The sequence below is a fragment of the Fundulus heteroclitus genome, chromosome 1 (assembly GCF_011125445.2).
Source record: "Fundulus heteroclitus isolate FHET01 chromosome 1, MU-UCD_Fhet_4.1, whole genome shotgun sequence".
NCBI lineage: Eukaryota > Metazoa > Chordata > Actinopteri > Cyprinodontiformes > Fundulidae > Fundulus > Fundulus heteroclitus.
This window is the reverse complement of record NC_046361.1, coordinates 32,037,571-32,181,749: the sequence shown is the minus strand read 5'-3', so window position 1 is coordinate 32,181,749 and position 144,179 is coordinate 32,037,571. Positions and strand designations below refer to the sequence as shown.

At 40.1% G+C, this 144,179-nt stretch overlaps 6 protein-coding genes across 12 annotated transcripts; 3 read left to right on the top strand and 3 right to left on the bottom strand.

Moving 5' to 3' along the window:
• Positions 1 to 1,573: 1,573 nt before the first annotated feature.
• On the bottom strand, positions 1,574 to 12,362 carry slc52a3 (solute carrier family 52 member 3). Its single transcript, XM_012875626.3, has 4 exons — positions 11,629 to 12,362; positions 6,923 to 7,963; positions 2,055 to 2,178; positions 1,574 to 1,877 (listed from the first exon to the last, which is right to left on the bottom strand). Exons 2-4 carry the CDS (start codon positions 7,927 to 7,929, stop codon positions 1,665 to 1,667), a joined length of 1,344 nt encoding a protein of 447 aa, XP_012731080.2. The 5' UTR covers positions 7,930 to 7,963; positions 11,629 to 12,362; the 3' UTR covers positions 1,574 to 1,664.
• A 6,790-nt stretch (positions 12,363 to 19,152) lies between these two features.
• On the bottom strand, positions 19,153 to 44,465 carry peds1 (plasmanylethanolamine desaturase 1). 3 transcript variants are annotated; one of them, XM_012875540.3, is made up of 8 exons: positions 44,244 to 44,442; positions 41,453 to 41,572; positions 41,268 to 41,359; positions 41,010 to 41,154; positions 40,697 to 40,909; positions 26,652 to 26,800; positions 24,270 to 24,395; positions 19,153 to 20,071 (listed from the first exon to the last, which is right to left on the bottom strand). In XM_012875540.3, exons 1-8 carry the CDS (start codon positions 44,377 to 44,379, stop codon positions 19,925 to 19,927), a joined length of 1,128 nt encoding a protein of 375 aa, XP_012730994.2. In that variant the 5' UTR covers positions 44,380 to 44,442; the 3' UTR covers positions 19,153 to 19,924. The 3 variants fall into 3 exon arrangements, with proteins under 3 accessions (XP_012730994.2, XP_012730993.1, XP_012730992.2); XM_012875538.3 differs by lacking the exons at positions 19,153 to 20,071; positions 24,270 to 24,395; positions 26,652 to 26,800 and adding an exon at positions 30,931 to 33,933 and having other exon boundaries at positions 44,244 to 44,465; XM_012875539.3 differs by lacking the exons at positions 40,697 to 40,909; positions 41,010 to 41,154; positions 41,268 to 41,359; positions 41,453 to 41,572; positions 44,244 to 44,442 and adding an exon at positions 28,866 to 28,989.
• Positions 44,466 to 61,058: 16,593 nt separating this feature from the next.
• cebpb (CCAAT enhancer binding protein beta) lies at positions 61,059 to 62,534 on the top strand. The gene has a single exon (XM_012875614.3). The coding sequence runs from the start codon at positions 61,224 to 61,226 to the stop codon at positions 62,091 to 62,093; it is 870 nt and encodes a 289-aa protein (XP_012731068.2). The 5' UTR covers positions 61,059 to 61,223; the 3' UTR covers positions 62,094 to 62,534.
• Positions 62,535 to 90,529: 27,995 nt separating this feature from the next.
• Positions 90,530 to 105,086, bottom strand: LOC105935220 (protein tyrosine phosphatase non-receptor type 1). Of its 2 annotated transcripts, XM_012875518.3 has the most exons (10): positions 104,983 to 105,086; positions 104,559 to 104,852; positions 103,172 to 103,262; positions 101,700 to 101,800; positions 98,625 to 98,723; positions 98,403 to 98,540; positions 97,790 to 97,999; positions 97,537 to 97,698; positions 97,250 to 97,410; positions 90,530 to 91,799 (listed from the first exon to the last, which is right to left on the bottom strand). In XM_012875518.3, exons 2-10 carry the CDS (start codon positions 104,613 to 104,615, stop codon positions 91,502 to 91,504), a joined length of 1,317 nt encoding a protein of 438 aa, XP_012730972.2. In that variant the 5' UTR covers positions 104,616 to 104,852; positions 104,983 to 105,086; the 3' UTR covers positions 90,530 to 91,501. The 2 variants fall into 2 exon arrangements, with proteins under 2 accessions (XP_012730972.2, XP_035997066.1); XM_036141173.1 differs by having other exon boundaries at positions 90,530 to 91,824; positions 97,251 to 97,410; positions 104,559 to 105,055.
• A 49-nt stretch (positions 105,087 to 105,135) lies between these two features.
• On the top strand, positions 105,136 to 124,959 carry LOC105935219 (kelch-like protein 12). Of its 4 annotated transcripts, none has more exons than XM_021323079.2 (12): positions 105,136 to 105,164; positions 110,619 to 110,845; positions 112,434 to 112,587; positions 112,955 to 113,172; positions 115,791 to 115,940; positions 116,059 to 116,173; positions 116,252 to 116,358; positions 116,455 to 116,650; positions 116,726 to 116,884; positions 121,165 to 121,263; positions 121,331 to 121,517; positions 124,049 to 124,959. In XM_021323079.2, exons 2-12 carry the CDS (start codon positions 110,663 to 110,665, stop codon positions 124,173 to 124,175), a joined length of 1,695 nt encoding a protein of 564 aa, XP_021178754.1. In that variant the 5' UTR covers positions 105,136 to 105,164; positions 110,619 to 110,662; the 3' UTR covers positions 124,176 to 124,959. The 4 variants fall into 4 exon arrangements, with proteins under 4 accessions (XP_021178754.1, XP_021178753.1, XP_012730969.1 ...); XM_021323078.2 differs by lacking the exon at positions 105,136 to 105,164 and adding an exon at positions 106,790 to 106,951; XM_012875515.3 differs by lacking the exon at positions 105,136 to 105,164 and adding an exon at positions 106,790 to 107,099.
• A 573-nt stretch (positions 124,960 to 125,532) lies between these two features.
• tuba5 (tubulin alpha 5) lies at positions 125,533 to 139,313 on the top strand. Its single transcript, XM_036141167.1, has 6 exons — positions 125,533 to 125,928; positions 126,922 to 127,161; positions 128,799 to 129,024; positions 131,483 to 131,631; positions 135,885 to 136,565; positions 138,756 to 139,313. The coding sequence occupies exons 2-6, from the start codon at positions 127,159 to 127,161 to the stop codon at positions 139,047 to 139,049; spliced, it is 1,353 nt and encodes a 450-aa protein (XP_035997060.1). The 5' UTR covers positions 125,533 to 125,928; positions 126,922 to 127,158; the 3' UTR covers positions 139,050 to 139,313.
• Positions 139,314 to 144,179: the final 4,866 nt, after the last annotated feature.

Sequence of the window (144,179 nt, the reverse complement as noted above, 5' to 3'; positions counted from 1 at the left end):
TGTGGTGGCATTGGAAGACAACAGTTTCAGCCCGACCCGCATATAGGAACTAATTCATCACACAAATAGATTTTTCAATATCGAAGCAACAGTGTGTCAGCAACACGTTGCAGTCGTTATGGTGGAGCTAATGTTTCCTCTTTATACCCCCGCTTGCCTGTAGCTTTCCTACTAGAACCAGAGATGCAGTTTGGTGGCCGATTTTCAGTCAGACGTCAAGCTTTACTCTGCTGATACCAGTTGTAGCTCATTCCCGTTTCTCCTAAGAAATAAAGTGTAGCCTTTCCGCCTGAGTGATCATCAATCATTAATATGAGAAGCAGAGGTCCGTGTGAGACAGGTGTCGCTGTAAAACAGAGTTTTACTATTATTTTATCACGAAAGTAAAATTTATAGAGATAATATGTCAAACTTTACCAAATTACATCGGATTTTAATGCAGTTAGTTTGGCTAGCGTCCCTGTAGTATTATAAACACTGAAATCTGACCTTTATACAGACATATCACACCCTGACCAAGATTTTTTAATAGGCCTTCATCACAACACTGCATTGAAGAGCCTGCTAATGATGATCATGTAGTTGTTAAGATATTTCCAATTACAATGTTTATGTCCATGAAACTGTTGTGATGAACTTGTTAATTAAAATCTGGGTTTTCACAAGGTCTAAAAAAGCATAAATACGTTTTACATTTAATAATCTTCATTTTGTGCATTAAAAAACTTTGGATTTTAACCTCAATTTGTACATTTATTAATTAATTGTTCCCAAGAAGCATATTATCCCCTGTAGGAAGGTGTTGAAGTCTAACCTGTTTGAAGTAAGACAATTAAAGTCCAATTCTGGAGCTGAAAAACACTAATTTTACATAACAAAGGTGTATTCTTTTTTTGCTTTTTAGTAAATTAAACATATATTTCGTATCATGATTATAGCACCTAAATTTTAATTATGATTAAAAACAACACACTGTTGTTTTGAAGGTGGTGAGTGAGACTGAAACAAAATTAAGAACAACAATTCAAAAGAACACAATTTCAACTCCGAAAATTGATTTAGTTAACATGTGAACCAGAATAACTGAGGTTATTAAGTTATAGGGTGCATCAAAGAGTTGGGGTTACAGGTGGAAGTTAAAAGGAATCAATGTCTTTTGCTTTAAATGCGCAGCATGAGTTCCTTCATACTGAGGACGCTTTCCAACCGTGTTGTAAAAGTGTGCTTGTGACATCTGCTGGCCAGAAAATAGAGTGTAGGAGGCTCCCTTCCACAGCCGTAGCTTCTCTCTATTTAAAGGTCGCAGATTTTCGCTGCATGATGGTTAACATTTATTTAAACTTGAAATTATCAAGATAGCATTGCTCATTATCTTAGACCTGTGCACTGAAAACAGCTGGATCTTAGGTTAGTATAAAGTTTTTAAATTACTTCTTACCAAAGGTGTTGTTTAAGGTCAAATTAATCTCTATAATTGTTGCACAAGCATCTAAATAAATCATGATTTTTTATAGAGTAAAAACCACTCAGGTACAAATATTCCTTTGAGTCATTTAGGCAATACACAACGAAAGGACATCCATTTGTTTTTATTTCACTGCTGGAAACTAATCAAATAAACAAACATCCCAAAGCAGAGAGTCTGGAGTCTTTCAGACCGACTGTCATGAAGGACACTGAGTGTTGCAAAAGTCTCCTGACTTGAAGAGCCGGTAAACGTTAACCAGCGGGAACATGGTGACGGAGCCGACCAGGGAGCCCATCTGGGCTGCAGCTCCACACCAGACCAGGGCACTGTGGCTCCGATCTCTCAGGATAACACCCACCATCACTTTAACGTAGGACAGCGTCCCAGTAAACATGAGCCATGAAAGGACCTGGTGGAGATAAAACAGAAGCGTGAACTTATCTCAGTGGTTAAATGGGAACACGGTGACACAATTAAAACGCAACAAAAAGTTGCGTCATGAGTTATGCTGCAGGAGTTGAACTTTGTCACTTTTGTGATAAAAAAAAAAAACTCTGACATGTAATGACTCAGTGACTTCACTCACAATGATCGCCTCTCCCACTGCGGACCCACGAAGCAAAGGACAAGGACTCATAGCTGCCATAGCCATGTTATAGCTGCCAAAGCCTGTCCCCAACATGGTCAGTATGCCAAGAAATATCAGAGACCTGAATACAAAGAAGGTCTGTTAGATGCAGTATTAATAAAAGATAAAAAATAGCTTCTCTTTTAAACTATGACCTTGATTCAAATTATACACAGGACACTTATCTGAATGACAGGTAAACAAATAAAAGATACAGTGCCTTGCAAAAGAATTGATACCCCTTAGGTTTAAAACATGATGGTGGCAGCCTCATGCTGTGGAAATACTTTTCTTCCGCAGGGGCATGGAGGCTGATCAGAAGTGATGGGGAGATGGATGGAGCTAAATACGTGGCAATCCAGGAAGAACCCCTGGCGAATGTTGGTCAAGTGTTCACCTTTCTGCAGGAGGACAACGACCCAGATCATACTGTCAAATTTATTTGTCAATGGCTTGGTCAAAGTCAGGCCTAAATCCATTTGAGCAATTTCGACAAAACTGTAGAGTTACTCTTTACAGATGCTCTCTATCTTGAGATATACCTCAAAAGGCCTGTACTTGTATAGCGCCTTATCAAGTCCGGTGACCCCAAAGTGCTTTACACTCCATTCATTCACACACTGATGGTTGTGAGCTACACCTATAGCCACAGTTGTCCTGGGTCAGACTGACAAAAGTGGGGCTGCCATACCATCTGTGCCACCAGGCCCTCTGATCAGCAGCAGCAGGCAAAGCGTGGGGAATCGAACCAGCAACACGCAGCTCACAGAACAAACTCCTAGCTCATGCGCCACTGTCACCTTGCAGCAAAGGGTTGTCCAGTTGACTCAGGGAGGCTAAATTAAAATAAATACAACACTTTTCAAAGTTTTCATTTGTTTTTTGAAAATCATGTTGTTGCCCTATTTTGTTTGCACTTCACAATTAAGCCCTCCCTTGTGATGGTCTACCACACAAAATTACCCCTAAAAATATAGAGCAGCTTGTGGGTGTAATCTTTCGCAAGGCACCGTAGATTGTACATTTTTATTCGTGAACACAAGTAATATACCTCTCAGATATGCATACAGTTTATATCTAAATATACACATTATGCATATTTAAGTACTCTTTTGAAATTATTATCCTATTGTTTTTTTCTGACCGGAAGAAATACACAGCAAAGTCCTGCCTTGAATCTGATCGGTAATCCCTGGAGGGAGTTAAAGATTAGGGTTGTGGCAGGGAGACGTTCCAACCTCAACGACTAGAAGCTTATCATCAAAGATAAATAGTCAAAATACCAGTGAAGACATGCAAGACGCTTCTCAGAAGTTATGAGAAGGATTTGATTGCTGTAATGCCAATAAAGATCATTCCTGTGATTCATCAGAATCAAAGCTAAATCAAATCAGTTTATTTATTTAGCACCAATTTACAACATGTCATCTCAAACTTAAGAGGGACAGTTCCATCAAATCTTCCAAACAGAATGATATTAGTGTTTTTAGCGTTTTTTATGTCTAATTTTTAAGAAAACGTCCATAAAAACAAACTATTCTTTCTAAATTGATTCTCCATTTATGTTGTATTATTGTCTGAGAGATGCCTTTCTCCTTTCCCATCAGAAAGAAATGTACTGGTTGAAGGAAAATAATTTTTAAATCTAAATCTGGTGGGGGTATGAATAATTTGAGACATAACTATAAATGAAACAAAACTGATGACTGCCGATATAATCAAACCTAATGACCGATTGGACTTTTTCCAGTGACCTTCTAGGCTTATGATAAAGAAGGAGTTATGTACTCAGAGTTTTATAAATCTGAGAAAGAAAACAACAATCTCCCCAGATACCAATATGATTAAATCTAGAGACATCTGTGTGAATTAAACCTAACCCACAGAGACCCAACCCTACAACCCAGAGAGCCTGAGGGATGTATTACTAATGTCCTGATGCTCCACAGCGCTGTCAACACAGTCATGGGAAAAAAAATAAAAACACTCCAGTGGCTTGTGACACCACCTTCAGCTGGAATAAGTTGAAACATGTCTCACATGGTTATGGAGAAGCTTTTGTCCTCCTACCTTTAGTTCTCAGTTTTCAGACATTTTCTTTTATTATTTTTATCAAATGCAGAACTCTCCCACACTTGAATCTGGCTGACATCTGGACTTTCAGCAGGCCATTGCAACACTGTGATTCTTTTCCATTTCTGCTTTTCGTTTACTGGTTTTCTCATGATCTTGGGGGCTTTCTCCTGTTGATGAACTAATCTTGTGAGAGGACATCTGTTGAGCAGTGCCCTCACATTTTGACTCTAGAAAGCTTGAGTATACAGCAAACTTCATGGTCGAGTCATTACACCCAATAATATCATCCTTCCAGACCATGTCTATGTATGTTCTTTACTCCTGGTGATTAGCTGAAAGGTCTTGACATGAAATGGGGAGTTGGAATCAACCCAAAAAATTACTCCTATCTAAAATGACTGGATCTACTGGATCTAGCAAAATCACAGTCAGAGGATGCCAAAAGATAAGATAAGAAATACATTTACTGTCCCTCAATGGGGAAGAAACAGGACAGACCCACTTGATGGTAATCTGAGAAATACGCTGATCAGATGCTTCTGGTGCAGATAACACCACAAGGAAAATGGCTCACAACTAAATTAGTATTTGAATTACTTAATGCATTTGGAAAGCTTGCAGGAGAGGTGTGACAATAATCCCCCTGCACATAGTCTGTCTCCTGTGTATTAACCACGGGAATGCTGTGAGTTGTGGACCACACCCCATTGGTTCTGTGATGCCAGCTGCATGCTCTGAAAGCACAAACAGCCTCTGACCCCACCAGATCAACTTGGATTATGTAAATTATAAAATAATTATATAGCTGCAAATAAGCCCAACTCATCATCCCTCCACCACAGTTTGTGCTTCTATGATGGTTTTGGCTTTAACCCATAATGATGCGGCGTATTATGGCAAGACATCTCCACGTTGGTCTCATCTTTCCAAAGGACTATGAATCAGAGGTCTTCAGGTTACTTCTGAGGGAACTTGACAAATTTCTGCAGCATTATTCTTTTTAAAGACTCTTATGCTAGCAGACTTTCTAATCAAGCCATGTGTTTGTAGTTCTTTTTCTAATTTTCCACTGGTAAATATTAGCGTTTGCCATGCTAACCAGGGCCTGTAGAGTCTGAGTTGGAGTCCGTGTCTCACTTGCACTTCTAAGCATTAGACTGTAGTCTTGCAAATAATTTTCTGGGATGTCCACTCTTGTAAAGTCTTAAATGTTTTCCTTATGTGGACAGTCTGTCTTTCTGTTGAATGACAGAAATTCAGACAGAGTTCAAATTATTTGGATACGGTATTACAACCTTTCCCAGAGTGGTAGGTAGCTTCACTTTTTTCATTGCTACGTCATTGCTGGTCGTCTTTCTGCTTTGGCACAGTGTTAACACACACATGTAAGCAGTGTTGTATAGTAACAAAGGGAAAATACTTCACTACTGTACTTAAGTATATTTTGTAGTACTTTATACTTTTCTTGAGTATACATTTTTTTGATAACTTTTACTTTTACTTCACTATATTTCTGAACTTAATTGCATACTTTTACTCCAATACATTTTCAATGTTTGGTTTAGTTACTCGTTACAAAAGAGAGAGAGACTCACGCACGCAAGTGTTTTGACCCCACCTACTGATTGACTGCGACAAAGTCGGGACTTGCCTGGGCTTGTTCATCACCACTAACAGGATAGGAAGCTGGTCCAGTGGTAAAGCAGGTTAAATTAACCTTGTGGTATAGGTAGAGCATCTAATAGCAGAGAGTCCTAATTTTCTTAACTGAATGATGCCTGCAGGTGTATCTATTAGCAGGTTTACCACTTCCTGTGGGTTAACTGGACCTGGTTTATCACTTAACCATGTTCTTAATATACACCCCCTGGTCTAAATTTTGCCTGCACTTGGTTGTGTACAATTTTAAAGTGCATAGCACTGACTTTACTTATAGAAAGAAAACTTAAAGCTTACAAAAAGGTTGTATTTTCTGTCTAAACTTTGTCTAAATTTCTCCTGCACTTGGTTGTTTATATTATTTCAAGTGAATTTGACTTTCAAAGTTTACCAAAATCTAAAAATGTCATTGAAACTGCATTTGCTTTGTTTTGCTTTTTACTTATACTTTTTATTACATTACTTGAATACATCTATTTTTACAGTAATTTTCATACTTAAGTACAAGACATTTCAGATACTTCAAGACTTTAACTCAAGTAACATTTCAGTTAGTGACTTGGACTTTTACCAAAGTCATATTTTGGAGAGGTACCTATACTTTTACTTGACTCCGAGATTTTAGTACTTTATACAACACTGCATGTAAGTCCCAAAGCTGCAAACTCTCAAAACTGGCTTTTATGGATGAATTCATGCTTTCTGATGATCAATTAATCAATTGCATTTGATTTATAGAGCCCGACTGCTACTTTTGCTCTGAAGTCCAACGGTATCAGCAAGGGTGCACTTGTTATTCGCGATGACTGTGTTGACAGGTTTGGCAACTTTCTTCTTCCCGTAGCTGTATCTAAACTAGCGGTTGCCCCTTACCTAATTTTGAACTCTCGTATTTAGTCACGGCGAACGGCGTACCAGTAGTCAACAACCTGTGGTACTTGTATCTCAACACAAAAGCTTGTGAGTTTTAGTATTAACTAAATCATCGTGTTCAGAAAGGAAAACCTGTTTAAACGTTACCTTGGGAACCAGACTATTGCTTTCATAAAAGGTAAAAAACCCATTGTTTGAAGGAAAATAGCATATTTTACCTGTTTTGAAAGAACATTGCAATTGTGCACGCCACAGGGTTGGCAACTGAGGCCAGAGCTGCAGAAAGGTGATAGGCAAGTTTCCCATACGGCATGCAGGAATACGTCTGGACTGAGGGCAGCAGTCCGTTAGTCACAGCATTAATCCAGACTATAAGCATGTAGATGTAGGCCGTGTGGTACATGGAGTGATGTGATTCAACCAGGAGAGGTCTGCTCTTCTCCTCCACTTCCCTCTGACTTCTCTTACCCTCTCCATCAGTTTCTGCTCCTGGGTTCTCCAACCCAGAGCTTACCGAACCCACTGTGTCCGGAACAAGGTTTTCTGTGGACAGCTCGAATGTCCGAGGAATCCTGTTCAGTCCAACAAAAGCAGCCATGCTTATGCACATCATGGCTGCCAGGAAGGAGAAAAACACCTCTGTGGAGAAGTTTGGTGGAAGATACTCTGTTTGTAGCGACCAAACTTCCTCATCTGTGTAGTTTCCTAAAGTCTGAGAGCTGTTGACGCACTTTGTCATGCCAACACCTTGCGCCAAAGCGAATACACCCGGAATGAAACCACTCAACCCTTCTCCAATAAAAAAGGTGGTTATGTATTTTGCTGGTAGCTGCATCATAAAAGGGAGGAAGGTAACCGAAGATGTGCAGTCCACAAAAGAGAGGAAGAAGGTGATGACAAAGAAGGCTGTGCTGTGTGGCTCCCCTGCAACAATTGTTGTTTTATCCCAGAAGAAGACAAGCAGGATGCAAGAAAGGATGCCAATGGAGAGGATGAAGTAAATGACGGCACGCTCGTTAAGACGTCCCGGACATAGTTTGTGCATGAGGGTGACCAGCAGAGGTCCCAGGTTGGCCAGTTGGATGATGACTGTGAGGAAGGAGGGGAGCTCCCATCCTTCAGGTAAACTGTTGACGATGAGGGGAAGTTCCACCCATAGACCGTTAACTGCCACCCAGGACCCCAGGCCAAAGGCAGCAGCCAGAAGGTGCACGAGCAGAGCCATACTCAAAGTAGATCAGTCTGAAGATCTGTCATACCTACAGAAACACACACAGACAATAAGGGGGCAACGCTTAATTTGGTCATTTGAGGTTAGGCTTTTCTTTGTCATAATGAGATTTAACACTTTTGAAAACTATTAGCTAAACTGACAAAAGTCTTTGCATTGAAATGTAATTATTGTATCAAGGGTTTTAAATAGACATTACAGGTAATGTAATGAAGCACATATGTTGGATTCTATGAGCAACAGAGCAGGGACAGGAATTAATATTGTCTCAGTCCATGTCAAGAGTTCTTAGGGAGGGTCCTCGTAAAAACCTGGACTGTAATGTACACATATGCACGGTAAAATAGGGGAGTATATGTTTCAAGAGTGAAGTTAAGTAGAATGCTAAATACAAGTACAATATCTGCCACTGTTTGCTAAAACAGAAAAACTTCTATAGGCTATCTGTATGTATGTACCATGGACTTAACATAAAACTGTCATATCATGATTGTTGGCCGCCAGTTATTCACAGTTAGTAATATTGTCATAGTTTTGTTCAAGTCTATAAAAAAATAGCAAAAAAAAGCAATATTACTAGCTGGAATTACTGCACTAAGACTGAAGACAACAGTACAAATGTGACAAACAAAAGAATAACAATGGCAATTGTATAGTAGAAATATTATATTCCATATATTACAAAATGTCATATACCCTTTGCTAATTGTAGTCTGCAGAGGCCAAACACACTATGCACCCTGCATTCAGACAGTCTTTTCACAACGGAACCGGATATTGTAAATTGTTTTAATTAGTCCTAAAATTTATTTTTTGATGTCAAGCATTGTAAAGATGCTTTAAGCTCTTAGTGTGAAGGTTTACAAGAATGTATAATTTATTTTAACAAAGTACATCAAAATGTTTCATGCAAAAAGTCTCACAATTTCGTTGTTTTTTTTTTTTTAAGAAGTAACTGAGTGTCATCTACAATACTGGCAGTCAAAGAACTCTGAGATCATTGTAAAGTCAGCAAACATGCAGGTAATTGTTAGCTGTTAGCCAGCCAACAGTTACCTCATTTAGAGCTAGCTGCTAATTAAGGTAACTGTTAGCCGGTCAGTAGTTTCCTTAATAGACCCTTTTCACATGACGTCACTGTGAAAAGGGTCTATTAGCACGTAATTCTAAGGTAAATGTTGGCCGGCTAACTGTTACCTCACTTAGCACTAGCTGCTAAATAAAGTAACTGTTAGCCTGCCAGTAGTTCCCCTACTTAGCAGCTAATGCTAAGGTAACTGTTGGCCGGCTAACAGTTACCTCACTTAGCATTAGCTGCTAATTAAAGTAACTGTTAGCCAGCCAGTAGTTGCCCTACTTAGCGGCTAATGCTAAGGTAGCTGTTGGCCGGCTAACAGTTACCTCACTTAGTATTAGCTGCTAATTTAAGGTAACTTCACCGGCCAGTAGTTGCTTTAATTAGCAGGTATTGCTTAGGTAACTGCTGGCCGGCTAACAGTTACCTTACTCAGCATTAGCTGCTAGGCATGTGAAGGCAGAGGGTTGTGTTGGTTCCTCCCTAATTTCTTGTTCAGTTATAAATTCCAAAATTGTATTTAACACTTGATGTTGTTTAGTAGTTTAAAAAAATCCTTTATTATAGACCCAATATTGGTACATGTCAATAAAAAATGAAAATATTTAAACATGTAATCACCTGTCTTCATACAGATGAAACTATCACAAAATATAAAGACACTTCTTCCAATGTTTATAGACGTTTTATGTACACCTTGTGTCACCATGTATTAACACTCAAAGCTCTTACTATTGAATTCGATGGTTCAGTCAAACAGTACCTAAATGTATAAACAGTGTTTCTCAGTCAGGCATTTCACAAGTTGGGAAATCACTTGTGACAAACATCATGACTTGCTGAATAAGATATTATTCAGCAAGTCATGATGATAGCCATTTAAAGTAAAAAAAAAAAGCTGGAAAAACAAGCCACTTCAACATCATCTGTGCCCATGTAAAATGTCCCCAACATATTAGCTTACATGTACATGTCGCTTTACATCATCATTTTCATAATGATCACTTCTTATGGCCTAAGCATTTAATTTTTATTTACAGCATCCAATACTTGCCAAATTTGATGGTCTGCCAAATAAAAAGATGAAACATTTAGCTTTGAATGTCCTTAATTGTAGCAATCACAACAAATCTTTTATTATGGTAAAAAAATTCATAGTGGATGCCATAATTAGCTCTTAACTTGTAACTAACTGCTGCAACCCAGCACTGCAGGGGGTCAGAATGATCAAATCATCTTCATGCATTAAATTATTCACAAGAATGTTACTCACCATACAAGCAGTCTTAGAATAATTTTACCTTGACAGAAAGCTCATCCAAATACAAATTAAAGCGAACAGAAGACACCTTTTCTGAAGATGGCCGTTCACGCTGAGCCTGGTTCTGTTTTTGCAAGAGATTTCTTCCTGTTAAAGGGGAGTTTTCCTCTCCACCATCACTTTATGCATGCTCAGTATGAGAGATTGCTGCTAAGCTTTTGACAGTGTAGACGAGACTTGTCAAGACTTCATGCAATCCGCTGCATTTCCTTAGATAGGAAAGTTTTGACCTGTCGTTCTGGATGATTGGAATAGAATTTGACTTTGTAAAAAGCCCTGATATGACATGTGTTGTGAATTGAATTGAATTGGATTGAATTGAATTGAATTGATTTGAAAAGAATACCATTGTACCCCACTTGCATGGTTTGATGCTTGTGCCAAAAATGTAAAATCCTATAAGCAGGGGCATCTCGTGTCAAATGCTTTAGAAGCGAATAAAAGCTCTTGTGTTGTCTTTTGCATTTACCTATACTACATCAAGGAATAAAAACATAGATCAATGCTATATCTGGTGTTATCAAATAGTCTTGGAATCTTTCTAAATGAATGTATTAAACACTCAAGAAAATACACTTTCTAAGCCAATTGCTACATAATTATCAATACTTGATATCTTTCAACTATTATATTTTACTACTGGCACTGAAAGAACTTATAACATGGTGTCAGGTAGAATATTGAGTTAAAAAACCTGCCAAGCCCGTTAAGTAACTGTTTCTGAGATACTCCCTTGGATGGACAATCAATAAACTTGGAGGTTTATAATTGTAGGAAATTCATAAGATTTCTGTGATAATTTCACTATAATGCAGCAATATTAACTATAGGAACAGATAATGTCATTGCATGCACATTTGAGTTGTTTTGAGGTAGCTTGTCCATTTTAAATACATCATGGTTATTTAATCATGGGATCATATTTTGTGGTTACTTGCATATTTTTGTAGTCTTTATTAGTGCCAGCGGATACAAAACAAATCCACAAAATTAGTTAGAAAGAAAGTTGCATTAAACTAGTATAGTTAAGAGCATTAAGATAAAACTGACTTGTTGCAAAGCAGTATCTTAAATTAAAGTTATGAAATATTTTTTAGTAAACAGGTTAGTTTATTGATTTAAGGACAGCCAATTATGCATGTCTTAGTAGGTTTCCGTAGTATATTAATAATTGGTGCTCTTTTATCGTTAAACATTCAAAACTGTCAGAAAAACTTAAGAGAAAATTTATATTTCCTCTAAATGACATTGTCAATTCAGGAAATTAATCAGCAAGGCTATTTTTAAATGTACTTACAATGTTCTCCAGTTCCTCAAAGCGTCGGACTGAACATGCTGTCATTGTACAACTAGGTTAGTGACGGACTGTCTCTGGCTGCTCTTTGCACAAACAGGTTAGGACTTAAAGTGCTGGTGTGGAGTAGGTCAGAGTCCATCGCAGCTCCAGCAATCAGCCCCACTACGTAACTGTGGGCAGGGTCTAAATCTGCACATCTCTTTATTGCTGTTATGGAGGTCAATTAGTCTGGGAAAACTCGGGGTGTATCTAACATTTGTTTAACAATACAGGTTCTGCTTTTTACAGAAGGAAACATACTCAACCAAATGTATTTTCTAACAATGAGCTCATTGCGGGCTCTCATCTCCTGTAGGTGGGGACCAAAAAAAGAAAGAGGTTCAATTTTGTCATGAGTGCTTTTGTCAGAGTTTTGTATTTTTGGTTATTTCTGTGCTTTCTATTTCTATCTCAATCTTTTTGTGTCACGTTATACTTGTAATCGTTCATGTTTTTGTATATTCAATGGTCTCTTTAGCCTGGTTCCCCACTCAGCACCATTCATTCAGTGGATTATACTCATCATTTTTTTAAATGTTTCAATCACACCTAAATAGTATTTAGGCTCCCATGTTTCTTTTTGTTCATTGTAGGTTCCTCATATAAGGTATTCAGTTCATCGATAAATACCATTTATTTCTCCATCCTGCACCTGCCCCTGTTCTGTTGTCATCTGGGTCCTCAACGTTTAAAACATTTCAACTTTCAAACATGACAGCTTTAGGAGAACAAGGGTCACAAATAGTATCCCTTCATTTTAGCTGCAACACAGAGACATTAAAAGGTGATTACTACTCAACAAAAACCTTCTTAACTTTTTCAGGTTGCATTTTATGGTTACTTTAGTGAACACAGCAGCTAAAGGTTAAATATATGTGTTTTACTCGAGCCTCAATACAAAATTGTAGCCGTTTCGTACATTTGCTTCTGTTTTGTGGCACTGCTGGGATTTTTTTTTTACTCAAAATCATCTTATTTAACAACTTCAGTTGAACGATTCTGCTGTATTTCTCCCTTTCCTGTATGGTCACACATTAGGCCTTTAACCAATACCACCCCCTACTGGCCACAAAGTGAAAGTACAGCATGTTCTTAAGAACTCCAGCTGCAGACTCAAAAAAGGTCATTCTAGCTCAATAATTAAACATCCCTGACCCCATAAAAAACCTGGGCTGTTCTTATTACAGCATTTTGATTGATGGGGCTTTCTCTTAATGACAAATAAAAGAGTCTAGATATTAACTATAAAATCAAAGAAAAATGAATTGGATAAACTTCCAGCACATTCCAGATGCTTAATATTTTTTATATTCATACATGGCCTATTAGCAATAATTGGGGATTTACCAAACAGTCTGACAGAATATCTTGATCTGCAGCCCAGATAGTTAAAAGAGTGTGGTTTTCTTTAACTATGTTCACTAAATGATTCAAAACTAAAACTGTCAGGTAATAAAATTAGTTCAAAACAGTTCACACCTAGGTGTGGTCACTAAAAGTTGGGTCGGTGGATCTCCAGCCATAATCCCCTGCATAATCCCTCTGTGAGGGACCATCAACGTATAAACCTTGAACCTAACCATTGATATTTGAATTAAACATCGAAACCTGCATGAAACGGTATTTAACAACAACAAATATCATGTGCCATACGTATGTCATTAGGCTCATCTCAAAAAACAAGTTGTTACTTGTTAGAATATAATTGATTTAAAGTCTGATGTAAATGCCGCAACCAGGCTTTCTCTCTTATTGATATAAGGGTTAAGATCAATAGAAAGAAAACTAAACTCAGCTTTAAGCCTCTGAAATGGGCTCGAAGGTCAGGAAAATCCTATTGATTGTCAGCAATCAATAACGTCTTGAGATCCGTTCCACTGAGAGAGGAACGAAGAGGCCTCTCCTTTTGCTCTGAATATAGACAGAAGTTGTGTCGAACGGCATCGGGGAACATTTTTTTTTTAGGTTTATACATTTGGCTAAATGCTTTTATCCAAAGCAGCCTACAAAAGAGGATATAACAATGGTTTGAGGTATTTTGGAGCTGCTTAGATATGAACTCACACTATAGTCACATGAAATTTAACATTGAAGAGAAGCTGAAGCACCCAGACAAAACCACCAGGATTGGTGAGTATCTTCCCACTGATAGGGCTGCATTGCTGGGATTTATACCAGCAACCGTGTTCCTGCGAGGCCACAGAGCTAACCACGGACACCACCCAGAATCCAATTAACTTTTATGAACAAGCATAATAATAAGCAGCACGTTTATTTTAGTTGTTGGCTTTCCTTTGCATGCCACGGCACCCTGATGTTTTCAATGCAAACATTACAAGTTTAGATGAAACATTGGCCAGATGGGGTGACTGTGTGGTACAGCACACCTAATGTGGAGGTTTGGGTCTGATTCCAATCTGGGTTATTTGGTGCTATTCTTCCCCTTCTTTCTTCTCTATTACTAATGAATAAAGGCCAGTAGGGGCACAAAACCTTAAACGAAACGTTAGTTAAGACTGAAACTATACATAATCTCCCTCTTCAATTGCATTAAGATTTTTTTCCTGTATGTATGTATGTATGTATGTATGTATGTATGTATGTATGTATGTATGTATGTGTGTATGTATGTATGTATGTATGTATGTGTGTATGTATGTATGTATGTATGGATGGATGGATGGATGTATGTATGTATGTATGTATGTATGTATGTATGTATGTATGTATGTATGTATGTATGTATGGATGGATGGATGGATGGATGGATGGATGGATGGATGGATGGATGGATGGCCTCTGTGATAAAGTGGCTGTACCCTGTTCCCTTCTCCACACACACAACTGTCACTATGATTAAGATGTTATAGAAAGTAATAGATGGATTTGTTATTTCCATCTGCAGTTCAGTGAAACTTAAACCGTTTTTGTTTTCCTCCCAAAAATGTCTCTATACTCCCAGAAATGGACTGTGTGTTTTACATTTAACTAAATAAGAATTTAATCTTTAATTAATTTTGATCATTAGGGCTTACAGCTAAGAAACCCCCTAGTTCTCAAAAGCACGTTATATTGCATATGACCAAAAGAAAACACGTTTTTGTAAAGAATTGTCATGTTGCAGGCAACACAATCATGGGTGAAACGGCTGAATTGGAAGTCGTCCAGCAGACGGTCAAACTTGGGAAGCTACCAGAAAGCCATTCCTTAAAGAATGTCTGATCACAAAGAGCTGAAGCCAAGTAAATTATTGGAAAGTTGAGTGGAAGGAAAAATAACAGGGGGCATTTTCAAGGTGTGGACTGTGGCTGGAGTTGGTTCTAGAGCTACCACACAAATGCTTCAAGGACTTGGGTTACAACTGAGACGTTCGCCTTCAGCCTGTCCTGACGTTTCTGTTATTGTAACTCAGAAAAACAACAGGGACGTTGAGGATTTTTAATTTGTCAGGACTAAAGGAGCTAACTTTAACTAATAGAAAAAATAGACTTTAGTGGTGACCGGTTACTGCTAAAGCCCCTGGTAACAGAGTCTGGGTGATCTAGGTTATAGTTTTGGGTTATTTTCTTTTGGGTCTTGGTAGTCCAACATAAACAAGCATCTCCTAAAATGACTGTCGGCATTGTTTAGTCAGAAAATCACGCATTCATGTTTCTCGCTTCCTCTTTCTTATTGTATTTTCAGCTGTACTAAAATCATCTTATTTTCTCTTCCTATTTTTTTATTGTTTTCATACAAGTGGAGCCCTAAATTATTCAGTGTAATCAGTTTTTTATTGCTGCTCTGGGAAAAATAGGAAAAGCAAAATGATGTGGGGCATTTTTAACTTTAGTTTTATGATAAAGTTTAGTTTAAGTTAGCAACTTTGCTGCCTAATTGTTAGTCTGAAACAAAAAAAAAATAATTCACCCAGGACAAAACCTGGAGAATAAAGCTAGTTTTCTGTCATCTCATCAGAGTAATTTGTCTGTCCTGACTCCAGCATAACTGCAGACTGGCACCTTACACCTTTAGTACCTATATTTTGCCAACATCTGTAAATAACACATGGTGGGTAAAATATTATTAGCTTATACAGTGGATGCTGCGAGCCTCCATCCAAATAAATGTCACAAAAGGCTCTAGATGTAGGCTGTCCAATACCACCGTCACTTCAGTTTATACTTTCATGTATTATCCGATAAAATCAGAAGCATTTTTATTACTTATAATTGTGTCCTCTCAGGAAAAGGGAGATTGGTCATTAAAAATCATATCAGTTGTGTCGATTAGCTCATTTCAGCTTGTTTATGAGACTTGAGTTCTGCTTTGTTTTAGCTTCTCATAGAAATTAACTTTGCCAGTTTGTTCTTAAATGATTCCTTCCTACCGACTTTCTCCTGATGGAAATAAGGCTTTTAGCTACTTTGAATATTCATGACACCTTAACTACTTTCTTATTGTACACAGAGTTGCTGAAACGGTTCAGGCCGGTTATGGAGAGAAAGAGGAATACTGGTGTGCAGTGTTTGGGTCCTTCAGGTTGTGGGTTGGAGTCCGTGAGTGAGGATTAACTTTAATTTACAGCAGCTTAAATCATCAAAGCGTCAATTCCTTAACAGATCGTAGTTTTTGCTTTTTTTGTCTACCTTAAATGTTCCAAGATCACCAAACACGTTTTAAAGTCAAAGATAACCAGACTGGCCCCTTATTATTTAACCGTGAATACTGACCATAGATACGTCACGTGAGGCCTGCAGTGTTTCTGTGGTTGTTCGTTGAGGCTCTCTTTGAGTAATTCTTATCAACCGGCCACTCCTGAAAAGGTTTCACCACTTTTCCATCTTCTATTGGTTGACAATGGTTCCCACTGTGGTTCACTGATGTCCCAAAGCCTTAGAAATTACTTCAGAACACTTACCACACTGATAAAAGGCCAGTGACTTTATCTGTTTTTAATTATTTATCAGGGTATGATGCGTTACGTTTTGAAGTATTTTAGCCTACTTCATCCTGTCAGACAGGCTCTAATTAGGCGATTTGTTTATTCTATATGTCCAACAATAATTAGACCTAGGTGTAGCTGGGGGAATTGAATCAAAATATGTGTTTATTAAGAGTTAATTGATTTAACAGGGTTCTCCCCCCCATTTACAAATAAAATCATTATTTGAAATCTAAGAACATTAGCCCTTAGCTTCAACATGCAGGAGTGGCACAGGTTCTGGGTTTAGTTCCCAAACAAACATCTACTCATCGTATCAGACAACATAAGACCAGCACAGCTAAATGTGAGTGATCAGAGGACCAAAAAAGTACATACATAAGAAATGTAAAACTTGGTTACTTTCTGAGTTCTGGGTCACTGTAAATGAAAATTTAATTTCAGGCTTTATTGCCAGGAAGATGCTATAGTAAGCAGGCCTTTGACCTTAGACATTCAACGGCAGGGATCCATGAAGACATGCTGATGGTGATGCAAAAGGTCATGTTACACCTCTGATACCTGTGCCGTCTCCTTCCATCCTTTATGGCACGTTGAATATTAAAGACCCGTAAAAAGGATTTTTAACGTCAGTCTACTGAGAGGTATAGCGCTCGTGTACTTTACTGTATCTGCATTCAATATATGGCCAGGCATCCTTTTGCAAATCATCTCCGACTGAAAACTTCTCAGTGGACCTCAGTCAACTTGGACGATGTGCCTCTCCAATCTTCCTCCACACAAATCAGCCAAATAAAGGGTTACATTTAATTTAATCTGAAACAGAGGGCCTTTTACCGCTGAGTAGCAGTCTTTGTTCCTCTTAGCTCAGGTAAGATGTTTCTGATGTCTCAGGAGAGACAGTTTTAGCCCATGTCCTGGTTGCTGCTCCTCCACGTCGAGAGGAGCCAGTTGAGGTGGCTCAGGCATCTGGTTAGAACCACTGAGCTAAATAATACACTGGAGTGCTAATAGCCGCTGTTTGAACGAGTCGCTTTGAAGCCACCGGCCGCCATATTGGTACTCTCTATTTACCCCCAGTAACTAGGGAATATGTGCGCTACAGCATCGAATAACAAGGATTTTCTCATGTTCAGGGGGGGCTTAAGACTTTTAAAATGTCAAATGCCATATACTTTTATGTTATGTTCTAAAACTATCAAGTACTGAGAAAGTCATGTGCTGAAATATTTTGCATTTTATTCATTTAAATATATATATTTAACATTTATAAATATATAAATAACAATAAACAAAAACATATTTACATATGTGTATACATATATATATATATATACACATATATACATATACACATACTTATATATACAAATATAAATATTTAATATGAATAACATGTAAAATATTTCAGCACCTAATTTCCTAGTAGTTGATAGTGTTAGTACATCCACTGACTGTAGAATTACCTGTGAAACGTTTTCACACAGCCAGAAAACTGCTTGTTGTTGCAACTAAATCCTATGGGATTCTGTGAGAGTAGGGAGGAGCAAGATGGCGGCCAGTGACTTCAGTTTTTCGGCAAAATCAGCACTCCAGTGTATAATATAGCTCAGTGGTTAGGATGCCTCCTGGACGCCTCCCTGGTGAGATGTTCTTGGCACGTCCCACCGGGAGGAGGCCCAGGACACGCTGGAGGGACTATGTCTCTCTGCTGGCCTGGGAACGCCTTGGGATTCCCCCAGAGAAGCTGGCCCAAGTGGCTGGGGAGAGGGACGTCTGGGCCTCCCTAGTGAAGCTGATACCCCCACGACCCGACCCCAGATAAGCAGAAGACGGACAGACGGTCCTGGTTGCATCTCTGTGCAGTAACTCCTGCTGCAGGCCGAGCCTTGTGAGCAGACTCCTCCACAATCCTCTCGAGTCTGTGGTCATCCCTGTTGGTTGTACACCTCGTTTGTCACACTTTTTCCTTCCACTCAACTTTCCACTAACAAGGCTGAAAACAGCACTTTTAACAGCTTCTTTAGCTGCTCGATGAAGTGTTTCTGTGGCTTTCTGCAGGAAAAGTGGGGAGTCAGCAGTCTTCCCTGTGATTGGGTCGACTGTAACCTGAATTTCTGTATGAAAAATACTTTTTTTTAATATAAGTCTTGTGTAATGTTTTGATTTTATAAACACATTTTGTCATTCTCTGTTAGCAATATTCATCATGATTAACAAACATGTTAAACACGTCACTTTATGAGCAATAAAATATTTTTAACTCAATGAGGGAACTTCCTAATTTAATGTCGTCATCTTATTCTCCAGTGTGTTGCACCTTGAATTTTGAAGAAGTGTTTTGACTTATTTTCAGACTCTGACTTTGTGTCAGAGTCCTACCACACGATTTATCGCTTTAAGATGGATGGAAATGTGGCTTTAGATGCAGATTTCCTGACCAAACTTTAGATGCAGAGCAGAAATTATTCAGAGGTTATCATTTTCTATTACCACTAATCCCTTCAAGCCGGTCTGACCTGCAGTCTGGGCGCAGAATACACAGTGATCTCCAACAGAGCTGCGCATGAATAGAGATTTATGAAAGAAACAGGAGAGAGGAACACAATATGCACATACATCACATTGAGATGGGCCCGAAAGAGGTAGCTGATGTCACGTTTCTTTCCAAGCATGGTATAAATGCAGGTCTATTTGCATACAATGCATCTTAGGATACATAAATACACAATGTTTACAGATAGAAACATTATGCATTTACAAGAGCACCTATACAAGTACATTTGTTTTGCAAGCCCACGGAAACACATCTAGAAGATTTTTATGAAAACAAAGACATTCTTATTGCCACGTGAAATGTAAAAAAAAAAAGAAAAAAGAAAAATAATAATAATGGGGTTCTTATGTACATCTCAACAGAGGATCATCTCCAAGCCACGTTTAGCTGAGGATGGTAATGAATGCTAAGTGGCTGTTTCCTATGATACAAAAGGCAGCACACAAAGAGAAACACTCAATAAGTTTCTTATTATACAATCATTTTAACATTTATAACTGGAAGGAATGAGTACGATGTACAGTATTTGAACGATATCTGGGTCCAGGGTGCGAGAAGACTATTGAATAGGATTTTAGGTGCTTTCACGGGGATATCTGAATAGGTCTTCGTGTCTGCTCTGGTATTTTTAAGCCTCCCTGTTGCAATTATATGTTTGTAGGTGGAGGGGTGAAATGTCTCATGGCACACGTACGGATTAAGGGATTAAAACTAAAACAGAGAGAAAGTCAAGGGTGGAAGAAGGAGCGAAACATGACGGGAGAAGCAGCAGAAGCTCAGTGGGTGTAGATCTGTCCCTCGGGCGGCTGGGGAAGCTTCATGTTTTCCTTGCACATCATGAGGCGTCGCAGCTCCAGCAGCACCATGCGGATGCTGTAGGAGTTCTGCCACTTGGCCAGCGGAGTCACGGCGTGCATGTCGACCTGCAGGAAGACCGACGTTAGGCTTTTCCCCAATCGCAGCTTACCGAGAGAGTGGCAAAATAATAAATCCCTTTGAACTTTTTCACATTTTGTCACCTTACAACCACAACAAATGTTACTTAGTGGGGTTTTAACCAATGGAACAACACGGATTAGTGCATAATTGTGAAGTTTAAGGAATATGATATCTTTATGCAACATTTCTTACTTATAAAATCCGAAAGGTCGGGCAAGCATTTATGTTCAACCCCCTTTACTCCCAACACACCCTAAATAAAATCCAAGGCAACCAAATTGCCTTCAAAAGTCACATAATTGGTAAATGAGTCGACCTGTATGTGATTTGGTCTCGTTTTAAATCCAGCTGTTTACTGAAGGTCCCAGATATTTGTTAAAGATATTGTTAACCAAGGAACAGGTCAGGGGGAAAGCTGTGGAATTGTAAGCTTTGAAAATTTGACAGAATGCAGTTCAACCATTTGAAAATAAAAATAAAACATGGCAGGAGGGAGTTCTGGGTCAAAGGGTCACTTTTGGCAGTTTTTGTCATTTCATAGACGTCAAACTTTAACAAAGTCCTCCTAGGGATTGAGAGCTATCGCCTTCCAGTTTGGTCAGAACGTAATTGAGGCGTGTGGGATTAAAAGTTATCGAAATTGTGAGTTTTTCAAAAATAAAAAGTTTAGAGGGCGTGGCCAGGGCACAAATTTTGCCATCTGGTCAAAAGATTACTATAATTCTCACACAGAAAGGCGAAACTAAACCAAACTCTGATGATTGATTCCTCTAAGGTGACTAACGATCCTATGTGGTCAATTGCTGACATCATCAAAGCCACGCCCTCTGAGAACAGGAAGTCACTTTTTTCGCTTGGAAAGGTCCTTCACTGACCAACTTGAAACCGTGTCAGAGGACAGATAAGTGTGGCGCACCTAGGAAAGTTCCTAACTACGCGGACAGTCCCACACGGAAAAACATGGCAGACGAGTAAGCACTACTTTTGGTGAAGGTTCGTAAACATAGACATCTTTATGATTTAGTCCAAAAATCAGCAATTCCTGGACAGACAGTCGTCGTTACTCTAGGACAGGCATGTCCAAAGTGCGGCCCGGGGGCCATTTGTGGCCTCTGTGCTGATTTTGGGTGGCCTCCCAACTGTATTTGAAGAAAGATTTGGTCCACCAGCACAGGTGGATGATGCAGATGGAAGCTTTTACTTTTTAATTAAGGCAAAATTATTTACAGAAAAGTTAAACTCTTACAAAAGTTAAACTCTTACAACTGAAAATATCAAGTACAACACAAAGTATTCATCTTTTAACACACTTTTTACATTCTCTTTAATTTCATAGTAACATCTATCCAATGATATTTAATTACTCAAATTTACACTTTAGTGCATTACAATCTGCTTTGAATTCAATTATTAAAATTTGCAAATTACAGCAAGTGTTTTCAAAGAACAACTGACCCAAATATTGTTCTTATATTCCTAGACCAAAAAGAGTACAGTTTATTATTGTTAAATAGTCAAATAAAATTATTCAAAATAATTTCCAATCTGGATGAATACAACAAATGAGCAAAACCCCTTTTTAATTTTAGATCTACAATCAATTCCACATTAATTTTCTACGAAAAACTGACTAATTTGTTTATTTAAATGAGCATATTTTGTAGAGCAGGTAAAAAATGAATTTGATTGCTTTGGTTTAAAAAAAAAAAAAGTTAATTTTTGGGCCCTCGAGTTCCTTTGACTTGAGAATTTTGGCCCATGTACTGAAAAGTTTGAACATCCCTGCTCTAGGAAGAAAGTAAGAGGCTTTAAAATGTTGGAGAAAAAAAACTGTTTTCTACTTCTACGTGTAGTGGTATGTAGTACCGGTGGCGTAGGAGCACAGCGCTGCCCTCTAGGGTCTAGGAGAATATTGCTTACATCAGAGGAAAAGCCGCATGGACCATAAATGCTGCAGACGTTGTGTCCGCACGTCTCAGACAGACTATGGAGGGTTTGGGTTGTGACGGCGCAGCAATGTGCTATGTCAGACCAGCACCACACATTTGGCTCCAATTTCCACATTATTTTTATCTGATCAGCACCAAATTCAACATGATTGCTCTTTGACTAGGCCTCAAGGGATGTGTAATAAAATGTTTGGTGGGCGGGGCCTGATCCCTCCAGAGCGCCCCCTAGCAGCGCTAAAACAATCATGTCATGCTTAGACTGAAGATTATTAAATTTGGTGCACACATTTCACTTCTCAGGACCTACAAAAAAGAAAAGGATCAGTTATGGTCAAAACCCAACAGGAAGTCGGCCATTTTGTCTCTTTTACTCATGTCATATCTGTACTCTCCCTACAGCTTTTGATTTACAGACGTCAAAATGACTCCGTGTGGTCTTACGTCGTTGAGTATGAAAAGTTATCAAAAGTGTTTTGCTGCATGAAAGCACTTAGAACAGGAAGTTACCAGTTTCACTGGTGGATGTCCACATTTTACACTCCGACATCAAGTTTGATCGCACAGATTAAGTTGATGTTGAATTCTTCTCTGAACAGCAACTGTTAGCTGGACAGTGAGGGCGCGGCAGAGCGGCGAATTTCCATAGAGCGTCGTTTGCATACGACTGGCTCTAATGATGCATGGATGGTCTGAGTTACTTCAAATACCGTATAGATGAGCTTTGTCGACGCCTAAACAGCTCCATAGGATTACACTGGAATTTGAATAACCCTAGAATATTGTTGGTGGGTTTATCGTTGATCACTGATCAACACGTTTGCATGGTTAACTACATAGGATCGGCAAATATAGATAGCTCACCATTGGCATATCCTTTACTGATAATCACACGCCTCATCCAATTTGATATCTAACAGTTATTTTATTGGGTTTATTTCAGTGTTCATTTATCACTAAGAGTAATGGTTGAGATTAAAATGAAGCTACAGTTTTATTTAACTTAAATGTCTGACTAGAGCAATCAGTTTATTTGGAAATTAATAATTAGCTAATTTTTAATATTGATGCTAGGAATATTGCCTAATTGTAGAAAACAAGCCTGACTAAACATGCTAATATGCTCCCCTTTTTACACTAGGACGCAGTTTAAAATCTTTTTAAACATTAAGCAACATTAAAAGCTTGAAGGCCAAAAGATTGTTTTAAAAAAAATTAAAGTAAAAAAATCTACTTTTGATGTTTTTAATATTAAAAATAAACTAAGTCAGTTGTATTTAAAGTTAATATGTTATGGATGATCGTTTATAAAGCTAATAAAGCATAGTGACAACAAGATGCAATAAAAAGACGAGTCAAAATATTTTATAAGCAACTTAAGTGAAGATGGAGAGCATACAAAAAAATTGCAATTAGTTGACTAATCAAAAAATAATTGATAGATTAGTCGACAATAAAAATAATAGGTTGCAGCCGTAGTGTATACATGTGTAAGTATGGCCTAGTCAAAGTCCTGACCTAGATTTAACTGAGAATCTGTCTCAGGACTCGATGCTCTCCATCTAACCTGACTTAGTTTGAGCTATTTTACAAAAAAAAATAAAAATGGAACAAAATTTCTATCTCATGATGTGAAAAGAAATACTCTGAAAGACTTTCAATGGTAATTGCAGAAAAACGGCGTTTCACAATTTACTGAGTCAAGGGCCTGAATACAAAAAGACACCAAACGTTTCAGTGTGTATTTGTAAAAGACAAGAAGATGTACGATTAACCTTCCACTTCATGATTATCATGATTATATGCCACTTTTTGCTGATCACATAAAATCCCAATAAAATACATTGTTGTTGCTATAACACCACAAAATGTAAAAAAGTTCAGGATTTGTAAATACTTTAGCAAGGAACTGTATTCATACCAAAAACTTTGATGAAAAAGACTGCTTTTATTAGCGTTAAAAATGCATCAAAAAGTGTTCAGGAATCAGAATAGATTAATCTAATTTTAAATGTTCGTTATCTATTAAAGGCAACACATCTCTAAACTGGTACAGTTCTTTCCCTAAAAAAATCAAACTAAAACAGAAACCTGCTAGTCTGGCCGGACCACACAGCACAACACAAAACGTTCTAAGACACACCATCACTTTTAAGCAAATAATATCCAAATAATATAAATATAGCAGATAGCGCTCATAACGCTGCATTGTAAGAGGCTTTGGGGATTTACATACCACGCCGTTGGAAGTGTGCACGCCATTCAAGTTTATCTTGGTCACAAATCTGACGAACGGTGGAGATTCTGGGTAACCTGGCCCACATTCCACCTTCAGGTTGTACATCCTGTTTTCATAGCTCGTCTGTGGACAGAGAAGTGGGGAGACATATGATTCAGTCAGGAAACGGCACTTCTCCACACTCAGCTTTTCAGATTTAGGTTTCTACCCATATTTAATGTGTAAATACAACAGAGTTACAACAGTGAAAAGCATGCTAACACAGGGACTAAACACATAAGGTAGCAAAAACATCAAAATACATTTTAAAAAGTGTCACATTTTCTCTTAATGGGTTTATTTATGGTGCAACACTGAAGTTGGCATGTGAATCAGCTCTACAATAAAGGGCTATTTCACAATTTTTCATCATCTTATGTTAAAAAAATAAGAAATATTTAGGCTGTTCAGGTAGATTATTCTGCCCTGAACAATGGATCAGTACGCATTTTACTTTTTGACTGAATCACTCAATTATTAAATTGGTGGAAGATGGGGGTTTAATACAGTTCAAGATTGTACATCCACTGGACTAGACCCTGATTGTCTAAAGCGCTTCCCAGAGCAAACCTCGCTATGCGACCGATGTACAGGCAACCCAGCCTCACACACCCACCCACATGCTCTGGTCCTGCCCAAAGTTAAACTCTTTCCAGGCATCTATTTTTGACACAATGGCAGGAATTCTGGGTCATCCGATATCTTCTTGTCCCTTAATCAGGCTGTTTGGTGTTACACCTGACCCACTGAGCCTATTTAGGCCAGAGTCTCCTTAAGAGGTGCAGTAACTGGTTCTTGTAAACTGAAAAGATTCATACCGCCGTCGTTCTCACATTGGGTCACAAACAGCATATTTTTCTTAAACCTTTCAAGTTACCGTCACGTCAATCTTAAGTTCCTGTGGATCTAGGGCTGGAGGATATGGACCAAAAATAATATCTTGATATTTTTAGACCATATGCAATATGTTTTTCTTTTAATAAAGTAATTATTAAAAGGCATCTCTGAATCTCTGAAAATCTGTATCTCAAATGTCTCACTGGCACATTTTTTTAAACCAACAGCTGTACGTAAATATGAGAAACGGCTCAAAAATAACTTACTGTAATACATAAAAGTATAATTCTAACTCAACGTAGACCATCTCGATATAAACAATCTTATCTCTTTTACAAAAATCTCTATATTTTTAAAATCTCGTGTTACTGCCCAGCCCCATATGAAACTTGTACAAAAACATTTAAAAAAATGTAAGAGTTACTTAAACTTCCTCGTGATATTCTAATTTAAGATGTGCCTGTACATTAACATAAAAAGTGCTTGAATAGGAGAACTCAACTGCTTTTATTGTTTCTTCAAGGCGTTTTATGTCTCAACCAAAACGCTCCTTTAGCTCGGATGACAGAACAAATGTGTTTTAAGAACCAGAATAGGCCGTTTCCCTCCAGGGAAGCATAGATGGCTGAGAATACACTAATATATCGGGATCAAAGAATCTTTATTGAGCCCAAAAATAAAAAGAAGGAAATGTGCAGACATGAAATGGAATCATCATTTTAGACTCTTAGATCTAAAAAAAAAGAAGTCAAAGACACGGCAGTGGTAATTACAGCTACTGCATCACCCTTCTCAAACCTTTGTAGGGCCAGATCTGCTATGAGACTACATGTACAGATCAAACCCGAGCCTTTCTAGCCACACGACAGTGCATTAAAGGTATACTATGCAACCGGGGTTGATTTTCCAGCGAGGCTCCCCCCAGAGGGCGAAAGTAAAAGTGCACTGTCGTAAAGATGCTCAGCTGTTCTGGTTTCTCCTTCAAGCCAGGCGCGGTTGTTTTGAGCTTAGCAGACAGGCGAACGCAACGAAAAGTGGAAAAAACGGCAGTACAAACAATGACTAACACAGTGAAAGTATGAACATCAGGGTTTCCCGCAGCGCTATCTTGGCGAGGCCGCCGCCGCCTCGCCAGTTTTATTATTATTATTATTATTTATTTATTAATTTTTATGTTGGCGAGACGCTACCGCCACCGCCTCGCCAAGCCGCGGCCTCGCGCCGCCGCCGCCTTGCCCAGCCGCCGCGGTAGCGTCTCGCCAACATAAAAAATAAATAAATAAATAAATAAAATAATAATAATAAAACTCGATATGCTTGCATGTTTGTTTGACGTTAACACGCGGTTCTTTGTTGTTGCTTTCGCGCGTGCATATAGTGAATGGCAGGGCAAAAACACATGGAGTTCTCTCCGTAAAGCGAGACTTCTGTGTGTGCATAACCTTTTGCCTCTGCTGCTTAAAGGCTTACAAGGCAGTTAAGTGTTTAAATGGCACCACTAACCCTTGGGGGGCCTAGGATCACTCCTCTCCACCGTGTTAAGGTCATGTCCTCGTCATCCTCCAGACCCCAGCTCACCGTACCATCTCCCACACCTTTCTGTCCCTCCTCCAGCTCCTCCAAAAGTCGGAAGTTGCGGGGAACTTTAACGCCTGTTTGCAGACAAAACACACAAACATTTCCAACGTGAGAGGCGTAATTAAGTCCCTCCTAAGCGGTCTGCTGAAGGGAGACCAAGGTACAAGTCGTTGGATGGGGCAGCTTTTTGGTCAGAACCATTACAAGTCTGTGCGATGAGACATTCATAAGAGGTTAAACTGGAAAACAAAACAATAATTATTAGATTCAAATCTCATATTATTAAGTGTTGACATCAGGGTTGGACGATATAGAAAAAAAACATATGAATAAAATAGGAATCATATTGATCGATGTCGATAATTATCAACACATTGCTGCCCTGACCATTTTATGCTGTTGCTTGTTGACCAATTTTTAAAAAAAGAACACACAAACACTGAATTGAAACTCAACCCTTTATTCAACCAACTTTATCAAAACTGCAACTTTAAATAAAGAGAAACAAGAAACCTTGCTCTCTGAACTCTTTGAAGGGGGGCGGAGCTTGGTGAGAGGGCGTTCCTGGGTCTGCGTTGTGATTGGTTAGGAGGATATAATGACTGTAGTATTAAGTTACATGGCTAGAATGCAAAAGGGAAGGAAAACTGTTATTCTATTGAATTTTATATTGACCCTTTTTTTCCCTATCATTGATATACGTCTGTAGATCGATATATATCGTTAGTGAATTATCGTTCAGCCCTAATTGACAAACTCCAACAGCTGGCACAATAAAGCAAAATGTATTGGCAAGGCATGTTTATTCATAAAGCACTTTTCGTTTATTGTGATTTTATGTCATAGGCTAAAACAAAGCAGGTGTGTATATGATGACATGGTTTTTCGCCTCTTACGAACAACGAAATCTAGAAAATGTGGCGTGCCTTTGTAGTCAGCACCCCCCTGAGTCAGCATTTTATAGAACCAGCTTTCACTGCACTCACAGCTGCAAGACCTTTGGTGGTGTTTCTTTACCAGCTTTGTACATGCAGAGACTGAAATATTTCCCCCTTCTTTGCAAAATAGCTGAAGCTCAGTCAGATTGGACGAAGTCTAGCAAAGACTCACAGGAGGATTTAGGCCCAGACTTTGACTAGACCATTTTAAACACAAATATGCTTTCACCTAAGCTGGGTAGATAGCTGTATCCTGGTAGGTCCAGTCCATGTTCTACAACCCAACCGTGCTTCAAACGTCTCCACATATTCGCCTCTGGGACTTTACGATTGTTTTTGTTCACTTATGTTTTCTAACAAACCTCTGAGCCCTTAAAGATTCAACAGCAAAAATAATTACCTTATTTACCAGTTAGGTAACTTAAGGCGGGATTTTTCTGGGGGGGTTTGAGTAAAAGGGGGATTCATACCACACCTTCCAGATGTTTATCACAATTCACTTTCCATCCACTCGATCATCTTCTGTCACTTTGTGTTTGCCTGCCTCATAATTTAATTCTTGTTTGTAAATCCGGTGTCTTCTGTCCACTTGTTTTTGCCACCGTCACGCCACTGCTGCATCCTCTGGCCTCTGCGGTGAAGGCAGAGCTGCGCCCTTAAACAGACCTCCAAGAGAAACAAACTGCCCCGCATCCAGATGCTGCAGCTCAGCGGCACCTGCCTCTCCCCGTCCGCTGGCGGATCCACGCCACGTCCCGTCCCGTCAACTGCCGACGGTAAACGCGTCGGGATGCCGACGGTCGGCCGATGACAGGCCGGCGTGTGGCATCCGTCGTCGGCAGAAATATTTCACCGTTGAAAACAAGTAAGCGGGGAGGCAGAATTTGGTTTTAGACGCTTCTACCGCTACACCGAATTACATTAAAAATTAACTTAACAACTACAGATGCGGAAATTAGTACGCCACTAGTGAAGCATCGGTTATTTTGAAAGTTTAAATGCAGGTTAGCTTAGCTGCTTCCTTCGCTTCCCTATTCATTCTGCGCAGCTTTTGTTTAGAGTTTATCTTTTCAGTAACCCGCCTCCACGCCGCGCTGTACCGCCAGTCTCCATATAACAAGCCTTAACCATCAAAAGGCGCGGATTGGCGAGCTGAAAGTCGCGTCCATCGGGTGATTACAGATGTTTTCGTATCGTTTACCTGATCCGGTGGCGACCGCCATCTTGTCGCTACGGAGCGGGAGCGCGCACGTGCCCATATGTGCGCGCGCGTTGGAAGAGCTGCTGCTTCCGCTTCTTCTTCTTCTTCTTTCCAATATGTAATGGCGGTTGGCAAACAACGATTCGAGGCATTACCGCCACCAACCGATAAGGAGTGTGAATCATGACAAACGAGTTAAAGATAAACATTCTTTTTACTTAACCCAGTTACGAAAAGTGTACGTATTTATTTATTTTGAGCATTTTAACATTAAAATATACAACAGAAAGAAAAAATAGAGTGTTGTAAACATATACAAACAACAGCACCGATGATTTGACAGATTTGTCACCTTGTTTTGGGGGAGTGGTGGCCTACTGGTTAGAGCAGTGCGCTTGCGCTCTGAGAAGGATACAAGTACCCGGTTCAATCCCAACTACCTGCACTCTGGGTCCCTGAGCAAGACCCTTAACCACCGATTGCTCCCGGGCGCCCTACAGTGGCAGGCAGCCCACTGCTCCCCAATGGGGATGGGTTAAATGCAGAGAAATCTTTGGCTGGGGGAGATGGGTTAAAAAGCAGAGAACAAATTTTGTTGTAATGTATGTTTCAATGACAATAAAGATATTACTATTTTACAAGGAAGGTGACCCACAGAAGGTTGTTGCCAAAAAACACAGGTATCTGTTTGAGGAGTGGTCTACAAATAAAGTGTGGTTAGAATAACTTCAGTCTTGAGAGGATTTTTAAGCACAGAGATTCTATGAGATTCACGGACTTACCACTGGAGGGATTGCTTCAATAGGCACCAGACATAGCCGTATCTGGGAAATACACTCAAAGCTGCCGTTATCTCGGTTCCTTGTGCATTTTTTCCTACAACTCAACGTTTTATTATAATACATATACGGCATGCTGGAAACAACCTTTCAATAGTGACTTTTTGTTACAACTGCAAGTCGCTACATCTTTATGAGCTCTACATTTAAATGTAGAGCTCTACATTAAAACCACTCAAGTGTTGCTTTAGCAGTCTGTGAACCTCAACCCTAATATCAGCTCACAGGCAGAGTGACACAGGTTTTGCTAAAGAATCTCTCTGTATTTCGCACCATCCATCTTTCCCTCGACTCTGACCAGTATCCCAGTCCCTGCTGCTGAAAACATCCCCACAGCAATATGCCACCACAGCGTTTCAGTCTGGAGACGGTGTTCTTGGGGTGATGGGATGTAGCTTTTATTCTCATCGAACCAGAGCACCTTTCTTTATACATTTGAGGCGTGTTACTCAAGTGCCCTTTGGCAAACTCAAAACATGCCTTCTTATTTTAACACGAAGTAATGGCTTTTTTTTCTGTCATCTCTTCCATAAAGCTCAGCTCTATGGAGGGTACGGCTTATTTTGGTCCTATGGACGGATCCTCCAGCCTCTGCTGTGAGCTCTGCAAATCCTTCAGGGTTACCTTTGATCTCTGTGCAGCCTGTCTGAATAATGCCCACCTTGTCAAACTCTTGGCAGGTTTGTAGTGGTACTATGTGCTTTTCATTTGAAGATGATGGATCTGATGGTTCTCTGGGGGAAGATTAAATATTTGGATAGCTTTTATAACCCCACCCTGACTTGTGCTTCTCAACAACTTTGCCCCTGACTTGTTCAGAAGCCTCCTTGATCTTCACGGTGTGATGCCTCTTGCTTAGTGGTGTTGCAGCTTCTGTGGACTTTCCAAACAGGCCTGTTTTTACTGGCACTTCATTTCACTAATTATATGCCTTGTTTCTTGCAGCAGACATTTAGGAGCTTCATAGCAAAGAGGGTGGCTATGTACACACGCTAATTTATAACTGTTTTTTTTATGCATTTTGTTTCTGATTTCTCTTCACCAACTTAGACATCTGTGTGCAGCTTTATCACATAAAATAAGATTTACAAACAAATTAGAGCTCGGAATGTAACAGAAATGTATAAAAAGCCAAGGGGGGAGAGGTTGAATACTTTTGCAAGGCACTGTATACATATGGCAAAGGTATCTCTAACATCTGTAAGGCAATAAAACACACATTAAAAATAGGTTTGTTAGTTTATTTATAAATACAGATTAATATATACATTACAAGCCTCCCACATGGAAGACAACAGAAAGGCATCAAGGCATTATTCTGATATCTAAAACTTCATTTCTAAGCAACACAGACATCCCTGTGGGTCCCAACTCAGACAAACAAAAAAGTGAGTCATATATACTCAGACTGTTTTCCCTACGGTGGCAACATTTACCGTAAATCTTTAGGGGAATAATAAGGCAGTTAAATTTTAAACCCAAGAATCAGAACAAATTCTTTCTTCATTACAAAAAGCCAAAAGGCGGAATTGATTCATGGTCTCAAAAAATAATGAGGTGTGCGTCAGTCAACTGGCCGCAATGCCCAATAAAAATTCAGTCTCAAATTAAACATTAGTTTTAACATTTCAAATTATATTCTTAACTCTACAAATGGAATAGTTTACCCCCCTCTTTCAGTTTGGAGAGTAAATTTCATTTCTAAATGACTGAACCCACAGAAAACAGTCTCCTGACAACAGACAGAGGTATAAAAAAAAAAAAAAATCTGCCCTCTAAAAAGGTTTTCTCCTAAACTGCCACAGAAACAACCAGCCAAAAGGCCACAGACAGTTACAGTAGGCGATGCAGCTGTGAATGACATTAAGCACTTATGCAACAAGAAAGACACACATGTAATGATCTATGCCTATAATCCTGTGTTTGATACCTCAATGACCATTCTGGCGATCACAGAAGAACGTCCGCCCTTGAGAAACCTCAAAATACGCACAGCAGCGATGGATAATGTGGAGAAAAGACCTGAAACATTGATGGAGAATTTCATTCATCTGTTATAGAAAGTTGAAGGTCTTAATGTCAAGGGTGTTTCTCAGAGGACCTTGTGGGCCTGTTTGTTGTGGAGATTAGATCTTTATTGGAGTGTTGTAGCTCAATGGGTGGCTGCAGAAGGCATGTGCAACTAAATCTGTGAATTAAACTGAGAAGTTCAAAACTGTCTGGGAGAAAAGTCAAATTTTCAAGAAAGACCGTCTATTCTGTGAATCAGACACCTGCAGCTTTCTCCTTCAACCAAGAACAAGAAGCGAGTAAACAACTGATCAGTCCAGTGCAACTGGAGCCTGATAAACTTATGCGTGCAGGGAAAAAAAATGACCCAGAAACAGAGACTTACTGCAGAGGTACAAAGCAAAACTAGTAACACCGGCTGAAATCAGTTTGATCAAGAACAGAACACCATCCTCCTGAGTCAGCGTCACACAAAGGAGCTCCGGTGACCCAGTGAGCAGCTCGCACAATACAGCCAAGCTGCACGCATTCTTGTGTCTGCTGCAAGTGAAGCCTTTAAAAAGTGAAATTTTAACATGCAGGCAGCTGCTTTTTAACTCCAGCTTTGAAACTCAGCAAACATGTGTAAACTATTAGAAAGAAAAAGAAAGGCATTGAACCCAACAAGCTCAATTAAGACATCTAAGGGCTTCTTATTACAATGCATAGATACTGGCTGTCCAAAACATTTAGAGCTCAACCACAGATGCACTACAAAGGAAAACAGAACATTGACCAAATAATCCTATGCGAGAGACGTTGCCCGATTTCTCTAAAGCCCTTAAAACATGACCAAGTCTGCTTGGAACGGGTACCAGGAAGGTACAAGGTGGCAATGTCTTCAATAAGAAATATAATTCTGAGAAACAAGCAGAAAACTAACGAGACTGAAGGACAGAATACACACAAACAGCTGGCACAGTAACTTTGAGGCATTTGTGTTGGAGTATTATGGACACAAGGTCCGGAGGGACATTATTGCCACCAACACCCCCCAAAGTGCTGCAAAAGCAACAAAGAGACACAAAGTACTGCATCTGCGACACATAAGGCAGCTTGACCAATCAGCATGGGCCACTACTTCTGCAAAACTGCAGCCAAACAAAAGCAAATAAAAAATAAAACATGCGGTGTTCATTTAAAGGATGCATGATCGCGATGATCAACAGAGCACATGAAACATTGAAAGGATGGTGTAACTTTCTGATTTCCAAGAATCTGCACTGCTGACAGCAATAATCTAAAACTAAGTCCAATGCAAAGCTTCATGGCAACATTCCTTATAATTATTATTTAGTAGCTCTATGCTCACACTGGTTCTCTCTCTGTAACACATTGATCTATCAGGAAACTACTGATAAATATGGCTATGTTTTACAAGAAACAACAGGAATTTTAAAATCCCCGTGGACAATTATTTTAACTTAACACTTTCAACTCATTTAGTTTTTACTTATTCTACAAATCTATCAAAAAGTGTGCAGAGCCTAACCCAAATGTGCGAGTACACGGCAAATGTAAAAGTTACTCATAATTTGATCACAAGCTATAAACATTGGTATCGCCTCCAGAGAGATCCTGCATAAACCGAGCCCCACGACTGATTATATGACTCCCACATCAAATCGGTTTCTTTAAAGCTTGGGAATCCAACAGGAAAATAAAGCAGTGATAATGTGAATAAACTGTAAGTTTTCTTAATCAAGTAAGTATTTGCTGTTCAAAGCGCTGGTTCTCACACATTTAAACATGTTCTGAGATCAGAGTAATGGTTTCACCTCCTTTGGGAAGTGATGAGCTGTGTTAGGATTAAAAAAACGTATATATATATATTGCAGTTTGGAAAGTGTATCTCTGCGGATGGAGCTATTAAAAGTCCCAGAAACAGAGCCCTCGCTTTGTGAAAGAGGAAAACAAAAAAAAAAAGTGCAAGACTTAAAGCTATGGCGTCAGAAGCTGTTAGATGCTCGTTCTGTGAACTGCAGCTTTTAAAATGAGGCAAGAAAATGAGACGAGAAGCCAGAGGTTTCTGAGGTAGGGTGCTGTTAGCCTCCAGAGTTAATGCCCTTTTGTAGCCCATTTTAAGTCGTCTGCCCTGGGCTTCTCTCCTGTCATGCTCGTGATGAGGTCCTCCAAGGTTCTCCAGAAACCCAGCTTCTCCAGAGGGTAGTTTAGCCAACCTGGACAGAGGAGAGATGAAGGCAAAAGGTGGGGAAAAAAAAAAAAAATTACCAAAAATACTTAACCCCTTGGTTATCCCTTCATTTTGTCATACGCTCAAAACAAAACCTCCTACAGATTACTATAGATATACGACCATTTCACAACCACACATACATCATTACCTCCCGCTCTTAAGTGCAATATACATGATAAGGCTATGTACAATTAATTTCCAATTCTTGTTTTTTTGCAAAGTGGATATCTCCAGGGTGTCACTAATAGATTAATCTGTCTGCCTGGGTCTCTTGGAGACTTTCTTAAAGATTGCCATGTATATATATTCTGCAAAAGCTTTTTCCCTGCTGCAATCAGATTGTTGAACCGCTGAACTATAACCTATAAACTCTGCACATTCGCATATTTGCACATTTTGCATCTCTATCTAGCATTACAAATGCTGCCGAACTCTTAGTTTCTAAATGCATTCTTGCACAAATGCCCTTTGCTCAATCAATTCTGTACATACAAATGGTTTTAAAAATACTCACCTGTACACTGTAACTTTCTCCTGCATTGTTTACATTTCAATTGTTTACTTTAAATCACTGCTGCACCTTTTACTGTAATTTCAATTTTACTGCAATTTACAAGCTGTATGCAACGAAATTTCGTTCTGTACGCAGTGTGTGCATACAAAATGACAAATAAAGTTGTCTAAGTCTAAGTCTCTAAGTCTAAGTCATATAGATTTTTTATATTAATGACATAATAAACATCAGTCCTCGCCATACTAAACAATTATTTTCTTACAGCCCTTAGGCACTGCTGTACCTGCTTTGACATCAAATTAATGCCAGCAATTTCAATTCTAATGAATGAAGATGTTTGTTTCTAATGCAAAATCCTTAAAAAGTTATCAAAATGGGTTTTTTTTCTTCCCTCTATTGCCTATTTGCCAGTCAGTACTCTACAATACAGTAAAGATTTGCACCAAGTGAAAAATGATGAAACAGAAGCTGTTAAATGGATTTAAATATTTGAGACTGAAAGAAAAACAAAAATTAAAGTTGCAAGGCTCTTCCGCCTCTCTGCTTGCTCGGATGCTTTTCTCCTCTGCTCCCTGTTTGCTTCCTTTAAGGGGACATTACATGCTTTTCAGTTCTTTCTTTTCACATTTAAAATCATTCAGCTGTGGTCTAGATAAAGTAGAACTGCAACGCTTTGGTCTGAATTTCTCGCTATCGTTGCCCCACAGCCCCCCTTTAGCTGCTGTTCTGAGGAAAACTCATTTTGGTGCTCTTTAAATCTAAAAGGAGGCACCTCAAACCCTGACCCTCTAGGTCGCACAGCGTTCCACTTCACCCCATTCGGCCATTTTTGTAGTATGCTGGGGAATGCGTAATGAATTCTGTGGGTTAATGCACCAACCGAACATTTTCTCATATCCCCTTGTAGCTTCGGCATTGTTCAGCTTGGACTATAAAATCCCTCTGAGAAATAAAAAATGGCAGAGTCACGAAAATGGTTAGCCGGAAGTAGGTGACCTTATCAATACTGTAATGTCATTGTTAAAAAAAAACTTCATACATAATAGATAAGGCTGAACAGACTGAAAAGTAGGACTCAAACACAATATGAAGATGTACACACAGCACCTGGAGAAACTAAATTCAAATATTTTGCACTTAGAGACTCAAAGCAAGCAACATAATGTATTAAAGGGGTAAAAAATTTGGATTTTTGCATGATATGTCCCCTTTAAGTTCTCTAAGCCAAAACTACAAAAAAATTGACTAAACTACTTTAAATAAATGACTTCAACGACTTCATTTTCTGTTATTCTAATGTGAGAAAATGACCGTGGATGTCAGCTAATCAGCACAAGATGCCTCTTCACACCACAGAGGATTTCAACATGCTGTAATGAGAAGGAACATGCACCAACTTAAAGCGAATGTTGAGGTAAACGCTGGATAAGGGAATGATACCACCATGTGGGTATCTCTAAACAGTGACAGGCAGCTAACTATCACCACCAAGAAACAGAATACCGATGAAGATGAGAATAAACCCACAAACAGCAACAGTATCTCTCTTGGCTCGAAGTCAAAAGATCTGGGAATGGGTGTAGCTCTGTGTCTAGATGAAATAGGCTGACCCGACAATAAAGGGAAACGTCTCTTCTACTCAAAGAAAAAGGAAATGACAACAGAGGGCCGTTGTCAAAACTAATCACAGGAGCGAACCAGCTGGAACTATTGGAATCCAGCAACAAAACAGGTTTCCTCCACTTCTAAATGACTCTCAAACTTTGGAAAACAGTCCGTCTCCTGACAACAAACAGAGGTATAAAAAAATACTATCTGTGCTTTAAACAGTTTGCTCCTAAAGATATCAAGGATGGTGAATATGTCTTTGCTCAGGACCTTCTAATCTTTACCAGAAGGGATCATTTCCAGGAAAAGCTCGGGCGCTCGATAGCAAGATAGTTGTACAATCTCTGTGCTAATATGTGGCAGAAAGAGAAACGCTAAAGAAATGAAACAGCAGTAAACAGTCGTACTTAAACGCTGTACAACGTCAAACACGAGCAGCCACAGAGATAATATCAGCCACCAAGTTATTTAAACTGGCTCTATTAAACATTAGGTCTTTGTAATCAATGACTTTATTAATGACCATAACCTTGATATTATGTTTAACAGACACATGGCTAAATGAAAATACTGAAACACCTGCACTGGAAAAACCTCCTAACTGCAATTTTCTTTGTGAGAGCAGACAACAAAAGGAGAGGTGGAGGAGTGCAGACTTTGTTTAGTGATTGGACAAATCTGACTCTTGAATATCTGGCTCTCCAGGTAAAGAGCCATGTTCCTGAATGTCTACAGGTCTCCTAAGCCCAAAACAAACATTTCAATAATCTTAATGACCTTTTATCCATGTTGAATGTTGACTATGACTGTTTAAATATTGTAAGAGACTTCAACGTTCATATTGACAACCCTCAAAAGAAAGAAGCAAAAGAACTAGGTGCTCTACTTAAAAATGTTGGTTTAACTCAACATATTAACCCCTTGACTGGCACCCCCAAAATACCAGAAACGCCTAAAAAATATATATATACCCAACTTAAATGAGATGCTTCTCTTGAACCCTTTGGAGTAGAGAGAAAATCTTGATGTCTCTGTACAGGTAACACTTTAAATTTATAAAGTAAAAAGTCCAGTTTGGTGTTCTGGTAACCAGATTTTAGTTATTGAAGCTGGAACACACACAAATTGTCAATTGTTTTGCTCTTGTTTTCTTGATTCTTTCTGAAAAATAAGGGAGCCAAAAAAGGACAAGTATTTTTTGTGACAGGTACAAATTTGAATGCCACATAATAAAAAAAAAAGACTATTCTAGAGGTGTTTTTCTTTAATTATGTCTAGGTGCTCTCCAAAACTTTTCTGATAAAAAAAACATTGTCACACCTGTGACAAGCTCCACCCCTTGTTCTGTTGCTATTTGGGTCTTCCCAGAAGCTTTACACACATTTCCAGGTGAAAATGTCTAACACAAAAGCTGACCTTTACACACAAGGATGCACAGAGAGCGCAGCAACCGGATGAGCTTTACGCATGCTACTGCTATGGAGTTTTAAATGTCCTGCCCTGAAAGCGATACATCCAGGTGGCGGTAATTTCACTGGCTACAATCTCCAAGTGTCGCAACGAGCGTCTAAACTGACTGGTCCGAGCAACGTACCTTAAAACAGGAGGAGGGAGGGTTTTGAAAAATGAGCTACGGTGAGTAACATTAGTTCTGGAGAAACTGTGGATCAACACAGTCGGTCAAAAGAGGTGTCAATCAAAGGAAGAGGGCCTGGAGGACCATCTTTAAATGAGAGTTTTTAAAATAGGTCTATGGTAGGAACTAGTGTTGCACCGATACCGATACCAGTATCGGACGGGGCTCCAATTCAGCACTAAAATGGTGGTATCAGTATCGGTGAGTACCAACAAATAGGGCACCGATACCATTTTGATGTTTGTATGTCACTTGAACGCAGCCTTCTCTCTCCCGACTAGTATTATACATGTTATATAAGTTCATGAACGTTGCATTATTTTGCCATTTGAGAGCCAAAACTCAGGGTTTAAAAGGGATTATTCAGTTATTAATGTAATTTTACTGTCTTACTGTTGCACTACTATTATACATGTTATAATTTCACAAATGTTGCACTATTTTAGCCTTTGAGAGCCAAAAGTATATTAAACTATTGTCACCCATTCCAGGTAGGCAATAAAAAGTTCTACTACCCTAAGTAGTATGCAGTTCTTCATATATACACACACACACACACACACACACACACACACACACACACATCAATTTCAAACAGATGGTATCGGTATCAGCCAATACTGCACAGCCAGGTATCGGGTATCGGTATCGGGGCCAAAAAAAATGGCATCGGCGCAACACTAGTAGGAACTACATGGCTTTGAAGTTAAAAATACGTTACGATGGGTCACCGGTGACTCGTTGCCTGTAGCCAACACCCAAACAGAAATATTTAGACCCTTACTGATGATCAACTTTAAAATATGGCACTAAATTCTCTTTGGCTGATGTGGCCCTTTGTGACCAATTGTCTGTTATCTTTGAAAGCATAATTTCCACTAACTCGATCAGCAAAAGAAACATAAAAAAAACTGCATATTTTTTAGGACGATGCTACTCATACCTTTAACCAAGTTTACTCTTCTACTTAACCTTTGCCTTTTAACTGAGTAGATTAACTAGTGGATAACTGTCAGTCTAAAGTTTCAGATATCATATACTGCATTGCTCCAATTAAAGTGAAGGTTATCTCTGGAACAAGGAAATTCCCCGTGGAGAAGTGCTTCACCAATCAGAAGGGAACAAAGGAGCGCAGAGAAGCTAAATGCAGGTGGAGAAAGACTCCAGGTTCACTATGACATATATAAAGAGAGACTACAGATATAACTCACAACTGTAAAATGAAAGGGAGTCTTTCTTCTGAGATCATCAGCAAAAACATTATTAATAATCAAGCGTTTTTTGCCACAGTCGACAGGTTAACAACCCTCCTGTGTCTGTTACTTCTGAACTCCACTCCACCAGGGCCTGCAACGAATTTGCTAACTCCAAAAGATTAGAGGAGGATGTGCATCCACATCAAATCTAGTACAAACATCATCTCCTGTTAGAATAAATGACAAAATGTCCCAATTCTGCCAATTAAACTACAAAAGTGTAGAAGAAATTGCTCACTGTCCAAGTTCCTCCTTCTGTTATCTCAATGTTCTGCCCACAGCTTTCTTTAAGAAAGTTTTGCCTGTCATAATGTCTGATTTGACTCAGATAATGAACACATCCTTATTGTCCACGCCCTAAAAAAGTAGTTATCAAACCGCAATTGAAAAAGAACAATTAGGACAAGCTGCTCCTGCTGAACTACAGGCCCATCTACCCCCTTCATCAGCAGGATTTTGGAAAAAGCTGTGCATCAACAGTTAAATATCTTCTTAACGATGACCAGCAGCTTTGACGTCTGACATCCATTAAATACAGACTGTGGAAGAACCACAGTTCTGGTACTGTGTGACTTGAGTACAGCATTCAACACTGTCGATCACTCCCTTCTATTAGAGCGCCTGGAAACCTTGGTTGTCCTTTCTGGTACAGCACTCAACTGGTTTAACTGGTTTAAATGCTACTTAAAAAGGACAGGGACTTTTTGTGTCAGTAGGTAACTTTACATCAGAGAACACAAAAATCAAATGTGGGGTTCCCCAAGGGTCCATCCTGGGTCCCCTCCAATTCAGTATCTACATGCTCCCTCAAACTCAGATTATAAACAACAACTTCAGCTACCATAACTATGCAGACGACACACAGCTCTACATCACCATGTCACCAGGTGACTATGAACCCGTTCAAGCGCTGAGTAAATGCCTAGAAGAAATCAATGCATGGATGTGGCAAAATTTTCTTCAGCTGAATAAAAACAAAACTGAAGTAATAGTTATTGTATCAAAGGAGAAGCGTCCAAAAGCTAGCATACAGCTTCAGCTACTTCAGCTATTAACCAAAATCTAGTTGTAGCAATGGACTCAGAACTGAACCTAAAAACAATTACAGAGTCGCCCTTTTATTGCCTGAGGAACTTTTCCAGGATTTAAAGACTAATATCACCGCAGGGTTGCGAAAATCTCCCGGGACAACCATGCATTATCTGTAGAATTACTGCAGCGGTGTCTCCACAGGTCAGTGAAAATGAGGTCTAAGAAAGTACAAGACATCAACCCCAGTTCTGAAGTCCTTACACTGGCCCCCTGTACCATTAACTGAAACATCATTAGTTTTCATTTATACCCCAACCTTTCCTTTCCTTCTTTTATTTTACAACTGCAATGTACTTTTCTCTGTTTTTCTTTTCTTATGTTCTATTCTATTCAAGAACAGCATTTGAATTGTCTTGTTACTGAAATGTTCTATATAAACAAGCTTGCTTTGCTTTAAAATTGCATTTTGGATGTTTGGGGTCTATGGCCCACAAAAAAAAACTCCTAAAAAGGACACAGATCAATCCATTTAATAAAACATATTAAACTTTTAAAGAAAGCACAAAAAGCAAAATACGTAAAACCCAGCTGGGCTAAATGTTGTAGTTTATGCACCGAAACACCAAAAGTTATAGGAAGACAAAATGCCCTGTGAATCTGGAGGCTGTGGGACCCCCGCCCTCTGAGGAAGCAGACAAACCTGTGGTAATGCAGAAGTACGTCTCATGAGGCGAGACGTGATGGATGCGGTGGTGCTTGCGAGGAAGGATGATGTGCCAGTCCTGCAGGAACACAACCCATCGAGGAAGGCCGAAGTACGTGTGCGACCACTTGTGAATCTGGTTGGTGAGCGTCACAAAGATGCCCAACGCATACAGGTAGCAATACAAGGGGTAGACGTGGTAAATCTCCGCTGCGGTTACAAAGAAGCCGGGAGAATTCCTGTTTATCGTCTGATGTCTTCACTCTAAAATATTCAGACAAATGTCAGTTTTGTTGGTAGAAACACTCACCGGGCGACAGGGTGAGAAAGCTGAAGGCCATGTTTGCAAGGGGGAATATGGTCAGCATGCAGTTATCCCCGTTGGTCTCGATGAAGTCGTGACGGGTGATGGCTGTGGGGTCAATGTGGTGCTCTCTGAACGGGCGTATAAAAGCCTGCGGGAGGGAAATTATCCCGTTAGTGTAAATCTTTGTCAGTACAGAGTTCCTAAAAAAATCTTTTTAAATTTCAAACTTTTCAGGAGTTCGTTTAAACCCTGAGATCTCACCTTCCCAAAGATGGGTAGATCCACTGATCCCCACGTGTCAGCCCCCCAGTGAACAAGTCCTGACGCAAAGTCAGCCGTGAGTATTCCTGCCACTAAAGGAAGAGGTTGTGAAGTGGCACAGAAACCGATCAGAACATCTGTTGATTAAAAACAACATCCACGGCTTGTGTACGTTGTGTACGTACCGATGCCCAGCTGTATGTACCACACATGTCCCAGGTGGAAATTGGCAAGAAGGTGAATGAAGTTAAAGACCATGAGGGAGAAGCAGAGGATGACACTGATCCACTCTTGGCATCTTTTGCCTGGCAAAAAAGAAAAAAAAACAACAACAAAAAAAGCACAAAGATGACAAAAGATCTCAAGCGTCCCTGATGAGATTAGCAGTCTTTGATCACCTGACATGGATGTGATAACATGTCCTCCAAAATGAAATAAAAAAAATAAAAAAAACCTTTCAAAGGTTAAACTTATCAGATTCCTCCTCAAAGTGACAACATTCCTCCAATTATATTCTTGCCGTTTCTTTTAGAGCTAATTTTAGATTATGCTAGTTTGTTCTTTTTTTTTCTTCTTCTTCTTCTTTTCATTGCTTATAATTGTGGGTATCTGTGTGTTTGCCACCGTCTAGAGACAGAGCCTTTTTTTTTTTTTACCCATTGTTGTTTGCAAGACAACTGAAGCTCATTTAGATGTTATCAAGACTTGCCAATTTGGTGTATGTCTGGAACCTTAAGTAGACCATTTTAAAGGGGCCATGACAACAAATGTCACTTTTCTGAGGTTAATGTCAAAACTGAATAGCAGAGGACCTGCTCAGGGACAATCAGCTTCGGTAATTGGCTCAAAAACGGTCGGATCAGAAAACGGGTGGTCTTATTACGTAGGTTGTTGCAGCTCGAAGGAGGGGCGCAGCTGGGTACCGTAGCGTTCGTGAAGCTAATAACAGCTAGCGCATTAGCTTATGGTGGTTTGCTCCCAGACGGGAACTTTACTGAACGTTTAATGTCGCTGTCAAACATCGAGCATTTCTAGTAAACAAACAAAGCTAAGCCTAGTGAGCCGCCATGCTTTACCCCCCCAACCAGGCTTAGCTTCATTCATTTACTAGGAATGCTCGATGTTTGACAGGAACATAAAACCTTCAGTGGGGGAAACCCTGATAACGTAACTGTGTTGCAGCTACGCTGGCAGCTAGTTCTCTGCTAAAGAACTGGATCCCAGCTGCATATTCCTGTGTCGCGGTGTGGCGGGGGGCTCGCTTCCAGCTGCATAAGCAGCCGCTGCGAACTCCCCCGCCGCACCGCAGCCTATGTGGCTTCAAACTTCGGCCCTCTGTGTTCAATCGCGGCACCAGTTCAAAGCCTTTACTCCAAAGGCTTTAAACTGTCCGACAAACTGCAACACAAACACAATCAGTCATAAAACTATAATGGATTTGTAACAGAGTACTGCAGCGAGAAGGGAGGTGTGGATCGAGGGGGAAAGTGGTGTGTGCAGGGTGGTGGGGTGGTTCCAAATATGGTTATAGCCAATCAGAGCAAAGTCAACTTGATAGAGCTGCATATCATTACCACAACCAACCGTTTTACTGAGGAGGGACATTTGGTCTGACAAAATAACAACATGACGTTTTTTTGTTTTTTTTATGAAATTCTTTGGCTAAAGTACATATGCAGCCATATCAACTACATGAAATGGTTTATACAGTGATGTCACAGGACCTTTAATATATGTGTTGAGCTAAACCAGGGTTTCTCCGCCCTGGCCCTCAGGGCCTACTTTCCTGCATGTTTTAGGTCTCTCCCTTCTATAACATACCTGCCTGAACAGGCTTCTCAAGCACTTGGTGGCATGCTGAGAACATAATCTCAATCATTTCAGTGAGACGACCTGGAGCAGAAATCATTCTAAATCATTCTAAATGTGACAACAGCACCCCCCTGCTGTTTGGTCCGTACCTGCGGTCAGTAGCATGACGAATACCAACAATAAACTCCTAAAAAAAAAAGTACAAGACTGAAGTTTGTCTCTAATATGAATGGCTTGATGTAATTTTTGCCATAGCTAGTTAAGAGTTCACTGCAGGTACGATTTATATTTGTTGTTAATATTATATAGTTAAAGTCTGCCGATGTTGAAACATTCTAGTTGTTAGAACCAATTGTTATATGTTAAAAATTAACCCATCTGTATGGGATACATCTTAAAAGGGGTTCCTGGGTAATCTTCAGAACAACAGCTTTAATGCATTAAAACAGTAAACGATAAAAGTTAAATTTTTGACCCAATTTGTTGGGATGTGGGGGTGCGTGACAGAAAACATGACAACTACTGGTCTGCTCAGGGGTTGCAATATCACTATAAATACCCTAAAAACCACACAGGAAGGAAAAGGTCTGCTTACTAAACACCATAATTAGTCATTTGCTGGCAGGCTGACAGGCACACAAGCAGCCATGTGTGTACAAAAGGTGTGCAGGGTTCAGCCTGTCGGTCTGTGAATCGGGTTCAACCCGTATGAATCATTAGGATCCTGACTTCACCTGACCTGGTTTAGAGCTTGACGCTTTTAGGTGACAGTCTGCACGTCAACACGCTTAGCGAAAAGGTCACAGTGGGCAAACTCATCCCCATAACCTCTGCCCACTGCTGGAAAATGTCAACGCTGCACAAAAACCTCCCAACAACAACAACAAAACAATTGAACTTGTCTCACATGATTCCTATTGTGTAACAAAAAAAAAACATTTTGGCTTCGATAAAACACATAACAGCCGCTGGCTGCTTCTGGTACTCAGAAACCGCTTGCTTAGTAGTTTGTTACATTTTAATTGGATCTTTTTTTTTTCTTTTCAGACTAACTAAAACTGGCCGTTATATCACATCCCTCTTCTTCTTCTTCATGAGCACTCGAACCCGGCAGGACCAAACCCAGAAAGGACGCTGCTGCCCACAAGATGAGGATCGACTCACCTGGCGAGTACAGGCTGGCCAGTTCTCGGGCACCGGCGTGTTGTGGACCCCATCTGACCGCGCCCCGGCTCGGTCCCTCCGGCTGTGCGGTCTGCGCTGCCGCTCCACGCCCGTTCTCGGTGACCATACTCGCCATTTCTCCACTGTGGGCCCGGCCCCTTCGGTCCTTCTGCTCAGCAGCAGCACTGGGAGCCAACAGAATCGTCAACACCTCAGCCGACTAACGTTGCACCGTTTTCAACCAATCAGATACAAGTCGGTGAGTGCAGGGGCCCAATGGCGGTACGAGAAAATGTTTCCGTATTTGGGAGAGTAGCCAATAGGGAGAAAGATTGAGAGAATTCCATTTCCTGGCCCCACCCGTTCTCAGCTGTAGGTGTAAGATTGTCCAGAGGAGGGCGCTGTGAGAGCAAGACCCGCTTCGACAGAAGAAACTGGCGAGGCGACATTTGTTACCCTGCCGTCAGGTTTTGTCATTCCATGCATAGTTTGTAAACTTGGCTGCTATACTATATAAGAAACAGTTTTGCGCGAAGAGACGTAACTGGCGCAGTTCTGCCTTCGAGAGTTTAATTCAGCTGTGTCGAAAGCTATTTTTCTTGAGTTGTAACAGTAAAAACTATGCCAAATGAGTCGGAGTTAAGCTTGATTTTCTCAAATTAGTTGTAGGCTCGCGCCATTTATGAAAAAAAAACAAACGACAATTTCAAAGGGACACAAATATCTTGAAAATAATGCAAAATATAAAAAGTATTTAAATAGGGTTTGCTTGGTATAATTTTGTTAAATAAATGTCACCTATGTCAAACTAGGAGATACTGTACTTACGCCACTCGAGATTAATTAAAATTAAACATCATGTGTAGTTCCTAAACAACCTTTAACCTGATCAAACAACACAAGTTGAGAATAATAACCTTGCAAAGGTAATAATAATAATAATAATAATAATAATACATTTTATTTCAAGCGCCTTTCAAAACACTCAAGGTCACTGTACATGTAAAAACAATAAATGGTAAAAGCAGTCATCATAATTAAAAGAAACAACACAAATTACACAGAGGAAAGTAATATAAAATCATAATGAAAGGGCAATCTTGAACATGTGGGTTTTGAGTTTTGATTTGAACACGGTAATCATACGTAATCATACGTCGTGACTCTTTCAGTGTCTACAGTGCGAGGGCCCCACAGGAAACTGCTGGCACCGTTGCTGTTCACCCCCTATACTGCAGACTTCTCCACCAACTCCCCGGGCTGCCATTCTCAGAAGATCTCTGATGACTCTGCCATAGTTGGCCTCATCACAGGTGAGGATGATCACAGTACAAAACCATGGACATATGAGTTTGTGGACTGGTGCCAGGGGAACCAGCTTCAGATCAACGGCAACAAAAGACAACAAAAAACAATGCACACTTCATTAGAGCTGCACAACATACCAAATTGTATCATCGTCTCAATTTTAGTATTGAAATAGCAAATAACTATTTGGAAGTAATATTTGGCAGGCTGTTATTGTATTTCAAGTGCCAAACATGGAAAATTCTGCAGGCCAAAACTATATTTGTTGCGTTTGATAGACTTTCACAACCCTTCGAAGCCCACATTTAATGTATATTTTAAGCTAAGTCGGTAAACCTCTCAAAAAGTAGTGGGTACATAAGGCAAAGCAGAAGAATCAAGAAAATGGGTTAGTCAAACTCTATTGTAATCTTAATATTCAGTAACAGTATTCCAGGTACATGTTTTCTTAATATTGCACATCCCTAGTTTTCTTTGCATTTGAGTATTTGTGTAATTATCACATATGAATGACTATCATTTGCATATAGGTTACATCTAAATCATCATCCCACTAAACTTTTTTTTCTGAACAGAACTGGAGGAGAAGAGGTTCAGTAAGAGAACATTAGACAGATGGGATGCAGTAATATTGCGACTGGTGAGTAATATCTTTGAATCAAATAGACATACAGGTATCAAGTTTGCAAACTTTTAGGAAGACAGCAGCAACTCAAATAAGAGTTGCTCTTTTAAAAAAAGCAAAGTATGCATCAGATTAAAAAGTGAGATTTTACAGAAATGTTTTATACAGTAAAAATAACTTTATTGTACTTTTAAAAGACTTTAAAACTGTTTTATGAGATTGCAAATGTTTCTTGTCCTTCAGGCTTTAAAAGAGAAATGTAATTTCCTGTACAAGTTTATAGTTTTATTTATAGTTTGTTTATAGTTATATATATATTGACTATACACATGTATATATCATATTGCCTTGTGTGGAATGTTGTAAATACATATATAACAATGTGTGTATTCTGGAGCATGTAACAAAAGTAATTTCCCCTTGGGATCATTAAAGTATGTCTGATTCTGATCTGATTCTGAAGTTAAAAAAAAAATCATCTAGGGCCAAAAACAAAATTTCCTCAGTTTGGTAAACTGTTCTTTTTCCTGTTGTAGCCATGGTTGTGTGTCATGCTGAATATGCTAACAATGTTTACATGAACGTCTCTGAGGACGTGACTGAGTCACATGGATGCTGCTATTTCTCTTCTTCTCTTTTTACCAGTTTACTGTAAATGCCTCCGCAATTCCTGCGGCTGTAAAATAATTTAATTGAAAATAGCAAAACCTCAAAATGAAACTACTCCATCGTGAGTACGGTAATGACTATAACGTGCCTCTGTTAGGCAGCCAAACACTGTTTAAACAGTGTGAGAATGATGTACAACTAGGAGGGTTCATCTGAATGGTTGGGTAAATAAGCTTCTTAAGGTTAATGCCCTGAGTGACCCTGAACAACTTAAATGACATTATAAGTATAAAACTAAATGTAAATGTTGTGCTCAGAAAATATAACGGTGTTTAAAGGTTATTTAACCTGTAACCTTCTATTAAATATAATTCACAGGAACAAAAAGTGAGATTAAAAGCGTAACTGGGTTTGTTGAGGTAAAAGTTTGAGGTTTCTGTGCCATGAAGGAGGCTCCATTTGAGCACAGTTGGGTCCTAGCCCACAGGTTTCAGTTTGGAGCGTCTGTAAGCGGCACCGCATAATCATTAAATCTTCTCCTGCATGTCCTAGGCTGGAAAATTAGACTGAAACCTTTATACATCATCAGAAGTAATGACTGAATGTGTAACGTACAGGAATAAGGACCCAATATGCACACAAACAGGTATGAGCCTTTAAGTGCTTTATTTTCTCGAGCTCTGAGCGTGTCGGGGAAAACGCGCAGGCAGCGCGGCACGGGGAGCGCACAGCAGGCAGCTTTCCAACTGGAAACCCCCTGGTAGGGAGTTTCAGAGCTCGGGTCCGATTCAGGTCCGGGGCGGAGGTCCGACGGCGGACAGTAATGTGAGGCCGTTGAGCGGCAGGCAAACAGGGGCAATCCAGCAGGGAAATCCAGGTCCGTTCCAAGGTCTGTTAACTGATGGGCAGAGATGCAAAGGGGTCAGGCAGATTCGGAGACTTAAACAGAGCGGGGGTCCGGTACACAAACAGGCTATCCAGGGCAGAGACAGAATCGGTGGTCAGAAGGCTGATCAGGTCGGGCACACAGGCGGACGAACAGGAACAATTCAGGGGTCTGGCAGGCTCGGTAAACGGTGACGGAATCAGGTCGGAAAACGGTAAATCTGGCAGGTTTCAGAAACGCTGGAAAGTAACAAGGGTTGGCTTGAGACAATCTGGCACTGGAGGCTGATCTGGACTGGGTATATATGGAGGTGAGACAGGTGGAACCAGTGAGGACTAATTGCAGAAACGAGGAGTGGAGCAGGTGTGCTGAATTGTGTATCAGCTCCAGTGCCAGGAACGTTACAGAGCCCCCCCCTTAAGGGCGGATTCCAGACGCCCTAGGCTGGTCTGGATGGGCTCTGTGGAAGTCCCTAATGAGGGACTTGTCAAATATGTTCCGGGACGAGACCCATTGACGCTCCTCTGGGCCATAACCTTCCCAATCGATGAGATACTGAGTACCTCGGCCCCACCTTCTGGACCTGAGAATGCGCCTCACCGTGTAGGCAGGAAAACCATCGACGAGCCGGGTGGGAGGTGGGGGCGTGGAGGCGGGCAACAGGCAGGAAGTCTTGAAGGGCTTAACTTGGGACACATGGAAGGTAGGATGAACCCTCATAGACGGAGGCAGGCGGAGACGGACCGCCACCGGGTTAATTACCTTGGAGACAGGAAAGGGACCAACAAATCGAGGGGCCAGCTTCTTGCAATCCACCTTAAGTGGAAGGTTCCTGGTAGAAAGCCAGACTTTATCCCCGGGTGTATACTGAGGGGCTGGGATCCGCCGGCGGTTGGCAGCCCGCGCCTGGGACTGGGAGGAGGTGAGAAGGGCCCTTCTAGCCCTCCTCCAGGCTCGCTGACACCTTAGGGCGGACAAATGGGCCGAGGGAACCCTGGCCTCTCTCTCCTCAACAGTAAACACCGGTGGTTGAAACCCATACACAATGTAAAAAGGGGAGAGCCCGGTTGAGCTGGAGGGCGTTGAATTGATGGCGTGCTCCACCCAAGGGAGGTTACTGGCCCACTTGGTGGAGTCGGACCCACAGATCAGGCGGAGCTTAGCCTCCACCTCTTGGTTGAGCCTCTCCGTCTGGCCGTCAGTCTGAGGATGGAAACCAGAGGAGAGGCTAACTGAGATCCCCAGCATGGCACAAAACTCTTGCCAGTAACGGGCCACAAACTGGGGTCCCCTGTCCGAAACTATGTCGGAGGGCAACCCGTGAAGCCGAAACACTTCCTTCGCCAGAATGAAGCCCATCTGCTTGGCCGAAGGGAGTTTTGGTAAGGGAACCAAGTGGACCATCTTTGAGAAGCGGTCTACAATGGTCAGGATGACCGAGTTGCCCTCGGAAACAGGCAGGCCCGTGACAAAGTCCATAGACAGACTGGACCACGGCCGGGAGGGAACAGGCAGGGGTCGGAGGAGACCGGACGGGGGTTTTCGTGAGACCTTCGCCTGGTTGCAGTGGGTACAGGCCAAAACAAACTCCTTAACGTCCCTAGACAGCGTGGGCCACCAGAACTGGGTGCGTACAATGTGTAGCGTCTTGGTGATGCCCGGGGTGACAGTACAAACGGGAGCTGTGGCAGAACTCGAGGACCCTGCCTCTTAGTGGATCAGGGACGAAAAGTCTCTTCTTGGGGCAAGCCTCGGGGACACGTACCCCGTTGAGAGCGTTCCTGACCTCTGTTTCCAACCCGATCCGGGTAACCGCACATCTGACCGACTCAGGGAGGATGTATCCCTGCGTCTGCTCAGGGACTTCCTTCTCTGCCTCAAACATACGGGACAGAGCATCGGGCTTGAGGTTCTTGGAGCCAGGCCTGAAAGACAGGGAAAAACTGAAACGGCTGAAGAAAAGAGCCCATCTAGCTTGACGAGGGTTGAGTCTCTTAGCTGTCCTTAAATACTCCAGATTCCTGTGATCTGTCCACACCAGGAAGGGAAGTTTGGACCCCTCCAGCCAGTGCCTCCACTCCTCCAGAGCTAACTTGACTGCCAAGAGCTCCCGGTCTCCAACGTCATAGTTGCGCTCTGCCGGAGATAACTTTTTGGAGAAGTAAGCGCAAGGGTGTAACCGACCCTGTTCAACTTTCTGGCTGAGTACTGCTCCAACTCCAGAACTAGAGGCATCAACCTCCACGATGAACTGTTTTTCAGGGTCAGGGGCGACCAGTACTGGGGCTGAGGTAAACAGGCGTTTTAGCCGCCGAAAAGCTTTATCTGCCTGGTCGTTCCAGGCGAACCTTGTTTTTACAGAGGTCAGAGCGTGGAGCGGAGATGCCACTTGGCTATAACTCCTAATAAAACGTCGATAAAAGTTGGCAAACCCCAGAAACCTCTGGAGTTGTCTCCGGTCAGCAGGTGTGGGCCACTCAATAACTGAACGGACCTTGGCGGGATCCATGGCCATCTGACCAGGAGCAAGGATAAACCCAAGAAAACTAGTGGAGGACACATGAAATTCACATTTCTCCGCCTTAACATATAACTGGTTCTGTAACAGGCGAAGCAGGACTGAACGTACGTGCTGTTTATGGGTTGTGAGGTCTTCTGAATAAATCAAGATGTCATCGAGGTAGACAAAGACGAACCTCCCAATCATATCCCTAAGCACTTCGTTCACGAGGTTCTGGAAGACGGCTGGGGCATTGGTGAGCCCGAACGGCATAACCAGGTATTCATAGTGACCCGTGGGAGTGTTAAAGGCCGTTTTCCACTCATCTCCCTCCCTGATTCGAACCAGGTGGTAAGCGTTTCTAAGGTCCAACTTGGTAAACAGCTTGGCCCCCCTGACCTGGTCGAAGGCTGTATTCATTAAGGGGATGGGGTAACGATTCTTCACCGAAATGTCATTCAACCCCCTGTAATCAATGCAGGGACGGAGTGAGCCGTCCTTCTTACCCACAAAGAAAAAACCTGCCCCAGCAGGTGAGGAAGAAGGACGGATAATGCCAGCCCTGAGAGAGTCATCGATGTACCTCTGCATGGCCTCGGACTCAGGGATAGACAGGGAATAAAGGCGACCTCTGGGAGGGGCAGTCCCAGGAAGCAGCTCAATGCAGCAGTCGTAAGGACGGTGCGGAGGTAGACTGGTGGCTTTAGCTTTATTAAATACCTCTCTGAGGTCGTGGTAGTCGGAGGGAACTTTGGACAGGTCGGGGTAAATCTCATCCGGCTCTCCTTGAGGCGACCGGAGAGGTAGGGCAGACCTTAAACAGGAGACAGAGCAAGAAGAAGCCCAACCAGTGACCTCCCCCTTACGCCAGTCTATAAGGGGGTTGTGTTTCCTCAGCCAGGAGCTGCCCAGGACGACTGGAACCTGAGGGGAGTTAATAATCATAAAGGTTAGGCTCTCTCTATGATTACCTCCAATGAGAAGATCGACGGGTTCTGTGATGAGATGGGAATGGTGCAACTTGTGGCCGTCCAGCGCCAGGATGCTGAGAGAAGACGGACCCCGGTGGAGTCTGATGTTTAGCCTCCTGGCTAATCCCTCGTCCATGAATTCGGTTTCAGCCCCAGAATCCACAAACACAGACAGGTTATGGTGCTTGGCAGACACAAAAATTGTAGCAGGTAACAAAAATTCAGAGGAGGCAGAGACCTTGGTCCGGCTCAGTAGGGACTCCCCCCGCCCTACTGAGCCTGGTCTTTTAACGGACAGGTGCTAGCACGATGGCGCTCCCCCCCACAATAAAGACAGAGGTTCTGCTGGAACCTCCGCTGGCGCTCCTCGACAGACAGTCGCGCTCTGCCTAGCTGCATAGGCTCAGGAGCAGCTGGACCAGGAGGGGGCAGTAGTGCTGCTGGTGTGGAAGAGGTCCAGGAACCAGGACGGCGTTCCCTCCGCCGTTCCATAAGACGGAGGTCAATACGAGTCACCAATTCCTCTAGCTGTTTGAGGGAATGTGGATAATCCTTGGTGGCGAGCTCGTCCCTTATTCTGTCATTCAACCCCGAGATGAAGACATCCATGAGAGCAGGCTCATTCCAGGGACTCTCAGCTGCTAGAAGGTGGAAATCTATTATATAATTGGAGACAGACTTATCTCCCTGCCTGAGAGCCAGAAGCCCCCTAGTGGACTCCCTGCAGGGCAGGACTGGGCTGAATACTCTAACCAGCTCGCGGGAAAACTCAAAATAAGAATAGCACAGAGGGGAATCAGACTGCCATTCAGATGTTGCCCACAACCTCGCCTTTCCAGAGAGCAGAGAAATAACATATGCCACTCTAGAACGGTCAGTGGGATAAGATGAAGGTTGGAGCTCAAACTGAATCTCACATTGAGTGAGAAATGCCCTGCACTGGACGGGATCACCTTTAAAGAGCTCGGGCGGGGAGAGCCGCGGCTCAGGAAGTGACGTCACCATGCGTGACGTAGTTGGAGTAGGAGATTGCGGAAGTGGCGGAGCCGGGGGCGCCTGGCTGCGAAGAAGAGTTAGAATCTCAGTCATTCCAGTCTCTAAGTCAGAAATGGATTTTTCGACACCCTGTCGCCACTGATCGTTTGGTGCAGAGTCCATTTTCTTTGGCCAGATTGTACTGTAACGTACAGGAATAAGGACCCAATATGCACACAAACAGGTATGAGCCTTTAAGTGCTTTATTTTCTCGAGCTCTGAGCGTGTCGGGGAAAACGCGCAGGCAGCGCGGCACGGGGAGCGCACAGCAGGCAGCTCTCCAACTGGAAACCCCCTGGTAGGGAGTTTCAGAGCTCGGGTCCGATTCAGGTCCGGGGCGGAGGTCCGACGGCGGACAGTAATGTGAGGCCGTTGAGCGGCAGGCAAACAGGGGCAATCCAGCAGGGAAATCCAGGTCCGTTCCAAGGTCTGTTAACTGATGGGCAGAGATGCAAAGGGGTCAGGCAGATTCGGAGACTTAAACAGAGCGGGGGTCCGGTACACAAACAGGCTATCCAGGGCAGAGACAGAATCGGTGGTCAGAAGGCTGATCAGGTCGGGCACACAGGCGGACGAACAGGAACAATTCAGGGGTCTGGCAGGCTCGGTAAACGGTGACGGAATCAGGTCGGAAAACGGTAAATCTGGCAGGTTTCAGAAACGCTGGAAAGTAACAAGGGTTGGCTTGAGACAATCTGGCACTGGAGGCTGATCTGGACTGGGTATATATGGAGGTGAGACAGGTGGAACCAGTGAGGACTAATTGCAGAAACGAGGAGTGGAGCAGGTGTGCTGAATTGTGTATCAGCTCCAGTGCCAGGAACGTTACAGAATGTTTATGTTTTGACCTAATTTTTTAGCTCTGATTGACGCTACATTCTTCCATTTACATTTCACTTTGCTGCTGATTTTCCCCACTGAGGAGCAATAAAGGTCATTTCTGTTATTCTTCTATTCTGGTGACTCATTTTAACTAGGTAAAAATCTGTTTTTTTATATTAAATGAAGCTTTGATTAAGAAAAGATGGAGCAAACAGATTTTATGCATTTATACAGTGAATTGCAAAAGTATTCAATTCAATTTCATTTATAAAGCGCCAATTCCACAACACATGACATCTCAAGGCACTTTCCCAACTCAAATTCAATCAAATCATACAGCGTATTGGTCAAAAAGTTTCCTCTCTAATGAAACCCAGCAGGTTTCATCAAGTCTCTCCAAGCAGCTTTCACTCCTCCTGAAAGATCGTAGAGCCACAGGGAGTCGTCTGCATTGTTGATGGCTTTGCAGCAATCCCTCATACTGAGCATGCATGAAGCGACAGTGGAGAGGAAAACTCCCCTTTAACAGGGAGGAGAACCTCCAGCAGAACCAGAACCAGGCTCAGTGTGAACGCTCATCAGCCTCGACCCACTGGGGGTTAGAGAAGACCGAGCAGAGACACAGAAAGCACAGAAGCACACATTGATCCAGGAGTACTTTCTATGTTATATGGTAATAGCGGATGATCTGTCTTTCCTGGATGATGTCACAACTAACAGAACGCCAGACCAGCTGTACCTACTATGAAGAAAAAAATGACAGAGAACAAAAAGTTAAAAGCTGAAAGTAGTACAAATAATCCAAATTGGAGAACAGTAGAAATCAGCAGAGTGAGAAAAATAGACCCTGATGTCCTCCAGTAGCCTAAGCCTATAGCAGCATAACTATAGAGGTAGCTCAGGGTAACATGAACCACTCTAACTATAAACTTTGTCAAAAAGGAAAGTTTTAAGCCTAGTCTTAAAAGTAGACAGGGTGTCTGCCTCATAGACCAAAACTGGGAGTTGGTTCCACAGGAGAGGAGCCTGATAGCTAAAGGATCTGCCTCCCATTCTACTTTTAGAGACTCTAGGAACCCCCAGCAGACCTGCAGTCTGAGAGCGAAGTGCTCTGTTAGGAACATACGGGGTAATCAGAGCTCTGATATATGATGGAGCTTTTGAATATTAAGGGCTTTATATGTGAGAAAGAGAATTTAAAATTCTATTTACACTCCTTAAACCTTACCCCATGTTCTCAAATTTCAACCACAAATGTCAGAGTATTTTATTGGGCGTTTATGTTATAGACTAATAGACCAATATAAAGTAGTGCATAACTGTGAAGTGGAAAGACTATTTACTTTAAAAATAAATGCCATGTGTCCCTTACATGGCTTGTGGGTCCAACTAGCAGCTATCCTTGCCTGGCCATGATCATGTTTTGATAAGTTTGCAGTTTAAACTTCTCCACAGCTTTCTCACTCACCTGTCTGCTGTGTTGCTTCACCCACATCTCCAGCGTGCTGTTTCTTCATTAATGTTCTCCAACAAACTGCTAAGGCCTTGACCGAACATCTGGATTAACAATGAGACAGTTTTAAGGTGAGGGACCAAACAAAGTGCAGCCCACAGACCCCTTATGATGAAGGCCATAAATGGACACAGTGTTCCCTCACCGCCGGCCTGGTGGTGAGGCTTGGTTTCCTCTTCAGGCACAGCCAGAAGAGGAAACATGGATCCCCCTACCCATTGGCTTACCATCTGTGGGAGGGGTCAAAGGGGTCGGGTGCATTGTGTGATGGGTGGCGGCGAAGGGCGAGGACTTTAGCGGTCTGATCCTCGGCTGCAGAAGCTGGCTCTCGGGACGTGGCTGGTATCAGATTAAAGGGATTTAATCAGCACACGTTAATATGAAGATCATGTCTCATTTGCATTTCACCTCACAATGCTCCACTGTGCCTGTATATCGTGGTGAAGATTCTCAGTCATCCAGGTCATGTTTATTCAAAAAAAAGTAAAAAAACAAAGCAACTGGACTTGTTTTTTGTAGTTGAAGACGTTTCGCTTCCTCTTCAGGAAGCTTTCTCAATAAAAAAAAAATTGAGAAAGTATATCGCATCAAATCTCAATAAAATACATTGAGGTGTGTGCTTGTAATGTGACAAAATGTGTAAAAGTCCAAGGAGTGTGAATACCTCTTCAAGTTTACTGCATGCCCTCATCCACAAAACTTTGCAGCTGTGTTGCATGCATGGAAATATCTTTTTCACCTTGCATGCTAAAATCTGGATCTGTTTTTACATGCAGATCCAGCAAACATTTTAATATACCATAATTTAATGTGTAACGGAGTCTGGTAATAGATTTAACCAAACAACAATTCTTAAGGCCTCAATAACAGATTTACAGCGACAGGATGGGAGGAGTCGTCGGTGCTCTTGCTGTGCTTTACAGTCACCTGGTGCAATAACAGGATTAATTACATGTTTATGGGGCAGTTTATCAGATCTCTCCTTGAACTCAGAGTCTTATGGAGACACTTTCATAGAAAAGATAGAAGCAGAACCCGTTAATACAGACATAAGCTCAGTAACATGGTGTAAACATAGCACCAGATCATTGATGTGGATATTAAAAACTGGTTTGTGTATTTTTTTTTTCTACCATGTTTAAAACGTAGTGAAACCCAGACTACGTACCCAGATTCTGATCTGTTCTCCGAAAAACAAAGCCTCTCAGTAGCATAGTTCTGTGGGGACGTCCCCATAACACGTAAAACCAGCTTCGCTTTCATACACAGGAAGTTGACGTTTAGTTTTTTTTATTATTATTATTATTACTACAGCAGGTTTGAAAACAAACCATATATAAACTGTATAGTTTACTGATTAAGACAAAGAGGTAAAGGAACACTGTTTTGGGTTTAAAATAAATATTTCTTTATTTTAAAAAAGATTTTTGCACAGATGTGTGCCTGCAGGTTTAGAAAAAGACAGTTTTGCAGCAGACCACAAGGAGGCAGTGTCACCTAATTATATTAATCTCTAAGTTTAAAGTGTTGCAACTCTGTATTCCATCATATGTTCAACTAATGTCTGTGTTATGAACTTCTTTGCTCTATTGCAAGGGTTCCCAAAGTGGGGGTTGCGAGATGATTCAATACTGATGTGCTAAAAAGATTTTGTATTTACTTATTTGTGAAACCGATACCAATGTATAACTTTACAAGATGTTTAACGTTCCTAATTTTTAAAGTAGGAGGAAGGCTGCACTTTTTTGTAAGATATCTTATAAAAATACTGTTTTATTCTCGTAATTTCTCCCCAAAAAAGTACTGTTTTTTTGGGTTGTCACAGGCTGAAACGTTTGGGAACCCCTGCTGTATTGTCTACTCTGTTCTTTAACCCACGTTATTTTGAGCAAATATATGGGAACATTTGATCCTGGTTCCAGATTCAAACCTGGTTTTACGGTATTTATGTATGTTTGGATCAAGACCTGAGAGTTGAACCATCTACACATCTAAGCTCAATTTTGTAATTATAGTCCCCCTGTGTGTAATTTCATGTGTATAAATTTAGAGCCGTTTGAAGCAGGTTTAGGACATAAAACAACACCCAAAGGTTTGAACATTTCACAGAGTACTCTTCAGTCCATCAATTGACCAGGGAAAGCTGGCGGCAGCTCTACCAAAACGTCCCATTTAAACTGAGAGGCCAGAAAAGGAGAGCATTCATTAGATCATGGTAACTCTGGGGAAGGCGCAGATACCGACAGCTCAGGTGGGAAAATTTAACAAAAGGACAACTATTAGTATCGGAATCCACAATCTGTCCTTTCTGGAAGGATGACCAAAAAAAGACAGTGATTATAGACAGCCAAAGGTGGTACAAGCTGAAGTTCACCACAAGCCATGTTTGGGGGGGCACAGCACCCATGTGGAAGAAGGTGAAACCCCTGACCTACATACAGTATAAAAAAACTTGACAGCTCAGTTCCTTAGAACAGTGGTCAGCAACTTTTAAAGGCCTGAGAGACTTTTTTTCTCCCAGCTAAACAAAATTAGAGCCACAAAAGCAATGTGACTCTGACAAACATAATCACTTATTTCAATAATACCTATTGTAAGAAATTTTTGATTTTCAAATTAAACAAAAACAACTTTATTTTTGGTTTTAGGTTTAAAACAGTTTCATTAAATCTTTTATAGAAAATTATGCTAAAAAGCACATTGTTTGCAACACATTGTCAAAAAAAATTATTCCACGAAAAACACACACACACACACATCCCTACATGTAAACATGATGGTGGATCCATGATGTTGTGGGATGCTGTGGCTTTTCATTGTCAGGGAAAAGGTTAGAAAGCATGGGAGGACAGATGAAGCGAAATAAAAGTCAGTTCTAGGAAGAAAACCTGTTGGAAGCTGAAAAAGACTTTAAATTGACTTTAAAGACTTTAAACCTGTCATGGTTTAGAATAAGAAAATATTCAAAAATACAATAAATCTGTGGCAAGATTTGAAAATTTATGTTTACAGACCCTCTCCAACCTGCCAATATCAACTTAAGCTATTGCAAAGAAAGTTTCAGTACCTAGAAGTGCAAAGCTGGTGAATACATGCCACAAAATACTAACAGCTGTGATGGCAGCCAAAAGTAGTTCTACAACATACTGATTTAGGAGAGCTGAATACAAACACATGCCGCTCTTTCAGATTTTTAGTTGTAAAAATAATTAAATAAGAACCTCAAGCCATTTTACCTGCATTTTACAAGTCTGCTCAACAAAATACAGCATTTTACATGTGTTTGCACTTTAGGTCAGTAGTTGTGCCATGTTCTGTTTTTTATTGGGATTTTTTTTTATTTAAAAAATCAATTTTATTGCAGTGAACTCTTCTTTACCCACGAGACAATCACTGCAACCTTTATTTATGCTCCGAATTGTTAGACACAAACCAGACTGGCTCAATCGCTCCTCACACCCACTCTGACCTTTATACAGATTTAGAGATTTGTCGTCTTGTGCAAGGTACCCCCTGCTTGACACCATATTCTTCCTCTCGCTGCCGATCAAACGTGGCGAGTGGAAGTGGTGGGGGGCCAAGCTGCCTGCAGATGCTGTCACCGTCACGAACTCATTACGTGTGAACTTCAATAATGGTAAACATGTTGTCACTTGAAAGAATTTTTCCATGACTGTCAGACTTTTTGAGACCGAAATTGACCAGCAGGGGGCGTGAGTGGACGTGTCGTTGAACAGGAGATTCTTATTGCTGGACTAAACTGGGGTATTTGCTGTTGCTCTTATATTTTCAGTACTTATGCCATTCAGTTTCATTTTACGAGAAATCAGTAAAAATCTGTTAACTTTCTTTCTCTGCCACCAGACCAAAAAGAGGCTAAAAACCCACAGTGCATGCAAGTAACCTAGGTGTGGCTCTAGTTTTGGACCCTAAGTTCCAGTTTACTTCCCTATAAAATGCATTACTAAATCGTCGTACACCCATCTGAATCAGAAAACAGGGTTTCCTGTCAAACAGGACACAGTGAAACAAGCGCTACCAGTGACGCCACCATGGGCGTTCGTTGTAGGCAATAACGACCCCTAAAAATTTGCTAGCCTCTCCACCGGCCCACCTCCTCAGACAGTCTCGAAATAATGTGTGTGTGTGTGTGTGTAAGCAATTAGAAGAGAGAAACTCAGTCTTCAAAGAATAGCAACAGCTATTTATTGATTGATATTAATACGCTGCTTTTCTCTACAACATAACACCCCTTTTTCACTTATTTAGGTGAAATATTTATTACATTATTTTAAAATCATGAGCTCACTGACTTATTTTAGGGGCTAAACAATTATGTTCTAAAAAAAAAATAATTAAAATATGACGCACAACCAATATTTGGCATATGTTTGTTGTGTTATAGCTTGCACAATTATTGTGGAAAAATAATGACATGACAGTTTATCAGTAGACATTTACATCCAACGCAAGGAGGGTTAACAACAAACATTCATTCCCGATTCCAAAAAAAGTAAAAAACTAAGCAGCTGGACTTGTTGTCCGTAGTTGAAGACGTTTTGCTTCCTATCCAGGAAGCTTTCTCAATTCAAAAAGTCTGGAGTAATATGGAGTACCAAGCTTTATACTGCTGTCCAAACAAAGGCCTTGTAATACTCCACATTACTCCAGAATTTTTGAATTGATTGAGAAAGCTTCCTGGATAGGAAGCGAAACGTCTTAAACTACGGAAAACAAGTCCAGTTGCTTTGTTTTTTACTTTTTTTGGAATGACCATGACCTGGATGACTGAGAATCTTCACCAGCATTCATTCCCGATGAAACTCGGTGTTCGAAAGGGCGCTGTGTCCAAGCGTAATAATGGAAAGTGTAGTGGAAGAAAAAAATTGTCCAAGCGACAGAGACCACCGCAGCCTTGAGACGATTGTGAAGGAGATCCAGGTTCAAGAGGGGGACCGAGGTGAGAATCGCCAGGCCCAACAAAGCAGGCATCTGTTAAAGCAACCTGGGCTTCCTCAGCCGAAGCTGATCGCCTGCATGGTACGCCGCTTTATTGCAGTAACTCATGCAAATGGAGCTCCAGCCAGGTCCTGGGCATACACATTAAGCAGTACATGGACATCATTCCCAGTAGTCTCTCGTTTCTGTACTAGAAATCTTTGCCGTTGAGTAAATGCAGTGAAACAACACTGAGATGTGGCTCCCCCCAATCATTTTCAACTCCTCCAGACTCTGGGACGTTGGTTTCCAAATCAAATGCAAATGGTGCTTTCATCTGAAAAGAGAAGTAATTTTTCTTCTCAGCGTGGGTAAGACGCTTCTAACAGTGTCACTGGTTTGGTCGAGGCTTAATGCAAGGAACGCAGCGGCTGTAGTCCACGTCCTGCGTATGTTTGTGAGAGATGGTTCCAGCCACGGTCTGCACCTTGTAAATCTCCACCAAGCTCTTGAATGGGCTTTATTTCAGAATCCTCCCTGTTGTAGCCATTGCTTATGTACCTTCTTCTTGTGCCACACCGTTTCCTTCCACTTAACTTTCAGTTAGTATGCTTGAATTCAGCAGCCTGGGAACTGACAGCTTCTTTAGCAATGGCCATGGTCCGTCTCTCCTTGTTAATAAAGGTCTGCTGGGCAACTGTAAGTTACTGTTTATCTCATGACATGGTAATAACTAACTGTATAAAAAAAAAGATTTAAATGTTATTGACTTCTTGTAATGTGCTCATTTTCCTATCAACTAAGTGCTGGGTTTTCGTTAACTGTATGTAGTTAGAATCAACAGGGGGGGGGGGGGGGCGCTTATTTATTTATTTATTTTTATTTATCCTTTATTTAACCAGGTTATACCCATTGAGATTAAAAAATCTCTTTTGCAAGGGAGACCTGGCCAAGATAGGCATCAAAATTACATCACGTCATTACATAAGTACAAAGACACACACAAGAAAAGCCAAATATGTACTTACAATAAAATCTCATTTAAAACATTGACATGTGAGGGAGTCCAACTCAAAGCATCTCATTTTCAGCTTAAAAATACTCAAAGGAACCAATTTACTAAGTTTCAAGTTGTTGTGAAGCAAATTCCATGTAGAGGGAGCAGAGTAAGCAAAGGCCTTTTTACCCAGCTCAGTACTGACACGTGGGACAGAAAACAAGACAACAGCCTGAGAACGGAGAGAGTAATGACCAGTACTTTTTTTCATAAGAAGTGAACATAAATAAGATGGAAGCGCACCAAGAATAGCCTTATATATAAATGTATACCAATGACAAAGCCTCCGTTAAAACTTATCAGTGTCAGTTTCACTTTCTGAATTGAATTACATGAATAAATAATCTTTTCGGCGATATTCTAGCTCTTCTGAGATGCAAATCTGTGTTTTTTTTTATGTGTTCCCGTGCGAATGTGGACCAATATGTTGCGGGAAATAACCTGAAGAAGTAGTACAGGTTGTTCGGTTGGTTCTGGGGCGCCTGCGTCACGCACCTGCCCAGTTTGGCCCCGCCCCGCTCCTGGATAAAAACCCCCCCTGAGACGCGGAGAGCTGTCAAAAGTGAGCCTCCGCGAACTTCACTGCTGCGTGTCACCACAGGCAGGGGCAGAGGGAGGTCTAAACACAAGCGCATTCCGACACCTTTCGCAACTCCGGTCAGGGCGCCTCACCTCAGCCCTGCGCGCTCCCGCAGTCCAGGCGGCTGTTGAGATCCATGGAAGTGGCCGGCTTGTACGAGGAGGGCGGCTTCGCGATCCACGGCAGAGACAGCATAATCGCTCCCATCGGCGGCGGCTCGTACTGGCGGCTCGGCGACTCGATGACGGAGCTGGGCGTGGAGGAGCGGGAGAGAGCCATAGACTTCAGCGTGTACCTGGACTCAGCCCTGCACTGCCCGCAGCAGCAGCAGCAGCCACAGCAGGGGGACGCGTACTCGGGCTTCCACGGGGACAGCAAGATCAAACGAGCCACGGCTCTGCAAAACTACAAGAACTACTCGCTGCTGAACGAGCTGGAGGCGAGTCAGTGCGACAGCCTGCGGGAGCCCTACGGACTGGCGTACGCGGAGCTGCAGGAGACCCGGGTGGACAGCGTGCTGAGCCCGGACCTGGTGGGGAGCCGCTACAGAGCCGCCGCCGCCGCTCCGGCCGACAGGGAAGACAGCCAGGAAGACTCGAAAATGGACAACGGCTCGTCCGGCTTCGACATGAGGTCCTACCTGCATTACCAGTCCGCGAGTGGCAGTCTGGGGAACATTTCCACCGCGTCCTCGACCTGTTCCAGCCCGCCCGGCACACCTGCGCCGTCAGGTAACGGCAGGTCGCCGTCGCACGGCGGCAAGTCGTCCGGCGGCAAGTCGAAGAAGCGCCTGGACAAGGACAGCGACGAGTACCGGCAGAGGCGGGAGAGGAACAACCTCGCCGTGAGGAAGAGCAGGGACAAAGCCAAGATGCGCAACATGGAGACGCAGCAGAAAGTGCTGGAGCTGGCCGTGGAGAACGACCGTTTACAGAAGCGCGTGGAGCAGCTGTCCAGAGAGCTGGCCACGCTGCGCAACCTGCTCTCTGCCACCGGACAGTGTTAAAGACACCTGGGCTGCGCTCCGGGTGGACTTTCCTGAGCAGCACCGCGCTGAAAACAAAGGGTACTTCTCACCCACTGGTTTACAAGGACACTTTGAATGAGACTGAACAAAGTGGGTGCATGGGCTGCGCAACCATCCACGACTCTTCCTTCACATGTCAGCTTAGCTTTATCCTCAGATGTAATTTTTTTTTTTTTTTGGTGTATGCAGTATTTCTGTGCAGGTTTTACATCCATTCCTGGTGAATTTCTACATTTTGTGTACACTGTGTCTGCAGCAATGGCTGTCAGGGGAAGAGTTGTGCTGCAGTGAAATGATGCAACTATTTGTAATAGTATTGGCAATGAATGAAATGAGTCTAATTATTTAATATTAAAAGGTGAAATGCTTTAATTGTACTTGATATTTTATTGAATTAAAAAGATTTATACTTTGGTTAAAGATTTTCACTCATTATTCTTTTTTTCTTTCTTTTTTTTGGCTCCATGCTTTTTGTGTGCTTGCTTAATATTCACCATGGGCTGTGTAACAGCACGTTTCAAGTTACAACATATTGCAGTGACACAAGCAGCTCAACCGCATGCAATATGTGCAATTTTAAAATTAATTTCTGTTTGTTTATATAGGGCCAGATCACAACTAATGTAATGCCAGGTCCAGTTAATTTCCAGTTAATCCGAAAATGCTACTAAGTCAAATAGATATCAGTGCAATTCAAGATTCAATGGCACGCACAATTTAATTCTAAATACGTAAATAAAAGACTATTACCAGTTTATAATGTAGAGAATCCAAGCCAATTGTTGCAGGAATCCCTCACACTAAGAAAGAATTAACAAATTCAAGTTCATTTTTTGACATCAAACTTGTCAAAATTCATTGATTAGTAAGAAACAACTACATTTAAAGCTTCAATATGCTCATGGGTAATGTGTGCATAACGCGGCTTAACCAGTCCATTGGAATAAACCTCCAAAACCAGACTCCTTAGGTGCCTTTAACTGCCAAGTTTCTGTTTGACTTAATGATTTGACACAAAGTGCACTGATCCTGAAATAAATCCAGCCGATTTATACTGAAATGATACTGCTGAGAGCAGCAAAAAAGCAAACAAAAAAAGACTTGGTCACTCTGCACGCAGCACAGAAATGTTCGTTTTATCTTTAGCACAGGCCTCTGTCAATAGTCTGCAGGGTCCACTGGCCCGGAGAGGGGTTCAAGGTCGCGTGGAGATTAATCAGCAACTAACCTCGTCACACTACCTGCTGAGGTCACACCTGAACAGCCGACAGACTTGGCTGGTTGGGAGCAGAGGCCAGACCTTAGAAAAAGAAAAAAAAAAATCCACTGGTTTAAAACGGGACAGGAGTCAGCAGACGCAGCAGATAAGCTGACCAGTGGCTTCACGCTGGAATTTACCAAGGCCCCAGACTGCATTTTACTGCGTGTGTGTGCACTATATGAATCCTATCTACAAGCAAGCAAAAGCCCAGACTGAGCAGATAAAGACAAGGAGTGTGACGTGATTTAAACAAGTCAGTGTTGGGGAGCAAAGCTTGCTAGACTTGCAGTGGAAAAGTCATGTAGCAGTTTGTTTTTTTTGTTTGTTTTTTTAAAACTGCAGTGTAGAAAGCAGTGTTGTGCTGTTCGTTCCGTGGGGGATGACACTTTGGATGTTTCAACACAGTCAATGATGATCTGGTTAGGTTTTATGAGTTGTGCAACATCCTCCCTTTTCCAACACATTACCACGAGAAGAATGTTACACCCACATTTTAAAAAAAAACACATTGTTATCCTGCATAACAATGGCTGTAAGAGGTTGTGGTTTGGCTTCAGGCCCTCTGGTGTGAAATGAAACGGGGCGAATGACCCCTTCAGAACCAGATTTCTGCCCTCCAAGTTCTCCTCGATGCTGTCTGAAGATTCTTTGAAACATTCTGCGCTTGATTTTCTTCGATGACCCCCCCCCCCCCCAACTCCCTCTTTTCTGCTGGGTTTCCCAACATTGCCACAAGCCGTCCCACTATTGACCCCCCTCCTCTCTGCACACATGCCGGAGGGGGAAATTCCCACAAAGGATGACCTCTCTTCTTCGGAGTTTAGTCCAGCCCTCTTTCCTCGTTTTACCGTCAATGGGCAGTGCCTGTCTGGGAAAAAAAAAAAAACTCCTTGTTGCATCAGAGCCCCTGCTAAAATCTCCTCTGACAAACCAATACAAACACACACCTGTCGTCCCATTGTCTTGTCTTCCCTGTGCCAGTTGTGAAATGGAGGAGATTTTTTCTCCTGAGTCATAACCATATGTAATAAACTGCTCCTTAAACAGTTTGTGCACATTGCTGTAATAATTTAGGAACACAGTGTACACATGGAGGATACTTAGCCCGAATTCAATTCAATACTGTTATGATAAAGCAACAAAACATCCTATATTAATGCCTGTTCTCTTCATAAAGGTGAAGAATTAAGAGTCATGATTTTTTTTGACAGGTGATCAAACAAGAAAAGGTTTCCCTTTGACTCTTTTAAAACTGTAAACAAAAAAACAATTAAACATCAAACAAAAATAATAAATCATGCTCTAGTTTATTGGATGTGGCCCAGAGATCTTCATCAGCATTGCGATCAAACTTATCTTCCAGTCTGATGCCTTTTCATGTTACTAGAGTAAGAAATTAGCTATAAAACACCAGAGTTATAGGGGAAAATTAACCCTACCACTTTCTCTGTTTCTCTGTTTTGCTGTAACACCTTTGATAGGAGAGGTTGTTTCCTTTCTCCCTTTGTGAGCAGGAAAGCAATGTCCAGTGCCACTGTCCTAAATGCTCAATGCCGTCTTAAGATGTACGGAAAAGTATAGATTTTGCTTTTAGCATTTTACAGCAGAGATGCACTAATCAGGCTCATTTGGACGATACCAATCTTTGGTTTTCTTCGAGGTCTGAGCGGCCGATCCGGGTTTCTTACTAACGTCTGTACCATGTATTAAATCATGTATTAGCTTTTTGAATAACTGCACATGCACAAGACTGTCTTACCTGCTGTTTCGCTCCTCAGGGGGATCGCGTGAACAAATCTCCCAAATCCACTCTGGTCTTATTTCTTGCTACCGAGGCCTTCCTCTTCCTCTCTTAAACTTATGAGACAGTTTGCTTCTAGCGACTCAGCCATTTTCAAAGTGTTAGGAATTAGGAGATTACTGAGACTGGACTGCAAAAGGCAGTTACCATGGAAATTACAGATAGACAACAGACTCTGGAGACGCACAGTCTGACATACTTAGACTGGACAGAACGACCGATTAGCGGAAGACATGTCAGCTAGGACACGTCTGCATTATAGTGTGATCTCCTCCACCAATGTGATGAACAGAACACTGATATCATACTGTGCACGCCCTGAAGGAGTGTACACAATGGGTCCTACTTAATGTCTGTGTGAGGAATGAACGGGGCTCTCTCTGGCGTCCAGAAATCTACCTGTCGCGTTGTTGTGTATGAGAGTCCAGTGCTGAAGCTGTAAACATCCCCCTGCCTTTTAGATTAAATATGGTAAAATATAGTTTCGGTTTCAAGGGTCTTTTTATCACTACAGACGTTTACAATAGAAACACCACATTATTGAGGAAAAGAACCTGGGGTGACCGCAGCCAGGTCAATTCTTTAACAAAAGTATACGGTGAGAGCAGTGGAGCTACAATGAACGGCTAACACCAAAGCTAACTGGATACATAAACACTAGAAGTGCGCCTCAAGAAGAAACTAGTAAGGAACGTACATGCACATTGGTGATGTGTGAGCACGTCACAATGATTGCCATGTGGGACAACCAAAGATTGTCCAATATACCTTTAACTCTATACAAGATACAGCTGGAGAGCGGGAGCTCATTTTGAATTTGGACTCAAAATAACATATACTGCAAATTTGTTTTTGTGTTGAATTAATCTCAGTCAAGCACGTTAGATGAAAACCAATATTTGATGGGGTATTTTTTTTTTTTACTAAATTCAGTTGGGTTGATCACTTATGGCTATAGTGGACAATCGTTTTCAACTTTGAGTTACTGTGTTTTCACCTTATCTATTGGTTGTCCCTTATGCCAATCATTGTGACGTGCTCACTTAACGCCAGTGTGCGTGCTCGTTCCTTGTTAGTTTCCGCTTGCTGGTTGCACATGCGCACTTCTAGTGTTTATGTATCCGGTTAGCTTAGCGGTTAGCTTCAGTGTTAGCCGTTCATTGTAGCTCTGCTGCTCTCACCGTATACTTTGAGAGGAACGGAGGAGCAGGTAAGATGATCTTGTACATGCGCAGTTATTCAAACAGGGACTTGGGCGTTACTTACATTTCCGGAAAAATCGGCGACTCTACCTTTAATAAAATAGAAATGTATACAAAGTTAAATTTTTATTTTGGGTCTGAACCCCATTATCCAATCAGTCATGAGCTGTTGTGGCTAATGCTCTCGCGGCGACTTGCGTTGGTGCACACAGTATATGGAAGACTGCTACTGAAGGCTCTTGGTGCGTGCGGCGAACAATGCTCAGCTCCATTAGCGCCCACCATTGGGCTGTAAATCATGCAACAATGTTAGTGGTATGCCAAAAAATGACATAATATGGAAAAATGCAAGGAAACTTGGGGGCTTTTTTTTTTTTTTTTACGTGTCATTGTTTTCTCTAATTAATTACTATGTTGAATTCAACAGAAAATTGAAAGTGGAGTCAAAATTAATATTTTTATTCCCATTCATGAATCAAAGCCTATGTCCCTAACATTTATCTGATATTTGCAAGACACAAAAATTTTTCCCCAACTATTTATTGTTTGTTTGCAGACTGGTTAACGAGTATTTGGCTAAATTCGATTAGCGGCTTATAGATTGGTGCCATGAGTGGATTTATTAAACTTTTCCATAGATAAATCACTATCACAAAAATCCTTTTGTAAAAACATAGCCCTTTTGGAGAACCATAAAAGAGCATCTAGGCTGAAGAATATTCTTTAGACTGATTTTTATCCATTTGTTCAATTTTACCAACTTGTGTCAAGTACAACTGATATTTAAAACACCAGACTGTTCAACCTCACCCTGTATTTTAATTTAAAACATTAACACCCAGGTAAAGCACACTGCTGCTCCTTAAAGGTTTCTGAAGCTGAAGGACAATGTGCAAAATAAAACGGATTTAAGAGCATAAAGCTGATGGACAGAATTAGCTTTATTGATGTCACTGTGACGTTTTTGCTTTCACAGATCAGCAACACGTTCTTATCTTTCACTATCTAATAAGCTAACATGTGCATCACTAACTGCAAAGTCTGCATAAGTATGAAAACAGTAAACAATACAAATGTTTTTTTTTCTCTCTCTCTGAAAATGGTCAGACACATGGACTTTCATACCACTTTCATTTTTTATTTCATTTTCATGCATTTGTTTCACAAGAAAGGAAAAGCTATAACGTCCAAACGAATCCCTGGATAGATAAGAGGCAAAATCATCTCTGCAGAAACTTTAATCTTTATATTGAAACTTTTCTTGCATATGCAAAAACAGGCAAGGTAATCTAAATGGTTACAAAGGAAGAGGAGGCCACAACTGACTCATCAGCACTTCTAACTATCGTTGGTTCCTGAATCCTAACCTCTCTCTTTCATAGGGCATAATCTTTAAGTCCAAATCGTTATTTAATGAATGGTTCTCATTGACTTTTGAGCATACAAGTAGTGAGCAAATATTGTATAAAGCTTTATTGGTAAAGTATGCTAAGTGTTTTAGCTTAGACGTGAAAATCGGCCTCACAAGATAACAGAGAAATTAGAAAATGTGGGTCTAGAAAACATTTTGAAGTGTGAAATGTGTGCGAACCAACTTAAAATGTAGTTTTTCTACACAGTAACCCATGCTATGTGAAGTTCAGACACAGTTTCACACATGACTGTACAGCTGTAGCTCTTTGTCGCTTCGTTTTTATTAAGTTAGTTCAACATCAAAACTGTATGTGACACAGCATAATCCAGTTGTTTAAAGTGTTGCTGCACAGATATCAGTTGTTACACAAACTGGTCGATTGCCACATAGGATTTGTTGACATACAGAGGAATAGAATAACACCCTTGGCTGCTGGGTTTAGTAATACAGGCCTTCGACTGAGCCTTCCTTTACTGTTTCTGCATTTTGTGATTTATTTCCTCACATAGAGGGAAAACGTTTTAAACCTAAATCCTTTTTTCTAAATGTTTTATAATCCTTAAACTAATAGCTAAGAAGCAGTTAAAATTGTATCTGGTTGAATAGGTTCTCCTTGATTTAAAAAAATAAAAATCACCAACAATGTATCACTGTTGCGCCCTTTTTAGAGAACTTTCATTAGGTTGCAGTGTGTTGACTTCAGCATCTTAGATTCCTGTTTTTAGTCTCAGTTGAAGCTGAAATATTTTGTTTTTGACATTTCAGAATTTGTTTCCAGTGTTCACATTGCTGTTATGGTCTATAACTAACCAAGCAACATTTACTGATATTATATATATATATATATATATATATATATATATATATATATATATATATATATATATATATATATATATATATCCCTATCCGTTTGATACTAACTACACTGCTGACATCACTTCTCTGATTAAGTTAAACACGTGCACTACATCCCGGGGATGTAGTGCACGTGTTTAACTTAATCAGACCCCCTCCCAAAACAACCAAATGGCAGCAGGGTGAAAGTAAACCCCCAGCTATTAATATCAGCCCAGTTTTACTTATTAGACCTATACAAACATGTTAAATATTGGATGAAAACGGCCAAAACCAATGTTAATGCAGATACGTCTGTAGAGGCGGGAGACAATATGTCAGCAGTGAAGCCGTCTAAAAGAAGGGACTGAGCAACCTGTCCTTCTTGAGGAAGTTAAGCATTTGTTACTTCAAGGCTGGACTATTGTAATTCTTTACTATCAGGAAGTCCACAAAATTAAGTTCAAAGTCTTCATCTGATTCAAAATGCTGCAGCAAGAGTTCTGATGAAAATCATCAAGATGGATTATATTTCTCCAATTTCAGCTTCCCTTCATTCACTTCCTGTTAAATCAAGAATTGAATTTAAAATTCTCCTCCTCACGTATAAAGCCCTTAATAATCAAGCTCCATCATATATCAGAGCTCTGATTACCCCGTATGTTCCTAACAGAGCACTTCGCTCTCAGACTGCAGGTCTGCTGGTGGTTCCTAGAGTCTCTAAAAGTAGAATGGGAGGCAGATCCTTTAGCTATCAGGCTCCTCTCCTGTGGAACCAACTCCCAGTTTTGGTCCGTGAGGCAGACACCCTGTCTACTTTTAAGACTAATCTTAAAACTTTCCTTTTTGACAAAGCTTATAGTTAGAGTAGCTTATGTTATCCTGAGTTATCTCTGTAGTTATGCTGCTATAGGCTTAGGCTGCTTGAGGACATCAGGGTCTATATTTCACTCTCTGCTGAGTTCTCCTACTAATTTTAACTTTTTGTTCTGTCTTTTTTCTCTCTCTCTCTCTCTTCATAGCAGGTACACCTGGTCTGGCGTTCTGTTAGCTGTGACACCATCCAGGGGAGGCAGATGGCGTGATGATAATAAAGATGATTATTACCATCTGCCATCATTACCATATAGCATAGAAAGTACTCCTGGATCAATGTGAGCTTCTGTGCTTTCTGTGTCTCTGCTCTGTCTTCTGTAACCCCCAGTCGGTCGAGTGGGGTGGTCGAGTGGCCGTTCATACTGAGCCTGGTTCTGGTTCTGATGGAGGTTTTCCTCCCTGTTAAAGGGAAGTTTTCCTCTCCACTGTCGCTTTATGCTTGCTCAGTATGAGGCATTGCTGCAAAGCCATCAACAATGCAGACGACTCTCCCTGTGGCTCTACACTCTTTCAGGAGGAGTGAATGCTGCTTGGAGAGACTTGATGCAATCTGCTGGGTTTCCTTAGTCTGTATGATTTGATTGAATTTGACTTTGTAAAGTGCCTTGAGATGACATGTGTTGTCAATTGGTGCTATTTAAATAAAATTAAATTGAATCATCTGTAAGTCTGTTGTTGAGGGTGTCATCTCTTCTGTCATCATCTGTTGGGGCTGCAGCATCAGAGCCATGGACCTTAAAAGGCTCAACAACCTAATAAAGAAGGCTGGTTCTATTCTGGGGACGACTGGAACCTCTGGACACTTGTTGTCTAGAGAAAACAGAGTGTCTTTAGTCAGAGGCTTCTTCAAATTTGTTGTAATAAAAGCCGCTACAAGAGATCTTTCCTGCCAACAGCCATCACTATCTACAATAACTCTTTGAAGAATTTGGATGAATATGAGTTACGACGACACTTAATTTCCCTTCGGGATCAATAAAGCATTTCTGAATTTGATATATTATCCATTCCTAAAAATAAGGTCTCAATATAGAAACAGGTTTGTAACTTTTTTTTAAAGTAAAATGTTTTGGGTGTAATGTCAGGAGAAAGTTTAAATTGCTAATTTTTTGTCTTGCAACATCTTTTTTATCTCTACATATTTGAGAAATGAGGCGACATGAAAGTCAAATACTTCCCTATTCTTAATTCAGTCTCAGCTGAGCTGTTGTGTCTTTATTCCTAAAGCTCCAAATGTTTTTAGTCACAGACAGATCTACTGGGCTGCAGCCGGTCAGTTTAAGCACATTTAATAAGCCTGATGTTATTGTATAGAGACATTTTTTGTAATGAAAATTCATTGTTTAGATGGCGGCATGAACAACAGTCGCCATTGCTGAAAATAGTTTATCAATGATATGCCTTCTAGTAACAAACTGAACAGTCCCTTTGGTCTTTAGTGAAGACAATTGTGTTAAATATCTTCGATGAAACCTTCTAATGTGATTTGTTAGTTCATTTCTTTCTTATTAATTTTTTATTTGATCAGAAACAGAAAATAAAAGTAAAGCTTTGTCGTGTAGGCCTTCTTTTGCTCATTTGTCATATTAAAAGATGGTTTTCCAGTTTGCAAATTATTCTGAATAATTACATTTGACTCTTTAACAATCATAAACTGAACTCTTTTTGGTCTAGCAATATAAGAACAGTATTTGGGTCAGTTGTTCTTTGAAATTACTTGCTGTAATTAGCCAGTTTTCATAATTGAATTGAAAGCTGATTTTAATGCACCAAAGTCTGCATTTGAGTAATTAAATATCATTGGATAGATGTTACTATGAAATTAAAGAGAATGTCAAAAGTGTGTTTATTAAAATTAAACACAAATATTGAGTCCTGCACACGTACTTTGTGTTGTACGTAACATTTTCAATTGTAGGATTTTAACTGTCCTTTAGTAATTTTGCCCTAGTTAAAAACTAAAATCTTCCATCTGCATCAGTCACCTGGACTAAATCTTTCTTGAAATTCAGTTGGGGGGGGCACCCAAAATCAGTACAGGGGCCACAAATGGCCCCTGGGCCGCACTTTGGGCATGCCTGGTCTACGCTAATTCTGTTAGAGCCAGATACTATGCATCACGACATCAGGATGTCATGCAACAGACCCGGTGGTTTGGTGTTTTGATGGAAAGATGTCAGCCACCAGCACCTCAAATATATCCAGTTGGAGATGTTTCTATGGAGATGGACAAAACTAAAAACAAGACAGTCTCATACTTGCGGGTGTGCATAGCTCTTGTTTACTTGAATCTGTAAATAATCCAATGCTGTTGTCCAAGAGATGATCGTCACCAGGAGAAAGCTGCATAGTAGCTGTTTCTTGGAGCTTAACTCTAACCCTTGCTTGGCTAAATCCCCTTTGAACGTCCAGCTGCTAGCCCTCTGCATTCCTTAACAGGCTCAAATGATCTGCAGTTTTTTTTCACAATTTGAACCTCATATTAAAGCTGTGAATCCAAAACAATATTTAAATATTTGATTTTATCTGGTTTGGGGACTTCCCTCTTAACAAAAGCAGTAAGATTATTATAAACTTAGGAGCCTGATCAAATAGACAATGAGACACTTTTGGTTTAGTTGAGAAAAACAGAAAGCAACACCACTACAAGACTTTTTTTTTATTAACTTTTTAGTCTTTTCAGTTGCATCATCTGCATTAATTTAATACTAAGCAACTTTACAACATAAGGTAATTCTCTAATACTCAAGATGAAGAACAGTGTTTCAAAGGGCAATCTTATACCAGTACTAATGACGTGTCATTCTCTCTTTTTTAATAAATTTAAGAAGACAATTATGTTATACTTAAAGGATGTGTATTTAACAGAATACCTCCACATACTACTGAAAAACTCAATATCTATGACGACGACGATGATCTTTGTATACCCAAATTCTACATACATTGCAATACATTTTATAAGTGATTATTTAATGTAATCTAAACTCATCACTATCACTTGAGCCTTCCTAAAAATCACAGGCAAGCTTGTCCTGTTTTACTTGAGACTTCCATCCAGGTTCGTTATTGAAGAAAAGGCCCTCCGGATGTCCGGACCTTTGGCTCTGACGGGAAACCAGGCCGGCTGAGATACCGTAAGACAACCAGAACATGATCTGTCTTGAAGTGAACCAGAATTTCAACATCTCATGGTTCACTTCTGCTATTTCGCCGTAGATGACTGTGAAAACACAACGCTGACGTGCGGAAGCAACTTGTGGTCACTACGCAGCAAGTATCACTGCCCAGATGTTGTGTAACAGCACTATCTTTTTGCAAAACGAACGCCGGCTTAATTATTGGAGGAATATTTCTGTGAGAGGGGATCATTTCAGTGCAGTTGCAGCTTAAAGGGATGTAGCGTGATCAAGAGCTGCAGCAAAACGTTCAACCAAATATATGATTGACGCCTTATTAAACTTCACTGAATGTTTATATTCATCTTAATCTGACTCAACACTACAGCGTCTTAGCTGCTACTTGTGCTAAAATAATAAAAGGTGTCAAGTAGCACCAGAAAGGTCTCAAGCAATGACAACTGCATGGTGACCAGAACCTCTTCTTGTTCTTCTATTTATGTAATTATTAATAAAAACAAGGAGAGGTAGAGAACACACTGACCGTATTTATTAAAGTAGTGATGTAACAAACAGAAGCCCTAATTTATGGCGACAAAATGGCTAATATCAGTTTACTTTTGGACTTTTTCTTTGTTTCAAAAGCTGTTTTTGACAAAATACATAAAATCTAAAGTCTCAATATTTACATTGTTTGAAATTCTTCCTGACATCTGCAATTGGCTCTGAAATGTTGGGCATCAAGTTCTTGGTCAAACTCTGTTACCCATTCTTGTCTTATGGGCTTGGAGTTGATAATGATATTTATTTTTATATATTTTATTAATCTACTTGCTTTTAAGACGCAAGTTCTTAATGGGGTTAGGGGTTTTTATGACACTGAGTTCAAAATTTTCAGTCTTCTGGTCTTTGAGCCACTTTATGATTTTATTTTACCTTTTCAAACATGCTGGAAAATACACAGGCACAAAATTGTTACCCAAATTGGTAAAATGCACCCCCCGGCATGGATTATATCACTGTTTGCTCCATTTACTCTCCAGACAAATTTTCTATACAGTATGTCCTAAACATTTAAGTCATTAGAATCCCTTTGCAGTCATTTTTTGGTGTCCATCCCTGTACATCCTGCTGAATTTCAGTCCTTGGCCTTGATGCTTTTCCTGGACTGAAGTGACTTCTACGCTGCGGTCCAACACGCTTCAGTACTCTGTAAATACTGATGCAATCACACCATTTGAGGACACATTTGCCAACATAAGAAGATAAGATATCACAATTTTTTTACTGTGTATATATAGGACAAGTCTGCTAAGTAGATGGAATGATTTTCACTTGATGCTTTTGACAGATTCAAATGTGCTGGTGATATGATTAAACTAAAGATAAGTTTTAAGTGAATTCATCTCTTTTTAACGGGATATTAGGCTTCTGTTTACTCTGCAGAATAATGTTAACACAGTGCGAGAACCACATTAAACCAGAGCCACAACTCACACAACTGGAACTAGATTATGGACTTTCAGACAAAGAGACCAGACTCTCTGTACATTGGCAGCAGGACAAATAAGTATGACTGCAATCATGCTGAGCACGGGTGTCCCTCACCTGCAAAGTCCAAATTAGGTTTGTTGATAAAGGTTTTTTATGCGTCATCGCTGATAATGACAAAGAGCCACACAAAGGGGAAATGGAACACCTGGTGAGCTGCTGCCAGAATTACAACCTATCTCTAAATGTGAACATATTTTCATATTTCATTCAACTGCTTCATGAAAATGTCATGAAAGCATGCAATGTGATGGAAAAACAATTTCAATAATACGAAATGCAACAGTATTGTTGCCTGTGTGAACCCAAAAGAAGACGGTTTTTGGAATGGCCTAGTCAAAGTCTTGTCTTAAATCTGATCGAGATTCTTTGGTGCGACCTTAAACAGGCCGCTCATTGTCTAAAAACATCCAGTGTGTCCGAATTATAACATTTACAATGATCCCCTTAATGAATAAAGTCGACAAATGAAAACCGATTTTTGTATCTTTGGTATTGGCGATCCAAAACATTTAAGTGTGACAAAAACTACAAAAACAGAACGGAACTGAAGGCACACCTGTAGATGATTAAAAACAAATCTGCCAATGTATTGAACAATCTGTATAATATGATTGAATTTGACTTTGTAAAGTACCTTGAGATGACATGTTTCATGAATTGGCGCTATATAAATAAAACTGAATTGAATTTAATTGAATTGAATCAGGAAGAGAATTGTGAACCTACCTTGCTCATCCATAGGTACGATGCCCAGATATTTAAATGTTCCATTTTCTTCTGTTCAATCAATTAGGTGCTAGTATAAAGGAAGGTCCAGCCATTAGCCTTGGATCCTTGGAGATGGATTTTACAGAGCGAGTCATGGTGCTGTATGTAATGTGGAAAGCTGAACAATGACATCAGCGTTTCTGGGTCTACCAGATCCTCCAGGAAAACACCCGGTTTGGCGAGTATCACCACCTGTAGCTGCGTCTGGATGACGGTTGCTTCCAGCAGTACCTCCGTCTTTCCAGGACCCGGTATGAGGAGCTGCAGCCCCACATCAGGGAACAGATCACCCTCCAGGACACGAACTACAGGCATCTTCGCTCAGTAAATCCATCATTGCTCAATAGAAATATAGCCTAGGTGTACGGTCCAAATATGCAACACATTAAAAACATTTTTCGGAGCACTTTAACCTGACGCGAATTGACAGAAAAGTTCCGATTGTTGAACTCAAGTGAAATTTCTCTTTGGTCTATTCGCAGTTTTGCTTCACTCTATTTGTCCAATTCGGGCCATTCATACCGCTTGAAATGCGTCGTTCGCATCGCGGATTGTTAATTCTCTCCTGAACACGTCTTTACATAGGGATAACATGTAAATCACTCACTCTATTCGCTTTGTTCGCGTTCAGTGTAAACGTACCTTTAGGGTATTTCATAAAAATTTAAATTGTCAATCAACAGAGTGCTTAAATCAAAGCCACAGTGGCTACGTTCACACTGCAGGCCTTGATGCTCAATTCCGATTTTTTTGTGAAATCTGATTTTTTTTGCGTGTCCGTTCACATTTCCAAATATATGCGACTTGTATGTGATCTCCTGTGTGAACTGCATTTATTCGCCTAAGTGTCCCGCATGCGCAGTAGAGGACGCGATGACGTCATACGTAGCAAGCGTGCTCATTGTTTGCGGAAGTAAACATGGAACGTAATGCTGCAGCATATCATGCGTTCTTTAAGTTATTCTCCAACCGGAGCCAGCACATTACCAACGCAATCTTTTTGAGAAGATCAAAAAGGAAGAGAGCCTAATTTTAGCGACGTGAGCAGCTTTACTGATACGGACATTTTATCATTCATAATTTTCGAATGACAAAGGCAACCTTTATGAATCTCTTTAGCGCTCTCACGTAAAAACACACATCTTCGGCGGCCATAGCAGCGAGTAAACGCGTTGCCGTGGGGCTGTATGGACTTGCAACAGGTGCTTGTTACCGCACAATAACCAACCTCTTTGCCATAGCCAGGTCCACCGTTAGTGACGTTTGTCGAGTATCAATGACGTGTAGATCGGATAAATGCGACCCGGCCGTACAGACACAGGTCTCATTTGAAAAGATCAGATACGTATCAGATTCAGGACCACATATCCAAGAAAAAATCCGATCTGTGTCATTCAGACTGTCATGAAAAGAACAGATCCAGGTCGCATATGGGCAAAAAAATCGTAATTGGGTCACTTCAGGCTGCAGTGTGAAGGTAGCCAGAGAGAGTGAAACAGAAAGACTGATACAGCAGGCTAGTCCAGTTTGCTGAGATGTCATTACAGCAGCTCAGAATGGTACTCAGTAGTTTTTATGGCCCCCACATACTTGTATGCATGGCTGACAACGTCGGGGGAATGCTCCTTAGGAGAATAGTGTCCTGAGGCATCTCCTCCCAGATACTGACCGGGGCATCTCTGAGCTCCTGGACAGTCTGAGGACAAACTCAGTGGCGTCAGAGGGACCTAAACATGATCTCTACTTTTTTGGCCCACTTGAATCTTTTTCAGGGCTATCACAGAGCTACTACGATCTTAGCGCTGTCTCACGCAACTTTAATCTACTATTCCTATTGGTGCAGAATCCATTCGCGTCAACGTTGGCATCGTGACCACAACTAAATATTTGTATATTTTGGACCCATCAAAATTTATAGAACAATTATTTATATGCTATATATTTGTTTTTCAGTCATATGAATACTTTTATTCTGCACCACTCTAGACGTTCTGTGGCCATATTGGTAATTTTGTATTATTATTTTGATGAAAAATTAAAGTAGCTATCACCGTTAATTTTTATGAGCATAAGCAGTCATAACCAGAGCCTGGATAGACTATACAATATAACCACTTGAAAACGGTCAATGTTAATGTTGATCATATTTTTTTTACTTATTTTTAATGTGTGCCCTTATTTGAGGATAACACATTTAAATCTCTTTGGAGTTTTTATATTTTGATAACTTAGTGTCCCAGCTGTACCTGAATGCAGCTTCTGGGAAAATACGCTCTCATCAACCGAGATTCCTCTAACTTGCATCTCATGGGAAAGAGTTTTGGCTGACTGTATGCTACATGTAGCCGGATTCGGACATCAACTGATTTTTCTCCGCTACCTGTGATTTTTACATTCGGCTTGAGGTTGTTTCATGTGAATAATTAAATTCACCGTAGAGTGAGCTACTTAGCACCGCTGAAAAATGGTTTTAAAATTGGCGTAAAGCTTGGTCCACCTTTCTTTTTTCCATCATGAATCTAACTGAATACTAAACCTTGTTGCTACCAATAGGCAGACCTTAAAGATAGCTGGGAGTCCTCTGTGTTTAGTTACGTGTTCTCCTTTTGAAGTTGTGCAATGGACCGCAGTGTTACTCTCTCATTTCAGCACACAAACATTCTGCATGCATCCAACTTTTAAAAAAAATTCTTTATTTTCTCTGCATGCCTACCAAACTGACAGGGCTGTGGCGAAAATTAGCGGCATGAATGTGTACCGTTACACCGCTACCAGCCATCATACTGATCAGGAAGGAGACGGATTCTGTATCAGAGTTGAACATATTTAGGTGCGAAATGTGTGAAGAAACCCCAGAACCAGGAATGTGGAGCGCACATTTTTGGGGTCAGGTGCTCAAGCAAAAAAAAAAAAGGGGACACCTATCGATTTGTTCATAAAATAAATGAATAAAAAACAGTAGGCTAAATGATCAAATTGATCAAATTGAATAAATAAACAAACACCAAGAGGAAATTAAAACAAGGCCATATTGTGCATGTTTTTTAATGATCAAACAATATATCAGATTGTCATCATTTTCTTACTTAAAACTCGTCAAAGATCTGCTCTAAATAATTGAAATCAAAACTAACCAAAACATTTTTTTATCATTTTCAGCTCTTTATTGAGCTATACTTGACATTCTCCTGCAAAATATTTGTGGTCACGCTTTTTCCCCCATCGGGGCTTTCACACCAAATAATTAAGATTGTAAATGAAACAAAACCATTTAACTGGTGTAATTTGTAAAGCTCTCTTCCAATTCTCTTTCAATCTGCCTCTATCTCACCTTGTCTCACTCTTTATTAAACCTGACCATCATCCGTAAAAACAGCCGGACACGGTTTTGAAACCACAGATTTCAAAACATGTAGACTTTGCGCCCAAATGCACTTTTTGTATGAAAAGGCAAACATTTGCAGCAGGTGTGACACTTAATGTGCACGGCATGGATCAGGCCTGGGCAGAATTCCTAACTAATAGAAGAGAGAGAAATTTAATTTTTTTAAATATGGATGATTGAAGAACAAATTGGGCTCCAGCAGAGAAGTAGCTTTTTTCCTCCAGGAACAAAAAGGGCAAGTGCTTGATCACCACTAGGGGTCTGTTTGGGCACGTCTGCCCAGAACAAAAGCAAAAGACCTTAAAAGGCTTAAACCGGTAAGAGAGTTTCATCCTCCACTATGAATCGAGTCCAGCACCAACATGAGCTAAAAGGTCACTCAGCAACGAAAAAGCCATTACTCCAAAATCCATCTATCCATTTTCTAACACGTCTATCCCTTGTTGGGTCACGAGGCGTTGCTGGTGTCCATCTCCAGCTGTCAATAGGCGAGAGGCGGGGTACAACCCAGTCCATCGACCAGAAGGTCCTGGGTTCGAGTCCTACCCTTGTCCTGGGTCTTTCATAGAGTTTGCATGTTCTCCCTGTGCATGCATGGGTTCTCTCCGGGTAATCCGGCTTACTCCCACAGTCAAAAAACACGCTAGGTTAATTGGCCTCTCTAAATTCTCCTTAGGTGTGAGTGTGTGTGAGAATGGTTGTTTGTCTCTGTGTTTCCCTGCGATAGACTGGCGACCTGTCCAGGGTCCATTGACAGCTGGAGATAGGCACCAGCACCCCTCGTGACCCCACAAGGGATAGACATGTTAGAAAATGGATGGATGGATGGGAAGGGATAGTTTTACAGTTTGCAAATCAGCTCAAAGACAAAAAATCTATAATTTTTGGATACATGCCTTGCGGTCTGATTGACACCAACCCATCCATCCACTTCCTTTCCAGGGGGATGGTTCCTATTGCCAGCGATCGTTGACGGAGAGATGGGGTATACCCTGAGCAGTCCATCACAGGACAACACAGAGACACGCGGGACAAACAGCCACACATGTGCACGACCACACGCCTAAGGGATCCCATGATTTAACCCGACTGAAACTGAAATAAGATAGTCTGGTCATGATGACTGTTGTGACATTCAGAGAAAATGCTGGGAAGCTTGCAAACCTGTGAGCCTCTAACAAATTACTGCGAAATATGGGAGTGGCAGCATCATTTAGTGTGGGTGTTTTGCTGCAGGTAGGATTGGTTAACTTCACAAAACAAGTGGCATTATGAAAGAATATGGAAATCATGACGAAACCTGTCAAGCTCTCAGCCGGTAAGTTAAAGCGTGGGCTCAAATGCTTCTTCAAAATGGTTAATGTGGCAAAGCATACAGCCAATTTAGTTACACAGTGGCTTTTGGAAAACAAGGCAAATGTTTTGTAGTGACATTCACTACTCCTGATCTCAGTCCCATAAAAAGTTTACACATCCATCCATTGTCTTCCGCTGATCTGAGATCAGCTGACTTCTTTGAATTCAGAGACGCAGTGGCTCTATTAGGATAACAGAGCCTGGCTGAGTCACATACCCCGGGCTCTATGATAGCTACCACTGCTCCCTAAGGGATGGGAGAAATACAGAAGACAAATTTCTATGGAACATTCAACTGCAATGACAAATAAAGATTTCTTCTTCTTCTTAGACGAACCGGTGAATCTAGAGCTTTGCATTTTGGCTCAAATCTTTCTTCACCACAGCAGACCAGACCAGAGCCCGCATTACTGTGGACGAAGCCCAAACCCATCTCAAATTAACTAGTCTATCTTTAAAAATGTCTCTCAGATCGTTCTGGTATTTGTAAAATATCAATAACTGCAAAAAAACAAGAAAGGTTTATTTCATAAAGATATTGCGAATTTAAAAAAATCTCAGGAACATTGCGAGGAATAAAAGATGATTTCATCATCATGACTTTCATTTGCAAAGTCTTTGTCACAGGATGCAAATGTAAATGAAAGGCCAGATCTGAGTTGTTTGTGTGGAGGGCTTGAACGTAATATTGTAAATCTCAGCAAGTAAATAACGTTACTAATTCAAACGCTCTGAAATGTGAGTTATCCGAGCCATCAGAGCAGCCTCAAACTACTTCATGTTTTTCCTTGAATTTGTCACCTACTTCGTGAAAAACAGAACATCATTCAAGGTGCTTCGTTATAGTCAATACTGAAAGTTCTGTCCTCTGCTCTGTTCCTCAAAGCTCTGCCTTCAAAACTTTCCTAGATTACCAGACATCTGAGTCGCTGCGCCAGTCAGGCCAACATCCCGTTTTATTTTGACAACCAGGTTCTCAATATGAGAATATTATAGAAGTGAAAACTCTATCCTCTGCTATTCTGATCATTTTCAAGAAACACTTCCTCCAGCTGTAAAGCCTCAGAAGGCAAATCATTGTTACCTGAATATTTTTAGTGTAATTTTTTTTCTTTTTAAAAACAAAGCAAGGTGTATATTCTGATTAAAGATTTTTTTGTTAAATCCAATAGTCTCCAGAAAGAACTGAGGTCAGATTGTTCTCCTCTGATCTTGTGATTACATGAAACAGCCTGAGGTGATAATCTTTCTAAAATATTACATCTCCGAAGCAGAGAGGTGTTGTTGTTTTTTTTAGCCGTCCGCTTATGTAATCACAGAACAAAATGATAAAATAGTAATAAGGGATGCTTAGAATTAGTACAGATTACTCAACAGGAAGTAGGGCGTGTGGATGCAGGTGGCAACAATGCAAAAAATGTCACCACCCACACTAGTTTAACTATGTGGCGATCCTCACGTTCGCTGCTGCATCTTCCCCTCCGAGCGGCAAGCTGGCTCCGACTCGGAGCTGGCGTGCGTTTGGTGCTTCAGGAAATCAAACTCACAGTCGTCACATGAAACGCATCAATTTTAGCTGTCTTATTTTTTTTTTCACCGCTGCTAGGAGTCAAAAACATCAACAGCAAACCAAAGGAACACAAATGATGACATCTGCGGTGAGCCAGAGAGGTCAACCAAACTTTGTTTACATGCATCTCGACGTCAAACGTCATCGGTGTGCCGTGTGCTTGAGACGGGGAAGCACCAGCTCCAGTATGTCAGTATTTACGCTCTGACCTACATGCATGAACTTAGTTTGTCATAGGCGATAGTGTGTGCCACAGCAGTGTGCGTGTGTGACGGTTGGTCCTCAAAGCAGCAACCAGAGGGGGGCAGGAACAGGAAGAGGAACTGCTCACGAGTGAATGTCTCAACAAACGTAAACCAAAGACATCAGACTCTGAGACAGCAGCTTAATGAGAGCAGCACTGTGCTTTTCCATTGCAGCTCAGAAACAGCCCAGCTGCTTGTTTTGCAGGAAAATGTTTCCCGTGACTGAAAGCTCATCATATTGTTGCGTTAATCATGATGCACTTATGCTGAGGTTGCATGACTAGCTCGGACCATCCGCAGACTATCGTACAGTTATTTGTTGGGATCAATGCACAACGCTTCCTGTCCTCTGATCCAAAGCGGTCCGAAGTGAAGGGAAATATCTTTCAGCAACCTGAAAAACTGTTTAGCGATTCCTTAATATGAGGTCAATAATAAATACTCAAATACAGATAAGTAATGTACATATTTGCACTGTGTTACAGTCAAAGTATGGCATAATTGTGCATGTATACATGGTTTTAGTCTTAAATGTCAACCTAAGAAACCTGAAAAATGTTACTTGATTCTGTATTCAGCCTCCTCCACTCTGATAGATCAGATTCAGTGCAAGAAGTTGCCTTCAGAAGTCATCTAAAGAGAGTAAACCTGTGTATAATATAATGTCTGTATATATACAGCTGGCCTCAGAGGGTTTTTTTTTAGAGAACATTTGTGATCTGCATCATGAAGACCAAGGGACGCAATAGACGGGCCAAGGATACAGGTGCCGAAGTTTTTAAACAAGTGCTAGGTTAAAAATAGTGGCAGAGTTTCAAACCTACCAAGACACAATTGTTTATCTAAACGCGCCACAAACCTGTTCTTTTACAGTAGAGTGGCATAAAGAACCCGTTTAATAAAGGAAAGCAGTAAGAGATTGTGGTTGCAGTTTTCCACAGGCATTGTAGGAGACAGCAAAGACGTGGAAGTAATTGTCGTGTCAGATGAGACTAAAACCTAACTTTCTGGCCTACAAACAAAACACTATATGTGGAGGAAAACTAACATTGCACATCACCCTGAATACACCAACCCCAGGGGGAAACATGGTAGTGGGGGACAGGGAAGCTGGTCAGAGTTAATCTCAAGACAGAGGAACCCTGGGAGAAAACCAGTGAGAGGCAGCAAAAGCCAGCAACCCTAAACAATGAGCCAGAGCTACATGTTGTATTGATCTCTAGGAATGGCCTAGTCAAAGCACAGCAGATATAAATCCAATATAGAACCTGTGGCAAGACTCAAACACAACATTTTTATTGCACTTTTCTAGTCATTTTACAACTCAAAAAGCTTTACACTGCACACACATACAAGCATATATTCAAGCACCATGGAAGCTGGAATCAAACCTACAACTTTCCGACAGTGTTGACAGATGCTTACTGTCCAATCTTTCTGAGCAATTTAGCGAAATAAAAAGATAAAATTCAGTCTCTGGAGGCACAAATGTAGTTGAGACGTACCACAAAAGACTTAAGAGCTATATTTGCCACAAAACAAATTGAATACAAAAGCATAACACAATTTTCAGTTTTATTTGTAAAACGTTTTTTTTAAAAAAAAAACAACATATTGTTCGCCTGCCACTGCAGTACAATAATGTGACAAACTTTAAAAAAAAAAGTTCAGGAGGGTATGGAGTTAGACGCCACTGCACATTGCACAAATGATCAGACGTGGGAGCGCTGTCTTTCAGCATAATAGGGAGTGGTAATTGTGATCCTGGGGCTTTCAGAGAAAGAAAAATAGATTTTATTAACTTTAGACACAGAAGAACCTCCAGTCTCCTCCTGTTTTCAGTATGGAAGCTAAGCTTCCTTATGTAGCTGCTCTCGGGTATCATTTCTCATATCCAACTCCTCCTAAATGTGTAAAAACATGTTTTCATGCACATATCTAAAACAATCACGAGCCGCCACAATTGCATTATATCTGAGCACACCCAGTCATTACTTACCAAGTGTGCTTTTTGACGTGGGAAAGGGCATGAAGAGACACGGTATTCCTGTTTCATTTAGCGCTACATTGTACGGCTGAACCACGTGTGTTGACTCAGAATTTGCACAGCCACACTTGGAAGGACCTGACTCACCTCAAATTCAGGAGTTTCCTGACCCCCCTAGGCCTCCTGGAGAAAATTGTCTGCAGGCCACAGCCTTGCTCCCTCCCTCCTTCCCTCCCTCCCTCCAACCCCACTCACAGCTGGCCTGCTATTGGGAAGTTCCAGGTTAATAATTAAACTGCGGACAGTCAGCAGGGCAGGGCAGATGTACTTTTTGGACTGCCTCAGATTGTAGACTGCTCTATTAGTCTGAGAGAAGAGACTCTGGACTCTTGAGTGCAGACTTTTTAGTAAAAAGAACATACTTTTTTTTACATCATTGTGTCATACACATATTTAAATACCTTTAAAATTCCACTTAAACTGTTTATGTTTACTAGATAAACAGTTCTCTTATCCACAGCTAACATGACTCATGGTAGCCCTGGCCCACCAGACTATAGTTTCACTAGAAACAAGTGTCTTTGAAAGGACTTCCGGTCCCTGGCTACACCTTGATTGTAGTTTTCCTACAGCAGCTTGTTCTGTCTTGTTGGCCGTCTTGCTTGACGTCAGAAGAATTTCTGCATTATTCACTCTGCTCAAGTTGCATTCTTGAACAGCACGTACCGGCTCATCCTTCTTCTTCCCTAAACAGGAAGTGCTCGCCAAAAAAAACGATTGCCAAATCATCTGTGCTACGCCCCAATGCGGCGTAGTTTCCTCAAGCAGACGCAGCAGCCTGTATCTGGACAACTTCATCTTGATTTGTTTTTTTTTCTTCCAAAGTTCAGTATCCCCCCCTCCCTTCTCGCTTTTGCACCAAGAAATGAACATCAACCCTACATATGTTTGTTTAAAACACAGATTGGGGAGGGAAAGAAGTGTTTATCTGTGACACCTGTTTCAAGAGCGGCCAGAATAAATATTAGAATATAAAGTCCAGGTTTTTTTGGGGTTTTTTTTATGTTTTTGTTTTTTCAAAGTGAGGACATTTTTATTTTATTTTAAATAATAAAAATGCATCAAATACCAGCGATGGCAGAAAGGTGTTACAGACAGGTTAACATTTTTAGCTGACGCCAACAAATGGCATTTTCTTAAAGACTCAACAAGCATTGTTGTGCAAACATAGACACGCAAGATGAAAACAGGAAAGAGTGAGCCTTAACACACAAACCAAAGGCTTTAGTTTATAGCAGGAGGCGGACCCTTGGAGCCACCGTGTGGCCATTTGCAAACATTACACCCTGAACTTCAGGAAGCACCGGCGGCTGTTTTCACGCCTATAGTTCATTTACTTTTGGTCCGAATCAGTTGATGAGTTTGTTAGTTTTTTAAAAAATATATATATTTTCGAGCGGTTTGTTTTCTTTTCTCATAGAGAAAACACCAAGAAACAGTTCCCCAAAAAACCACGTGAGAAGGTTCCGTCTGTTGATTGGTCAGATGTCTGAGGCGGGAGAATTAAATGTGTGTTAAATCCAGGAAGTAGGTGCTGTGTTCCGAGGCAGTAGAATAAAGAAATTATTAGTGTGTTCCTTGGTCATATTAAAGGCAAGATAATCTGAGACGTAAACAGAGTGGTCCTGGGAACCCGTCCTGAAAGTTTCATAGGACTTTATGCTTTATGAAATAGACGCGCCTCCATTTTTGTTTACCGCATCCCACAATACGACGCAAACATGGCTACGGGAAGTCGCTTGGATCAAGCTTGATGCTTGATAGCTCTGTGTCGGATCGCACCTTCAAACACTTTACAAAAACTGAACGTTTAAAAAAAACAAACAAAAAAAAAAGCCAATAAAAAGCTCAAATTAAGGGTTTCCCTGAGATTCATGAAGACTTTGTCACACAAACTACTTTTGTTTTGCCATACTTATATACCATAATTATATGGTTTTATATATTTTGTCAGTGTGTGGAGCTATCCACTTCTTCACGGTGCATAAATCTTTGATTAATAAATATTTAAATGTTTAAAAAAGTTCACGAACTTGGTAAATAATCATTTATAGTTTAAAATAGAGATGCACTGATCTGGTTAAAACCTCCGATAAAAACCTCTGGCTTTTCTGTACCTGTCTGATTTTGACCAATTCAGATTATTCACACAATGACACCAACATTTTCTTGTGTAAACTTAGTTTTCCTTTAACATTTAAACATGAAAAAAAAAAAAAAAAAAAAAAAAAAAAAAACTTCACATGGGATTCCAGTCATTATTTGACCAATTAAGGGAAAATGGGCCAAATTTAATCCCCGGCTGTTGATTGGTCAATCCCATGCCCCGCACGAGTAAGCGGTTATAGAGAATGAATGCATGGTGAAGATACAGGTTTTTCCACCAGAACTGTACTTTAAATTAACCACTTATAACAGAACTGAATGCAGAAAACGTTGTACACTTTTGTAGTCAAACTGACCACTCAGAGCTTTACACTGTAGCCACATTTACCCAACCTTACTAACACATTCGTACACCGAATGCAGATCGATAGACAGCGTTAAGTGCCTTGCCCAGGGGTACAATGATGTGTCACAACGGGAAATTGAAATCAAACCTTTAACCTTATGACAGCTACTCACTGAGCTACAGTCATTTATATAATGGAGACAACCATAGTCTGTTTTTCTAGCACCTTTCAACACATGGGTATTTAATTTAAAACAAATGTAAAATGTTGAAGGTTTGTCGAGTTTTAAACGTTCACTTTTATTTGTGCTCCTGGCTGTTAAAGTGAGAGTGAACACCATGGTGAGATCCAAAGAGCTGACTGAGGTCTTCAGGAGGATGACAGTAGCAGCTTATGAGTTTGGGAAGTGGTGTAAAAAGGTCTAAAAAGAATTTGAAATAAACTGTTTCACTGCACAGAATATATTCCACAAGTGGAGAAAACTGAAAAGCACTCTACAAAATCCCCAAAATGTAAATGCCGGACCTACAACAGCATCTTTCTATGGTTGATATACTGTTGATATAATCAGGAAGAAATGGCAGAAGTTTAACTTTCAAGGGAGGTGGACAAGAAATAGACCTAAGAACACGAAGGTCAGGCTGAAGTCTGTGAGAGAACATAGACAAAGATCAGGCGTTCTGGAATGATGCGATTGCACAAAGAAATGTAATTATTTAGACACCAGAACAGAGGACAAGTGCTTGAAGTGTTATGGTTGGTCGATGCTTCACTGCAGCTGGACCTCATCACTTTAACATGCATTCAACCATTTATCAGAGGGTGCTTGAGGCAAACATGACCATCTTTTTTTTATAGTTAAAGCAGAACTGGACCCTGAAAAATGACAATCACCCAAAATAGTACACCAGGAAACCCACCAAGGACCGATTGAGAATAAAGAAATGAAATCAGAGCCCAGATGTTGATCTCATCTGGACTGAGCCACACTGTAAAATACAACATTCAGTTTACTTGTTGTTTTACTAATTCAAATTAAGTGCCGTAAACTGTTATATACAAAATTCTTTATAAACTGAAAATATTTAAGTTGAGTCGACGCTTAAAAATTAAGGATTTGAAAGAGGTGGAGACTTGTGCAGATCAGTTTAACCTCATGGACTTATTTTCTTTTTTTTGGCCATGGGTGTGGCAGTATTCCGTATTACAGAAAACAGCATTTCCCAAGAAGTTGAACACCGTGATCTGCTGTTTGTTTAATGACTCAAACATAAATGCTTCACCCAGATAAAGAGTCCCAGTGCCCTGAGTAATACGTCCTGTAAAATTGCAAATGCAGGATTGCGTTATCAACAACATGGAGACATAAGGGAATATGAAAAAGTAGCTCAGCATCTCTGTAAGCAGATGAGCTCTGAAGGCTGACTCCCCAAAAAAGACTTAAGTCTACTAAAAATTATTAAGTTCAAACTCAACATGTTAAGTTTTGTTGTGCAAACCTAATGTGTACAACTTTAAAATACTAAAAATTTTCAACTTCTCAAAATTGTTTTCATACTTTTTTTAAAGCAAAGTCATCTTGAAGCTTTTATAGTGTATACATGCTAAAAACCCTTAAACATGACAGATGAGGTCTGGGACAAATTCATTGACCCCGACATCAAACACTGATAAACAGCTACAAGAAGCATCTAACATCCCGTTTTTTTTCAAAGGGGAAAACTATCCATGATGGGAGTAGGGAGTAACACTTTTCACTTCTCCAGAGAGAAAAAAATATATATAATTACTAATACCTAATTGTTTCCATAATGGACAAAAGTTTGGAGTCTGCCAACTCGAACGAAGATGATGACTAATTAACAAGTTAGACATCAGCTGTGAGTTACACTGCAAATACGGAACTAAAAATAAGTAAAGTTTTCTTGAAACTAATGCATTTGTCCCTGATTTGAGCAGATAAATAAGATTATCTGCCAATGGAAAGAGTATTTCTACCCCTAAAATAAGAGAATTAGATATAATGCACTTGAAATAAGTTGATGGATATGAGTTGTTCCTGTTTTAAGTGCAAAAATCTTATTCCATTGGCAAATTATCTTATTTACCTGCTCAAATAAAGTACAAATACACTCATTTCAAGAAAAAATTACTTATTTTTGTTCTGTTTTTGCAGTGTAGCTTCGTCTTCCTGGGGCTCTTCTCTACTCACCAAGCTGATAACATAATAAACACGTGGCCTTATTAGAGCTGCCCGATTTATCAGAAACATCTCTGAGCCCAGAGTGAATATACCAAATGACTGGAAACATATTCGTGAATTCATATTTTGCATACAAATCGTGCATTCAGCATGTCTTGCTGGAGTAAACACCTTACACAGGTGAGCATGGATACCCCCCTAAGGACAGACGAGAAGGAGAGGCGTGAGGAAAACGTGGATTTATTGCAACTGATAATATCACAATGGTTCCTGGTATAAGCCTGAAGAAAAAACAGGACACTTCTTTTTGTTTTCTTTATTTAAAAATGAAAACAAATGTAAATAAAAAAATACGCTTTTAAGCTCAGCATACGTATAGAAAATGGGAAAACGTGGTGCAATTACTGCACAAGTGCTGAGGTTTCATCCGTTCGAGCAGGAAAAGAACTCAGCACTTAAACCTGATCTGAAATATATATACTTATATATAAATTTAACAAGGGTGCGTCCTGTGGACAGGAACGTTCATACATTCTAAAGAAAGGTAGACAAAGTGCTGGACTCTGTCTCGTCCCAAAGGTAAACGAATGGTAGCAGCTTAACTAATCTCTTATTTGGACAAACCTGTCGAGTCACAAACGCAGCATGCTTGAAAAAAAAAACAAAAAAAAAAAACGAAAAGATCGGACAGAAGAACACGGCCAGCTCAGGCTCACAACCATGACACAACGAATAGTCAGAACAGTGCATCGTTTCCATCCCTGTGCTGGTGTTTCGTTTCATTTTTGGTTAGTTTCAAAATCCCTGGTCCCACGCTTACCCCCAGAGACCTGCGTGTACCTATCAAGAACGTAGAACATCACTGAAAAGTTCATTTATTTTTAGCAATTCAATTCATAAAGTTAAACTACTGTAGATTCGTTACAAACGGTGATATATATCTTAAGCATTTCATTCTGTCAACGATGATTTCACCGTAATGAAAAACCCAAATTCTGTTCCTCGGCGAACTAGAACAGTATATTAGGATAGTAAAAGGATTTTTAATACAGAAATGTGACGTTACGGACTACACAATCACGAGGTCGACTGCTGTGTTGCTAAAGCTCACAGCCACATTTACACCCGACAGAGGGTGGTCTATCCATGCTTATTACTGGAAAGTTAGGTGGAAGGACAAAGTGTGGTAGGAAAAGAGGTGCACAAGCAACAGTGAGAGGATCGAGAAGCGAAGCCAATTGAGAGTTTGCAGGAGGTGTGAACTGCGGCTGCCGTCAGGGCTTTAAGAGCTACTGCAGCATTAGGTTGCTGCGAAAGCAACGACATCAGAAACACGCGCTTCGTTTGGAAATCAGGGTCCCAGTGTCTGACGGAAGAGGGGAAAGGCACAGAATCCAGGTTCCTCGTGGACGCGAAGTTTCCACAGTTAGTGACTAGGGGAGCCATGTCACCTGCTGGTGTTGGTAAGTCGGGTTTTTTCAAGTCCAAAGTCGGCACGTCTACGCAGTAGAGGTGTCACTCCTTGAATAATGCGTAAACTCACAGAAAGAATCTTTGGGGTATCTTTGGGAACAATGGCAGCCATTTGTACTGCAAAAACAGAACTAAAAATAAGTAAAAATTTTCTTAAAATTAGTGTATTTGTCCTTGATTTGAGCAGATAAATAAGATTATTTGCCAATGGAATAAGATTTTTGCACTTCAAATAGGAACAATTCATCTCCATCATCTTATTTCAAGTGCAGTTTGTCTAATTATCTTACTTTAGGGGTCAAAATACTCATTCCATTGGCAGATATTATTATTTAACTGCTCAAATCTAGGACAAAAACACACATTTTAAGAACATTTTACTTATTTTTAGATCTGTTTTTGCAGTGTGAGCAACCTGGGCTTGTGTTACAGCAGAACCGCAGGCTGATCTCCATGCTAAGTTCTGAGTACATATCCTCCATAAAACACGGACATACTTTCCAGTGACCCCACATTTCTGGATTAAAAACTCTTTTTAGTCTTCTGCAACAACCTGTAATTTGTGTCTTTACGACTCGTAAGACATAATCATCAAAATCAGCAGAAAGGAACAGCCTGAATATATATCGCCGTGTGTCACGACTCCATATTAAATGGCAGTTTGGCGTTTTGAACTGAATTACTAAAGTAAATAAAACATTTTGATGATATTTTGGATTTATGAGATGCACGTGTGAAGGGCATCACACGAGTTATTTTTATTGCTGGCAAACAAGAGTTGGGTGTGAGCTACTTTTGTGTCAAGGCGCCTCGTCTACCTCCAGGTAAGGTTATACGTTTTTTTTTTTTACATCTACTGTAAAACTACGGACAGTATCTAAAGCCGTGTGTTGTGATCCATCTCAGGATAAAAACCCGATTCTGCCTGGAAACCAGCGGAGACACGTCACCCCGTCCCCGCACAACGTCGATTCAGGCGGCGCCATCGAGCTACCGGGAGAAAAAACAGACCGAGAGCCGAACGCTACAGTAGGACTATTAAACCTACTGTAAATGTTGCATTAATAGTTTTCACTGAGCAGATTCACAAATCTACAAAACAGGGAAGAAGAAGGAAAAAAAAAAAAAAAAAGATACTCAACCTGCCGGAAACAGACGACTAGTATGTAGAGATCATTCAAAATCCACACTTTCATTCGTTTACTGGGAGTAAACTAGTTTTTTTTTTTTTTTTTTATCTTTGTAGTTTTCTGAAAGTCCCTCAACTCTGAACAAAGCTTCTCCCTTAGTGACATGTTTTCAGTCCAGCTTAATCAAAAAATCTTGATCAGTCTGTGTAACTAAACGAGTTGAGGATAAAAATGGAAAAACACATTCAAAGGTGTCATTTTGGTAAATAAGAAAAAAAAAAAAAGATGCATGACAATTAGGCAGAGGTCATTGGTCCTGGTGCCCAGACCAGCGGTCCCAATGGAAACCCCTTCGCCTCAGCAGACCGACGTGTGTTTTTTTTACGGCGAGTCTGCGTTTGGGTCGGCGCGCACACGTTTGGGATGTGGCACCTGAGAAAACCGAGGCCCTGAGCGTTGGAGATGGCAATACACAGAGGAAGTTTGGGTTAAAAAAAAAAAAAAAAAGAGGCAGCCGACCATTTCTAATATCGTCACAGGTGAACCCGAATCAGCTGAGCGCCAAACTATCACCGACCAGCCACTCAGAGTCAAAGCCGGCCGACCCGCCAGCCAGGTCCACTTTTGCGACATCATGGAACGAAAAAAACAAAAACAAAAATAAATGAAAAAGGAAGGAAGGAAGGATAGACATCAGTGGAAATAGACGCGATAGCAGACATAAGCACTGAGAGCCAGCGCCGTGCCCAGGCACACGTGGGCTGTAGTCGGGGACCAGACCCCCGGCACAGGACAGGTTCCCTTTGGCTGCTCTGGTCCCGCCGACAGCGCCTCCGTCTCCTCCTTCTCCTCCGTCTCCTCCGGCTGCTGGGATTTATTGGCCGGGTCTTGGATCGCCACGTGCTCGTCCAGCAGATCCCCTCTGTCTGGAGGCGGCGGCGGCGGCGGGGCGGCTGGGTTTCTTTTCCGTAGCTCCGTGTCCTGTGAGGACCTGAGTGAAGAGACGACGTGAAAGCGGAAACAGATCAAGGTTTTATTTTCTCTTTCAGGCGAACTGCTTTTCGTATGTTTAAAAAAACAAAAACAAAAAAAACAGACAGAGCAGTTTTCGTTTTATTTTCATATCAGTCGACGAGTGGTGATTAAAAACGATCTTACCGTTACCATGTTCTAAAATTATGCTAATCCAGCTTAAAATGCACAAAAACACACAACAGATTTCACGCCGTTAGTATTTATCAAACCCAAACTTTGACTAAACTTTTTCAGTCTGACTTTTATCGGTCTCTCATTATTTCTGCACCGCCTTCACAGGGTCTCACCACAGAGGTCTGGACTTTGACTAGGCCACAGCAATGCCTTGATTCTTTTCTCTGTCGTCGGTGTGTGACGGCGCTGCTGGAGAGCCGGCTCTTCTCCTTCAACCCCTTTCAAACAAGCATTTCTTCTTCTACACTTTTCTATCTGTCCTGTCATGAACCCTTTAACATGCAAATCGGGGTCTGTAAAGTCTGCAACTGAACTCTTGGGGCTTTTTGCAATGACTGCAGAGCTTCGGCTTGTGGTGAAGCTTTTGGGATTTCCACTCCTACCAAGGCTGTTAGTGTTGCACTGATGCCATTTTTTGGCCCCGATACTGATACCTGATACCTGGCTGTGCAGTTTTGGCCGATACCATCTGTTTGAAATTGATGTGTGTATGTATATATATATATATATATATATATATATATATATATATATATATATGAAGAACTGCATACTATTTAGGGTAGTAGTACTTCTTATTGCCTACCTGGAATGGGTGACAATAGTTTAATAAACTTTTAGCTCTCAAAAGGCCAAAATAGTGCAACATTCGTGAAATTATAACATGTATAATAGTAGTGCAACAGTAAGACAGTAAAATTACATTAATAATTGAATAATCTCTTTTAAACCCTGAGTTTTGGCCCTCAAATGGCCAAAATAGTGCAACTTTCATGAACTTATATAACATGTATAATACTAGTCGGGAAAGAGAAGGCTGCGTTCAAGTGACATACAAACATTAAAATGGTATCGGTGCCCTATTTGTTGGTACTCGCTGATACCGATACCACCATTTTAATGCTGGATCGGGGACCTGTCCCATACTGGTATCGGTATCGATGTAACACTAGTTAGCAGTCAGTTTTTTTTCCACTTGTGGACATTGTTGGGTTCTTTGTGTATCCAGTTGGACTTTAAACCGTTTAGAAATGGCCTTATAAGTCATCACAGATTAATGCACAGCGACAAATGTAATGTATTTTCTGCCATTACATTCTCGTAATATATCTTAATATATAAAAGCAAACTCCTGCTTTTATAGATGTGGTGGTTTGATTGTTTTACAGTAAATGAAGCAGCACTTAATAAGCAGCACCTGGCTGCGGCATTTCTCCTATAGAAGGGGTAAAGGGAGTAACGTTTTAACGTTGGTTTCATCTCTGTCTGATAAATAATGACGGTGTGGAATCTGCTGGGTTTTTGTAAACCTGAGATTAGATTTAAATAACTTTAAACCTGTTAAAGATCAAATCCTTTCTGTTATATCGTGGTATGTAAAACCTGAGAACTGACAGAGGGAACGCTTTCTTTAAATACCACGACTGAAATGAGATGTGCAAAGTTTGAAGCCAACAGTTTAAAACATAACTTGTTGTTCAAGTTACAAAGTGCTTCAGATTACAGCTTTTTATTTACAGGTTTGATTTTATGCAAAATACTTTTTCCACAATTATCTTAACATCATTAGTTTACTCATGATTAATTGAAAATAAGTCTGAGCTTCCCCAGATATCTTCACTCAGTCTATATGACACGTTTCTTTATGCTTACATATCAAATACGTTAAAAACTTCAGTATTTATTTATTTATTTTAAACTACAGGTTTGAAATTACCCGATTCCTGTTCTTTTAAAATTTGCCACAAAAAAAAAAAAATCAAGTAAAATTTTTTCTGTCTTAAATCTTCATTTAGATGTAATTACACAGATAAATGGGAGCTGCTCCCAACAGGAACAACAAGCGTCACTTCATCACAGGGAGTGAGATAATGAAGTCTTTCTGGTTATTTCCTGCTAAGTTGAACAGAAACGAGAGTTTGTTGTAGGAGCAAAACTGAAAAAGAGGATTTAGAGATTATTGGGCCAAGACAAGGGTCTGCAACCTGCGGTTCTGGACTCTTTAGACCTCCGACTGGGCCTCTTAATAACTTTGTTATTAAAGACTTGTTTTAAAATGTTAATTAAAAAAATTGTAGCTTTGGATATTTCTGCCAGGCCTTTCATGCAATATATGCAAAGGATTTCCTCACAAATGTAAGGAATACTATTTTTTTTTTTACAGTCACTTTTTTATCGTGTTATAGTTGCAAACAACTTGCTTTTTTGACATATTTTCCAATTAAAAATTGAGCGTTTAATTTTAGAAAATATGTTTTTTTCCCTTTACAGCACTTTAAATCATGTTGTTACTGAAAAGTGCTTTATAAATAACCTTGCCTTGCCCTTTGTAAATGTTTTGATGATTTCCTTTATCTAAAAAACCCAGAATAAAATAGTGCTTCTTTAATTAGAAAAGCAAAACAATAGTAGATGTTGTTAAAACAAGTTCATTTGTTTTTATGTGGCTGTTGTGGCTCTAAATAAAATATATTTAGCTGGACCAAAGGCAAAAACGGCTCTGAGGGTTGCTGAAATGAACTTAAGACAGAGCATGCAGGCCCATCTCAATAAATTACACCAGAAAGTTCATCCAGGGTTCCTGCAGCATAAGGCAAGTTAAATTCAAGACTTTTTAAGACCTTTTAATGCCACTTGAAATAAAAAGTTAAGACCAACTTCATGAAAAACAAGACAAACCTGGTTGCGACAACTTCACCCAAATGTTTATTTTAACATAAACCATTATTTTCTGGCCCAGTAGACATGTTTAAAAATTTGAAAAACATTCCTTATAGGAAGAAAGCTAAAAAAAAAACACACAAATTACAGATATATTTTTAACAACTACTGAATTGAATTCACAAACTTTGTTTTGTTCCCTACTAAAATAAACTATAAATCAGTTTTAAAAACCACAACATAACCAGTGCCAACTGTTTTTCACAGCTATAGTCCAGCTGCAACAGTTTTTATTGGTTCCGCTATCGGGACGGAACCATTAATGGTTACATTGAGCCGTTCGGTAAATTTAAAAAATATATAATTGTGTCAATTATTTTACTGTTTGGTAAGGATTACAAAAATGAAATCCTATTTATGACCTGGCAACAATTTTAAGACCTAAGAAAGACTGATTTAAGACATTTTAATGCCAATTAAGGCCTTAGTTTTATAATACAGAATTCAATGCCTTTTAAGACTTTTTAAGGATGCGCAGGAACCCTGTCATCAATTCAAATTCAAAATGTGAAACACGCGTATAGATTAATTACACATTTTGAAGTTTGATTATTATGTCCACCAGTCTAAAAAGAAAAAAAGAAATTGCTTAAAATATATCACTCTGTGCAATCAAATTATTAAATGAATGAATATAAATTTCACTTTTTGAATATAATTACAGGAATAGGTTAGGTTTCCAAGCATATTCGGTGTTTCCCCTGCGACGTGTACACAGGTGACCACACCCTCCTACCCGTAAACACGGGCCGCGCAGGTAAAGATGTGGTAACCACCTGCTAAAACGGCTAAAACATCTGCTTACATTCCTAGAGCCACCTGTACAGCGAGCGTCTATCTGGTAATCTGGCTGCATTTGAAGAGAGCGGAAGAAAACAAGCGAGAACGCGACTGATTCAGAGCGGCTATCTTCTGAAGCCTTATCTGCGTCTCTACCCGACAGGCTGGCGGACTCGGTTCTCGTGAATCAGCCAGACGCTAGAAACAGGAGGACCGGGAAAAACTAGTGTCAGAACTGAATGCAACCCGCCGGCATTCATGTAAAACAGCACCAAGAAACTCTTCATCTAAAATTTAGAAGGAAGATTCGCGGCACTGGATGCTTGCTTGAAATCTCTTGGTCTCATCTGTATCGTTTACATATGAAAATGGATCAGCCTGCAGTCTTTGACAGATAACTGATAACAGTTTCACTCATGCTTTTATCCCCATCCTGGGTTTAGAAGCAACATGTTAAAATAAATAAATCTTCCAAATGAACATATGTGTCTGTCTGTGTCTTCTGTGATGAGGTTTAGATCTGTTTCCCTTTAACTACTGCACATTATTATCCCTTCTGTGCTGGCAAGGTTAGCATAGTTATGGCTGAAAGACAAGAATAAGCTTGTTTATTCAGGCTTTTAACTTAACTTTCACCAGCTAATTGTGATTTAATGCAATATTAGACCAGATTTCCACTCATTTGTATTCTTCAACTATTTGATGTGCAAAGAAAGAACAAGTCGAAGCTGCAGGTGCATCTGAAAGTGAAATATAGTTCAAAATGTGGAACTATAGGTTCCTTAGACACAGAAATTATGTTTCTGTAATTATGATTACTGTAACATGACAAACACATTACAGGGAATTACAAGTCTCTAAAGGTAATTTTCTAAAAGAAAAAAAAAAAACTTGCCGTATCCAAGCGTTTTCATGGGGAGGAGAAAATGTGGTGAAAACCAGATAGCCACAGCCTGGAGAGGATTGTCAAGCAACAAGGAACATTGTGCAAGTTCCAGACTTTTTGCTCAAGTCTGCCCCCTCTGGCCACAAGTTGAAATGACATCAGTGTTAAGCACGTGGATGGGAGAAGAGGTAAAGCATCTGCCGCTGAGACTTCACAGGTCTTTAGTTCAGAGGCGTAAAGTCTTCTGAGTAAGGAAAGCTATAAATGATTAAATAAAATTTTTTTTTACCTTTAAAACTTGAGCAATGCTCCTTTAAGCACAGGCTCATTTCAGAACAAACGTAAAGTCAAAAAGTTGATTTATTCCACCAATAAAACCAAAAAGTTAAACTTTTTTTTTTGTATAGATTAATTGCACACAGAGGGGTGTAATTTTCTTCGTTTGGATGATTTAGGCTTACAACCACAGAACAATTATGGACTATTAACACTCATTTTAATACAAAACATTTATGTTTTGACCGTGTCTTCATAATGGGGGAAGACTGTCACGACACTCCCCACAAGCCACAAAAGGTGGTTGCTAAAAAAAAAAAAAACTGGTTATTCGCTGTGTTAATTCAAGTTTGTTAATGGAAAGTTGAGTGGAAGGAAAAAGTGCGGAAGATAAATGAACAAGCAGCACAAATACCCGCAGCCAAGAGCGAATTGTGAAGCAAGGTTCGTTACTTCCTTCTAATTAAAGTAGTTAAAAAAATAAATATCTGAAGATATTATAATTCACCGAGAGGCACATGTAAATTTTTTTATATAAAATAACACAAATAAGCATTTTGGACGCTTACCCCTGTGGGGATGTTTTCACACACTGGATGACGTCTATATTATCTGGGAAAAAAGATGGCTGCACTCGGCCGTTGTGAGGGTCTCTGGAAGGGGGGAGAGGTGGGGGAGGGCTGAACTCTGGAGGATCATCTTCCTCATTTGACAGCTCCTTCCATGACTCCTTAGTAATAAAAAAAAAAAAATAGATTCTTTTAAGTAAAGAAAACAACTTAGCACTAATTCTGTCAACACGATCGGCTAAAATGACGAGTTCAAAAAGAGCAGGAGGAGAGAAGAGGAGCCTTGCCTGGAGAGATGTGTCTCCTTTGATGTACTTGGCACCTTCGATGACGGCAAGGTAGGAGAAGCGAAGCTGGTCTGGCGTTTGAATCAAGCCCATCCGATAACGCCGCATCTCCAGCAGCACCTCTCGGATGCGCACCGAAGACGGGTCTTTCCGAAGGGACATCTGCAAATGACGCAAAAAACTTATTTTTTTTATACCGCTTTGAATCAAGCGCCTCGTGGTTCCGCTGAAATCTGCAGATTTCTGTACCAACCAATAAAAGGCAGGTGTCCACGAGACAAAAGGTCCCAGAGCGTCCGATCCCGGCGCTGCAGTGCACCACCACCGGCCCGTGCTCTGCGTTCAGACAGCCCGACTCTCGCACCTTGAAGAGGAAGTTGAGGAAGGAGGCGGGGGACTCGGGGACCCCGAAGTCCGGCCAGGTGGTGTAGTGAAAATGTAAAATTTCACGAGTCTCCTGAGTCTGCAGGGACAGATCTGGGTGAAAACCTTAAGAGAAATCCAAGAACCTGAGGTATGTGGTAAAAAAAAAAAAAAAAAAAGACAGCGAGTGCATGTGGTTTTTCTGAGAACTTGAAATTAACGGCAGGGAAAAAGGGGGGGCAGTTTCAGCGAATTTGAAACCGAGAAAACTGGATTAAGAGAAGCGAAAAGAAAGACATTTGTTTCATATGATGTTTCGGTTCTTCCGTCCCGGTCAGCTCAAACGCTTCTTTACGGGAACAAACAGAAATCGTGCTTGTGGACTAAGAATCGCACACGTTTACAGAGCTAACACTTAGCTTCTGGATTCATTCTGCAAAAAAAATAAAAATAAAACTTAATTGTTCCCTTTCGCCAACTCAGAGGAGGGAGGAACAACTCACCGACAGATTTTCCAGCTCCAGCTGTCGGACTGTGTAGTACGATTTGATGTCCTCCGAGACCAGAGTCACCCTGAAGTTGGTGTCTTCAAAGACGGCGTCTTTCTCCTCCCTCTGTGGCCAATATTGGGCACACTTGATCTAGACCCGGATGAGAGCGCGTGTTATCCGCCAGGAGCACGAAGGAAACGAAGCTTTTTGTCAGAAAAGCCGGCCGGCGCCTACCGAGCCTTTCTCGATGACCCGGTTCAGCATCACCACGCCGCGGGTCCTCTGCTCCCACACCATCTCCCAGAAATGGCCGCATGTACTTGGAAGGGGTCCCTAAAAAGGAAATCATTAAACGTTAACCTTAGTCTTATATTAAATGACTGCATTAAACAAGAACTTGCGTGTCGCTGTGGAAAAGTATAACGGCGGATCAAATTCCTCTCTCCTATTTACGGGATTGACATTTATTCTTAGCCTGGTGAGACCATCCTTTCAAGGTTTCACTCGCAGATCAGTCTGGCTACTTTCCGTTAAAGAAAATTTGGAGCCGTTCACCAAACGAACGTCCAATCAGCGTTGGCTTTGAGGCGGGTTGAGGTGTGACGCAACGAGAAGCGTGACAGTTCAGTCTAAAGAACATGGCGGCTTCAGCCGATTAAACTAGCGTTAGCGTGGCTATCGAGCAAGTTTTATCGGAATTACAGAATATTTCTTCACTGAAAGAAGAGCAAAACACTGCTCTGGAGGCTTTTCTCAGAGGAAAAGATGTTTTTGCCCTTCTCCCGACTGGTTTCGGCAAGAGCTTCTGGTTGTGTTTTCGTCGTCGCTCTGTTAGTACGTCATATGCTTCGTTGATCTGATTGGTTAATTTGGCCCGTCTATCACCAACATAGGCCAATCAGCTAACCAGTATTTTCGCCCCTTCCCAAAATTACTTCAACGGAAGGTTTCCAGATGGATATGCGGAGCAAATCCATCTGGCGGAGTCAGGTTAGTTTATTCTTGCACGGTATCAAAAGATATGTCTTAAAAAAAGAAGAGGGACCTCTACGAGGAGATGTTACATGACCGCCGGTAGGGAAAATGACGACCAACACTTAGAAATTACTTTAACTGTCCAAGTTTGCTTCCGTACGTCACAAACGAGGCGTAGAATCACCGGCATCGTGCACAAATAAAGCCAAAACTAGATCTATGGTTGCAATGGGAAACGCTAAGACCAGGATGAAGGCAGCAGATCCCTTCACGTTAGCCAATTCCTCACATGTCGCCGCGTTTTAAAAAGGCGTTTTGAGAGAGAGAGGAAGCAAACGCTCACGACCTGCTGTGAATTTTGGCCCGCAGTCTCCTCGGCTATAACTGAAGAACGACGCCGATCAGAACAGGGTTCCTACAGCATAAGGCAAGTTAAATTCAAGACTTTTTAAGACTTTTTAATGCCACTTGAAATAAAAAGTGAAGACCAACTTCACGATAAACAAGATAAACCTGGTTGCGACAACTTCACCCAAATGTTTATTTTAACATAAACCATTACTTTCTGGCTCAGTAGATATGTTAAAGATTTTGAAAACCATTCCATATAGGAAGAAAGCTAAAACACACACAAATTACAGATATATTTTTAACAACTACTGAACTGAATTCACAAACTTTGTTTTGTTCCCTACTAAAATAAACTATAAATCAGTGCCAACTCTTTTTAACAGCTATAGTCCAGCTGCAACAGTTTTTATTGTTCCGCTATCGGGACGGAACCAATAATGGTTACATTGAGCCGTTCGGTAAATTTAAAAAATATATAATAGTGTTAATTATTTTACTGTTTGGTAAGGATTACAAAAATAAAATCCTATTTATGACCTGGTAACAATTTTAAGACCTAAGAAAGACTGATTTAAGACATTTTAATGCCAATTAAGGCCTTAGTTTTATATTACAGAATTCAATGCCTTTTAAGACTTTTTAAGGATCTGCAGGAACCCTGCAGAACCAGGTTATGGGTCAGGGTCCAGATGACCGGGTTTTGAGATGATCCGCGTCAGAGTCTCAGGTTAATCTCGGCTTCTAGTAGCTGTTGCTCGGTAAGCAGTAACCACAGTAACGTCTCAAATGTTTGTTTTTCCTCAACTGGCCAACCGTTTTTTCACATTTTCTGACCACCGGAGCTCCGTGTCCGTCATGTGAGCCGTCCTCTGCGTTCACATATCCACATATACTCTTAGTTTCAAAGAGAGAGCCGTGCAGAACCGCAGCAGGAACATCGCTCATTAAACCTGACAACCTTCAAAGCAGAACGACGACTTTTTTTTTTCTTCTTTACACGCACAACTTACTGGAACTACACTGAAACACGCTACACGAGAAATGATCAAGCCGCCTCACAACAGACAGCGCGCTAATGTCAGCTCAGCCCTGGGGCAAAGAAGGAAAGATGTTGCAATCAGCCTGATTGTATCCCAAAAAGTATACACACCGCGCAAACTTATTTACGTTTGCCACGTCGAAACCAGAAATATAGCGACGTGTTTTACTGGGATATGAAGCGATGGAGCGACACGAAACAAATTATGATTGGAAAATGGCGGGGTTTAGAGGTTTTACAAACAAAAAAACAGAACAGAAAACGGTGGCGTACACTTGTACCCGGCCCCCTTTAACATGATACCCCTAAATAAAATCCTGTGCAACCAATTCCCTCCAGAAGCCGCCTAATTAGGTGGTTTAACCTCAGTGTAGCCACAGCTGCTCTGCCTCACAGGAGTTTTTGAGAACATTGGTGAACGTACAGGGTTAGGTTATAAAAACGGCATCCAAGACTTTGAACATTCCAGAGAACTGTTCAATCCATCGACCCCGAATGGCAAAAGTATAACGCACCAAAACGTGAGCAGGCCGGCGTGAGGCACATTAAACAGACGCTCTTCATGTACGATCTGCTGAGAGGCTAAGACAGCTTAACCCGAGTCATGCAGAAAACACTGCAAACGTGTGGAGGAAGGCACGGTGCTCAGACGTGACCAAAACTAAACTTTATGCAAACCGCCTCGAACCCCCCGGCGTTTCCACATCACCCTGAACACGCCATCCTCACTGGCTGCAGCCTCAGGGTGGAGACACGATACGCAAAAAGGCGCGCAGCTGCAACTGAGGCACGAGGTCAAAGGAGCTGAATAAAAATGCAGGCCACACTTTTCAGATTTATATATATATATATATATATATATATATATATATATATATATATATATATATATATATATATATATATATATATATATATATATATATATATATATAGATGCTTACCTGAGTGAGAATGTAATTTCTCTGCGCCTCCTCTGCAGTTATTAAGCTGGCATTAATGTAGTCGTTTGCTCCCAGCTGCAGGCATATTCTGCTGTGGTCAACTGTAGAAAAGGAGAGAAAAAGAAACTAGAAACTCTGTTTGGGTCTTTTTTTTTTTTTCTTCACCCAACCCCCCCCCACCCTGGAAAAAAAAACCTGTGTTGGTGGACAAACTAAAACAGCCACCGTGTGAATTTAAGTCCGAGAGGTACCAGCCGAAGAGTCTTTGAGATAAAAAAGTGAACAGTGCAGCGCAGTTTCAGGTTCCTCATTTTCACATCTCGTTAACTGCGAAGATGAAAAACCGTAACTATTTGTGACGCCGGCTGCACAATTTTGCATAGCTTATTCAGTGTGGAAAAAAAAAAAAAAAGAGGAAACCGCCAGAGTTCAACTGTTTAACTCTGAAGTCATTCGGTTTATTAGCTAACAATTAATTACAAACGTTGACCTGTACTCTGTGTAATTAGCTGAAAACGAGGCAGTGGTTTATCAGAGAGCAGCTATCAACCTAAGAATGCATAAGAAGGGGCGTCAGGTTTGGTTTCCTGTTAAAAGCTTTGAGGATTGAAACACAACAATAAAAAAAAATAAAAAGCTGGTCGATTTTATCTACAAAAGACCAAAATATATTTAAGATAGGATCAGTTATATTTGTATTATTAAAATATAACCTGCCTTGACTATTATAACAGCACACAGTCATCTACCGTCACCTGTATCTTACCAATACTCTTAGATTATAATAATAATCTTTATTGTCATTGCAATATATATATATATCATATATTATAGATATATATATATATATATATCTATATATACCTATAATCTATATATATATATATATATCATCCTATATATATACCTGATCTATCAACTATATTATACACTACTCCCTTCTATATATCTCCTCTCCGAATACTATATATTCTATACTCGCTATCTATCTATTCTATATCTCTATATCTACTCTATATATCCTAATATATAGTCTATATATATTTATCTATAATTATCTAATACGGAAATCTCCTGCTTTTAACCCCATCCCCTTGGGGAGCAGAGCGGTCTTGCTCAGGGACCCAGAGTGCCGGTAATGTGGGAGTTGAACCCAGAACCTCCAGGACACAAGCATAATGCTCTAACCACTAGGCCACCACTCCCCTATATAATAAAGCAACCTTGTAGTATTTTGACAGCCCAGTCATGATGACATACTGCTGTGCCGTTACTTATTAATTATTACATAGCCTGAGGTGAAATGGCAGTAAGCAACTTATCAGGCGTAATGACGCTGTCACTTTTGAGGAATGAAAACATTCCTTGGTTTTCATGTATACTGGGACCATTTCTTATCCTTTCTTTATTTTTTTTTTAAAGCATCCCGTCCGTTTTTGACCATCTGCACAGGAGGGCAAAGAGCAACTCACAGGGGCTGACGTCCCTGTAACGGTTCCGATTCTTGTTTTCGGGAAACTTGGCAACCTTGCAGGGTAATTCACAAGACTGCTGGCGAATCTCCTGCGGGAAAACAAAACAAAGCAAAAAAAAAAAAAAAAAAAAAAAAGTATTATTTTAGGATTCTACGTTTCAGAGAGTCTAAATGTGACTGCTGTGTGTGATAAAAAAATAATAATAAATGAATCTATGCATGTGTGGAAAATACTTTGTGGGTGGGCTCTTCCTTCCTAAATTTTATCCTGCTAAAAAAAAACAACAAAAAAAACCCTCAAACTTCTGTCAAGTTTTCTCACAGTGAAAAAAAAAAGTGTTTTGGTGTCAAAACACGTAAGCGAGAAAACATACGTTTCAAAAATGTTGGACATGTCTGGTCAAAGATTTACCAACAGTCACGGCAGTGCATATATATACAATTTAGGGGATTTATTTGCCTCATTCGTTTGCCCTTGTCATGGAAAACACATGGCAAACACGAAGCGTGTCACCAGAAGTCACAACCTATTTTTAATGCACGGCTGAAATAACTTTTTACAAATTCTGTCCCATTATACACCAATCCTCCCTGTATTCAGGTGTAAACATAAACATACTTTTACCTATATATTTTAAAACGCTTAAAGAGCATCTTCAACCTGTCTAGTCCAAGACTCAATAGTTCCTCTGTAATAATCATGACTTAGTGCAAATGGGAGCTTCTCTTTACGACATAACAATGCTGGATCAATCTAAAAAGACCTTAAAAAAAAAAAGAAAATAAAAAATTCACAAACACAACTTATTAAGACACTTTTAACCAATTATTTGTGGAGGGGTCTGGATGCATTTAAGCCTGTAAGGATGAGAAGAAATCCGTATTTAATAGCTTAATTTGTTTTAAAAATCACCTTAACTTTGTAGCTATAACTAATAAAATGAAATAAAAACTAACAGCCCAAAGTGAAAACAACATCCACGGCCATGATGGAGATACTGTTGGGGACGTACAGTGTGTAAAATATGTAAAACTACTGATTATCTAATGGAGGAGTAAATAAAGAAGGTTTTAATGACAGAATCTGGCTTATAAATGTTCATGTAATGGGATTAATGTTTATATTATAACAACGTTTTTTTTTTTTTTTTTTGGTTGTTTCACAACGCTTGAACTCGACAGCTCGGGTGGTGGGATGTACTTCTAGATAACGAGCCGTACGGATACACGAGTCATCATAAAAAAAGGTCCGACCCAGAACACGGACCGTGGGGATCAAAGGCACACTCGCTTTGCCATCTCTAAAACATGGACGCATGGCTTCCCTCGGCTTAACGTTTTCCCCCCCACCACCACCACCACCATGATCAGAAGACAGTCCCAACCTCATACACGGAGTTCCAAATCCCATTTTCGTCGATCTCCCAAAACTCGGCTTCCATCGCTCACACGGTCCAGCTGCCGCCCGTTCTTGTTCCCGAACCTGAACGGTGAAAACCCCGCGGCTCCCACGGTGACAAAGCCGTAGTAAAACTGTAGTTAAGCAATTTCCTGTGTTAGCTCCCAACTGTCCGGCCGTTGTTAACAGTAGGTCTTCAGAGATCGCCGCCTCGGCCTGTTCTTTAGCGGAAACACGCCGCTAGCTCCTCCTACACAGCGTAGCTGCCGTCCTTGGCTGGCTAAAAAAAAAAAAAAAAATCAGAAGAGATGGGTTAAAAAGAGGTTAAGCTGCTGTGTGAGAGCTGATGTCGATTTTTCGAGCTCTCGTCATATTCGGAGTGTGGCTTCGTTCGTAGGAAATCCTCTTACCATTCTCTTACAACAATAGCAAAGACTGGCGAGCGAGGGCGCGCCGAGGCATCTCGCTTCTGGAAAGAAATGCGTTCGATTTGTTACGGAGCGCGCACGTACTCTCACGTTGCTGCCTGCTGGCTGCTAACAAGTTACGTCGGTGCCACCGCCATATTGGGAATGGCAAGTTCGCTTCGGAGGTAGTATAAATATGTTTCAAACCACAGAATCATATATATATATATATATATATATATATATATATATATATATATATATATATATATATATATATATATATATAGGTGTTGCGCCAATGCGATTTTTTGGCCCCGATACAAGACCCGATACCAGGGTGTGCAGTATTGGCCGATACCGATACCACACCGATGCCATCTGTTTGAAATTGATGTGTGTGTGTGTGTATATGAAGAACTGCATACTACTTAGGGTAGTAGAACTTTTTATTGTCTACCTGGAATGGGTGACAATAGTTTAATAAACTTTTGGCTGTCAAAGGACAACATTTGTGAAATTAAAACATGTATAATACTAGTTGGGAGAGAGAAGGCTGCGTTTAAAGTGACATACAAACATCAAAATGGTATCGGTGCCCTATTTGTTGGTACTCGCCAATACCACCATTTTAGTGCTGGATCGGGGCCCCGTCCGATACTGGTATCGGTATCGGTGCAACACTGTGTGTGTGTGTATATATATATATATATATATATATATATATATATATATATATATATATATATATATATATATATATATAAAACATAGTAATGATTCCAGGATTAATGTGTGCTTCTGTGTCTCTGCTCTGTCTTCTCTAACCCCCAGTTGGTCGAGGATTGGTTCTGTTGGAAGTTTCCTCCCTGTTAAATGGGAGTTTTCCTCTCCACTGTCACTTCATGGATGCTCAGTATGAGGGATTGCTTCAAAGCCATCAACAATGTAGACGACTGTCCACTGTGGCTCTACGGTCTTTCATGAGGAGTGAATGCGGTTTGTGAAGACTTGATGCAAACTGCTGGGTTTCCTTAGATAGGAAACATTTTGAGCAATCTGTCTGTATGATTTGATGATATAATTTTACTTTATAATTTTACTTTATAAAGTGCCTTTAGATTACATGTGTTATGAAATGGCGCTATATAAATACAATTTTATTGAATATCTTTTTAGTTAAGCCATTTGGCGTAATCTTAAGAAATGTCAGATGATTGGAGAAAGAGATATAAAGACAAACATGCCTTTATAATAATGTAGAGGTAAAAGTAAAAAAAATAATAATAATAAATATGAAAAATTAAAAGTAAAAAAAAAAACTACTGTATATATAATGGGCTGCCTATCAAGCAGTTCTTGGGAGTGTTGCCTTAAAGTAAGAGGGTCTTTCAGCATTGAGTTTTGCATGGTCTTCCAGCACAATGGGGACCTCTGGACTCCCCAAAACATATATATTATGTAAATTGCCCACTTTAAATTGTCTTAAGTCTGAGGTATTTATTTATTTTCTATTTTTTGGCGTGTGATTGACGAACAGAAAAATAAGGAAAAGACAAGTAAAGGATAAGCTTTTAATTTGTATTTGACATTTTCAGATGCTCTCAGAAATGAAAGGCTATATTATACGTTTATATGTTTCAGCTATTAATTTGGTATTTAATGTGAAACAGACGAGCTTTTTGCGGACAATGCCTCAAGATCACAACAGACCATTAAACATGTGCAGCTCGGCGCTGCTCACAAAATGCCTCCCACAATATGGCGGCGACGCTGACGTTCGTTCCCGACGCTCACGCAGCCTCAATCCCTGTCTGTTTACGTCCCATCTGAGGAGTCGTTGCTGCTGCTGCTGCTTCATCTGGTGGTGGACCTGTGACCTGCTGCTGTTTAGTTGTTGTGTAAAGATATTGTAATATGAGTTTACTCTGAAACTGTAGCGGTTACCGTCCCCGCAGAGGCCGAAGATGGTGTGAGTTGGCTGGCGCCATGACGGATTAGGTTGATGTTAGTTAGGCTAACCGGCAGCATTCAAGTGCTTGAGGACTTTGGTGCTAGGAACGTTAGCTAGCAAAGCAACTCAGCTTAGGCGCTTTGAATCTGCCTTACTGCCCCGACAGGTATTATGCTGATTCTTGCCAAGTTGTTGTGTGTGTGTCGCTTCTCGTGTCGTCTTCCCGGGCCCTGCAGCCCGCTTCCTATGGCTGTGCTTTGAGTTTGTTGTCCTGCGTTGGCGTTAGCCGTCAGCTGTCGTTGGCTGCTGCTGCCTGTTAGCTCATGTGTAGCTATAGTTATTGCCTCCCAGTGGTGGAAAAAGTGTTCAGGTCTTTTAACGGTAAGTTTTATCTCAACAAACCCATATGCAAAAGCTTTTGTAATTTATCTGTAGAGGAATTATGTACAGGAAAAAAAAGTCCATCCTTATGTCTATATATATTCAGATATAAGTAAGTTTGATGCTTTAAATCTTACAACAGAAAATATATTTTGGGTGCTAAAAAAAAAGTCTTATTTCGTATAGAGTAAGTATAATTATCACAATTATGTCCACCCTAAACTGGTATAATTTTGTTTTTATTATAATGTTGATGTATATTTTCAAAGTATTATAAGTGCGCTAAAACGTTCCACAGATAAATCTGATATTATTGAATATTCAGCCATATTCAAGAAATTAGTGCTGGAAAGTTAATTTCTGTAACTTATCACTAAGTGATGCACATTGTATGGATTAATTAAACACAGACTGATGTTTTCAAGCCTTAATTTTTGCTAGTTGTGTTGATTTTTCGTATAGAGTAAGTATAATTATCACAATTATTTCCACCCTAAACTGGTATAAAAATGTTTTATGTTGATGTATATTTTCAAAGTATTATAAGTGCGCTAAAACGTTCCACAGATAAATCTGATATTATCGAATATACAACCATATTCAAGAAATTAGTGCTGAAAAGTTCATTTCTGTAACTCTTATCACTAAGTGATGCACATTGTATGGATTAATTAAACACAGACTGATGTTTTCAAGCCTTCATTTTTGCTAGTTGTGATTTTTCGTATAGAGTAAGCATAATTATCACAATTATTTTCACTCTAAACTGGTATAAACGTTTTTTTTATTATAATGTTGATGTATATTTTCAAAGTATTATAAGTGCGCTAAAACGTTCCACAGATAAATCTGATATTATCCGATATACAGCCATATTTAAGAAATTAGAGTGCTGAAAAGTTAATTTCTGTAACTCTTATCACTAAGTGATGCACATTGTATGGATTAATTAAACACAGACTGATGTTTTCAAGCCTTTTTTTTTTTGCTAGTTGTGTTGATTTTTTTTCTCTCTATCTCGCTTACAGCTAATGAAAACACAACATTTAACTTTATAATATTCCATCTGACCAATAAAAAGAAAAATTATTTTAACTCAGATTATGAGGGCTTAATCAAAAGTTTGTTTTATACCTCCGTAAAGGGTGTTATTTTCAAAATAACACCCTTTACTTTGACAACCAAGCCTCACCAGAATGCATATTCAATGTATGTGCTATCTTACTTTTAATTACTTCTTCCCATGTTGAAAGTACACTGGAAGGACAGAGAAATACCTTCCCTATGATGCTGCCTCATTAATTTATTTTCTCTGGATGTAAAGCTCTGCTTACTTGTAAACTATTTAGACCAGGGGTCACCAACAAGGGGCCCGTGGGCACCAGGTAGCCCCCAAGGACCACATGTGGTGCCCTCAAGCCTGTTAAAAAAAATAGCACAACCCTCCAGTGAACTGCAGTTAAATTTTTATTTTATTCAGTTGCTCTTCCTTTTTAACCATACTTGTATTTACATAGTTTTAAAAATGACAAAAGCACAAAAAAAACGTATATAACATAAAGTTTAGGTGAGCTTGGACTCTTGTTCAGAAGTAAGTACCTGTAGCCCTTCGTATTATAATGAAGTACTTCTAAGTTTCAAAAATGTTGGTCATTCCTGATTTAGGGAATCTCTCCAGATAGTTAGATTATTGTGTTTATTGTTTCAGATGTTAACATCAAACAAAATATAACCAGGGTAATAGTAAATAGTTGTTTTCAAATGATGATTTTATTGATTAAGGAAAATAGCAGTCTAAAACAACCTGGCCTTATATGGAAAAAGTAACAGTCCCCTAAATCTAATAACTCACCTTAGACTGCCATTAGGTGTTTGTGATTTCTAATTATTAATCTTTTACATGGTTCTGAGGGAATGTCCCACTTTCCTTTTATAATTGTTTTAATTCTGCCACATTGGAAGTTTTTTTTTTTCAGCATGTGATTGTGGTGTGGTTGTTTGCGACTACACCACAGCATCATAATCTTATGTTTAGAGTTTGCCTATTTCTTTATTGTGCTTCAGAACTTTACTGTCCTGCTGCGTAATGTTAAGGCCTAAAACCGGACGGGGGAGATTTTCATTGAAGCGTTTCTGCTAGAGAACAGAATTTATGGTTTCGATTACTACAAGTCCTTCAATTCCTGAAGAAGCAAAGCAACCCGGACCGTCACACTAACACCAAGTTTGACTGTTGAATTGATCTTCTTCTGTGGTAGCTTTACACCAAATCCACAGAATAGCTCCCAGGAGTCTTTGGGATCATTACATCTATTTTTAGCAAATGTGACTTTTTGCCCAATATCCTCTACTTAAAGGAAAATCACGCTCACTGGGGTTATTTAGGAATCACAAAGTCTTAAAAATACCTTTGTAACTTTCCAGGACGATAAACGTCAATGACTTTGCTTCTCATCTGTTCTTCTAGATTAGATCTGGCTTTATGTGGTTGCTTTTTGAGAACTTTAAGCCCATTTCTTGTTGATAGACAGGCTCTGTTTAATTGATGTGTGTTGTGGCTACAGATCAGCCGGCAACCAGGGCTTGGTGTGACAGGGAAAATTGAGCCAACAAATGTGGAAATTATATTTTCACAGAGAGCAAGTTTAGCTTCGATAGCCTTTTCCTTTCATAGATAAAGCATTTTCACAAAAGCTGTATTTTATCAGGGATTCTATTTATATTTCCTTACCGGTGTCACACTGCTCTGCTTCAGTTAAACATCCCACGCCCTCCTGCGCCGCCTCGCCATCACTGTTACATGACCAAACAAATACCACATGAGATATTGAGAAGTCTATTAGTCTTTTCATCCTCTGGCCTCTTAGGCCTCCTCCTCCTCAGTGTCGGGGTTAGTTAAGCTGGATCTCTATAGAAAATATGGATGTATATTTAATAGTGTGGGGGGCCAAGTTCTACAAGTGTGCTAATTGGAGTCGGTTAACTTTTAACTAAAGTTGGAGGGCGTTTTATTTTGGCAATTCTCCACAGAAACCTGCCAGAGGTCAGTGACTAACATGCATTTTTCGGAAAGCTTCCAACACACTTAAAATGTTCTGATTACATCTAAGAGGAGACAAAAATCTAACCTAAAATCTAAAACGTTGCTACAACAGTCAGTTAGCTGACTCCCGTTCTAAAACATGTCAATCACAGTAATCAGAATAGTCATTTTAATACATCGTATAGCGTTTTGCAGCCATCTTAAACTAACCACTGAGGTGTCGTCCTGTTTTCTGAGGCTCCTCTGCTCGTCTTTTTTCAGATTCCTGCGGTAGTTTGAGATCCTTGACGGATTGCCGAGGCAGCATGGCTCCCAAAGACATCATGACCAATTCCCATGCCAAATCCATCCTCAATGCAATGAACTCACTGCGCAAGAGCAACACGCTCTGTGACATCACTCTGAGGGTGGACAGCACGGACTTTCCTGCTCACCGGATTGTCTTGGCCGCCTGCAGCGACTATTTCTGTGCCATGTTCACCAGCGAGGTAAAAAATGCTGACGTGTTGCAGACATGATGACGTTCACTTGTCTGATGGACGTACAGCAAGCTATTCAAATTGGGTGAAGGAAATTCTAAATGATGTGCATTAAAAGGACGTGAGAGGGCATTATTATGCACAAGATGCATTGTAAAAATGTTTGTGTACCTTTTGCATGTAAAGAATAGTTGATCGGTCCGACTGTTTTTGCATTTGAATGCAAGCACAGCAACAAGTGAAAATCATGCAGGTCGACAAAAAGAAAATAACTCTCACTAACATGCTTCCTCTTATGCTCCTGACGTTTTACCCGCAAGTTTGAGGGGAACGGTTTGAAAATAGATGCCTGTTTCGCAAAAACACACCCAGAAAAGTGTAGAAAAAGTTTGTGACCCCAGCGGGAAACCTGCAAAGAGTTGGTCAACAATTCTAAGCAGTGTTTGGATGCTTTAATGCCATTTAATATTTTATTCAGTGATGCTGGAGAAAGGTATGAATAATTTATGACATGGGTCTTCAATGTTTTCCAGGCCAAGGACCCCCAAACTGATGGCGAGATGGAGCTGGGACCCCCTAATTATATATATTGTATAAAATTGTGTTATATCAAACTGGTCCTATAGTGCCATGTGTAAATCTACCTTGTTATTGTGCATTCAATACTAAAATACTCAAATAATACACAGGTTCATATATTCATGTTTTTATTTTAAACATGTGCGAGGCACAGTGAGTAGGGTGGCCAGGGTGGTTTATCTGTTTACTACAGTGTGTTGAATTCATGTTAATGTGTATTTAAAGACATTTCAATTAGTGGAAAAAAATTGCGGGGGGGGGGGGGGTATAAAAAAATGTCTAATCAACCAAAATTTTTCGCGACCCCCATGCAGTACCTCCGCGGACCCCCTAGGGGTCGCGGACCCCCTGTTGAAGACCCCTGATTTATGACATTGTATTGTTAAATGTAAACAAAACCAACTGAATATTTTTTGTTATCTTTTTAATAACGCCTCTTATTTCCTTTCAGAATCTAATTTAAAAATTGGCTGGGGTGGGAATAATCTTCAGCTTCGTTGGGCTTAGAAGGGTAATTTAAGGTGAATTTACCAGCTCCATTATTCCACCTACTTTGTGCACTGCAAAAATGGAACTAGAAATAAGTAAAATGTTCTTAAAATTGGTGTGTTTGTCCTTGATTTGAACAGGTAAATAAGATGATTTGCCAATGGAATAAGATTTTTGCACTTAAAATAGGAACAATTCATCTCCATCAGGATGTCTAATTATCTTATTTTAGGGGTAAAAATACTCGTTCCATTGGCAGATAATCTTATTTACCTGCCCAAATCAAGGATAAATACACTAACTTTAAGAACATTTTACTTATTTTTAGATCCCTTTTTGCAGTGTGCAATGTACCAGTACAATGTGCAGCAGAACAAACCTACCCCCCCCCCCTATCCATGTGTGTATGCATGGATTAGAGAAAAGCCCAAATAAATTGAAACCTGTGCGCCAAAATCTTGTATTTACAAGCTGTGGAAGTTGTTTGTTGTGTAAATTCCTAAGGCCGTGTGTCATTGTACGCCTACAGCTTGCAGAAAAGGGGAAATCTTTTGTGGACATTCAGGGCCTCACTGCATCAACTATGGAGATCCTGTTGGACTTTGTGTACACGGAGACGGTGCTCGTCACGGTGGAAAATGTGCAAGAGTTACTCCCCGCAGCATGTCTGCTGCAGCTTAAAGGTATTTCACAGATTTCATCATTTAAAAGCTTTTTATGTAATCGATGCTGTCTTATTAGTTTAGATTGCTATTGACGTGGGTTCTCTTTTAAAGGCACATGTGTGATTTTTAAAGGGCTCCTCAGCCAGATCAGGGACTCATTTTGGCTCTGATTAAATCGTATGACTTCTGTGTTAATGAAACTGTGACTGAATTTGATTCCCAGCAACAGTGATTAAGCTTGGCCTCACTTTTTAAAAATAAGATGACCTCTGCGTTTCCATGTTAGAGATATGTGATGACTCGTATGTCCTGCCTGCCTGGTTTTTGGGGGGGAAATCTGAGTGGCAAATGTTTATACACGAAACACAATTTTGCTTTCCCTCAGGGGTGAAAAGGGCATGCTGCGATTTTCTAGAGGGACAGCTCGATCCGTCCAACTGCCTGGGGATTCGTGACTTTGCCGACACTCACAACTGCCTTGACCTGATGCAGGCCGCCGAGCTCTTTTCCCAGAAGCATTTCTCCGAGGTGGTTCAGCACGAGGAGTTCATGCTCCTGAGCCAGACAGAAGTTGAAAAGCTCATAAAGTGTGACGAAATCCAGGTAGGACAGCTTGACAAGTGGGGGTTTGACCTTAACTTATTTTATAAGGCATAGAAAATAGGTGCCTTTTTAACAGGACGTTCTTTTGTTCTCCTGGACATTTGTGGGCGTAAACACTTTCACCACTGATGTTGGTCAATTGGAAAAGTGTGGAGTTAGCTTGATTTTTAACAGCTTTCTTATTATCTGTCAAGAATGTGAGCATGAAAAGAGAAAAGCAAGTATCGGCGTGCCGTAATCTCACTCATTGTACCCCCCCCCTCCCCAACCAATCCTTGGTTTTGTGGATTGGCCTGACAATGAAATTGCAGAGAAGTGAACCTGATTTAAGTTTGCCTTTTGTGCTCTAAAAAATTCCTGTTTCCCAACCACATGCCTTGTTTAGTGAAAACACAGTTATTATCACACGATGATTTATAGATCATCAGTTGTGTCAAATTGTTGTTCCTGGGATTTTTTTTTGTTGTTTTTAAGAGAAAACTAGACTACACATGTGAAACGCAGTCACGCATAATTTGCCCTCAGTAAAAGCAGCCTCCGTCGTCTTTGAGGATTTGGGGGCATGTTTCACCTTTGGCGGATTACTCTGCTTTGTGTTCACTTTTGTGTTTTGCAAGAAAATTACTGAAGGATCTAAAGACTTGTCTCCATCTGAAGAGAAAATGACGATCTGCGTGAAAGGCAACCGAAAACTAAAAATTTAGCTTGAAATAAAATCTGCTCCATATAAACATTTCAATACTAAAAGTAGAAGAATATTTTCTTAATTTAAATGTTTTCCGATAAAACAACATTGTTACAGGAAACACTTGCATTGCTTTCATCTGATCGCATTGACTTATAAATAAATAAATAAATTGTGTATATCTCAATTTGTATTATTCTGCAGTAAAAAGCAAGATTGCGAGGAAAGTAAATACTTTTGGCAGCATACTGTATATCTGGCAAGTAATAACCTATAAGTTGCCATCTAAATCATTATATCCGAACAATATTGCATCCAGGTAGCTGATTACAATGTTACCACCATTGATATTGTATTAACCATAAATAGAAGAGATATACTTTATTAATCCCAGGCCATGGAAAATTCCTTGTTGCAGCAAAAGACATAAAATTTAATCCACTGTGCAGTAAAATATAAATAACAATATACACAATGAAGTTTACATCTGAATTACTGCTAAAAAGATAAATATATTTTACTTTAATTTTAAGAAAAAGATAAAAAGCCTCAGTTGGGGCAGCTTGGTTCCCATGTGAACCTTTTGCAGATAGACTGAGTACGCTGCTCTATCAATTAATACGGAAGTCCGCTAACTTTAAAAAGCAAACACTTATTGGGTTGTTGCAAAGAAATAATGCCAAGCACACTATTAGGTTTTTATATATGTTCTGTGATTGAGTGTGACACCCCTGGTTTAGATCATAGCTTATAATAATAATAATGTGCCTTTGTCATAGTCCAGACCTAAATCTAATTGAGTAGCAGGACTTGAAAAGTGCTGTTTATAGACGCGCTCCAGCCCTGTAGACTGAGCTATTTAGTAATGAATAGGAAATAGGGCTGCAGCTATCAATTGTTTTAGTAATCCAATAATCTATCGATTATTTCTTTTTAATTAATCTAAAAAGAGATACACTTCATAAATTAACATAACGCAATAAACAAGTGTCTTGAACTAATAAAAAAAGTTTGAATGTACATTTTAAATGCATTGTAAATGGTAGAAACATGTAAAAACTCTATTTACTGCTGACAACATGGTGGTTTAATAAGTGAGGTCTATATCTGTCTGTCTGGTCTAATCTTCCTATCCCTGCTTGGCAAAACAGTAGACAATATAACTAGGACTGCAACTATTTGCTAACTGCTCAATCTGTGTACTTTTTTGATTAATGGATTAATAAACTGTCCGCCTCTCGCCCATTGACAGCTGGAGACCCCAGAAGGGATAGACGTGTCAGAAAATGGATGGATGGATGGATGAATTAATTTTTTTTACAGGGGTTGAACCAGATGAAGCTTAAACTATCCCACTTGAGGGGTTCTGGATAACAATATTTACATACAAATACGGGTTTTCATATTAAATGCAAGATGTATATCAGTTTTTGAACAATACGGGCTTCATTACTGCTCTGAGTGGGTTCTTCTTTCAGCAAATTACATATTTTAGAGTCTGTAGAATCCAGTTAACGACTTGATTACTAAATTAGATGACGATTATTTCAGTAATTGATTAATTGTTTCAGCCGTAGCGGGAATAAGAAAAAAGCTCTTGGAGACATAACTCTGAAGATCCAACACTATAATAACTGTAGATGGTATTGAACAATGCAGGTTGAGGACTAATCCACACCACCCATATAAGAGTTTTATTTTTAAACGTTATAAAAAAAACTCTACATTTTCCTTTCGCTTCGCTGCACTGCTTTAGTGTTGTTCCGTCACATAAAATCCTAATGAAGACGTTGAAGTTTGTGGTTGGAATGTGACCAAATGTCTTATCTAAACATTGTCCACATGTCTCACGTCAAGATATTCTGTTTGTTGAATGCCTCTTTGCTCTGATTGCAAGTTTTACTTTAAAAACTGCTGGTGGTGTTTCGTCCAGGTGGACTCAGAGGAGCCGGTGTTTGAGGCCGTGTTGAACTGGGTCAAGCACAACAGGAAAGAGCGAGAGCCCTACCTCCCAGACATGCTGGAGTTTGTCCGCATGCCGCTCCTCACCCCCCGCTACATTACAGATGTCATTGATGCCGAGGTGAGCCAGGCGACCCGCAAACAGGTTGTTGGGGTAATCAGGCGCCCAGCGTCAGACGAAAGATCTCCTGCTGAAGCGTTTATCGCACCGCAATTAAACAGGTTTTCACATGTTTTAGCCTCTCATTCGGTGTAGCCTGCCTTGTCGAGACCTCGTTGACGAGGCCAAAAAATTCCACTTAAGACCGGAGCTGAGGAGTGAGATGCAGGGTCCTCGCACACAAGCCAGATTAGGTAGGAGCCCTGCTTTCAACTGCAATTTATTTAGGTGCATGAGACGTTAAGGGCTTTAATCACTCTGTTTATCCTCAGGTGCCAAAGAAGTCCTGCTGGTTATTGGCGGCTTCGGCAGCCAGCAGTCGCCAATAGATGTAGTAGAGAAATACGACCCCAAAACCCAGGAATGGAGCTTTCTGCCAGTGAGTGTTGAAATTTTGAATAAACAGCTCATTTTTTATTTTATTTTTTTTACTTCTCACGGGGTTAGCTGACGCCGACTTGTATGTCCACGGCAGAATATCGCCCGTAAAAGGCGCTACGTCGCCACCGTCTCGCTACACGATCGAGTTTACGTGATCGGAGGCTACGACGGCCGGTCAAGGCTCAGCTCGGTGGAGTGTCTGGACTACACGGCGGACGAAGATGGCGTTTGGTACACCGTCGCCACCATGAATGTACGCCGCGGCCTCGCCGGAGCCACCACCCTGGGAGGTCGGTAGTTCAGTCAAGCTTTCTGTGAAGACAGTTCTCTTGGGAATCTGTTTCAGGTAAAAACTCTTTTGACAGATATGATCTACGTCGCCGGTGGCTTCGACGGCAGCCGACGGCACACCAGCATGGAGCGATACGATCCCAACATTGACCAGTGGAGCATGCTGGGAGATATGCAGACAGCTAGAGAGGGCGCTGGTCTGGTGGTGGCCAGTGGGTTGATATACTGCCTAGGTAAGGTGTTCACATGGTGTCTCTTTCATTAGGGAGGGCTCCATTGTTTTTTTATTCCCTGCAGCTGTGAAATGCCCTTAATATTTCAGAGCTTGAACCCTATTTAGAGGAAGTATGTTGTGTTTTATTTTGTTGCCTTTTCTTAAAGCAAAGCATGAAAGAATTGCAGTTCAAACGAACACTACATAAAAGCCGTGTTGCCTAACAAATAATGTGATGTGCTACTTGACAGCCGGGTCAGAACCGGTCCTGCTCTGCACTGAAAATGTCTGAGGATACGTTGGGCTTTTCTTCAGTTATTATTCATTTAATTCAGTTCAGTTAATTTATGCTGCGCTAGTTCACAAAACGACGTCTCAAGGCACTCAGTCCAATCATATTTTCACCCGTTCCAATTAATCCTAGCTACGAAATAACGAAGTCTTGGGTTGGTTTATTATTCAAATTCGGCACGACTCTCAAGATAATCTTAAGAGATATTCCTGCCGTGTGTGGCGTGTTAGGAGTGATGGGGTCCACATGCTCCCCAACATTTCAAATGCTTCCGACGCCACTGGTGTGTAGTTTAATTTTAGTATAAATCAGCTGTTCTGTGAAGGCCTCAAATGTTGTAATTCAATTCAATTCAATTTTATTTATATAGCGCCAATTCATGAAACATGTCATCTCCAGGCACTTTACAAAGTCAAAATCAATCATATTATACAGATTGGGTCAGATTATACAGATTGGTCAAAAATGTCCTATATAAGGAAACCAGTTGATTGCATCAAAGTCCCGACAAACAGCATTCACCCCTGGAGAAACGTAGAGCCACAGGGAGAGTCGTCTGCATTGTCCATGGCTTTGCAGCAATCCCTCATACTGAGCAAGCATGAAGCGACAGTGGAAAGAAAAACCACCCATTAGCGGGAAGGAAAAACCTCCGGCAGAACCGGGCTCAGTATGAATGGTCATCTGCCTCGACCGACTGGGGGTTACAGAAGACAGAGCAGAGACACAACAAGAGAAACAAAAAAGCACAGAAGCACACATTGATCTAGTAATCTGTTCTACATTAGATGGTAATAGTGGGTGAGCCGTCTTCCCTGGATGATGTCACAGATAACAGAACACCAGACCTGAACATTTCCATTTAGAGAACATTAGTGAAAAAAACAACAATGTTTCACCAAGCAGCACATCAGACTGTTCAGAGAAGATATTGTGGAGAAGTTTAAACTGGACTAGGTTATAAGAAGAATTATCCCACACTCTCAGGCAGCACTATTCACTCATCTAACTCGTCATCTATAATGCGAAAGTATGACGCAAACGCAAACCTACCATAGCATGGTTGTCGACCTAAACCTAATCAAAGAACTGCAACAGGATCACCTAAAAAGTGGATCAGACAGCTGCAGCTGATCCAGAACGCTGCTGCCCGCGTCCTCACTAAGACTAAGAAAGTAGAGAACATCACCCCAGTTCTAAAGTCCTTACACTGGCTCCCTGTATCTCAGAGAATAGACTTTAAAATACTTCTGTTAGTCTATAAATCCCTGAATGGCTTGGTACCTAAATACATCACAGACTTGTTATCAGTGTATCAACCCTCCAGACCACTCAGGTCTTCTGGCTCCAGTCTGCTCTGCAGAACCAGAACCAAACACAGAGAAGCAGCATTTAGTTCCTATGCTCCACTTATCTGGAACAAACTTCCAGAAAACTGTAAAAGTGCTGAAAGCCTGAGTTCTTTTAAATGTTTTATTTAGAGTTGCCTCTAAATATTAATGACGAAGTTTGTGGTTCAATTTATCTTATATCTTGACCTGCTGCTTCTGTTTCACTGCAATGTGCTTACCCCTATGATGTTTTCTTTTCTTATGCTCTGTTCATGTCCAGCACTTTGAATTGTGAAATTACTGGAGGTGATAGTAGTTAGCATTAGCAAGACAGACGGCAGCTGCCTGCCACAGCGCTGCTCGATGAAGGGACAGCGAGATTTTAGGCCTCAGGAAAAAACTTCTACTCAACACGGAGCGTATAGCAACCGTTTGGATGAGTGACGTGACGCACGTCTGTGTGCAGAATTCCTGCACACAGGGGACTCTGCATTTCCAAAGAGGTTTTCAGTCGTCGCAGTCCGCTGTATCGCATTTCGACCTGTGGCAGCGTTCGTAATCTGCCCCTGTTGCAAAGCGATAAAAATGGCTGCGACGTGTGTCCTGGCTCTGGAGTTGAGATGAGAAGCGCTGATGTTATTAAAAGTTGCCCTCGACTTACTAAAGTTATAAATGAGCTCGGTCTCTGTGAAGTTGTTAAAGTCGTTGCCTCAACTATCCCGGCTGTATCTCTGCTGCCAAACAGACTTCTGTTTAGCCACAACTTTGGAAAAGTTTACTTTCTCCTTATTTCCCCCTCAGCACCCGCTGACAAGATAAATGGCTTCTGTTGGACACTTTAATCCTTAAAACCTATTTATTTCATGTTTGCTGGACCAAAGCTGGCTGCATGAAGTAAATCATATTTTTCTTTTGCACATGCGGGTCAGTTTGGAACAGTTCATACTGGAGTCAGAATTTTGAAAGTAATGGGAACGACCTCGTAAAAAAAAAAAAAAATCAGATTTCAGAAAAAAAAACAACGAGCTAGAGCAATAAGACCTGCAGTGGAAACGTAGCCTTAGGCGTCATATTAGGAAAAACTTTAGAATTGCCTGAAGTCTAAGAGGGTTTAGAGTTTTACCTCGGTAAAATTTTGTGACAAACGTTGCATTCTAAGTTATTCATGAAGCACCCTAGGCCTTAAGAGGGCTCCTAAAGTGATAAAATGTTATTGAGAAATGTTCAATGAATGTAGTACAGTGGAAGTTTTATATTATTTGCAGAAATTGCTCTCATTGTTAAACGTCTTAGAAAAACATTAGCAGAAAAATATATAAATAAATACACACTCTGGACATGACAAAAGAGATAAAGAAAAAATTGAATTTTTTTGTTTTCTATGATGATGTCAGAAGCCTAAATGGTCATTTGAAGTTTGCTTATGTGAGGCCGCCTCCTCTCTGGATTTTGATCGCTGCACGGAGCGCTTCTCACTTTCCAGGCTGGTGCAGAAAAGCACCGAGGCGAGCCGCGAAAAAGGAGCGTTGTTCTGCAGCATTTCCCTTCAAAGTCTGTGTATTTGCTCCATTATCCAGGGACCAATTTACCTTTCAACACTCCTCGATTGTCGCTGCTCCTCTCGGGTTTTCTCCACCTTTTTTCCTCCATTTCATGTCGGTCGTTTTGCCAGATCGCTTTGTTTGGCAGGTAGTCCCAGTAAAATGCTGACAGGTGAGATCACATTAATATCAAATAGATGGAAGAAAAAACAAAACAGTCACAACTCTTTAAAGACAGCATCACCTCTAGCAACAGAGGACTCTTTCAGAGGACTCAGAATCTATGTGAATACGGATAGTGGTCTTTGTGTAAGGGTGGTAGGAATGAAAATACTGTTGAACTGAAGCCAAAGAAAACTCTATAGTTTCCCATAATCCATGGTACAAAGACAACAAATATGTGGATAAAAGTCAATGAGATCCAAATTAGGATTCTTGACCTACCTGCAAAACACTGTGAGGCGGATAACTAACCCTTTACCACAAGGTGGTGGCAGCATCATGCTGTGAAGATGCTTTTTATCAGCAGGGATGGCAAGATGGATGGAGCTAAATACAAAGCAGATTCTGGAAAAAAACATGTTAGAGGTCACAGAGGCAGAGGCTCACCTTCCAGCTGGAGGATAATCCCAAATGCACAGTAGAGGCCGGCCGATATTTTGTCGATGTCAAAATAATCGGTACCGGCCTTAAAAATTCTGTATCGGTCGATCTCTATTGCACAGCCAGAGCTGCAATAAAAGAGTTTAGAGAGGAAATCATATGCAATACAATTCACACTTTACAGATGTTTCTTTATTTAAAAAGTTAAAACCATTTGTCATTTTCTTTCAACTTCAGTTATGCACCACTATGTGTCGGTATATCGCATAACATTACGGTAAAAATACATTTATTTGTAACGGGGCGAAATGTGAAAAAAGGAATACGTTTGCATCTTAGATACCATGATCTCATCAAAGTTCAATTTATCTTGTACTTTTCAGGTATTTAAACTTTATCAAACCAAATGCATTGTGATATTTGGAGAGAAAAAAATGAAAGCGTTGGGGGCAATACAGCTTGAAAAACGTATTAAACATTATAAATACAACTAGTAAACAGACCAAAACATTTTTCCTCCTTGAACCTACAGGTGGGTATGATGGCCTAAATATCCTAAACTCAGTGGAAAGATATGACCCTCACACAGGTCACTGGACCAGCGTGACGCCCATGGCCACGAAGCGCTCAGGTGAGTTAGGAAACGGATGGGTTAAAGCGTTCATCTTGTTCCAGTCTGACCTCCAAACTGCCTTCAGGGGCTGGTGTGGCGCTACTCAACGACCACATTTATGTAGTCGGAGGGTTCGATGGCGTTTCACACCTCGACTCGGTGGAGGTTTACAACATCAGGACAGACTACTGGACCACTGTGGCCAGCATGACGACTCCACGGTGCTACGTAGGAGCGACCGTCCTCAGAGGACGACTCTACGCCATCGCCGGGTAAGATTGGAGGTCCTTACAACCTGGGAGTTGGAAAATAAACATTAAGTTCTCCATCTTTGTTTAACCCTTTTTGGATTAAAATTGATTTTAGATTTTTTTTAGTAACTTAAGTGTTTTTTTTTTAATATATAGATATATATAAGTGTTGCACCGATAGCGATACCAGTATCGGACGGGGGCCCCGATCCAGCACTAAAATGGTGGTATCAGTATCGTCGAGTACCAACAAATAGAGCACCGATACCATTTTGATGTTTGTATGTCACTTGAACGCAGCCTTCTCTCTCCCGACTAGTATTATACATGTTATATAAGTTCATTAAAGTTGCACTATTTTGGCATTTGAGAGCCAAAACTCAGGGTTTAGAGAGATTATTCAATTATTAATGTAATTTTACTGTCTTAGTAAAATTGCACTACTATTATACATGTTATAATTTCACGAATGTTGCACTATTTTTGGCATTTGAGAGCCAAAAGTTTATTCAAATATTGTCACCCAATCCAGGTAGGCCATAAAAAGTTCTACTACCCTAAGTAGTATGCAGTTCTTCATATATACACACACACACACATTAATTTAAATAAATAAATAAATAAATTTCAATCAGATGGTATCGGCCAATACTGCACAGCCAGGTATCGGTATTGGTGCCAAAAAATGGCATCGGCGCAAGTTTTGTTTCCAAGCAAAACCAAGGTCAGGCTAAACGTGTATATATATATATATATATATATATATATATATATATATATATATATATATATATATATATATATATATATATATATATATATATATATTTTATTAGGGCTGGGCAACGATTAAAATATTTAATCGCGATTAATCGCATAATTTGCCTGATTAATCGCATTGTATTTACAAACTCCAAGAATGAATTCAAAAGTAGTGTAAAGAGTACTTTTATTTTAATGTTCTGCTGCCATATGAACAAAAGTGTTGTAACATTTGTAGCACTTATCAGTAACACATATTTAGTGTAAAGCTCAACTTAGACATGTAAAACAAAAAAATAGCAATAATAATAAATTAAAGCTTATTGCCAATGACAGGGAATTCTCTTTATAGGGAAAAATCTACCAAAAACAGGCAATTTCTGAGGTAACCGCAGGGAGCAGCATTACCATTTTATGTTCAATACCAAAGTTTAACTTGGCAGTGGTTACAACTAATATATATATATATATATATATATATATATATATATATATATATATATATATATATATATATATATATATATATATATATATAAACACATTCAGCCTGACCTTGGTTTTGCTTGGAAACAAAAGACTCACTGGCAGCTCAGACAGCACCAACACTAAAAAGCTTCATCTGCCCATCAGTCAGGCATTAGTTTAGCTTTAGTTGAAACACAAAGTAGAGTCACGCTGGGTGGCGCATGCTGTATTTTCTGCGCCACACACACCTTCACACCTCCTGAAGCTCAGACAAATTCTTCACATCTCATTTGTCAACAGTACTTGAAGAAACACGCCTCTTACAATGCAGAACCTCACAATAGTTTAACTACCGGGCCGAGGGTTTTTCCTCGCTATTTAGTCTTCCTATGTTTATTTAGAGGTCCACACCTGAAGCCTGCAGACCTGCGATTTTCAAAACTTTGTTTTATTGAACAAAGAAGGTTTTCAATGCTCTAAGTTATTATTTATTTGGAGGTCTGTCCCTCTCTTTTTCTTCTGAATTTTAGGTATATGAAAAGATATAAACAAAGTGTGAACCCGGTTACATGTTTGTCGGCTTTCTATCAATCCCTAAAGCTTTATTTTAGTTTCCAGGTTTCCCTTGAAAAATTGATTTTTAACCTCAATGGTGACTTCCTGGTTAAATAAGGGTTAAATAAATGTTAAAAAAGAGCGCTTTACACACTCAGAGTGACCAAAGAAAACGAAGCAATCTGCCGTCACTCCAACATTTCAGTTAATCAAACAAATTTTGTTATCAGACAAAGATAACAGAGTAAATGAAGCTGGTTTTAAGTGATAATTTAACTTAAAATAGGTATCCATACCAATAAAAATATGCAGTAATTGTCCCCTTGTTAGATCATTTTGGGGGGTTTAGTTGCTATAGCCAGACCTGTTACTACCTGACATGTAAAATCAAGAAATCAATAAAAAAAAAAAACATGATGTGAGCTAAAAGTTCTCAAAAAGCAACATTTTATGCCCTGATCTGAAGAGACATTTAATGCATATGTATGTACTGCAGAAATCTTTGCACTACTCAAATCGTGTCACCAACTAAGGTCCAAACTCAATTCCTGTCTCTGAACTTTCCCCTGCACTGCTTACATAGTTTTACATTGTTTTACATTTCAATTGTTTACATAAACCGCTGCTGCATCTTTATCCTGACATTTACTGCAATTTACTGTGATCTTTCAAGCTGTAAGCAAACGAAATTTCGTTCTGTACGCACTCTGTGCATAACAAAATGACAAATAAAGTTGTCTAAGTCTAAGTCTGTCTCGGCCATTTAGATACGATGGAAACTCCCTCCTCAGCAGCATCGAATGCTACGACCCGGTCATCGACTCCTGGGAGGTCGTGACCTCCATGGCGACCCAGCGGTGCGACGCAGGAGTCTGCGTTCTGCGAGAAAAGTGACTCTCGGTCCAGAACAAGGAGGACGGACGCAGCAGGACAGGCAGCTAGACTTTCTTTTCGAAAAATGTCGCCACAAACAGAATCACAAAGGAAGGATGGTATTTTGCCAGAATATGCAAGCAGGTTCTTTGAGCTGGAGGGTTCCTCGCCAGTCGGACTGCGCTACAGAGGTGGCGCCTCGCTGTGGTAGACTTCACTTCCAAGGAGCCCATCACCACTTGCATGACTCTACGCCCGGTGTCTGTTGTCACACGTGAGATTATATTTTCACAACATTTTTAAAGTGCAATATATTTTTTATCCATCAGAAGAGAACGATGGAGCAGATTAAGACTACCTGCTGCTATATGCCTTATGACTTTCACCCGCATCAAACATGTTGCCTCCCATCTGACTGGTGTTATTACATTGTCTTATTATGGAGTGAACTGATTCAGCTCATCAGTGCACAATAATGTTGGATGAAAATCACTTTAACACAGAAGGTTTATTTCTTTTCATTCAAATTATATTTTGAGATGAACATTGTTTCAGAAAATAATTGAACTGTGCTACTTGATTTGTATTTTCCCTCCACGTCATCGAAGCTGACAGATCAAGGTCTTACATTTCAGATGCATGTAATTTGTTCTGTTCTTTTTATTTTATTATTATCATTATTATTATTTTCCCTCCCTGAGAAAAAACAGATTTAGACAAACGTGTCGGGATACAAAGCCTGAGTGTCACTGTTGTCTGGAAAGCTAAATAAAACATCTCCGAAAGTGGAGGCTTGAGAGACAAAGTGTTGCATGGTTACTTCCTGCAGTGAGTCGGTGGCAACCCAGGCGAGAGAAGTCAGCAAAACGAGAGCCGAACTCCGCAGACTTTGATAGTCAGTCAGTTTTACCAAGTAAATCGATCAGTTTTAGCGGTTCAGAACAGCAAAACCAACGTTTCTGTGCCAATTCTCTTCACAATGCTTGTTTTAAATCACACTATTAAGGACCGTTGTTGGTTTTCTGAGGAGTTGTGTTAAAGCTACTGTACCCTGTCGGCGGTGAAACACCTTTAGTTTCCCCAGCTCTTTTCCCCTATGGCGACCCTTTTTCAGTGGTTTTGAATATACGACGCATAAAACAGAAATCTATACTTTAACTGGTTGAATCTGGAAAAGTCAGAGAAATGTTTACAGACACATCAGCGCTGATTGGCTCTTGATGGAACACGACGCAAGGAAAATGAATGTAGCAAGAGCCCCGACTGATCCTTCCTTAAGCATTATAAAGAAGTCTAGGTACATGCCCACGCAAGGGTAGTACACTTCCTCACATGTCATCAGTAAAATAATGCATCATCTCTGGGGTGCTATCTGATAGGTTGTGCCATAGCCTTGTGTCCCAGGCTAGGTGAGCATGTAGGTCCCAGGAAAAGTGACGTTCCACTCATACTGTCCCATCTCCAACAGTTGCTCTCAAGAAACGTAAGGTAAAACCACATTGAATTCTTTAACCTACAATGCTTATATTATCATCTATCTTTATTTTTCTGTTTAAAAAAAAAAAAAAAGCACTTGTAAGACTCACTGTTTAAGACTTAATATGTAACTCTGCAAATACGTCTTTCAGCAGCTTTTTTTTTTTTCAGGGACTCAGACGCCAAATTCCCTTCGTCCATCTGATCGGATCCAAACTATCCTCCTCTGTCACACCAACTCTTCATATCCTCTTTCACTACATCCTTCTCTCTGGCTTTCATCTTTTCCTCTTTCCTGGTAGCTCTTCATATTGTGTTTATACTTTTTCCTCTGTTCCTTCTATACAAGTCCAACCCATTATAGCCACAGCTCTCATTTCAGTCTCTCCGGTTTGTCCACCAATATATTTCTATCAAACTCCATCTGTTTCTTTAACATTTTGTTTTATTCAAATTCAAAAATAACTCATTATATAACTTTTTTAAGGTTTTATAAATTTGTATTGCGTTGTAAGATACATTTAACATAATACCAAGAATAGCAAACTGTTGTCTGTAATAATGATTCTTTGAGACACCTTAGAAACACCAGTCTTTGGTTGAGGACTTAGATCCGATAAGTTGTTTTAATTTCACCTGCCTCATACGTTACCCTTACGCGTGGATTAAATAATCTTTCTATTTCTATAGTTTCGTCTTGTTGAGCACAACCCAACAGAGCCACTGACTGTCAGCGAAAGTTTTCTAGTGTTGGTATTGTTAAAGTTCCTTCAGCAGTGTCTAAAGTTATGCACCGAAGAGGCAAAAAGAATAAATGGCAGCAAACAAAAACTTGTACTTGTTTGATACTTCACAAATGTCAGTTCAATAGACAAATTAAAAGGTTTTGTTCCCAACACTGAGCCTTGTGGTACTCCACAGTTAATAAATAAAGTGTTTAAACATTTTTTCTGTAAGTCAAATAAGTGTTCAACAACTTACAAACTATCCGTTGTAAGAAAAAAAACTGATCCATAGAAATATGGCAATTGTTCCTCAAGAGTAAACTAACAAAATGTCTATTGTTAGATTTTACCCTGTATTCTTAACAATCTGCTTAGATGATCTAAAACTCTTTAAGTGTGATGTGATCTTCAGATAAGGCACAATTTAATTATTTCAGATTTTTAAACGTCAAGATTTAGTGACAGAAAATGAAGATTTCAGGCACTTCCCTGAAATCTAACAAAAGCTAAGCTCTGCATATTTTTCCTAAGGTGTGCAAGTGACAGCAAGCCTTATTTGTGAGCAGATCACCACTTTGGGTGAGAACTGGAATAATGTGGAAGGAAAGTTACTGTCGATCCCTCCCTCCATCCATCAGCTCCCTCCTCCTGATCCTGTAATCAGCACCAAGGGACGAACGCAGCGCAGACGACGTATTTAAAGAGGGACACGCCAAGCCGGGCTGAGTCGGCTGAGACGTTTCTCTCGGGACGTTGCAACAGAATTGTCTAGAAAATATTTTTCTTCCTTCTTCTAGATCAACATGGTAAGAGAACGATTTGGAAATGTAGTAATTATTTTCAATGCATCATTCTTATGTTAGTTTAACTGAATTACCTGTTGTGAAAATGTCCATTTTTATCTTATATTTCCCCTAAAAAGTTGTGCTGCTATGTTGATGGCGTTTTGGTTTAATAGAGGGTTTTTTTTTATGTTTTTGGTTAGCCAAAAATTATTTATTTACCTGTGAATGGGCAAGCTTCAGAGGTGATCTAACTTGCGTCCTCATCCTCTTCAGTCTTCGTGTTTATCTTACAAATGTCACTCAACAGTGACAAATTCATCTAATGGGATGTTCTCCCTCCAGGAGAGACAAGATCAAATTCTCAACAAGTTGAAACAAGACTGCTGGAAGTGCTTACAATTGGCAACAACACGCCTGTAGAATAAGCTCCTCTGTTGTTCAGCTTTATAAATTAAATTCAGTTTATTTATATAGTGCCAGTTCACAACACCTGTCATCTCAGGGCTCTTTATAAAGTTAGTCAAATATAGACAAATTGGTTAAAAAGTTTTCTATCCAAGGAGACTCAGCAGATTGCATCAAGTCATTAACTTGCATCAGTCACTGCTTGATGAGCGCGTAGCCACAGTGGACAGTTGCTGGCATTGTGTTGCTGACTTTGCAGCAATCCCTCATACCTCATATTACCGTACCTCTCTCTACTTTGATCTATATGTAACATGTCCAGCTGTTTTTTCCCTGCAGTCTAATTCAGTTATATTTATTGTTTAAAAAAAATAAGTTTGTGCCTAAGTATACATAAATTAAATAGAAATACAGCCCATTTAAGACTTTTTAAATAAGGAAAATTAAGAAATGTAGAATAAAACTAAAGGATTTTAAATAATTAACTTGGATTAAATAATAAATACATTGTCTAGTAAATAAAAAATACACGATTCAGTTAATTTAACAATATGTTAATAAAATTAAATAGCTTCAATAACAAAATGTATCCTAATAATAGCGAATACATGATATTTAAATCTACATTCCTGTTTCAGGATTACTTATTTTTTTATTTAATTTTTTTCACAGATTCGTCTTACATTTTTGCATTTGTCTTTGAATAAAATCATAGGTTGTTTGATAATGTATTCCAGTAATAGTAACTTAACTTTCTTTGTATATTTATTTTCATTGTATCAAACAATACAACACCAAAAAATAACAAGTTAGTGAGAATTTTTGTTCTATTAGTTCTCTTTTTATTAAAAAAATAGGGAAAAATTAATTTTGTTATATTTTCTGACATAATCTGCATTAAAAGATCTAATGATTTATCTTAAATCAAACAGTTTGTATTAAATAGTTTTTGAGGTTTAAACTGTATACTGTTATTGTACCTTTCTGTACCTTACTCTTAATATCCATTATTTCAATTTCCTCTCTACAAGTGGTTTTATTTATTTTTCATATTGCACGTCTTCTTGTGTTTATGAAGCAGTTATTATTTATGGATTAGCAACATTTTGATAAGAGTTGAGGTGAAAACCTTTTTCAGTTTGTTGCCCTAAAACATCGTCACGCTCTACGCTTTGAGCTGGATGTGACTGATTTGTCCATTTTCCGTTTTGTTTACTGTTGAAAACATCGATCATTCACTTTTTCCTCCCCAGAGAGAGTGCATCTCCATCCATGTGGGCCAGGCAGGCGTTCAGACTGGCAATGCATGCTGGGAGCTCTTCTGCTTAGAGCACGGCGTCGGTCCCGATGGCGTTTTCCTGGAGGGCCCCGTAGCTCCAAATTCCCGTGAAGATCCGTTCAACACTTTCTTCAACACCGGCAGTTTTGGCCGTCACGTTCCCAGAGCGCTCTTCGTGGACCTGGAGCCCTCAGTAATCGGTGAGCAGCTCTGCAGTAGTCTGCTGAGTCCCACTCCTGAAAGATAATGATTGAGGATTATAAGGTCAGAATTAAACCTAAACACATAGAAATGTTAAAGAATTAAAGTGTTTTTTTTTTTTTTTTGCTTTTTATCAAAGGTGGGATTTGTTAAAATCGGTTTGTCTCCGGCACAAGCTGTGTCTCCTCCTGCTGGTTCAGTTCATGCTTAATTTCTGTGCTGCAGCAGCAGCAACTGATCATAAGCAGGTCTAAGATATGGGGGCTCCATGTTTTCACAAGAAATTCCTGCCCTTCCTCATTCTCTGTATCCTTTTTTTAATCATGCCTTCTCACATGTAGGTTTAGTTCCTTGCTACAACTTGTTTTGAGAGGGTCTTATGTTGGTTTTATGTTCTTGTTAAAATAAATCAGTTCCTCTGGTTGGAGCTCATCTGGCTGAGAGTCAATCAGAGTGAAAGCTATAAAAATCCCCACATTTGGATGTCTTCATCCGTGAGTAGTTTAGTTAAAAAACGTGGTCACTGTTTCACAGGTATGTGGCACAGCTGATCGTTCTGTGGTGCAATATTTCATTTTGAACTAAACTTTAAGATATGTTATTGTTAAATATCCATTTCAGGCTGCTAATCTCAAAATGTTGTGACCTATTTATGCTTTAAAGTATAAGGAGGTCCAAGGGGAGCTGTTTTTTCTCATTCTGCCAAAATTATATGGAGATTATTCTTCAGCTTTCTCTTTAGGAGTTTTGATACACTGCAATGTATTGATGCCAATAGTCATAGCACCTGATTCCCAACTGAGCAACTTCCTTTGTATGTATTTTTGGCAACATTTCTCCCAAAAATACTGACAAAATTAGAAGAAATAAACTTAACAATAGTGAGTGTGCTTCATTGCTTTTGCAATGGCACCTTAAAATAACTTAAATGGAAATGAAATATGCATATGCAAAAGAAAGACAGCTGACTGTGTGCAGACAAAACACAACTGTAGGGGATTTAAGGAAAACTTCTTCCCTTAGGATCAAGAATAAGGGTGTCCAAATTTTCTGGCATTTGGGCCGAAATTGTCAAGTCAAAAGCACTCAAGGGCTAAAAAATAAATTACGTAGCCAAAAAACAGATTTTTTTTTAACCAAAATATGATCATTTTAAACCATCTGCATTTAGCAAATTTTAATAAATAAATTCTAATCAGGTTTTAATGCACCAAAGTCTGCATTTGAGTAAAAATCATTGGACAGCTTTGGTCCTATTTGCTAGGAAATAAAGAAAGAGAAGTGTGGTTATTAAAAGACAAATGTTTTGTGTTGTACCTAACATTTAATTGTAAGATTTGAAGCTGTCTGCAATTATGTTGCCCTAATTAAAAATAAAAAGTTTCCATCTGCACAAACCACCAGGGCTGGTCAGTCAAATCTTTGTTGAAATGCAGTTCGGGGGCCGCAAAAGTCCCCCGGGTCACACTTTGGACACACCTGATCTAGATTGATGTAAAAAGAAATGATAGCCTCTTTAAGTTTGGTGGTCTTATATATTTATTCCATTTTGACTTCATCTTCTTTTTTTTTTAAATGGTCACCAAACTTTATTGTCATTTTGTATGCAAGCTGTGCGTACAAAATGACAATAAAGTTTGTCTAAATCTAAGGTGGAGTCTGTGTTTTATACACTTGAAGTTACATTTAAATAATTTCAGAACCTGGTAAAGACTGGATCTTTTACACTCTAATCGGGAAAACAGATAACAATCATCCTGGAAACCTAAGTGGCTCCCCTTCATTCAGAGATAATGTCCAAAATGTCAGATAGGTTTGAATAAATTGGTTATTCCAAGTTTTTTTTGTTTTTGTGGAAATAGGTTTCTGATTCTGTTCTTGGGTTTGGAATAAATAAATAAAAAAATCTTGGAAACACAGGGGGAGACCAGTCGTTCTCATGGATATAAGACTGGTCTCACTTGGTGTTTCCCATCAGTTCTCTGGCGGCAACTATTTACAATCAGAATAATATTTCTCTGAGGATTTTTGTGATTCATAACAAACTTTATGTGCACATTTCTACTACTACTTTATTTATAAAGCACTTTAAAACAACAGCAGCTGTGACAGAGTGCTGTACAGACAATAACCAATAAATACTTAACATGGGAAAAAAAAATAAAGATTACAATAGAAATATAAAAAGGAATAAGAGCAAAAGTCTCAACATGTGTAAAGAAATTTAAAATTTCTAATAAAGGACAACTCCTGTTTGTAACAGTATTACTAGAACACAAAGTAATGCTGTCTTAAAAACAATGTTTTTCTGGTTCACACACCATAAAGGCCGGATTGGGAGCAACACGTTTGTTGGTCGACGAATATTTAAGGTGTTCGACTAAGTTTGACGCAGGTGAGATAAAAACTAAAACAGACACCCACTTAGATTGTGCTTCTTGTAACTCCTCTCTGCAGATGAAGTGAGGGTCGGAAAGTACAGAGCGCTCTTCCACCCCGAGCAGCTGATCTCCGGAAAGGAGGACGCAGCCAACAACTACGCTCGCGGCCATTACACCGTCGGGAAAGAGCTCATCGATGCGGTCATGGAGCGGGTTCGCAAAATGGTCAGTAATCAGTAATGAGACCAAAACCAGAGTTTTGTTCCTCAGAACGGTGGCGGTGGGAGAGGCTGGAGCACTAGATGGTACCGGTCCTCCCCTGTGTTGTTGCTTACTAACCATATTTATTTTTTGTCACAAAACACAAACACAGTAGCTCAGACCAAAGAAGGGAAGCGAGCAAATATCAAGTATTTGCTTTAAACATATAAGACCCTCTCTGACTTCTGAAAACCTATATGCATGCCATGATATTTAGCCATATACACTACTGCCATTCCACATGGTCTCACACTTCAAAGGCCATTTTGAAACCCCTACAGCAGGGGTCAGCAACCTTTACAACCTGCAAAGCCATTTTTGCCCTCGGTCCAGCTAAACAAATTTTGTTTAGAGCCACAAAAGTTACACATCTCTTTGAAACAAGAGCTTGTTTTTATAGTATACTGTATTAAATTTATTTAATTTTTTTTAAATTAAAGATCAACAGTTTTTATTATTTAACCAACAGTATTTTTATATTTAGGTTTAATACATTTTCTTCAATTTGACTTTTATAGTAAATGGCATCAAAATGATGAAAAAGCAAGTCATTTGCAACCTATTGATGAAAAGATACTTAATTTATCTATAGTGAAATATTCTACACACTATTACTGTCTTTCTCTCTGCAAATGTTATGCATATATTGCAGAACTAAATGCACCCTAAAGCTAGCAATTTTAAATTACCTTTACATTTAGAAACATTGACCAATTTTATCCCCCGCATTTGTGGTCTAAGTTTTTAAGAGCCAAAGCTGAAGGTGTAAAGAGCCACATGCGGCTCTGGAGCCACAGGTTGCAGACCCCTGCCCTACAGTCTCTCTTCAAGTTCTTGATTAAAAAACCTGTACGTTGTCATTATTGTAACATTTTAAGTAAGTACAACATTTTAGACTTTGAACGTCATCAGATATTTCTGGATGCATGCCTTGGTTTTTAAAGTTTTAAATGGACTTGCTCCTCCTCCTCCTCTAACAGATTTATAAGCAAAAAAAAAAAACATTACTAGAATAAACACCAGAACTTTAACCAGAGGAGACTGTAATGTTCAGCGGCGTAGGACCTAATTTGGCCGAATGGTTGCATCCATCAGAGGAGCACAGTTATGGAACACACTGCTAGTTAATGTTAGGGGCTGTGTAACCTACATAAGTTTTAAATTCTCCTTGAAACATTGGTTGAAAACTAACCAGACATGTGTCCACAGGTAAACTGATCTGTTTCCATGGGCGTGTTAACCTAATTTTATTGTGATTTTATGTCATTGGCATCTTATCTGTTTGTGTCCACTCTGTTCTCTCCTGTAGTGTCTTGTTTAATGTTCACTGTCCTTACCTGCTTTAGGACAGCGGATGCAAATTAGCTGTTGTGCTAATTCTGGCATATTTACATTGATGCTTTAAGCTGACATGTTGATGAATGTGCATTGTCCTAATTCAAATAAATATATAAATAAATAATAAAAGTACAGTCAGGTTAAATATAGAAAATGTCCATGGAAGTGAGAAGCAAACATGTATTCACTGGGAATACACTCCCGTATCACATTGTGGCGTGTTGACAGAATCTTTGATACAAAAAAAGCAAAATGTTCTTCCTGGCAGAAAAGGTTAAAAGGTTATAAAGTCGCTTGTGCTTGATCCGAAGCTCTCAGCCCAGGAGGAGATATTTTGGATTGAGCTGTATGGTAGTATTGAAAATATAATACAAATCTTTAACCACAACAGACCAATAGCTCTGTTTCTTTGTGCATGAGCACATACAATGAAAGTAATCACCAACTTCAGTTTTACATTTCCAACAAAGTGGGAATAGCTTTGAGTCCGTCTTACTTTTAAGTGTTATGTGAGTCTGTTGTATAATCCTAAACTGAACTGATTTCATCTTGTTACAGACTGAGATCTTTGCAGCCCTGTCCCACACATCTGACCATTCCTGAGGCTCAATAGGAAAATCCAGGTCCTTTTACTTACCATAGTTTAAAAAGTACAGATGCCATAGCTAGATGTAGCCAAAAATATAACTAAAGACCCTGAAGTTGCTGCCTGATTGGTAGATTTGTTTTCTGTACTAAAATAAAAAAACAAGTTAATTTTGACACACAATCTAGGCAACATTTGATCCCCTTTTTAGTTCAAAATGCTGAATAATTATAATTTATTAATAAAATTATATTTCTACAGGGAACCTCACTGAGACACAAGTTCTTTTTTACATGAAAACCTGTTATTTTAGACTTGATTTTGTTTGTTAAAATCCAAAAAGGGGACTTTTATTGCTTTTTTTGGCAATAGCTACCAAAGACTGAGAAATACCTGGATCAAATTACTCTACACTGATGACAGACTCCTGAAAAATACATTAAAAAAATGGGTATTGGGCTTAGAAGGCGTGGTTCATTGAATCCAAGAACAGCTTATGTTCAGTCGTTTGTTTTTTTGTTAACCACTAAAACATTGGTTCTTACACCTTTTCAAATAAAACCAAAAAAATCCCACGACACACTTTGTTTAGTATTTAAACAATGTGTCCATGTAACCAAACTCTCCCACATGTGGCTCACAACTTCCCTCAGGAGATAACACCTAAAACTAATTGCTCTTCTGTATTTAACCCTCTTTAAATGTCAATTAAAACTCCTATTTTTGCCAAACATGTAGTTTTATAAACTACCAGGCTCGTCGCTTTAACCATAATCTGAAACAGCCACCCGGTTTTTTTATGTTGTTGATATTCTTTATAAAGCTGAACTTGTTGTAGCTCATTCATATTTGGCTCTAAAACAGCGGACTGCAGCAGATTTTTTAATTGTTTAAAGGGGGAAAAAGTTCAGAAGTACCTTTATAAATGCTCTGTTGGGTCTGAATATAAGTATTTGACTCAAAAGAATAAAGTAAATCCTAATAATTATTGCTTCACATGATCTTCCTCTGCAAGCTTGCAGAGGTCTGCTCAGTTTGTCAGCATCGTGGCAGATTTTGCTCTCCAGCACCACCTTCTGTTTGCCAAACAGATAAAAACTTAAAACGTTTCCTTTCTTTACATTTGTGTCCAATCCATCTTATAAATGAGGTGCCTCCATTTCTCAGTTTTAGTTACCAGACTTGATGTTGGTGCACGATTGATGCTGAACAGGAACAGCTTTGATGACCAGAGCAGCTACAGGACATTAAAACTGCTTTACGGTTTGGGGAAAATGAAGAAAATATATTTTTCAACATAGATTTGGTTTATCTTTGTTTGATTGTATTTAAAAAGTATATATATTTAGATGCCAAAAAAAGTTTTTTCAGCAGGCAGTCCAATTCAGAAAGCTGCTTATTGTAGAGGAGGCCATGCATTTGAGTGTTTCTGTATAAAACCATAAGCTTTGATGCATTTTACAAGAATTTTAAGTGACGGACAAACACAATAAAATGATTAACTGTGAAGCAGGAGAAAAATTATACATGCGCTTCCAAACTTTTAGCAAAACTTTTTTTTTTACAGCTCGGGGCAATTTTTTTCTTCCCCTTTTTGCTGCAGTTACAGCTTAACGTTTTTCGTGACATGCTCACTGTCATAAGCTGTATGCAACGAAACTTTGTTCTGTATGCACTCTGCACATACAAAATGACAAAGTTGTCTAAATCTAGATAGGTTTACCAGCTCAACACCTCAGATTAAGATTTTTTTGACCATTCTTCTTTGCTGAACAGCTTTGGCTCCATCAGATTAGTATGATGCATCTTTTAATAGCCCTGTTTAAGTGCTGCCACAGATCCATAATGGTATTTAGGGCTTAATGTGAAAAACCTTTGCAAGGCAGTGTAGGTTTTTCTTTACCTATTAGCTACTCTTGAATGATTGTCTGCACCACTTGCCTCCATTGAGCCTCCTGCATCCTTCCAAAAAAATTAAAAACAAAGCAACTGGACTTGTTTTCCGTAGTTGAAGACGTTTCGCTAACTCTCCAGGAAGCTTTCTCAATTCAAAAAGTCTGGAGTAATGTGGAGTACCAAGCTTTATACTACTGGCAAACAAAGGCCTTGTAATATAAAGCTTGGTATACATTACTCCAGACTTTTTGAATTGAGAAAGCTTCCTGGAGAGTTAGCGAAACGTCTTCAACTACGGAAAACAAGTCCAGTTGCTTTGTTTTTTACTTTTTTTTTCGGAATGACCATGACCTGGATGATTGAGAACCTTCACCAGCTCCTGCATCCTTCTTCTCAGACAGATCAGTGCACGGGCCTGCAGGGCTTCCTTGTCTTTCACAGCATCGGAGGCGGCACCGGCTCCGGCTTCACCTCCCTCCTGATGGAGCGTCTCTCGTTGGACTACGGCAAGAAATCCAAGTTGGAGTTCGCGGTCTACCCGGCTCCCCAGGTGTCCACTGCCGTGGTGGAGCCCTACAACGCCATCCTGACCACACACACCACCCTGGAGCACTCCGACTGCGCCTTCATGGTGGACAACGAGGCCATCTACGACATCTGCCGCCGCAACATGAACATCGAAACCCCCGGTTACGTCAACCTCAACAGGTTGATCGGTCAGATCGTGTCCTCGATCACCGCCTCGCTTCGCTTCGACGGCGCCCTCAACGTTGACCTGACGGAGTTCCAGACCAACCTGGTGCCGTTTCCGCGCGTCCACTTCCCGCTGGTTACCTACTCGCCCATCATCTCAGCCGAGAAGGCCTACCACGAGCAGCTGACCGTGGCCGAGATCACCGCCTCCTGCTTCGAACCGACCAATCAGATGGTCAAGTGTGATCCTCGCCGCGGCAAGTACATGGCGTGCTGCATGCTGTATCGGGGAGACGTTGTCCCGAAGGATGTAAACGCTGCCATCGCTAATATAAAGACCAGACGCTCCATCCAGTTTGTAGACTGGTGCCCCACTGGCTTCAAGGTGATTACCTTTGATTGCTGTATTTTCCTAACCTGACGAGCCAGATGAATTTCGTTCCGCTTAGCTCCACCTAGCTTCACTCACATCCATCTGGGACCTCTCCCATAGAGAGTGATTTCTCCAACCAATTTTATTGTCCAGCCAATCAGGACGCAGGGCTGGAGTTTCATAGATGTGACGTAGTGGAGAAGCGACCGTGAGACTGTTTTGATTCAGACAACAATGACGGCTCGCATCTAGGAAGCAAGCGTTAACATTGATGACAGAAAAGTGGCTTATCCAATCATATGCAAGGATTTTTGATAAGGCCCAGCCTTCTGAAACGGCATTCCTATGGATCTGTTCCAGATGGATGAGTGGAGCTAGGCGGAGCGAAATTCAATTGGCTAGGGTCAGGTTAGTATTTTCCAGGTCTGCATGAAAACCAACACATGAACATGTTTGGTCCTTTCCAGGCTTTGTTTACTTTCTATTTACTTCAGTCTGTCCTTCCTTTCTTCCATCTCTCCTTTTCTGTGTCCTTCCTCAGTCCCCTCTATTGTTTCTTCTTTCTTCTACGTGCTGCTCGTTTCTGTTTCTTTGTGTCCTTCCTTTCTTCTCTTCTCATGTCCTACTTTCGTTTCCTTTGTGCTTCCTTCCTCTCTCCCTGAATTTCTCATAGTTTCCTTCCTTCCTTGTGGCCTATCCTTCTCTTATCCTGTCTTCCTTGTATTGGTTCTTGCTTTTTTTCTTGTTTCTTGCTTCTGTCCTTTTATCCTTGGGTCCCCCCATCCCTTCCTAATTTTTTTCCTTTTATCCTACCTCCATCACTCCCTTGTGTCATTCGTCCTTCTTGTGGCTCTATCCCTCCTTTCTTCCTTGTAGTCTTCCATCTTTGTCCTACTTCCTTCCTTCCTTCCTTCCTTCCTTCCTTCCTTCCTTCCTTCCTTCAATATCTTGCCATTTGTGTGTTCTGTCCTTCTTTTTTATCATTCTTTTCATAATTTCATCCTTTCTTTTCTTCCTTGTATCCTACCTCCATCACTCCCTTGTGTCATTTGTCCTTCTCGTGGCTTTACCCCTACTTTCTTCCTTGTATTCTTCCATATTTGTCCTACTTCCATTATTTCCTTCCTTCCTTCCTTCCTTCCTTCCTTCCTTCCTTCCTTCCTTCCTTCCTTCCTTCCTTCCTTCCTTCCTTCCTTCCTTCCTTCCTTCCTTCCTTCAATATCTTGCCATTTGTGTGTTCTGTCCTTCTTTTTTTATCATTCTTTCCATAATTACATCCTTTCTTTTCTTCCCTGTGTCCTACCTCCCTTGCTTTAAAACAGGGGTGTCCAAAGTTTTTGGTACATCGGCCAAAATTGTCAAGTCAAAGGAACTTGAGGGCCAAAAAATGAACTAAATTTTTTTTAAAACAAAAAAATTTGGTAAATTTTTTTTACCTACTCTACAAAATTTTATCATTTGAAATAAATTAGGCAGATTTTTTTGTTTGGAAATTAGTGTAAATTATTGTAATCATCCAGTTTGCAAATTATTTTGAATATTTTAATTTGACTCTTTACCAATAATAAGCTGAACTCAATTCAAAGCATATTTTAATGCACCAAAGTCTGCATTTGAGTAATTAAATGTCATCGATAGATCTTACTATGAAATTAAAGAGAAAAGTGTGTTTATTGAAAGATGAATACTTTGTGTTGAACTTAACATTTTCAACTGTGTCATTTTAAACTTTTCTGTAATAATTTTGCCCCAATTAAAAATTAAAATCTTCCATCTGCATCAGCCACCAAATCTTTCTTGAAATCCAGATTGTTTGGGGGGGGGGGGGACAGAATCAGTACAGGGGCCACAAATGGCCCCTGGGCCGCACTTTGGACATGCCTGCTTTAAAATGTCCTTCTTTCCTTTCCTTTCCTTTCTTTGTTGGCTCCTGCCCATCTTCCTTCCTCATGTCTTTCATTCTTTGCTTCCTTTTCTTTATGTCCTTTTTGCCTGTGTCCTAGCTCCCTTCTTCCCTTGTGTCCTCCAGTGAACTTTAGTGTTTTCAACTTTAGAAAAGGATGTGAAGGAATGGAAACTCTGAGAAGTTGACAATTATGGATTTTTTACATGAACAATTTAGGAAGCTGTTACCACTCTGAACAAGTGAAACGTGTCCTCAGATACATCAGATCCCTTCTGATTATTGTCTCCCTTTAACAGGTCGGTATTAATTACCAACCTCCCACTGCAGTGCCCGGCGGAGACCTGGCCAGCGTCCAGAGGGCCGTGTGCATGCTGAGCAACACCACCGCCATCGCTGAGGCCTGGGCCCGTCTGGACCACAAGTTCGACCTGATGTACGCCAAGCGGGCGTTCGTCCACTGGTACGTGGGCGAAGGCATGGAGGAGGGGGAGTTTGCCGAGGCCAGAGAGGACCTGGCCTGTTTGGAAAAGGATTACGAGGAGCTGGGTCGAATGAGCTCCGACTCTGAAGATGAGGATGAAGAAGTCTGAAATTTAATATCCTGATTTTTCAACATGTTTTCCACGTTGGAGCTAAAAGGACACTGTTATAATGTTGTAATGCTTTTAATCCCTTGCCTATTGTTTGAGAAGGCAACAAGTAAAAAACAAACTTGAATTGTACTTTGAAATGAAAAAAATTTTACATTTGTTTTGGCATTTTTTTCCACTTAAAATCCACCATTGTACTGTATGTCAAGACACTCTATGGTTTTCCACAGAACGTATTAAAACCCAAAATACCGTTACACATTATTTTGGTTTTAAATCTTTGTGTTCTGGGGGAAGAATATATACCGTCTTACAGATTTATTTAGTGTTTGGCTTTTTGTCACAGGTAAATGTATCAAATGGTCAAACTATCACACACAAGTTTTACCCAAATGAGCTTTTAAATGAGGATTTTATTTATTTTAAAAAAAGTATAGAAAATGTTTTGATTGTATTTTTGAAAGCAGTGCTATCCAAACTTTTTTCCTTGGGGGCAAAAAATGTCAAGTTAATTATTTTTTTATTTTATTTAAAAACCAAAAGTATTTTATTTTGATCTTTTTTTTACCTTCATAGAATAGAAACACCTTTATTGTCCCACAATGGAGAAATTTGGGTGTAACAGTGGTAAAAACAATTAGACAGAAGACACCGGACTTGCACACAAGATTAAATAATGTGAATGAAAAAGCTACATTTAAAGTTAAACTGTAAAGCAGAAAATTATGAACTTATCAAATGGGGGGGGGGGGGGGGGAATACTACACAATTATTAATAGATAATGTCATATTTACATAAAAATTAAATGTTTAAAGGAGCAATAAGTAAGAAATTTACTGCCAAATCAACCAAAATCATTTTCATTTGTCATCCAGGATGGAAGTAACATTTCCTATAAACGATCGGTCCTCTCCATCAACAATGTATTAGTCAGGTTTTCTCCTTTCAAAACCTAGAGGTGTGGTCCGGAACAACTTTGGTTCAGAGTGTAGCCTGTGTTTACTTCCTGGTTCCTTAGCCAATCATATGAGTGTTCACAGGGTTCCCAAAACAAAGCAATGCATTTGGCATTTCAAATTGGCAAAAGAGCAGCAGCCTGCAAACATGGAAGCCAGTAAGAGAAGCAGACCGGAAATAGAACAGAATACAACATTATATACCTGTCCTGTGGAAGTAGAAACTCAGTGGGGATTCACACCAGCAATGGACCGATGAGAAACGGCGTATTAGATTGTCATTGGCAGGCTGTTGTACTGTGTTGAGCCACTAGGTGTCATTATTACATATTCCTCCTTTAGGTTAAGACAAATTACACAATCATGTAACAACAACAAAAACTGCAATAGGCATGATTGTACAACCACTCCCAGAAAAGCTAAAAGTGTGAGTTGGACCTTAGCATCTGAGAGACGGTGAAGATGATTCAAGATCAGATCAAGAACCTGTGGAACTAGTAGCATGTAGTAAACACTTATTGTTGTGAGCAGCAGAGACGACAAAGTCCAACAGCAGCTGGATAAACAGCTTCATGCATAGGGTGGGAGACATTTTCAAGCAATGATGTGATTTTTCTTACAGTCATTTTGTCCCCCTCCACCTGCACTGAGTCCAAAGGGCATCAAAGGACAGACCTAATGAGTTTATCGAGCCGCTTCCTCTCAGCTACAGATAAGCTGCTGCTCCAACAAACTACAGTCAACGACGGTCTTCAGGACTGTCCGTTGCTGCTCTCACCCTTCCTGTAAAGAGCATCAGTGTTGTGACTCCAGTCCAGTTTATTGTTCAGGTGAACCCACAGGTACTTATAAGTGTCCACCATCTCCACATTGGTTCCCTGGATGTTCACCTGTGTCAGTGAGGTGGGTCTGCGCCACTGAGCTATATAATACACTGGAGTGCTGATTTTGCCGAAAAACTGAAGTCACTGGCCGCCATCTTGCTACTCCCTACTCTCACAGAATCCCATAGGATTTGCTTGCAATAACAAGCAGTTTTCTGGCTGTGTGAAAACGTTTCATAGGTAATTCTACAGTCAGTGGATGTACTAACACTATCAACTACTAGGAAATTAGGTGCTGAAATATTTTGCATGTTATTCATATTAAATATACATATATGTATATATAAATATTGGTACATGTATATATGTATATATATGTATACACATATGTAAATATATGGTTTTGTATATTGTTATTTATATATTTATAAATGTTATATATATATATTTAAATGAATAAAATGCAAAATATTTCAGCACATGCCTTTCTCAGTACTTGATATTTTTAGAACATATAAAAGTATATGGCATTTGACATTTTAAAAGTCTTAAGCCCCCCCTGAACATGAGAAAATCCTCGTTATTCGATGCTGTAGCGCGCATATTCCTTAGTTACTGGGGGAAAATAGGGAGTACCAATATGGCGGCTGGTGGCTTCAAAGCGACTCGTTCTAACAGACGGAGATTAGCACTCCAGTGTATAATATAGCTCAGTGGTCTGCGCCTGGAAACGTCCACCACCAGCTCTTTTGTTTTCGCTGCATTTAACGTGAGGTGGTTCTGTTGGCACCAGCCTACAAAGCTCTGGATCCACTGTCTGCACTCTGACTCGTCGTCATCAGAGGATTTCTGCAGGTGGCAAACTGGTGAGCTGATGGAGAAGCCTGCGGTGTAGAGGGTGAACAGAAACGGTACCAGAGCACAGTTCCCTGTGGTTCTCCCGTGCTCCAGATCAACCTGTCAGATCTGTGGCTGCTGAGGTGCTTTGAATGTGCGGTCTTATGCCCTGGTACCACACAGGAAGTCTTCCACAGCTGTGGTGCTTCAGGCAGGTAGCTTCTTAAAAATAAACTAAACATGCAATACTTTATAGAAAACAAAGAACAAAGTAATGGGATTTCTGCACAAAAAGGTTTTGCAATTCACTGTAGAGCTGGAAAATAAAAAGGTTTCCGCAGGGTTGCCAAGTTTTAAAGAAAAAACAACATAAAATGTCTTAAATTTTAAAGGGTTGAGTGTCTTATTCTATTTTTTTTTATATAGTGTGTGTGTATTTGCGGCCACCAAGAACAGCATATGACTCACTCCGGCTTTATTTAGCCAATAATAAATGGTTGTGCCAAACTGCTTTTCAGTAAGGCTCACTGGATGTTTGTAGTCCTATTTACTACCAAATTAAATTAAAATCGAAAAACATGGTTGATACAAGATAAATAATTTTAGCTGTACTTTACCTTTTTTTTTTCATTTTAAGAAGAGTTGAATTTGTATGTTGTTGTTTTTTAAATGCTTCGCATCAGTGAAAGCTGCACCCTAAAGATATATTTTACATGTGTGTCTTCATCGACTGCCTGATCTGGCAAACCACAGTTATCCCATTCTTGAATTGTAGTCCAGCGCCACAAATGGCCTGCTGTGCAGAACTTTGAACACCCGTTAAAGACAATTTTAGAAGTAACTATAACTGAACCAACTGTGATCTTGTGGAAAACATGTACTTTTTAAAATGTAAATGTACTGAAATTACGTTTGAGTTCCTCATTTTTTTCAGCGTCAGATTAATTTAAAACCTTTTCCACACGTAGACCAAGGTTGCCATTGCCAATTAATCTTGCCAACTCTATAACGTCAAGGCTCAAACATTAAAGTGCACATTTTATCCGACAGCAGGGTTTGCTGTGAGGCCAAAATATACAATAAAAAAAAAACTATAACAGAACCTGAACTAATTATCTCTTTGAAGGATAGACAAACTAAATCTTTTTTCAAACGATGTACATGTACATCCTTTAGAAAGAAAATTAGGGAAGCAAGCCAGATGTTGGGTGAGGAGCGATGAAAGATCAATAAGCAAAAGATGCTGAAGTTGGAAAACTTTAATCACATGTGTAGACCATCTAAAGTGGAGAATGGAGAGCAGGCACAATGGAGTGGATCGTAGTGAGGATTGTCCAGGCTGATTTATGGTCGGATCTGCTGCCCTGTATGGTTTGGAGATGGTGGCACCAACAAAGAGCAAGTTTGGAGGCAGAATTAAAGATGGAATGGTTCAGACATGTGCAGAGAAGTTGAATATATATGGAGCTATCATCAAAAGAGGAAGAAAGGGACCAGTGTGACAGGAATGCATGCATGAAATGGGGAAAGGTGGACATGGCTCCTGAAGAGAGCAGCCAAAAGAAGAGTTCCTTTATTTCATCAACAAGTAGAACAATGGGCTGCAGCAGATGGTGAGCTCTGACCTGAACATAATGGAGTCAGTGTGAAAAGGACACAAGGAGACGGCCAGAATCCGCTAACGTGGCTCCTCTGGCACGTTTCATGGGTCGGAAAGAAGAAAAATTCGGTTTTGTGAGTTTTAAAATGACTATTAGCTTTGACTTTTGACAGAATCCTTATAGAAATAAAACACATTCCACAAAACAAACCCTTTCAAATTACAGAAAAATGCTTATAATCGTTTTATTTATTTTTTTTGTTTACGTTTTAATATGTTAAACCCAGCTTTACCACTGAAAGGCGTGATGGTTGTTCTGCTGCTCGGTGGCAGATGTTTCTGCCGTTTGTGAGGAACAACCAATCCAACTTCTCGCTATGGCTATTTAAACATCGAGTCCCGGCAGCCTCTGAGGTGTCACCTGCTCAGATCCATCCGCGCCAATGTAAACATATAACATCTTTTTTTTTTTTTTTTTTTTATTACATACACATTTTTCCATGTGTTATTATTACCACGCTTTATTACCTGAGGCGACTTTAGGGTTTTGCTGTCATCAGCTGTCAGGTTCAGGTTGCTGATTTGGAAATAAAGTTAGGAGTCGTCACATCTGCTGGTGTAGCTATAACGTAGATTTTACACTCATGAAAAGGCGTCGCCTGGTTGGCTGATAATGTGATGACGAATATTAAGAACACACAAGAAAGATCCGCCATTCAAACTGTATCCAAGTAAAAAAGGAAAAAAAAAAACATTTTCTTCTTTATCCTACTTTTCCCCCGTTTTTCAAAGGAAAAGTTTTCCACAAACTACGTAGGAATAAACAAATAAGTGGAGGAAGGTGGTCGAATAATAATAATAATAATAATAATAATAATAATAATAATAATAATAATAATAATAATAATAATA

What these genes read in the sequence shown, in the direction of transcription:
- peds1 (XM_012875540.3), bottom strand. Translation starts at nt 44,379, where the DNA reads ATGGCGAGTATGGTCACCGAGAACGGGCGTGGAGCGGCAGCGCAGACC. An exon ending in GGCCAGCCTGTACTCGCCAG is followed by an intron (nt 41,573 to 44,243) that starts GTGAGTCGATCC and finishes CTTTTTTGCCAG; the next exon opens with GCAAAAGATGCCAAGAGTGG. An exon ending in GTACTTCTGCATTACCACAG is followed by an intron (nt 26,801 to 40,696) that starts GTTTGTCTGCTT and finishes GTCTGCAAACAG; the next exon opens with GCGTTAAAGTTCCCCGCAAC.
- slc52a3 (XM_012875626.3), bottom strand. Translation starts at nt 7,929, where the DNA reads ATGGCTCTGCTCGTGCACCTTCTGGCTGCTGCCTTTGGCCTGGGGTCC. An exon ending in GCAATGTTCTTTCAAAACAG is followed by an intron (nt 2,179 to 6,922) that starts GTAAAATATGCT and finishes CTTTGTATTCAG; the next exon opens with GTCTCTGATATTTCTTGGCA. An exon ending in CAGTGGGAGAGGCGATCATT is followed by an intron (nt 1,878 to 2,054) that starts GTGAGTGAAGTC and finishes TATCTCCACCAG; the next exon opens with GTCCTTTCATGGCTCATGTT.
- tuba5 (XM_036141167.1), top strand. An exon ending in TGGAGCGGGTTCGCAAAATG is followed by an intron (nt 131,632 to 135,884) that starts GTCAGTAATCAG and finishes CCTTCTTCTCAG; the next exon opens with ACAGATCAGTGCACGGGCCT. An exon ending in GGTGCCCCACTGGCTTCAAG is followed by an intron (nt 136,566 to 138,755) that starts GTGATTACCTTT and finishes TCCCTTTAACAG; the next exon opens with GTCGGTATTAATTACCAACC.
- LOC105935219 (XM_012875514.3), top strand. Translation starts at nt 107,257, where the DNA reads ATGTGTAGCTATAGTTATTGCCTCCCAGTGGTGGAAAAAGTGTTCAGG. An exon ending in AGTGTTCAGGTCTTTTAACG is followed by an intron (nt 107,315 to 110,618) that starts GTAAGTTTTATC and finishes GTCTTTTTTCAG; the next exon opens with ATTCCTGCGGTAGTTTGAGA. An exon ending in GTGCCATGTTCACCAGCGAG is followed by an intron (nt 110,846 to 112,433) that starts GTAAAAAATGCT and finishes GTACGCCTACAG; the next exon opens with CTTGCAGAAAAGGGGAAATC.
- LOC105935220 (XM_036141173.1), bottom strand. Translation starts at nt 104,615, where the DNA reads ATGGAAGCCGAGTTTTGGGAGATCGACGAAAATGGGATTTGGAACTCC. An exon ending in AAGGAGACACATCTCTCCAG is followed by an intron (nt 97,411 to 97,536) that starts GCAAGGCTCCTC and finishes TTTATTACTAAG; the next exon opens with GAGTCATGGAAGGAGCTGTC. An exon ending in TGTGAAAACATCCCCACAGG is followed by an intron (nt 91,825 to 97,250) that starts GGTAAGCGTCCA and finishes TGATCTGTTTCC; the next exon opens with GCTTTCACGTCGTCTCTTCA.
- cebpb (XM_012875614.3), top strand. Translation starts at nt 61,224, where the DNA reads ATGGAAGTGGCCGGCTTGTACGAGGAGGGCGGCTTCGCGATCCACGGC.